The sequence below is a fragment of the Pseudorca crassidens genome, chromosome 6 (assembly GCF_039906515.1).
Source record: "Pseudorca crassidens isolate mPseCra1 chromosome 6, mPseCra1.hap1, whole genome shotgun sequence".
NCBI lineage: Eukaryota > Metazoa > Chordata > Mammalia > Artiodactyla > Delphinidae > Pseudorca > Pseudorca crassidens.
The window spans coordinates 69305757-69449935 of record NC_090301.1 but is presented as its reverse complement, the minus strand read 5'-3'; the positions used below and the strand labels follow the sequence as shown (position 1 = coordinate 69449935).

Sequence of the window (144179 nt, the reverse complement as noted above, 5' to 3'; positions counted from 1 at the left end):
GGCAAATATAATCAGTGTATTAAGTGAATAAAATGTAAACTGTATGTAATGTTTCTCAGGCCACACCAGCCTTGGAGAGGATGACCAAGTTGTATCCCACCCAGTGGGATTTCTGAGACCCTCAAGCTCCTGTCTCCCAGCTCCCAAGCTGACTCTTATCTTTGCCATGAAATCTGGGGAACTCAGGATTTCCTCAGCAGCCATGGCAGCCACAGTTGATGTCCTGGTACAGTTCATGACAACAAAGGACTTTGAATATTACTTAAACTCAGCTGATAAAGCAGCAGTAGAGTTTAAGAGGATTGACTCCTATTTTGAAAGAAGTTCTACTGCGGGTAAAATGCTATCAGACAGGATTGCATGCGACTGAGAAATCGTTCGTCAAAGGAAGAGTCAATCAATGTGGCAATTTTCATTGTTGTTTTACCTTTAGAAATGGCCACAGTCACCCCACCCCTCATCAACTACCACCCTGATCAGTCAGCGGCCATCAACATCGAGGCAAGACCCTCCACCAGCAAAAAGATGACTACTTGCTGAAGGCTCAGATGATGGTTAGCATTTTTTAGCAATAATGTATTTTTTAAATTAAGGCATTACATTGTTTGTTTATACATAATGCTATTGCACACTTAATAGACTACAGTATAGGGTAAGCATAACTTATATGTGCTGGGAATCCAAAAAATGCACGTGTCTCACTTTATTGTGATATTCGCTTGACCGCAATGGTCTGGAACAAAACAAGCAGTATCTCCAAGGTCTGCCTGTAGACTGGGGAACTTCCAACTGTGGGAGAGGGAGGTTGAGATTGGGAGTGGAGACCTGCCTAAAACTCCTTCGCTTTTGGGGGCCTGCTGGAATGCCCAGAGGTGCTAAACAAATGCTGCCTTAAATGGGATGGGTGATCTTTCAGCCCCGGGATTTTCACTCACTTACTTTGTGCATCAGTCACCTTAGTCTAAATTATGTGACAGCAAGAAATGACCCACAAATAAACATGGTGTTATTTCTTGCTCAGGTTACATGTTCATTGTGCTTTGGCTGTGGCTCAACTCCACACATTTGATCAATGATTCAGCAGCTACCTGGGACATGCAGGTCTATGGCAGTGAAAAGAGGGTAGAAGAATTGCTTTAAAGTTTGCATTAAGAATTGGCACCTCGGGGGTTTCCCTGGTGGTGCAGTTGTTGAGAATCTGTCTGCTAATGCAGGGGACACGAATTCAAGCCCTGGTCTGGGAGGATCCCACATGCCGCGGAGCAACTAGGCCCGTGAACCACAACTACTGAGCCTGCGCGTCTGGAGCCTGTGCTCCGCAACAAGAGAGGCCGCGATAGTGAGAGGCCCGCGCACCGCGATGAAGAGTGGCCCCCGTTCGCCACAACTAGAGAAAGCCCTCGCACAGAAACGAAGACCCAACACAGCCAAAAATAAATTAATTAATAAACTCCTACCCCCAACATCTTCAAAAAAAAAAAAAAAGAATTGGCACCTGGCCCTCTACTCACATTTCATTGGCCCAAGCAGGTCACAGCATCAAGGCTGATGTCCAAGATGTGACAAGATCTAATCCTACCATGGTGTGGGGCAGCCAATACTGGAGAACAATGATACAGCTTGATATATTACATGAACTTGAGCAAGGCATTTTACCTCTCTGAGCCTCAGCTTTGTCTCATGTATAGGGGATGACAATAGCATTTACCCCTCAGGGATTTTTTAGAAGGTAAAATGAAGTAATGCATTCAAATGCCATGTAAGTGTGAGAGCAAAAAGAATTTAATTGCTACCCCAAGATTGCTCTTTCTCAGATAGTATCATCTCAAAAAACTGTGCAATTTTTCCCTCTTTAATTTTTTATTCACTACAGAAAATAATCGTAAAAATATACATTTTTCAAAAAAGTTATCTGCACATGTAAAAAGGTGTCTTGTCAATATTGACATTTTTCCTTGTTTTACTTTCAAAACAGTTGTGTGATTTAGCAATTAATGTATGAGTCTTCCTACATCTTTTTCCCCCATTCCCTTCCTCCTATAGAAGAGGTTCAGCTGGGATTGCTTGTTGTCTTCTCTTCCTGTTGCCCACCAGGCATGTGGAATGTGGGTTGCAGAATTTGAGACAATTTCTCAAATGAGGACAGGCAGGTAGAGCCTCAGGGTCAGGAGGAAAGGAGAGGGTGGAATGATGAGAACCTTCCTTGTCATCAGAAAGGTAAGATGTTTTTCTCTTGGGAAAGGAAAGAAAAGCCTCTGGGGGCTGGGATTCTGGAGTCTACATGTAGGGAGGAGTTTTTCCTGGGCATTTTAGGAAAGGAAAATACAGAGATGTGGAACGTAAGGGATCGGAATTACTTAAGATTATGTTTGGCTGCAAGCAAAGAAAAAACTCTGAATAACAGTAGCTTACATAAAATAGAAGATTGTTCCTCGATCACTTTAAAAAGTCCAAATGTAGGTAGTTCTTCACCTTCATGGAAGTTCAAGGAGTTGGGATCCTTTTCCTGTGCCATCAGCCTTAGTGTGCTCTTCCATGGTCTAAAATAGGTGTTTCATTTCCAGCCAAATCATCTGTATGATTGCCCGCATAAAGGAGGAGGGAACACAAAAGGCCTGCCGACATTGTTCAAGGAAATTTCCCAGGAGTTATACCCAACATTTGTACTTAGTCACATGGCCACACCTGGGAAACATTTGATTTTATTCTAGGTGTCCAGCCCAATCAGGAGTTCCACTTCTAATGAAGAAGAGGAAAATGCATAGTGGGAGGGAAGAGTAGCAGCCATCCCGTAGAGAAAGGAAAGAGAATTTTAAGGTGGTGTTGTGGATTGTGTATTTCAATATTTTTAACAGTCCTTGAGATATGAAGTGAAGAATATGAGTTATTTTGAAATAAAGTCTTAGTTTCTGTATTGTATGTCATTGTCTGCGACCTAGATTTGAGGTTGAACCACATGAGCTATGGCTCAGTGCTCACTTGGCCACGATAGTCACCACTAAGTTTGTGATTCCGGTTACCATGAATGGGCTCCTCCCACTGAAATGCCTTCTTGTTCCCATCTATATAACCATCTGAGACAGGAAAGGACTTTTACACCATCATTATTCCAATTTATTGGAATCCCCAATGGACGGTCTTGCTCTCTTGTTCTTACACACTGTGGAGTCATATGTATATATCATATTTACTCTTTCACTTTCTTTTATTCTTACACTCCTTTTTGCAAACATGGGACAAACTCTCTTGGAACTAGTTCAAACGGTATCACACAAGTATCATGGTCAAAGCATTTCTCTCCTAAGGACTTCAGAGTTCCAGGACAAAGCCAGGGACCTTTGGACTCTTTCCTTTGTCAAGATGTGGTTTCTGCCTCTAAGAGAATTTGGGAAATATCCTGTGCCTTTACTGCTCTTACATAAGACTGTGAACACTGAAGTCCTGGGAACTACACCCCTGGCCACCTTGTAGTCTTCATTTTCATTTTTTGCCAAGTACTACATTAGGATTTTTATGCTAATTTGCCATCCTCTATGGTGGTTTTGGAAAGCCCAAGTCCCAGAAATAAGTATACAGATTAACTGTTCACTTTCCTTTTCTCTCAGCATGTCAGTTATAAACGTATTATAATTTTTATTATTAAAACAATACAGGCTCATTGTAGAAAATTTGTAAAAGTATAAAGAAGGGAAAAAAAACCCACTCATAATCTAACCACCTTAACCATGTTCACTGGACTCTTCCTGTTTCTATGAGTTTATATGTGTACACGTGTGTGTGTGTGTTTTAAGCAAAATTGAAAATATTCTACAAACTTATGTTGCTTATGTGTTCTGTTTTCCAGTGAACTCGAGCACTTTCCATCCATAAATATTCTTTGAAGGTATGTTTTTTAATCGCTGCATAGAACTTAGTTGTATATACCATGAAAAATTCACTTCAGTAGGGATTTCAGTGAAGTTTTTTGTTGTTTACTTTTTAAAGGTGAAATGGCTTTGACACTAACATGGCAAAGCCAAAATTAGTAGTCAGAACTACAACTCTTATTTCAGAGTGTATTTATTTATTTTTAATATTTTTTGAAGTTTATTTATTTATTTATTTTTAATTTATTTTTGGCTGTGTTAGGTCTTCGTTGCTGTACGCAGGCTTTCTCTAGTTGCAGAGAGCAGGGGCTACTCTTCATTGTGGTGCACGGGCCTCTCATTGCAGTGGCTTCTCTTGTTGTGGAGCACAGGCTCTAGGCACATAGGCTTCAGTAGTTGTGGCTTGTGGGCTCTAGAGCACAGGCTCAGTAGTTGTGGCGCACGGGCTTAGTTGTTCTGAGGCATGTGGGATCTTCCTGGACCAGGACTCGAACTTGTGTCCCCTGCATTGGCAGGTGGATTCTTAACCACTGCGCCACCAGAGAAGTCCTCGGAGTGTATTTAATGACTATAAGCTTCTGGAGGTTAGGGACCATGCTTGTTTACCTTAGCTGGTCTCTAAAGAGCGCCCCCAACAAACCATACCTTCCTGCCTTCAGCATCTTGGTAGTGAATCCAAGCTTGTCCTGTGTAGCCAATAAAATTCAGTGAAAGTGACTCTGTATAATTTCTGAGGCTAGGTCACAAGAAGCCTTGCAGTGTCTACCTTGGTCTTTTTGTGCTCTGGAGGAAATTTATGTCTGACTACATGGGGCTGCCTGGCTGTAAGGAAGCCCAACTTGGCTACATGCATAGGCCACATGGTGAGAAAGACAGAGATTTTGAGAGAGAAACAGACAGACAGACATACAGGTAGACAGACAGACTTGGCCAGTTCCAGCTGTTCCAGGCATCCAAGGTGTGAGCGAACAAATACCTTGTACTGGTCTGGTATGTCCAGACCAGTAAAGCCTTCATGTGACTTCAGCTCCAACCACCATCTGATTGAAACTATGTGAAAGACCTGCCTGACAACTGCCCAGCTGAGCCCAGTCAACCCACTGAACTATGAGACATCGTAATGAATTATAGTATTAAGGTGTTAAGTTTGGGGGTGGTTTGTTATACAGTAATAGATAATCAAAATGCTGTTATGTTAGCTACTATATCTTCAGCCCCTAGCAGGAGCTGGCATACTTGGTATACTCTAGATAATTGGAAAATACTTGCTAAGTAAGTAAATAAACTTACAAGATTACTTGCACACAAATTCACACACACACGTTTGTGTGTGCATAATTGCGAGATTTCCTTATAATTAGAATGCTAAAAAAATGAGTCCCTTTTTATTTTATTTTTTCAGCCCCATTTCTCACTGGACTGGCTCAGTGAAGATTGATTTGCTATTTGTAAAACAGAGTAAAGGCAAATGTCATAAATGGCTGATTGAAAATTTCCTTTCAGAATCACTTGTTTATGTGGTTTGGGAAACTTGTTTTTTAATAAGTACAATTTGGTTTTGCTTTGAAACTCCAAAATTAAAAAGAATTGAACATCCACATGGTGTGGAGACGGTGTCGTGTCTTTGCTCGTGTTTCTGTCACAGCTCAGGGAGGACGGGTGAGGTGGGACAGCAGAGGTCTCATGAAGCCTGTGCAACTATGGCAGGTGCTTAGACAGGGATATTGAACACGGGAAAAGGTGTGGTTTTTGGTGGTTTCTGGAACTTGAAGGAAGAAGGACAGAACTAGAATTGTTTTTAAATATTCTTTGCCCAACCCTACTCTTTACCCTCCTGTGGCCAAAGATGGGTTTTAGAAAAAGAGCCAAGAAAAGAAGGGTGGAGGAGGAGAGATGTAGAGAGATGAGAACAGGACGCTCTCTTGCAGCTTGTAGTTGCTCCAAGGAAGAAACCATTGCAGGCATCACACGACAAGCCAAGCACTGGTTCCTCTTTTCTCGCACTCCTCCCCTCCCCCATCACCAAAGTACAGGATCCACTCCTCGTGAGGATTGGCAGAATAAGGCAGGACATTAGCCTTCCCACGAGTTGTAGAAAAGAACCAGGACTCTGGATGAGGGACAGGAGTGTGTTTCTGCTGTGTCCTGAGCCAGGTGTCATAGGGACAAATTTGCAGGTGTGGCAATCAGGGTTTTGGTATTTCTGAAATGTGAAGAGGCAAACACAGAGCAAATACTCAACAAATCTTTTTTCCCTCTTGTTAGCGTTCAGAGTGTGGCACCCAAGAGCCTTGGCATGCAAGTAGTCAAACCCCACAATGTCCAAGGAGGTGATCTGCAAGTATGAAGTATTGAAAATAAGGAGCATCCTGTGCTATCGGATATCAAAGGCCCTCTGGATGTTTGAATGGGCCCTGTCATGTTGTAGAGGGCATCCCTTCCACCTTGAACTTGTGCTATCTCGCTCCAAACACTTAAAAACGTGCCAAGAATAAACCAACCTTAGAACTCCTACAACGTATTCCCAGGACTGCAAATTTTATCTGAAGGAAAATCTTAGTGGAAATTACCAGCACCCCCTTGAGACTTCTGTATGTGTTTCGACATGAAACACACTGAAAAAGTGAACCTACTGAGGTTGCTGCCAAGTTTCTAATTCACAAAGGGACGTGCTTTTCTCAAGATTCTCGTGGAGGCCTGGCTGCTTGCTGTGTACAATTGGAGATACCTCGAGAGGTTTCTTCTCACTTTAAATGTTTTCTAACCAACCTCATTCTGACGTTTGCTTTGATCAGATTATCTACTCTGCTCAGATTATCTACTTTAAACAGACAACTCTCTTCTCTCTTCTCCAGGGAAATGTGGGTGCTGAGTGGCTTTCTGTGGTATGTGCTACTTGGTCTCACCTGGGAGCAGAGACGATTTTGCCTTCTGCACCTCCAAAAAGCTTCTTTGATAAGGTGATTTCAGTTTCTTACTTAAATAGTGAACCATCCAGCTTATTATCACTTCTAGTTTGTTTTTAAATAAATTTTTTTTTATCACACCCACTAAATTCATCCAAAGAATGCCCAATTTCTCCTTAAGCAAATTAGAAAAGCTACCCAGAGTATTAGCTCCAGGAAGGCTGAGAATTGGGGTCAGATGCAATGATACCACACCTGTTCAGGGGTCTTGTACCTTAGTCCCACAAGGTCAGAATAGTCAGCTCTGAGGCAACCCGTGGAGTCTTATTGCATAAATGAGCCAGATCATGTCCGGCTAATTCTGAAAGATCAAACTCAGCAGGCTCATGGGTGAAACAGTGAACCAACTTAAACAAATTATTTACAATGAATGAAGTGCTAGGTCAAACCACAGGGCAGCTGCTGCTAATTGGGATATTCCATCATCCACAGGATATTTATTGATATTAAGCCAAATATTAGTGTTCCTTCAAGCGTAGCTTGAGAAGTGCTGAATTAGACAATGTGGATTGAAATGGTTTCACTGGATTATCTCTACTTCAGGATTCAGACATGTATGACCTCCTCCAGGGAGCCCTGCCTGACTCCACAACAGTTTGCCTCTATTGTACCACTCACTCTGGAATGCATTTTTCAAGTTCCCTGTCTGCTCCCCACGGGACTATGCGCTCTTCAAATGTATTAACCACAAGTTTGGCTTTGAGGAGTTAATGAATGAGTAAATGGATGGATGAGTGCAGTGTCCAATGGCTGTCATATTAGAATAGTGTTGTACACAACGAGTAGCTGTAGAACACAGGACTTTCCTCCAGTAACAGTGATAGTATCATCCATCTCGCATGGTTGTAGAGGACACAAAAAATGAGATAAGCAATATGATTTTATTTAACAAGCTTATAACTGAGTTCCACTTGGAGCTAAACACTGGAAAAACATTCCAAGTCCTTAAGAAAATGATATTGTTTCCATTTATATCATAACAGAATTTGGTTGGCCACTGGCTCTAACTGTACATACACCACTAGGCAGGGCATGTTTTCACTGTTCTCAAAAATCCTGTTTTTGGATTTTCCAGCAAGGACTTCACATTTCCTCATAGTTTACTGCTACTTCTACTTTGTAGTGCTATAGCGATATGGATGGTCCCTTAGGGAATCTGAACTGTAAGCGTTTTGATACACAACTTTATGATCCTGCTTGGTTTAATTTGGACATGGTCCAGGAAAAAGAAAACAGAAAAAAAAAAAAAACTTCACAGATTTGTTTTTTAATAGTGAAATATAATCCCTTAAGGATACAATGCCATTTAATTTTAATTCTTATTTTTATTATGCTTGGTGTGTTCCAAATAATCAGAGTGTACTTTGGGTGTGGAAAATAAGTTTGATAAAAATCTGAATTTATGTTTGCTTGGCAACTGGATACCAAAGAGAAATGTAAGAAATCTTTTCAAGATTGGAGACTATTTAGATTTTTTTAAAGTATGTGTTATGTAAGTTGATGTTTACATGGCTTTGAAATGGTACATGCACTAATATATGACTGACAGGAAAAGTCAGGGGATAAAAGGCATCTTCACTAAGGAATGGCTAAATTTGGGAATTATCAAGAGTAGAGCAGATAGATAATTCACTAAGTTGTTGCATGGAATAAACTTACTATAGTAAAAACCCCATCTACTTTGAGAACATTCTTATATTTTTCAAAATAAGTCATGACATCATTTTGTACAATGGATGAGTTTTTTTTCTGTGGTCATGGTTCCATAATTTGTAAAACCTAAAAAATATTTAACCTTCTAGTTGGAATCTTTGTTTTTGTAGTTCTTTTCTAGAGTGCAATAACATTAAATTGCTTTGGGTTGAGTGTTTTAAATTCCAAGAGATATGGCTCCCAAAGGCACTCAGATAAACAGGCAGAATGACAGAGACATAGTCCTCCGACAGCTATTTAAGTCAAATAATGGATTGTATGTGATTACAGACTGGATTGTGGTTTTTAACTAACGAAAAAGTTGGCTTTCAAAAACTTTGAGGTTGGGACTTCCCTGGTGGCACAGTGGTTAAGAATCTGCCTGCCAATGCAAGGGACACAGATTTGAACCCTGGTCCGGGAAGATCCCACATGCCGCAGAGCAACTAAGCCCATGCACAACAACTACTGAGCCTGAGTTCTAGAGCCCACATGCCACAACTACTGAGCCTCTGTGCTGCAACTACTGAAGCCTGCACGCCTAGAGCCCATGCTCCGCAACAAGAGAAGCCCCCGCTTCCCGCAACTAGAGAAAGCCCGCGAGCAGCAATGAAGACCCAACGCAGCCAAAAAATTAAAAACAAAAAACTTTGAGGTTTAGGTCTCAGACCCTCATTTTCATAGAAACTCTGATATAAATATAAATAAAAGCCCCTGGTATAAGTTCTGAAGCCACTCCATTGGGCCAGTTTAATATACATGGTTGCTGGAAGGGTAACCCCAAATCTGCAGTTGGGGAGTTTGTCTCATTGGTGAGTGTACCTGAAGGGCTGCCTGTGGAATCAGTGCTGGGTGGTGTCAGTGGTCCCCCTGTCCTGAGGCTGAAGCCCTGCGAAGGGAGCTACAGACCTTAATGTGGAGGATAATTAAGCTTTGATGCTGGCAAAGGTCCCAAAGACAGGGACGGTTTCAGGAAAAAGGGGAGGCTTGGGGTGTATCGCCACACTGTGGTGGTGGTTGAAGCTTTTTCAGCAACACATGGGAGGACTCTGGTGTCTCAGGAGACAGCTCGTGGGCAGATGCTTCAAGAGCATAGAGAGGGCAGGTGTGACTGGGCTGCGTGTCTTTTATAAATCGTGTCTATAAATCATGATGTTGTAGTTACCATGGCTGTGTAACAACCTCCAAGCATAGTGGTAGTGGCATTAAAAAGAACTTTAGTAATGTTAATGGATTCTTTGGACAAGGCACAGTGAAGGCAGCTTGTTTCTGTGAGGTCTGGGGTCTCATCCAGAAGACTGGAAGGCTGGGGGCCAGAATCATCCGAATGCTCCTTCACTCACATGTCTGGTGGTTGACTTGGTTATTGGCTGAGGCTCTTTCTAGGGCTGTCAGCTGGAAGAGCTACAAGTGACTCCTCCGTGTAGCCTGGGCCACCAGGTGGAGAGAAAGCCCAGGCTATTATTTTGCTTAAAATAAGTTTTATTTTATTATTTTACTAAAATTACTATTATTTTTTTTGTTTTGAATTTTATTTATTTTTTCATACAGCAGGCTCTTATTAGTTATCTATTTTATACATATTAGTGTATACATGTCAATCCCAATCCCCCAATTCAACACACCATCACCCCCCACCACCACTTTCCCCCCTTGGTGTCCATACATTTCTTGTCTGCATCTGTGTCTCAATTTCTACCCTGCAAACTGGTTCACCTCTACCATTTTTCTAGATTCCACATATATGTGTTAATATACGATATTTGTTTTTCTCTTTCTGACTTACTTCACACTGTATGAAGGTCTCTAGATCCATCCACGTCTCTACAAATGACCCAATTTCGCTCCTTTTTATGGTTGAGTAATATTCCATTGTATATATGTACCACATCTTCATTATCCATTCATCTCTCGATGGGCATTTAGGTTGCTTCCATGAACTGGCTATTGTGAATAGTGCTTCAATGAACATAAGTGCATGTGTCTTTTTGAATTATGGTTTTCTCTGGATATATGCCCAGTAGTGGGATTGCTGGGTCATATGGTAATTTTATTTTTAGTTTTTAAAGGAACCTCCATACTGTTCTCCAGAGTGGCTGTAGCAATTTACATTCCCACCAACAGTGCAAGAGGGTTCCCTTTTCTCCACACCCTCTCCAGCATTTGTTGTTTGTAGATTTTCTGATGGTGCCCATTCTAACTGGTGTGAGGTGATACCTCATTGTAGTTTTGATTTTCATTTCTCTAATGATTAGTGATGTTGAGCAGCTTTTCATGTGCTTGTTGGTCATCTGTATGTCTTCTCTGGAGAAATGTCTGTTTAGGTCTTCTGCCCATTTTTGGATTAGGTTTTTTGTTTTTTTAATATTGAGCTGCACGAGCTGTTCATATACTTTGGAGATTAATCCTTTGTCTGTTGATTTGTTTGTAAATATTTTCTCCTATTCTAAGGGTTGTTTTTTCATCTTGTTTGTAGTTTCCTTTGCTGTGCATTAGGTCCCATTTCATTAGGTCCCACTTGTTCACTTTTGGTTTTATTTCCATTACTCTAGGAGGTGGATCAAAAAAGATCTTGCTGTGATTTTTGTCAAGGAGTGTTCTTCCTATGTTTTCCTCTAAGAATTTTATAGAGTCTGGTCTTAAATTTAGGTCTCTAATACATTTTGAGTTTATTCTTGTGTACGGTGTTAGGGAGTGCTCTAATTTCATTCTTTTACATGTAGCTGTCCAGTTTTCCCAGCACCACTTATTGAAGAGACTGTCTTTTCTCCATTATATATCCTTGCCTCCTTTGTCATAGATTAGTTGACCATAGGTGCATGGGTTTGTCTCTGGCCTTTCTATCCTGTTGCATTGATCTATATTTCTGTTTTTGTGCCAGTACCATATTGTCTTGATTACTGTTGCTTTGTAGTATAGTCTGAAGTCAGGGAGTCTGATTCCTCCAGCTCCGTTTTTTTTCCCTCAAGACTGCTTTGGCTATTTGGGTCTTTTGTGTCTCCATACAAATTTTAATATTTTTTGTTCTAGTTCTGTAAATAATGCCATTGGTAATTTGATAGGGATTGCATTGTATCTGTAGATTGCTTTCGGTAGTATAGTCATTTTCACAATATTGATTCTTCCAATCCAAGAACATGGTATATCTCTCCATCTGTTTGTCTTATCTTTAATTTCTTTCATCAGTGTCTTATAGTTTTCTGCATACAGGTCTTTTGTCTCCCTTGGTAGGTTTATTCCTAGGTATTTTATTCTTTTTGTTGCAATGGTAGATGGGGTGTTTCATTAATTTCTCTTTCAGATTTTTCATTATTAGTGTATAGAGATGCAAGAGATTTCTGTGCATTAATTTTGTATCCTGCAACTTTGCCAAATTCATTGATTATCTCTAGTAGTTTTCTGGTGGCATCTTTAGGACTCTCTATGTATAGTATCATGTCATCTGCAAATAGTGACAGTTTTACTGCTTCCTTTCCAATTTGTATTCCTTTAATTTCTTTTTCTTCTCTGATTGCCGTGGCTAGGACTTCCAAAACTATGTTGAATAATAGTGGTAAGAGTGGACATCCTTGTCTTGTTCCTGATCTTAGAGGAAATGCTTTCCATTTTCCACCATTAAGAATGATGTTTTCTGTGGGTTTGTTGTATATGCCCTTTATGGTGTTGAGTCATGTTCCTTCTATGCCCACTTTCTGGAGAGTTTTTATCATAAATCGGTGTTGAATTTTGTCAAAAGCTTTTTCTGTATCTATTGAGATGATCATATGGTTTTTCTTCTTCAATTTGTTAATATGGTGTATCACATTGATTGATTTGCATATATTGAAGAATGGATGCATCCTTGGGATAAATCCCACTTGGTCATGGTGTATGATACCTTTAATGTGTTGTTGGATTATGTTTCCTAGTATTCTTTTTGAGGATTTTTGTATCTATATTCATGAGTGATATTGGTCTGTAATTTTCTTTTTCTGTAGTATCTCTGTCTGTTTTTGGTATCAGGGTGATGGTGGCCTCATAGCATGAGTTTGGGAGTGTTCCTTCCTCTACAATTTTTTGGAAGAGTTTGAGAAGAATGGGTGTTAGCTCTTCTCTAAATGTTTGATAGAATTCACCTGTGAAGCCATCTGGTCCTGGACTTTTGCTTGTTGGAAGTTTTTTTTTTTTTTTTTTGAGGTACGCGGGCTTCTCATTGTTGTGGCCTCTCCCGTTGCAGAGCACAGGCTCTGGATGTGCAGGCTCAGTGGCCATGGCTCACAGGCCCAGCCGCTCCGCAGCATGTGGGATCTTCCCAGACAGGGGCACGAACCCGTGTCCCTTGCATCAGCAGGCGGACTCTCAACCACTACACCACCAGGGAAGCCCTGTTGGAAGATTTTTAATCACAGTTTCAATTTCATCAATTTCATTACTTGTGATTGGTCTGTGCATATTTTCTATTTCTTCCTGTTTCAGTCTTAGAAGGTTATACATTTCTAAGAATTTGTCCATTTCTTCTAGGTTGTCCATTTTGTTGGCATAGAGTTGCTTGTAGTAGTCTCTTAGGATGCTTTGTATTTCTGAGGTGTCTGTTGTAACTTCTCTTTTTCATTCTAATTTTATTGATTTGATGAGTCTGGCTAAAGGTTTATCAATTTTCTTTATTTTCTCAAAGAACCAACTTTTAGTTTTATTGATCTTTGTTATTGTTTTCTTTGTTTCTATATCATTTATTTCTGCTCTGATCTTTATGATTTCTTTCCTTCTACTAACTTTGGGTTTTGTTTGTCCTTCTTTCTCTGGTTCTTTTAGGTATAAGGTTAGATTGTTTATTTGAGATGTTTGTTGTTTCTTGAGGTAGGATTGTATTGCTATAAACTTCCTTCTTAGAACTGCTTTTGCTGCATCCCATAGGTTTTGGATCGTCATGTTTTCATTGTTATTTGTCTTTAGGTTTTTTTGAGTTCCTCTTTGATTTCTTCAGTGGTCTCTAGATTAGTTAGTAATGTATTGTTTTGCCTCCATGTGTTTGTGTTTTTTATGTTTTTTTCTCTGTAATTGATTTCTAATCTCATAATGTTGTGGTCAGAAAAGATGCTTGATATGGTTTCGATTTTCTTAAATTTACTGAGGCTTGATTTATAACCCAAGATGTGATTTATCCTGGAGAATGTTCCATGCACACTTGAGAAGAAAGTGTAATCTGATATTTTTGGATGGAATGTCCTATAAATATTGTTTAAATCTATCTGGTCTATTGTGTCATTGAAAGCTTGTGTTTCTTTATTCATGTTCTGTTTGGATGATCTGTCCATTGGTGTAAGTGAGGTGTTAAAGTCCCCCACTATTACTGTGTTACTGTCGATTTCCTCTGTTATAGCTGTTAGCAGTTGCCTTATGTATTGAGGTGCTCCTATGTTGGGTGCATACATATTTATAATTTTTGTATCATCTTCTTGGATTGATCCCTTGATCATTATGTAGTGTCCTTCCTTGTCTCTTGCAACATTCTTTATTTTAAAGTCTATTTTATGTGATATGAGTATTGCCATGCCAGTTTTCTTTTGATTTCCATTTGCATGGAATATCTTTTTCCATCCCCTCACTTTCAGTCTGTATGTGTCCCTCGATCTGAAGTGGGTCTCTTGTGGACAGCCTATGGGTCTTGTTTTTGTATCCATTCAGCAAGCCTGTGTCCTTTGGTTGGAGCATTTCATCCATTCACGTTTAAGGTAATTATGGATATGTATGTTTCCATTACCATTTTCTTAATTGTTTTGAGTTTGTTTTTGTAGGTCCTTTTCTTCTCTTGTGTTTCCCACTTAGAGAAGTTCCTTTAGTATGTGTTGTAGAGCTGATTTGTTGGTATTGAATTCTCTTAGCTTTTGCTTGTCTGTAAAGCTTTTGTTTTCTCCATCAAATCTGATTGAGATCCTTGCTGGGTAGAGTAATCTTTGTTGTAGGTTCTTCCCTTTCATCACTTTAAATATGTCATGCCTATCCCTTCTGGCTTGTAGAGTTTCTGCTGAGATATCAGCTGTGAACCTTTTGGGACTTCCCTTGTATGTTATTTGTCATTTTTCCCTTGCTGCTTTCAATACTTTTTCTTTGTCTTTAATTTTTGCCAATTTGATTATTATGTGTCTCGGCATGTTTCTCCCTGGGTTTATCCTGTATGAGACTCTCTGCGCTTCCTGGACTTCGGTGGCTATTTCCTTTTCCATGTTAAGGGAGTTTTCGACTATAATCTCTTCAATATTTTCTGGGTTGTTTTCTCTCCCTCTTCTCCTTCTGGGACCCATATAATGCGAATGTTGTTGTGTTTAATGTTGTCCCAGAGGTCTCTTAGGCTGTCTTCATTTCTTTTCATTCTTTTTTCTTTATTCTGTTCTGCAGCAGAGAATTCCACCATTCTGTCTTCCAGGTCACTTATCCATTCTTTGCCTCAGTTATTCTGCTACTGATTCCTTCTAGTGTATTTTTCATTTCAGTTATTGTATTGTTTACCTCTGTTTGTTCTTTAATTCTTCTCGGTCTTTGTTAAACATTTCTTGCCTCTTCTCGATCAGGTTTTCTTTTTTTTTATTCCACCATGGAGTAAACAAGTAGGTGTCTCTCAGGCAGAATTATTTATGGGCTCACCCTACACTTCATAAAGTTTACGTGCAGACTCAACCACATGTGTGAGGAACATGTATCTTCTCGAGAAGTGCAAACTGGACACCACTTGAAGCCCCTTGGCCATCACCAAACCCTCTCAGAGGCCATGGGAAGGAATTTGTTCCAACGGGACCAGGACACACTTGATTCTTTCCAGGGAAAGGGAGGGGAGGTGAAGAGAGCTGGTTTTGGAGATGACCACTGCAAATATTTGGATTCAGGCAGGATGGAGGGCTTATGTCTCAACATTTCAAAGGAGCCAAAGAATATTTTCTGTGGACCAGAGAAGTGAGTCACTTGAGTGGGTGAGTCAATGTGAGTTTATCACTGGCTCTGTCTAATAAGGTCCTAAAGGAGTGAAGGACCAGAAGCCATGTGTTGGAGTTGATACCAGATTAATGAAGGGCTACAGAGCACCCACGACTAGGATGATCCACCATCCTTGTTTTTTTCCAGAACTGAGGGGTTTCCCAGGACATGGGCCTTTCAGTGCTGAAACAAGGACACTACCTAACAAACTGGAATGGTTGGTCACCCTACCCTTGACAACCCATAATAAGATGTATCTGCTCAACCGAGACAAAGGAATCCCAGGGGAGGCATCCAAGGAGAGACCCTACAGGAGACCTATGAAGGTGTCCATGAAAGAAAGACTCACTTATAAACATTTTAAATATTTAAACAAAGCCAGTTCATGAAGGACATTTCTTAGTCCTTTATCATTTCTCTCTCTTCCGGCTGTTGCTGTAAACGAGAAACTGGCTGGCAAGCTGTGGGGAGAGCACCAGGAGGGAGGAAAGAAAGCACAAGGTGGAGACATGGAGAATAAGCCACCCACAGAGAAGCAGCCCAAGCAAGGGAGCAGGAAAAGGTTTAGTGCTAAATCAGTTCTAGTTTCTGATTATGTAAGATATTCACATTACTGAATTTAACTCTGTTTGTTACTGAAGTGACTGCAGGATGTTCTTGTCCTGATATAGATGCCTGAGAATGTCTAGGAAAGTCCTGGGGTGTGCCTGAGTATGACAGGCACTTCCCTTTCAGGGACAAGGGAAGGTCAACTCCACTCAACACATGTGTAGTGGGAGTGGATCATAAAAACAGAGGTGCTGTGATTTCATCATGGATCATGTTTGTTCAATATCTGTTACACTTGAAATTACATGACAAATTGAATGTCAAAGAAATAATTTGTCAATTCTCTGTTTGGCTGTTCTCCCTAACCCAATCTCCTAATGACTACAAATACCAGTGCAATTCCATTTCAACCAAAACTCTTCTCCCTTCTGCACTTACAGCAGTTCTACAGAGGAAAAACCAGGAGAACAAAGTATTCTAGAAGCCAGGTGAAAAAATCTGTAGGAAGGAAAGAGTGAACAATCCTATCAAATGCAGATAATCAAGGAAGATGAAGACTGAGAATGAATCATTGGATTTAGTAACATGTAAGTTACTGGTGAGCTTGATAAGAACAAATTTGGGGGAGTAATGTTTACAAAATCTCAATTAGAGTAGGTTCAACAGAGAACAGAAGGAGCTCAATTGGAGGCAGCAAGTATAGACAGCTCTTTCAATTTTGTTGTTGTTGTTGTTAAGGGAAGGAGAAGAATGGGAAATAGCTAGAGAGAGAAATAGGATGAAGAGAGTTTTTAATCAGTGAATATAGAAATAAAAGTTTGTAGGATGATTCCAGTAGAGAGGAAGAAATGGATGAGACAGGAGAGAGAGGAAGAATTGCTGGAGCAATGGCTTGAGTAAGTAGGTTAGAGGGGATGGATTCTAGCACATCATTGGAGGGGTTGGTCTTTAGGAACATGGAAGGCTCAACTGTACTGCAAGAAACAAAGTGAAGCACAAGCACCCATTCAGTTGTGTGGGTAGATGTGAAGGGGCTCTTCTGCTTGCTATAGTTTTCTTAGTTACATAGGAGGCAAAGTCACCATCTGAGAATGAGGGTGGAGGAGGTATTGGAGTTTGAGGAGAGAGAAGGTAAACATAGTCACTTAGGAGAGTAGAAGAGTAAGTGATCCAGGGAAATGCAATATAATTGCTGGATAGTTTAATCACCCACATAATATTGGTGATCATGGATCTAGATTGATGTCATCAGTGGATTTTTCTCTAGGCCTGTTCATCTGTGTGTGTGTGTGTAGGCACAGAGGAGTCAGAATGTTGAATTTAACCAGGATGGGGCTTTATCCTAGAGAGTGTGATGAAGCAAGAGCAAGGCAAAGATGTTGGGGACAGATTTATAGGGTGATTATAATAAGTGACCATGGAAGGGAAAGTGAGTGAGGATACAAGGAGAACCAGTAAAAGTTGTAGGATCAATGGATTGGAGGTGTTTGTGGAGTTGAGAGATTGTTGGAATTGGGATATAGGAAGTGAATTGGAGGAAAAAAGGGTAGTTATTGGCCAGAAAGTAAGCTGTTTAGAACTGAGATTGTGGAGGGTTTGCAGTTATTGACATAAGTTCAAGGCTACATCGCTGGGAATGAGTGGCCAGGGTGAAGGGGAGGACAAGATCATTGAAAGAAGGGAGGGCAAGGAATTGAGAGGACAGACATGGAAAGCATCACCTATTGGATATTGAACTCATTGAGAAGTATGGGAGGAGTAAAATTAGAAAGAGTGAATCTTAAACTATCTTCAAAGAATAACAAGGGGTAACCAAGTAATGGTGTGGGGCAGTGGTGGGGTAGGGCTTGGGTAGATGACTTCAAAGAACCCAGTCAACTCTAGAATGACACACAGGTCTAGCTTAAAATGTTCTCCTAGTTGTTCCATGTAGTCAAGTGGACAATGAGGGACCATGTTTTATGCTAGTATTCTTACTCTCATCATCATTTTTCCGTTTCAGCTGAGTACATGAGTATTATAACAGAGAGAGGAAAGAATTTGGAGTAATGATAATTCCGTTGCTTTAATACAGCTAATTAATGAATTTCAAAGTGTGGGCTGGAATTCCTCAAGAACTTTTTCAAGTCATAACTTTTCACTTAATGATACTAAGATGTCACTTGCCGTTTTCCCTTTTTGTCTCATGAATGTACAGTGGAGTTTTCCAGAGGCTATGTGATGTATGAGAGCACAACAGATTGAGTTCAGAAGCAGACATGAGAATCCAATTGTCTTCTATTAAGCTAGAAATTAAAGAAATTTCAAAAAATGTAAGACAACACCATTTTGGGGACTATTTTTTTTTGTTTTGGAAAATTTAGGATTTTTTCTCCATAAAAATTGTTATTTATGTTAACCTGTAACGGGCTTTTTATTTTTTTCATTTTATTTATTTAAAAATTCACCAATTTATTAAACAGATTTACTGATTATCTACTGTATAATACATGTTGAACATCCTGAGATAATTTGTACAGCTCATTGGCTGATAGAGAAAACAGACACAGAAACAAATAAAGCTCAAAGTTATAATACTATGATAACTCTATGTGTATAACTACATTTCCCACTTTCTGTTTCTGCTTGCCAGAATGCTCCTCACCTCCATCTTCTCATAGCTGATTCTTTATCATTTGAGGTCTCAGAGAAAATATCCCCTCCTCAGGAAGAATTTTCCCCATTTTATCAGATAAATTATTTGAAGTATTCTACAGCCAGCCCTCTCCATAAACATATCTGAAGACACTAACCAATAGAATATGCCAAACGTGTGGGATATAGATGATTGTGTGATTCTTTTACATAAGACTGCAGTGCTCATTTTTCTGGAGGTGCTTGCTGTCTCCTTTGCTGGCTTTGAGGAAGCAAGTGGCCATGCTGGGGAGCCCCATGTGGCAAGAAACTACAGGTGCCTCAAGGAGCTGAGGGTGGCCCTCAACCCACAGCCAGCAAGAAGCTGTGTTCTGCCAACAACCTGAGTGAGTTCGGAAGCATATCCCTCCCCAGCAGAACCTCAGATGAGGCTGAAGTCTCAGACAGAATCTTTTGTTTTTTTGTTTTTCAGCTTTCTTGAGGTATAATTGACAAATAAAATTGTAAGTCTACAATGTGAATATTTGATATATGTAAACATTGTAAAAGGATTCCCTCATCAAATTAATTAGCACATCCATAACCTCACATATTTATCTTTTTTTGCTGAGAATATTTAAGTTCTACTCTCTTAGCAAATTTCAATTATACAATTACAGTGTCAACAACTAGAGTCACCAAGTTATACATTAGATTCTCAGATCGTATTCATCTTATAACTGAAACTTTGTACCATTTTACCAACTTCTCCTTATTCTGCTCACACTCCAGCCCATGGCAACGATTTCTCTACTCTCTGTTTCTATGACTTTGTCCTTTTTTTTTTAATTCCACATATAAGTGATAACATGCAGTATTTGTCTTTCTGTGTCTTCGTTTATTTCATATAACATCTTCCAAGTTCATACATGTCACAAATGACAGGAATTCCTTCTGTATTAAGGCTGAATAATATACATATACGTATACACACACACACATATATATATATATATTTTTTTTTTTTTTTTTTTTGCGGTACGCGGGCCTCTCACTGTTGTGGCCTCTCCCGTTGCGGAGCACAGGCTCCGGACGCGCAGGCTCAGCGGCCATGGCTCACGGGCCCAGCCGCTCTGCGGCATGTGGGATCTTCCCGGACGGGGGCACAAACCGTGTCCCCTGCATCGGCAGGCGGACTCTCAACCACTGCGCCACCAGGGAAGCCCTATATATTTTTTTTTATAAATTTATTTATTTATTTATTTATTTATGGCTGCCTTGGGTCTTTGTTGCTGTGTGTGGGCTTTCTCTAGTTGCAGAGACCAGGGGCTACTCTCTGCTGCGGTGTGGGAGCTTCTCACCGCAGTGGCTTCTCCTGTTGCGGAGCTCAGGCTCTAAGCACATGGGCTCAGTAGCTGTGGCTCACGGGCTCTAGAGCGCAGGCTCGGTTGTTGTGGTGCATGGGCTAGTTGCCCCATGGCATGTGGGAACTTCCTGGACCAGGGCTTGAACCCATGTCCCCTGCATTGGCAGGCGGATTCTTAACCACTGTGCCACCAGGGAAGTCCTATTTTTTTTTTCTTTATTGATTCATCCCTTGACAGACACTTAGGTTGTGTCCATATCTTGGCTATTGTGACTAATGCTTCAGTGAACTTGGGAGTACACATATCTCTTTGAGATATGATTTTGTTTACTTTGGATGTATAACCAGAAGTTCAATTTTCGTATCATATGGTAGTTCTATTTTTAATTTTTTGAGGAAACTTCATAGTGTTTTCCATAGTAGTTTGTATTCCCACCAACAGTGTAAAAGTGTTCTCTTTTCTTTGTATCCTTGACAACATTTGTGATTTCTTTTCTTTTTAATAAAAGCCATCCTAACATATTTAAGGTGATAGATCACTGTGATCTTCATTTGCATTTCCCTGATGATTAGGGATGTTGAGCATCTCTTCATGTACCCTGTTGGCCATTTGTGTGTCTTCTTTGGAAAACTGTCTGTCCAGGTCTATTGCCCCTTTTTAAATTGGGTTATTTGATTTGTTGCTATTAAGTTGTATGAGTTCCAATATATTTTGGATATTAACCTCTTATTGGATATGTAGTTTTAAAATATTTTTATTTTGCTGATGGTTCCCCTTGCTGAGCAGAAGCTTTTAAGTTTGATGTAGCTCCACTTGTTTATTTTGGCTTTTAGTGTCAAACCCCCCAAATCATGGTCAAGACCAAAGTCAAGAAGCTTACCATCTATATTTTTTTCCAAGTGTTTTACTGTTTCAGGTCTTACATTCAAGTCTTCAATCTATTTTGAGTTGATTTTTTTGTATGGTGCAAGACAGGGGTCCAGTTTCACTCTTTTGCATGTGACAATGCAGTTTCTTCAACACCATTTATTTCAGAGACTGCCCTTTCTCCATTGTATGTATTTGGTTCCTTTGTCAAAAATTAATTGACCATATATGCATGGGTTTATTTCTGGGCTCTCTAGTCTGTTCCATTGATCTATGTGTCTGTTTTTATGCCAATACCATACTGTTTTGATTACTATAGCTTTGTAATATAGTTTAAAATCAGGTCGTGTGATGCCTCCAGTTTTATTCCTCTTTCTCAAGATTGCATTAACTAATTGAGGTCTTTTGTGGCTCCAAACAAATTTTAGGATTGCTTTTTCTATTTCTGTGAAACATGCTATTGTCATTTTTATAGGGATTGCATTGCATCTGTAGATCACTTTGAGAAGCATAGAAATTTTAACAGTATTAATTCTTCTAATCTATGAGCACAGAATATCTTTCAGTTTATCTGTGTTTTCTTCAATTTCTTTCATCAATAACTTAAAGTTTCAGTGCATAGATCTTTAACCTCATTTGTTAAATTTATTCTTAAGTATTTTATTCTTTTTCATGCTATAGTAAATGGGATTGTTTTCTTAATTCCTTTTTCTATGGCTTGTTGTTAGTGTATAGAAATGCAATTGATTTTGTATATTTATTTTCATATACTGCAATTTTACTAAATTTGTTTATTAGTTCTAAGAGTTTTTTGGTTGAGTCTTTAGGATTTTCTATATATAATATTATGTCTTCTGCAAATAGAGACAATTTTACTTCTTTCTTTCCAATTTGAATGACTTTTATTTCTTTTTCTTGCATAATTGCTCTGGCTAGGACTTCCAATATGATGTTGAATAAAAGTAGTGAGAGTGTGCATCCTCCAGGGATGATCACAAACATTTCTTAGATGTATATTAAATTAGAAGGCTGACTCTCAGGCAGCTGCTTTCAAAGTCTGCAGGTGGAGCCCTTTTACAGAAAGACTTGGAAATGGGCATTTTTCCTTGCTCCCTCTGTGCTGAGCCCTGGGGAGATAGCTGCAGTGAGTGCTGGCCTGTCCCTTAAGAACTGTTTCTTTGTTTGCTGTAGTCTTGAGGGTCTCAAGGATGCAAGCCTCATTGGCTTTCAGAGCTAGGTGTTTGGGGACCCATCTCTTGGGTGGGAGTCTTAAAAACTGGAGCACTAGATGTGGGGTTTAAATCATTCACTCCTTAGGGAGAATCTGGGAGTTGGGAGTGCCCTCAGGATTGTATACGCTGTACCTGGGGTGAGGTTTATGGCGAGAGTGTGCCTCAGCCTTTCCTACCCAATTCAATGTTGGTACATGTCATTCACTTGATGTGTAGGGTTTCTGGAGTTCTTTCAGAGGTAATTTCTCTGCGTGTAGCTATACTTTCTGCATGTCCATGGGAGGAGGGCAGTTCAGGAGCCTCCTATGTCATCATCTTGGTCGACCTCTTCCTTATTCTTTTATTTTAAATGAATTAAAATAAATATGTAGAAATTTCTGTTTTAATTTTGAATATGTTGAATATTAATAGATATAACCTAAATAAACAAAATCTCTTTGGCATAGTCAATCATTTTTAAAAGAGTAAAGGGGTCTTGACACTGGAAAGTTTGAGACCCACTAATTTTTAACACTTACTAGAAGATGAAGACCTGCTCCCAGGGAAAGGTTGAAAGGTTGGACCTGTGCAAAAGAAGTCGAGGTGGAGAAGCTTTCTGGAGACTGTGACCTACAACTTGAGACAATGTCTCCACAGGAATAGCAGGGAACATATGGAGAAAAAGTATCACAAAGTAACTTTTTGAGCTGTAGGAGGCTTCTTTGAATACTTCAAGAATATTTCTATGAAAAATTGGTTAATAAATAAATCTGTATGTATAGATATAAAGAAAATGATATATCTTTGCAATCTCCATGAAATCTATTTGTTTTAAAGATTTAGAAGTTTTTTTTTTCTGATTATGAAAGCAATACACATTCACTGTAGAAAATACAGAAAATTCTGAAAAGTGTTAATAAAATAGGAATTAGTTGCAATTCTACCTCTTAGAATGAGTTAGCATATATTCTATTTACTTCTGTCTCTATTTTTAAATTGTTATATGTATAATTTCATATCTACTATATTTACTTAACCTTCTATTATGAGCATTTTCTCATTTGACAATCATTTGAAATCACTATATGTAGTGGAGCAAAATATTCCATTGAGATAATACAATAATTTATTTAGCCCATCTGCTACAGTTGTACATGAGGAGTTATTTTTCTCCTTTTATAAATTATATTTGAATGTGTCCCTCTCTATGTAATCATTTATTCTGTACACACACACACACACACACACACTTGCATAGGCCAAGAACTCTGCATATGTTCTTATCTACATCACTGGTTCAAAAGCATTCGTTATACTTAATGGAATAAATATTGCAAAGATGTAATCTCCTCCAAAATTAACTTCTAAATTTACTGTCAAAATTATTGTTAACTCCAATAAAAGTGCCAGTAATTTTTTAAAGACAATGAAATGATTCCAAATTTCATGTGGATAAATTAATGGATTAAAAAGATTTGGAGGGCTTCCCTGGTGGCGCAGTGCTTGAGAGTCCACCTGCCGATGCAGGAGACATGGGTTTGTGCCCTGGTCTGGGAGGCTCCCACATGCCGCGGAGCAGCTGGGCCCGTGAGCCATGGCTGCTGAGCCTGTGCATCCGGAGCCTGTGCTCCACAACGGGAGAAGCCACAACAGTGAGAGGCTTGCATACCGCAAAAAAAAAAAAAAAAAAAAAAAGATTTTGAAATTGAAGACACAGTTGAGGAGTAATGATGGTGATAAAAGATATTAAAATGTATTGTAAAACTAAAGTAGTTAAAACAGCATGGTGTTGTAATAAGAATTGACAGGTAAAATAATAAAATTGCCTGGAAACGTGTAGCACATATAGAAATTTAGTATATGATTAAAAATAGTATTACAAATAAGTAATGACACAATGAACATTCAATAAATGGTACCAAAAAACTATTAACTCTTTGAAAAACAATAGACAAAAACAAAAAGGAAATCCCATTTCTAAAAAGCTACTTTGAGATCAAATTAGAAGGAAAGATGTAGAATGCCATCTAGTGGTGAAATAGGTAACTGCATACATATTGCTTAACATAGCATCTATTGGCAGAAATTTAAAACAAATGCAGACTTGAGGGAGGTAAATTATTCATTAATAAAAAGGCTTATACCTCATACTTCACAAATTTAAAGAAAGTTTTCTCAAAACTGATAAGATGATTTTACTGTTTCGGAGAATATTATAAATGATAACCTATATAGTGATCCTAAGTTAACATGTAAGAAATTACAGTGGCAGACATTCACATAAACAAGCATGCCAACCTGTCATACTTTTTTTTAGTAACACGATGAAACAAAAGAACAATTTGAGTAAAAGTGTGCTGTTCGGAAATTCACATATGAGAGTTGAACCTGCCAGTAATTATAGTTTTGAATAAGAACACATTCCCAGAACCTGTTCTCCGGATTGTGGTGCTTGATGGAGGTCCAGAGCTTGCTCTGAGCTTGTGCCTCATGTGGCTGCATAGTTCCTGGAATCAACGGAGGCTTCATTTCCTCTCATTGACCCCAGATACAAGCTCCACATATGTCACAATGTCCATACTGGCTCTGCCTCCAGGTTTGCAATCAGTCCATCTAAGTTGTAGTAAGGAAACTCAGGGAAAATCTGCAAAGCAGCCCCTGCGGTTCTGGGAACAAGCCCTCCTTCCCCATCCAAGTGGCTGCCGCACAGCTGCCCTGTTGTGATGTACCTCTGCTCCCTGGCACGGCTCTTTGGTCAAGAGATGAGCTCCTAGATTAAAGATGAGCCTGGAAGTCCCCTCCATTGGCATTTAGGATTTAGACATGGAAGCACTGGACCAGTCTGAAAGCTTAAAATTCAGGAGCTTTTGGAGACCATTAATGAAACTGGAGGAACAGAAAAAGCAAGTGGAAGGGATGAAGCTCAAAGAAGCAACAATAGGAGATAAATGAAGCGCCACTTTGCTCCCACTCCTGGCTCCGTAGCTCCCAACAAACATCTCTGCCCTTCGCTCAGCTTGGACGTTCAGTTCCTACTGGGATTCCTTATATTCCTAATATCCTTCAGAGAAACACTTCCTTTTGCTAAAACAAATGTCAGTATGTTTTTCTGTCCCTTGGATTTAAAACTGTACCATATGGGACATCCCTGGTGGTTCCTGTGGGTAAGACCCCGTGCTCCCAATGCAGGGGGCCCGGGTTCGCTCCCTGCTCGGGGAACTAGATGCCACAGGTGTGCCGCAACTAAGACCCAGCACAACCAAAAAAAAAAAAAAAAACACAGCAAGAACAAAAACTGTACCATAATAATGCTTTCGAAAGGACACACCTGATCTATATCTTTCAAGGGTGGCTCATTACCATTGCATAAAAGTCCAAATCCTTTAGCATGGTTATGAGGCCTCTCATGATCCCTCAAGCCTCATCACTGACTTTCTCTTGTTCTCTCCTTCTTCCCATCCACCGTTCACCCTCCTCTGCTGCCCTCCAAGCTCCAGCCATACGCTAAGACTCTCGTCTCCCATACCACGGCATTCTATCCGCCTCTTGGCCAGGCTCTTCCCTCTCCATGAAATACTCTCCACCACGCTCTCCCCCAGCAGCTCCCATTTATCCTTCAGATCCCAGCTTAGGCATCATTCCCTCCTGAAACCCTCGTAGGTCCCCTCAAACTGGGTTGGTTACTCCTCCTAAGTTTGCATCATGTCCCTAACCCCATTATAGCTTTTATCCCTTTACAGCAAAATGTCCTATTTATTTGTCTCCCCCAGGTGACTCTAAGTTCCATGAGGGAAGGACAGAGTCGGCCTCACCGTTGCATCCTAATGCCTTGGACATAACCTGGAATACAGTCAGCACTCAAATATTTGTTCGATGAACAAATGAACATACATAGAGAACTGTATCTGTTACTTAAGTGCGAAACACTGAGGCCCAAGTGAGCCATGAATCTTTTCAGAGCACAGTGTCCAATTGGTCTAATTTCTGCTCTGATGAGGTTCTGTACATTTTTCATAACATTTTAAAGAGCTACCACTTCAGATTTCAAAACCAGACAAATACTTCTAACATATGCAACTTCCTCTTATGTTAAATGAAAGCTGAATGCACGTGAATCAATGTAAGGATTATCTGTAATTTTGTGGACATGGGTGGTCCAGACACCCACGAGGAGATAAATAAATGTTTGAGGTGGGTCCTTCAATGATTTTTACACACAATGCCAATTTGGCAAGCTTGACCGGGCTCTACCAGTATGAGGAACCATGATTTTGGTATGATGTTGGGGAATTTGTGGCTTCCATCTGCTGGTTATCTCACAAAATGTGGAGCTGAGAAAAATCACATACTGATTAAATCATAGAATCCCACACTTGGAAGGGACTTCATGAGATGATCTGGGCCCGCCTCCTGAAGGTCAATGCATAAATCATCTTGTGCAGATGGCTGTTTATACTATTTTTAAAGCTCTTTAAGGATGGAGATTACACAGCTTCCCTTGGTAGTCTGATCTTCATGGTCAAGAACTTCCTTTTTTAAAAGCCCAGCTTCTCACTGCGGTTTGGCCCATTTCCTCTTTTTCTCAGCTCTCTGTGAATATGGAGAGTACAAGATCAACCTTTCCTGCTAAGTATCTCGGGCTCACACTCCATACACCCACAATTAATTATTAAGATTTATGCTACCCCCCCAAGCCACACAGTTGCAATTCGTTTAGTTTTCAGAAGACTTACTTTTTTCCCTCTACAATGATTTTTGTAATTAAGATTTTTCTCCTTAGAGCCTATTCTATACCTCACTATATAAAACTGGTAATGGCATTTCTTCTCAAATCCAAATCAGCTGTAGATAAACAGCAAAGTTTTCTTCTTATCTTACCCCAGCATCGTATTTGCTGTTTAAATTACAGCATTTCCTTTTTGTTTCTGGCATAGATAAATCTCAAGCCTTTTACTGTCAAACTGCTGTTTTTTATATGTCATATCTGTATAATTTGTCTTGGGTTTTGTGGTAGGCTAACGAATGTCCCCGCAAAGATGTCCGAATACTGATCCCCAGAACCTGTGATTATGCTACCTTACATGGAAAAGGGGACTTTGCAGATGCTATTACATTAAAGATCTTGAAAGGCAGAGGTTATCCTGGATTATCCAGATGGACCCAATATAATCACAAGCGTGCTTATAAAAGGGAGATAGGAGGATAAGGCGACTAAAAAGATATGACGGGAGCACAGATTGGAGAGAGACACTTTGAAGACAGAGGAAGAGTCAGGAATGCAGAGGAATGCAGGCAGCCTTTAAGAAGTTGGAAGAAGCGAGGGAACAGACTTTTCCCTAGAGCCCCTGGAAGGAGTGTGGCCCTGCCAATACCTTGATTTCAGCCTATTGAAACCCATTTTGGGCTTCTGAACTGCAGAAGGGTAAGATAATAAATTCATGTTGCAATGAGCAACTAAGCTTGAGGTAGTTTGTTACAGCAGCAATAAGAAACTAATACAGCTTTATTCATGAAAATATCTGTGCTTGTCTTGAACTTCATGGTTTTACTTAACAGACCACTTTTGGATTCAAAATGGTTATTTAGTATTATGTTCCCATCACCCAAAGCCACAACAAAACTAGTGGGTATTTACTAGACTATTGATAACCTTAACTTCTTATCAACTGTTTTAAAATAATTTATGTAATAGAAGATTCCATTTATTGAAAGGGTTCTATTTGCCAGGGACTACAGCGTGAGCTTGGAACGTGCTGTCTCACTTAATGAGGTAGGGATTATTATCCTCATTTCATTCACCGATAGAACTGACATTCAAGCCTCAGTATGCCTCATTTTAAAGCCCATCTTCTCTCAACTCCACCACGTTGACCTGCCACTGCCTTCTGCTCCATTTCTCTAGCTGGGGTATAAAATTGTTAAGAATGTGAAGCACCATGAAGTTTCAAGGAAGATGTGTTACTCTAAATGTAACTTTCTTGAAAAAAAAAAAGAGAGAAAGCTAGTTCCCTAGAAATGTCATGCGTTTGTTCCAGACGTCAGATAGAAACGATTTCAAACATCAAATGAAATGATAATTATTGGAAAAGTGGGAGGGATCCCTCAAAAACATTAGGGGGGAAGGCAAGAACTCTCTCTGTCTTGGCAGGGACATGTGATTTCCCTGGGGAAATAGCATTTGTAAAGAGAAAAACTTCAGAACTAGTTTCAAGCAAAGTTATTGTTTAAACTCATATTCTGCCCTATGAAAGTCTCTGAACTCGTGTTGTCCTTCAGTCGTTGTTTTTGGTTACCTACATAATTTGACATGTTAGGCTATGAAGGGTGGTATTTTATCTCTGTGCACTGTTCCTTCTCTTACTTCTCTCTGTTTGAAAGAGAAGAGAGTGCAATTTCATTTGAATAGCAACCTTCCCCAATTCTGCTTTCCATGTGGTCTGCCCAGGCTGGGAGGGAGGAGATACAAATTTCTTCTCAAGTCATCTCATCTTAACAAACCAACCAACAAATATTCAATCAACAAACAACCACTCCTTAGTTCTACTAACCATCCCTCTCTCTCCTCCTTTTTCCATCTGAACAACTGGTAAGTTTTCTCCATTCTATTTCTCCATTCTATTTCTCCATTTCTCTATTATGCAAAGATAGCATCAAATCCCACCCGTCTTCCAACCATACTGTTCCTATGTCCTTCTTATGTATAAACATTACAGCTGTTCCTATCCTTTTCCTTTCGGGCAAAACTCGAAAGACCACAGTGGTTTATACTTGGCTGCACCCCTCGTTTTCTTGTCTCTTCTTAATCCACTATAATTCTGTTGCTCCATTACTCTTTGGTGGGACAAGTTTCAGTGGGTTCTCACGGGGTAGGAGTGGGTGTAGAATTCAGCTGGATATCTTTTATATGTTCCAACTAAACCCACTGTTTTCTCTCCAGTTTCTAAAACCTGCCCCTCAGCCAGCATGTACTCTTTAGTGAAGGATACTACCTAGATGCCAAACCAGAAATCTAGAATGCAACTCTATTCTGTCTTCTTATATTCATGCTACCTCCTTAAGATTTTGCCTACATCTTCCTTCCTATTCACTATCAGTTCTTCAATTCAAGTCTTCATCATTTTTCAACTGAATTACTGAAATTCTCTTCAACCTGCTGCTTCCCTCTAATCTCTAAAGTTGTTTTATGAGATTCCAGTTCATTCCTGATAAAAGAAGAAAACAGAGGGCATTGCTAATATGTAGGAAACATAGATATCTGTGTCAAAAGCCAAAGACATCCAGAGCAATAAGATGGCCAAAGGAAGAAAATAAGGAAAGAAATTGAAATTAGACAGAAGATGTGGGCTAAAATGTGAGGGTCACAGTGACTGCTTTAAAATACATGTGAGCTAGTGTGCTCTTAAACACGCCTGTGTCCCGGAATATTATGTCTAATTGGGCATGAGTAGATGAAATATAGTCTATGTATGCATATATTATGCAGTGAGAGTTGTTAAGGTGATGAGAGGAGCTCAGTTTATAGAAGTGTAATCAGAATCACCAGCCATGGCTACAAAATTATTGTTATTTATTTTTATCATTATTTTGTCTTTATGGGTATTTTATTGAGAAGTTAGAACACAATAGCCTTTCCTTCTCATTCTCTTTCCTTACCATCATTTCCTCTATAATTTATTGTGACACTTTTAAGACATTTAAGAAAATATGAAGGCTAATGAACACCAATATACTCACCACCAACCCTAAAATATAAACTTCCAAATTCCACAAAAATTGAAGTACTATGCTCAATCTCTGCTTCTTTCCCTTGACTCTTAACCAGAGGTAACCCACTCTTCTAAAATTAGTATTCTTTCATTCCCACATGTATTCACTTTTAATGCCCAAATTACAATGGCTCTCACTCACCTGATGTAGCATCTCAGCCACACCACCCAATCGCTGAAGATAAAAATTGAGGAGTAATCCTTCATTCATCACTTTTTCTCATCTTGTGGAATGATGCTCTGGGCTCGTACACTGGGGAGTAACAATAGTGCACATTTCTTCCCAAATCCATGTTCAGTGTGAGATTGGCCATAGTGGGGGTACTCACACCATGAACACTGGCAATAACTACAAATCAAGTGTTTCCTCCTCATTCTCCTCCCACCCCCTAAGAATGGGCCATTAAACATTTACCAACATGTTACTGTTCATCTCAGAGGTGGCAATTTTGGGTGTGAAGGAGATGCCAGTGAGGGTGGAAGGAATAACAGGGGAACAGGGTCTCTCATGGATGCATCAGGAGGGAAGAAAGGCTGTAATCTAGGACACTGAGCAGGGAACACAGCAGCCAGAAGTCCCTGACCTTGGGATCTAAGCAGGCCAAGCTAGGGGTGTTTTGAGGAAGCACCTTATTATGGCTAGTACGGTTTCGAATACATTGTTTGGCTTGACATTGAGGTGAATGATGTTTAGTGCTGCCAGGCAGTTGGCAGGAGACTTACGGTTTTGCAAGTGTTTTGATAGACGCATGGTTCTCGGGGCAAGCAGTTAGTTATTTCAGAAAAATAGTATTCTACAGGGTCCTCTAAGCTGACCAACTGGAATCCTAATGTCTAGTGAGGTTGAGGTGTGTTGACTGAGGTGCTGTCATCTCCAATGGTGACCTCTTGGGCTGGGGTGACATCCTCTGAAGCGCTGGTGTCTTGGGGGTGGTGAAGGCCAACTTGGGGGAAGGTGACTTTTCTGGGTGGGACACATGAAGGAGTGGCTGACTGCTGTCAAGTTCTAAGTATAAATGCTAGAGGCCTATCTCAGGATGAAATTACAAGTACAGGATCGACTGCTAGTTGAGCAGATCTCAGTGAACTCTGTAGGATCCTCAGGGGCTCCTTGCAAAGGAGTGTGTGATGTCTATGATGGAGGTTTGTGCGGACTCCATCCATGATGCACGTAGCTTCTGGGCATATTGATGGGCTAATTATAGGAACGTTTTGTGGATGGCAGCTTTAAAATCCAGAGATCGCCCTGCTAAGACTATATAGTGGAACCATTAGGGCACAAACCTGCCAGCCAGATGGGTCTGATTTGATTACACTGGGAGGCCATTCTGCCTGGGATATAATTTGAAGCATGGTATAAGGTGGGAGCGGCTCATTTAAGTATGGCTTCCATTGGAGACATTTAATATAGAAGGAAGTGAGCTCTGAGTCAGAATCCACTCCTGGTGGCACGCTGGCCGAAGCCCTTCCAACAGGGCCTGTCACTCAGTCATCCTCCTGTGCAGTTGTTCACCTGGCTGGTATTCCCACACATCTCCTGGGACAGGATTAGGCCTGCGGGGTCCACTAGCAACTCTATCATCCAGGCTGTACACAATTAAGAGCAATAACCATAATAAAGGAGAGTATTTGCATTGGACTAGCTTGCTGGGGCCTCCTTCAGAGCAAGTAATCTGGATACTGATCAAAGGTAGAGTTGCTTTGGATCAGTATGTTGTTTCCTCCTCCCCCAAGGTGCTGTGTGACCTGGATTCCAGGGTTCCTTTATGGATTTCACTTCCTAATGTGACTGGCATCCATTAGGCAGAGGGCCTGTGTTCTTCTCTCTGAGACCCACACAGTTATTCACTAGTGGCTTCTGGAGCTATAATTTCCATCTCTTGTAAACTTTTTGATGAATTTGGTTTAATTAACCAACTTTTATTACCTGAATAGTGAGGCAGAGCCAGTGGCCTGAACTTCATGTCTGGTACTGGGCCATCATCTGGGCCAATGATATCTGTATAATCATGATTTCTAAACAATTTTTTTCCCTTGGTTTCTCTGTTATAAGAGGGTCATATTGCACAATCCACCCTCAGTTGGGTTGCCAGTATGTGGAAGATGGCGAGATTATTGAAAAGTCAAAATGACAAGGGAAGCATTTATCTGTAAGCAGACTTGAATGACCTCCTCTCTGCTATGGAGGAAGTGAGAGTTCCCTGTAAGTACCAGCAGGGAAGTCTTTGGAGAAGACTGTCGGTGATGTGAGGGGTTTGGAGACTTGGAGTCCAGGAGTTAAGGAGTATGAGAGCTTGGGGTAAAAATTTTGTCTATTTGGGTGGTCATTTATTGTTTAAAAGCTTGAGGAACATGTCTTTGAGTAGGCCATTGTCCTTCTCTATAAGTCTGGTCACTTGGGGTCAGTAAGCTAGGTGGAAATTCCATAAGATTCCATGTTCTGGATGGATCTTAGCTAGATGTAGGGCATGATTGAACAGCTTGGGAAAGTGAAATGGTACCTTGATCTGACTCTACAATGTCTGGTGGGCCAAAGTGAATGAGTACCTGCTTAAGAAGGAGATTACACAGTGGGAAGCAGCATTTCAGGAGGAAACAGCCATTAGGAGTCTGTCCCCTAATATGTCCCCTAATACTATGTTGCTTGTCCAACATATGGACCAGGGAGTTACAGCGACTTTCGAGAAATATTATTTATGTCACACTTTCCTCAGGCAGTAAAGGGGAGTGATGAATCAAGAACAACCTTGTGACAATTTTGGAAGGACTATAACATCTACAAGGCCATAAAAAACCTTGACTTTGCTTGGAGTGAGGTTACGGCAGTCACCATGGGGTGAATGGGGTTTGGAAGAACCTTTGCCCGCAGCTTGTTCATGATTTTCTTGGATATAGGAAGGTGGATGACGAGTCCAAAGAGGTCTTCAGCAACTTAGTGACCCTCAGCAAGAAGCTGGAGCTAGATCTGCAAGAGGACGACTTCACTGAAATCCTTACTGTGCAAGACGAGGAGCTTACTAATGAAGACCTGATGGAATTGGAGGCCCAGAGAAAGGACGAAGAGAGAAAAGAGGAAGAAGAAGTAATTGAAGAACTGAAGAGATTCATGATGCAGGAAATGGCGAAGGGATTTTGTTTATTTGATGAGGCACTGTTAGTTCTTGAGGCACAGGACCCAAATGTAGAACAGTACATGAAGGTTGCAGTAGTCGTTCAGAATGCAATCCAGTGCTACCGTGTCATCTATGATGAGAAAAAAAGAGCTACAACCCAGACATCACTGGATCATATTTTCAGGAAGGCAGATAGGATTGAATCCAGCAAGGAACCAGAACCTGTGCCATCAACGTTCAGGCCTGAGTGAAATTGCAGCTTGCCCTCCGTCTCCTATTGCTGACGATCCTTCAGCTCTACCATCTCCCACCTCCTCTCCCTCCTCCAGTCAGTAACTCTTCTTGCCTGTTCACTCGATGCCAGCCCCTCTATGCCAGCTGCTGTACTGTACTGTAAGATTTAATATGTTTTCTTTATTTTTTGTTTGTTTATTTTTTATGTATTATTTGGGTGAAAAGCATTATAAACCTATTACAGAACAGTACTATATAGCCGATTGTGTTAGTTGGGTACCTAGGCTAGTTTTGTTAGACTACGAACAAATTGGAGTTACGAACACACTCTCGGAACAGAACTCGTTCGTATGTAGGGGACTTACTGTATCCACAATGGTGGTTTCATACCTACTAGCTCCAGGAGAGGGCGGTGGCCGTCAAATAAAAATCATTTGCTGGGCTTCCCTGGTGGCGCAGTGGTTGAGAGTCCGCCTGCCGATGCAGGGGACACGGGTTCGTGCCCCGGTCCGGGAAGATCCCACATACCACGGAGTGGCTGGGCCCGTGAGCCATGGCCGCTGAGCCTGTGCGTCCGGAGCCTGTGCTCGGTAACGGGAGAGGCCACAACAGTGAGAGGCCCGCGTACCGCAAAAAAAAAAAAAAAAAAAAAATCATTTGCCATAGCAGTAGGGTCTATTGCCCCAGGGAACACACCCCCACCTGGGAGCCTCCCAGAGTTTTGTTTGGGAGCAAAGGGGGCAATTATCTGCCACCATTTTGTCTAGAGCCAGAGTGAAGAAGATGCTGTGCCTATTTTCCCAGTCAGTCACTACCTGATGTCTTGATGTGATGTGGTCCCATTCTGCTAGTGGGTATGGCATCTCTGGAGGAATAGTTGTTTCCGGGGCTATGTCTGGTACTCTGGGGTGCGGCTCATGTGGGGCCTTGGAACAGGTGTGTAACTTGGATAAAGAGTCTGCAATGCTATTATAATGTGCTTTTGGTGTTTGTTTATGTGTGTGTGTGTGTGTGTGTGTGTGCGTGCGTGCGTGTGCAGAGATACATAAGTGACCACAATCGACATGTGTGAGCTGCCTATCTCCAGATGCAGGCATCCCCGAGAGGCTTTCCTTGAATCATAAAATTACCCTTTTGCCAGTGTCCAGGCCAGGCTGTGACAGGCCTCCCCAAGATGTGCTACTTTGGCATGTGGATTATTTTGAGCTAAAGGCAGTGGAGACCCTATAGGCTCAAGAAAAACTACTGTCCCTCCCTTAACTACCTAGAAGAATTTAGATTGGAGATTTTCCCCAGTAAAACAGTTATTACCAAGAATCTCTCATGTATGTGGGGTTCCTGCATGTATGAAATGAAATTTGATTTTCTCCTGTTAATCTAATGTTAACTTAATTTTAGACCAGCCAGAAGAAACTAGAAGAGCAAAGGAAAATTTTTTTCTTCCCCAACAATTACGCTAATACTACTGGAAACAAACCTATCTTTATGAACTGAAACTCATTCTTCTTCTTTTTTAATGTGTATACAGTTCCCTATTTCATGGATGTATCTTGATTCATTCAACTAGTATCATATGGGTATTCAGGTTATTTCTAATTTTTTACAATGAATAATCAATATCCACAAACAATAACTTTGTACGTAAGTAGATTTTTATTTTTTTAAATTTTATTTATTTATTTATTTATTTTTGACTGTGTTGGGTCTTTGTTGCTGTGCATGGGCTTTCTCTAGCTGCCATGAGCGGGGGCTACTCTTCGTTGCGATGCACGGGCTTCTCATTGTTGTGGATTCTCTTATTGCGGAGCACGAGCTCTAGCCACACAGGTTTCAGTAGTTGTGGCAAGTGGGCTAGGTAGTTGTGGCTTGTGGGCTCTAGAGTGCAGGCTCAGTAGTTGTGGCACATGGGCTTAGTTGCTCCATGGCATGTGGGATCTTCCCCAGCCAGGGCATGAACCTATGTCCCTTGCATTGGCAGGCAGATTCTTAACCACTGTGCCACCAGGGAAGCCCTAGATTTTTATTTTTTAGTGTGTAACTTTAGGGTAAATTTCTAGAACTGGGGCTGTTGAGGAAAAGGGCAAACGTCTAAGTAGTTCTGGTATATTGTCAAATACTCCTCCAGAAGCGGTAATGACATTTTGTATGCTCATCTGCAGCGTTTGAAAGGTTCTGTATACCCACATCCTTGTCAACAGAGTGTATTGCCAAGCTTTTGAGTTAGAACTAATATCTTAATATAGTTTTATTCATATAGATTTTGCATATTTAAGTTTATTTATTAAGGCACAATTTATACACAGTGAACTGCATAGATCTCAAGCGCACATTTTGCCAAGGTCTGATAAATATGCATTTCCATGTAACCCACATCTTAATCAAGAAATAGAACATTTCCGTCATTTTCATTTTCTAGGAAGCTCTCTGGTGTCCATTCTACTCAGAACTCCACACCTCCCTCCCCAGAGGCAGCCATTAAGCTATTCTACCACCATTGCTTAGTCTGTGCTGCTCTTAAGCTTCTTATAATAGAATCAAGTAGTATGTTCTATTTTGTCTTTGGTTACTTTTGTGTAACATATTATTTGTGAGATTAATTGTCTTGTTGCGTGTATCATCATAATAATTTGTCCTTTTTATTGCTGTGTAATATTTCATTGTATGAATATACCAGTTTTTCTGTCTATTCTTCTGTTGATGGACATTTGGGTTTCCAATATTTCGGCTATTAGGAAAGTTACTAGAACATCTTTGTTCAAATCATATACATACAAATACACATTTTTTTAATGGCTATGCAGTTTGTCCATTTTGTCGAAGTAACTTGATTCCTTCAACCAGTATCCTATGGATAGATGTATGGGTATTTAAGTTGTTTATAATAATGTTTCTTTTGGTAATATATATAGGGTACATATGTGTTTAACTTTATAACAAATTGCCAAACAGCTTTCCTGTGTACTCATCTCATTTTATACTATCATCCAGAATATATGAGACTTCCAGTGCCATATCTTTGCCACCATTTTGGCTGTTGCCTTTTACAAATTTGATATAAATGTGTAATGCATTAATTCCATTTTATATGCAGCATGTGTGGAGATAATGATAATTTTTTTTCTTTTTAGATCTCTTAATATGGTACATTATATTGACAGATTTTCTAATATGGAACCCCCTTGATAATTTTGGAATAAATTACATTTAATCATAGTGTATTAATATTTTTAATATGCTATTGAATTCTATTTGCTGGGATTTTTAGGATTTGTGTGTGTGTGTGTGTGTGGTATGCAGGCCTCTCACTGCCGTGGCCTCTCCCCGTTGCAGAGCACAGACTCCGGACGCGCAGGATCAGCGGCCCTGGCTCACGGGCCCAGCCGCTCCGTGACATGTGGGATCTTCCCAGACCAGGACACGAACCCGTGTCCCCTGCATCGGCAGGCGGACTCTCAATCACCAGGGAAGCCCGATTTTTAGGATTTTAAAATCAACTTCATAAATGAAATTAGCTCACAATTTTCTGGGGTTTTTTCTTCTATCTTTATCAAACTTAAGTATCAATGTTACACTCACTTTATAAAAAGAATTAGAACATTGGTCTTCTCCTTTTCTCCCCTTAGCCTCTGAAATAAGTTAGGAAGTATCGTAATTACCAACTTCTTTGAAAGTTTGATAGAAGATCCATGCAAAACCATCTGGACCCGGTGACTTTTTAAAAAAATAAATTTATTTATTTTATTTATTTATTATTTTTGGCTGTGTTGGGTCTGTTGCTGCGTGTGGGCCTTCTCTAGTTGCAGCAATTGGGGGCTACTTTTCATTGCAGCGTGCAGGCTTCTCACTGCGGTGGCTTCTCTTGTTGAGAAGCATGGGCTCTAGTAGTTGCAGCTTCAGTAGTTGCAGCACGTGGCTTCAGTAGTTGTAGCTCATGGGCTCTAGAGTGCAGGCTCAGTAGTTGTGGTGCGTGAGCTTAGTTGCTCCGTGTCACGTGGGATCTTCCCAGACCAGGGATTGAACCCGTGTCTCCTGAACTGGCAGGTGGGTTCTTAACCATTGCACCACCATGGAAGCCCCTAGACCTGGTGACTTTTTATGAGATGATTCTTTGATATTTTTGTCCATTTCTTCTATGGAAATTGGTTTATTTAAGCTTTTTTAATCTCTACTAATGTCAACTTTTAAAATTACATTTTCTTTCAAATTTCATCTCTCTCTTCTAGGTTTTCAAATACATTTTATTCTAATAAATCATAGACATTTTCAATAGTCTCATATTTGTTTTAATTTCATTCGCTTCAGTGGTTGTTTTCAAATTCATTTTATTTTATATATTGTTGTTTCTTCTTATTCTTTGTTTGTTCTGTAATATTTCTTTTATATATTGCTAGATTTGATTCATCAATGTCTTATATAGGATTTTTTTACCTATGTTCAGTCAGATTGTGTTCCTTTTCTGTAAAATCTTTGTCAGATTTTTGTATCAAGGTTATCCTGGTCTCATAAAATGAGGTGGGAAATGTTTTATATTTGCTCCTTATTTTGAAGAATTTATGTAATATTGGTGGTTTTTTTTCCTTAGATGTTTAGAAGAATTCACCTGTTAAGCCATCTGGGCCTGGAACTCTTTTCTGGAAAAGTTTTTAAAATAACAAATCCAATTTCCATAATAGACAGAGGACTATTAAGATTTTCCTATTATTTGTGTCTATTTAAGTAACATTTTAAAAAAGAATTTGTCCACTTTAACTAATTGTCAAATTTACCAGGCATAGAATTTTATGTACTATATACTTATTATCATGATATTGTCTGTAAGATCTTTAGAGATGTCCCCTTTTATTATAGGTATTGGTCATTTTTCCTCTTTTTGTCCTTGCCTAGTCTTGCTAGGGATTTATTAATTTTATTAATCTACCCAAAGCACTAACTTTTGCCTTTGTTAATTTTTAGTACCAATTTTTAACTATTTCATTATTTTCTTCTAGTTTTTTAAAATTTCCTTTCTTTTACTTTCTGAAATTTGCTGTCCTTTTCCCCCCAGCTTTTAGAGGTAAAAGCTTAGGCTATTGATTTCCAAACTTTCTTCTTTCCTAACAAATACATTTAAAGCTATGTTTTATTCTTAAATACAGCTTTAGTTGTATCTTTCATTGTATTTATCTTATTTTGATTATAGTACAGTTCAAAAGTATTTTTTGATTTCCTTTATGATGTCTTTGACTGATGGGTTATTTAGAAGTGATTGCCTAGTTTCAAGCAGTTGTGAATTTTTAAGCTATCTTTTGTTTTTGATTTTTAACTTGATTCCACTATGGTCTGAATGATTCCAATCTTCAAAATTTGTACAATTATTTGTATAATTAAGGTTTTCTTTGTGGCCAACAATGTGGTCAATTTTTGTGACTTTTCCATTCCATTTTGAAGAACATGTATCCTCTTTCATCAGAATTCATAGTTCAATTTAGATCTATAAGATCTACCTTATTGATTATGCTGTTTAGGTATCTGTATCCTAATATTTTTCTTCCCTGACTCTATCTTGAGTTAAGAGAGGAGAGTTTAGATTTCTTTTAACCAGTGTATTTCTGACTATTGCTTCTTGAATCTCATGTAGTTTCTGCTTTATGAAAGTGGTTGATGTGTTATTGAGTGCATAAATATTAACAGCTGTTATAGATCTTCATTAAGATTCAGAACACTCAGCATTTTAAAGTGTCCTTCTTTTCCTTAATATTTTTTTGCTGGAGTTTTAACTTTTGGTGCCAATAGTTCAACCCCTGCTTTCTTTTATATTTATATCTGCCTGGTTCATTCAACATGACTGCTTTATAGTCTTATCCTCATTATTTAATCTTAGTTCTATAATTAAAGATATAAAATGCTTGTATGAGTCTTATCTAAATGTTCTACAGTAATCTTTGTTGGATGTTTTACTTTTATCACATTGAATTCAGAGGGAGTCCAGGGTTTGGCAAACCTGCTTGGACTTAGGCCAATGAAACCTCAAACTACAAAGGTGGCACTCAGTAAAATGTGGCTTGGGCATCTCAACCCCGACTGTGGCAAAGCACCACTTGATTCTAATTTCATACATATATTCATTCTCTTACCTTTCCTTACTAATATAATCCCGTTTTGTATGGGCTGCAACATATTCATCTGAAAGACAAAATTCCCTAGCCTTCCTTGTAGCCAGGATGAGGTCATGCGACACATTTCTGGCCAAAAAAAAAAAAAAATCAAAATTCTTCTGGAGATTCCTGGGAATGTTTTGCTTTTTCAAAATTTGTGCATTCCGGGCTTCCCTGGTGGCGCAGTGGCTGAGAGTCCGCCTGCCAATGCAGGGGACGCGGGTTCGTGCCCCAGTCTCTGGGAAGATCCCACATGCCGCAGAGCGGCTGGGCCCGTGAGCCGTGGCCACTGAGCCTGCGCGTCCGGAGCCTGTGCTCCGCGACGGGAGAGGCCACAGCAGTGAGAGGCCCGCGTACCGCCAAAAAAGAAAAAAATAATAATTTGTGCATTCCCTTCCTGATTGTCAGTTCTCCTTTTAGACTTATTCTCATTTTCCTCCTCTTCTTCTTCCTCTTTATCCTCCTACCCATCCTTTTTTCCTCTGTATCTTCCCTAAAAAATGGACAGGAAACTGGGAGATGGCTCAGTCCTTTTTCAAATTTGAGGTGCCTGTGAGAGGAAAGCCATTTGCTAATGATGGCAAAGCAGAAGAATAAAGAGCAGGTGTTATTGCTGATATGCTTACTTTTGGACTTCCTGCTTCTGGACTTCTTGTTTTGTAAAAAATATATATCCTCCTATTTAGTTCAGTCTCTGTGACTGGGTTTGTATTACACACAGGTAAACATAATATGTAACTAATATATTCAACTTCATTTCTAGGCTTGCAGTCCCCATCCTTAGCTTTATTTCCCACTGTCGTCCCTTAGTTTGCTTTTTAAACCTAAGGGAAGATTAATCTCTGATTTTGACCTTTGGCATTATTTTGGACTTGACTCACATCTGCTGTTTTATGCTTCCCTTTTCCATTCACTCCAGCTAGGTGTCAGTTTCCTTAGCTGCCTACCTCCTCTCCTTTGTATCCCTGGTTCTGAAGGCTGCTGCTTAACTGGAGTGGGCATGGAGGTGCTCTCAAGCTTTTGACTTGGTGTCACAAGAACACATATCTGTTCAGTTTCTAAACCAAACGTCAGTTCCAAATGGAGCCTGTTATGTCACCTGTGATACATTGGTATCAGAATAAAGGCAACAATTTGCATAAAAGAAACCATGGTGGACATCGTAGAACAACCTTTTTTTTTTTTTAAATAAATTTATTTACTTATTTATTTTTGGCTGCATTGTGTATTTGTTGCAGCATGCAGGCTTTCTCTAGTTGTGGTAAGCGGGGGCTACTCTTCGTTGCAGTGAGCGGGCTTCTCATTGCGGTGGCTTCTCTTGTTGTGGAGCACGGGCTCTAGGCCTGCGAGCTTCAGTAGTTGCAGCATGTGGGCTCAGTAGTTGTGGCTCGTGGGCTCTAGAGCACAGGCTCAGTAGTTGTGGTGCACGGGTTTAGTTGCTCCGCGGCATGTGGGATCTTCCTGGATCAGGGATCCAATCCGTGTCCCCTGCACTGGCAGGCAGATTCTTAACCACTGCGTCAGCAGGGAAGTCCCATAGAATAGCCTTGAGCTTGTTAGCTCAGAACTGTGAAAAATACAGTACATTGAACTTATCAGTTGAATGCCTTAACAATCCACAAAGCCATCCCCTACCTAAAACATCAAGCAAATATACGAAAAACAACCCTACTCGGAAAGAACTTGTGCAACCTCTGAGCCTTCCCCTTTCAGATGCTTTGGAGGAAAACATGTTAGTTTTGGTTCTGGAGAAGCTGAGTGACATAATCTTGATACATACAAAGGTAACTTCTGCCCTGAGTAGCTCCATAATAATGATCTTAAGATGTATACTTCAGGATCCTATTATTACTGAGAACTCGTTGTAAGACAAATACAGAGTTATAAACAAAGACTTCTGAAAGATATGGTGGTGATTAGGCACTTTTAATCTAATTTTTTCTCACAAGGAATTTAGGCCCAGGCAGCTTAAATTACCTGCTCAGGCTCCCACAGCTGGCACTAAACCTACTTAGATAATGCTAATCTTAAATTTTCTATCCAGATCAGGAAAAGCTTGTCATTATGTAAATGGATGAGAGGATTATTACAGATATTACTCCTTTTGGTCAAAGTATATAAGTAATTTATAAACTTTGGAAACTTATTGGTGGGTAATTGGGAAATTCTGGCTTACCGGCACTTTAGAGATAGAGAAAGAGGATCCAACTCAAATTGATGTCGGCATCATTTTGGCACAATACATTCCTCCTTTCTGTCCCCTTTTTAACAACCAAAAACCAGCATCCATTTATGAACAAAAGCATGTCTATAGAGTTGTGGGATCAAGCACCATATGTCAAGGGACCTGGAAGGAGTCTCTCCCAACTGTGCATCTGGCAAAAGGAAGACAGACCTTTGTGCAGTCTGCGAACCAGCAGGAGCTGGTGAACCTGCCCCAACACCCCTTGGCGGCAGTTGAGGAAAACCTGGAGAGTGCTGACTTGGGCAGCCATCCAAGATAAGAGAGACTTCGTAGAGGTCTAGCCTTCCTAAGGGGCTATTCCAACACTCCATCAGAGCAAAAACAAAAACAAAAAACAAAACCAAATTTGGATGCTTTGGAGAGGGTGAGAGGAACCACCCAGCTCTGTCCCTCCCCCAAGGTGACACAGCGCAGGGCTGAACTAACTGGTGGCAACCTCTCTTGGGGGAGAAAAGGTGAGTGGTGAATGAGTGCCAGGCTACCCCAGCTGTATGGGAAGCTACTGGAGAAACCCATTTCTCTCCAGCTATACCCACAGTACTGAAGCGAGGACATCCATGACTGGATGATGAGAGGAGATGAGGAGAGAGGCAGATAAGAATATCAAAGGGCATTAGAGAGTCCTGCTGACTGCTTTCAGGACTCCACAGGAAGCCCACCTGAGAGAATCCCCCCCATCAGAACTGCAGGCAACCTCAATGCCCCAATTAGTAAATGCACACCTCGCCCCACTCTTCTGCTGGCTCCTTGTGTGGGCTCCCAAGTGTGGCAAATGGCATGTGCTCAGAAAATCAGACCGAAGTCTGTGGGCAAGGAAGAAATCACAAACTTGAGCTGTGGCACTACTTTTTGGAAAAAAGAGATAGGTTTCCAGCAGTTCACCTGGTGAGTAGTAAGAACCAGAGAAGGCATAAAAGCTTAAGAATTCTGCCACAAAGGGGGGCAAGAAGTGTGGAGTTGGTGTATCCATAGAAGGTCAGAGAAACCCCAGATATAATAGGACAAAGGATCAATGTATCTAACCTGACGGGAACTAGTAAAGATTTGTGGGTGATTCTGCTGCTTCAAATGTGAAATCATCAATGCAGAACTCCAAAAACATGAAGAATCAAGGAAATTTGTCATCATCAAAATAAAACAATAATCTCCAATTACCAAACTCAAAGACATGGAATTTTGCAATTTACTCGATAAAGAATTCAAAATAGCTCAATGAGCTACAAGAAAACACAGTAAGACAATTTAACAAAATCAGGAAAACAATACATGAACAAAATGAGAAATTTAACAGAGATAGAAATCATAAAAAAGAACCAAACAGAAATTCTGGAGCTGAAGAATCTAATGAATGAAATGGAAAATGCAATAGAAAGCATCTATAGCAGAGTAGCTACCATAATTTGTTAACAAACACATAATATAAAAAGACATAGCTTGTGATATAAAAAATATAAAAGTCGGGGAGTAGAAGTGTAGAGTTTTCATATGTGATTGAAGTTAAGTGGCTATCATATTAAAATGAACTTTTTCCATAAGACGTTTTATGTAAGCTTCCTGGCAACCAGAAAACTAAAACCTAGAGTAGATTTACAAAAGATAAAGAAAAGGGAATCAGAGTGGGAAATCAAGAAAAGCAGTCAGAACAGAAAAAGAGACTGAGTCTTGCTTAATCCAGAATGACTACTCTGATCTTTGCTATTAAGGAAAATGGAGAACCAGGCAGCCGTGTGGCTTCTAAGGAGAGACTGAAGCTGGGGTCTAGGACTTCAGTCAAAGTCTTAGATGGGAGATCTTGGGTTTCAACATCACATGTTTGCAAAATGTTTGATTTTCCAACAGCCTTACCTAAAGCCACCAGAAAGTCTTTAGGAACTGTCAACAGAGCTACAAAAAAAGTCAGTAAAGACTAATAGATGCCTCAGAGACAAACTTCTCTGCCAAAAAGATGACCAAAAGCACTGTTAAAGAAAAAGCTCTGTTCCTGCCTCAAATGATACCTATCCAGAAATAGAGACACATTTTCCCTTCAATCCTCTAGATTTTGAGGGTTTTGACCTGCCTTAAAAGCACCAAATTGGACACCTCCCCTTGGATGGAGTGTCTCTCATGATTCTTAGTGAGGAGAGGAAACTTGAAAAGTTGTTATACCTTGGCCCCTCTTCACCTTTGAAGATTCCCTCTTCATCAGGGGGAATTTAATCTGTTGCAGTTTCTTTCAAGGCAATTTGTCAACTCTGGATGTTGAATTGCCACCTGTTTGCTCTGACTTAGATATTTAAATTTCTTATCGCTTTATACTTTGTGTGTGCTTTTGTATTAATAAGCAATTTTTTTGTTTAACAAGAAGAAAATGGAAAATCACTAATTTAAAATGGTAAGCAGATACAGAGGAAAAAAGAAACAACGGAACTACAAAACACCTAAAAAGCAACTAATAAATGACATTAATAAGGCCTAACATATCAATAATTACTCTAAATGTAAATGGAATAAATTCACCAACCAAAAGTCACAGAGTGTATAAAGGGATAAAAAAACAAGACCTAACCATATGCTGCCTATAGGAGGCTCACTTCAGCTTTAAGGATATACATAGGCTCAAAATGAAAGGATGGAAAAAGATAATCCTTGCAATTGGAAACCAAAATAAAGTGGGGGTGGCTATACTTATAATAGACTTTAAGCCAATACAGTAACAAGAGAAAAAGAAGGTCATTATATAATAATTAAGGGGTCAATTTATCAAAAAGATATAACAATCATAAAAATATAGATACTTAACAATGGAGCAGCTGACTATATTAAGCAAATACTAACATATCTGAAGGGAGAAATAGACAACAATATCATGATAGCAGGGGACTTCAATATCCTACTTTCAGCAATGGATAGATCATCTAGACAGAAAATCTAGAAGGAAATGTTAGACTTGAACTATATATTAGACTAAAAGGATCTAACAGATATTTATAGAACATTCCATCCAACAGCAGCAAAATACACATTCTTCTCAAGTACACATAGAACCTTCTCAAGGATAGGTCATATGACAGGTAACAGAATAAGTCTTAGTAGATTTAAGAAGATTGAAATCATACCAACTATCTTTTCTGATAACAATGATATGAAACTAGAAATCAACAACAAGAGGAAAGCTGGAATGTTTATGAGCATGTGGAAACTAAACAACACACTCTTGAAGAAACAATGGTTATCAGGACCTAGCGGGTGGGGAAGTTGTTATTAAAGGTTATACCTTTGCAACTAGAAGATGAGTGAGTTCTGGAGATCTAATGGGCAGTATAGTGATTATAGTCAATAATACAGTATTACATACTTCAAAATTGCTAGGAGACTAGATCTTAAATGTTCTCACTACAGAAAAGAAATAATTGTGTGACCTGACAGAGGAGTTAGCTAAAGCTCTGGTGGTAATCATATGGCAATATATAAAATGAACATTGACATGTTCACCATAAACAAACACAATGTTATGTCTTTATCATATCTCAATAATAAAAGAGAGAAAGAGAGTTGGCAATGCTGTCTGTACACAGCAAAGAAATGTCTCTGGCACGGCAATGAGCATCAGACTTGCCCAAGATACTGGACACTGCAGGACAGGGAGATAAGAGTACAGGGTATGATAGACAAATTTAAATGTCTGCAGGTGCCAGACAAGTAAGATGTATAAATAAAGTGGACTGGGGAAAGTGGCTACCTGTGTACATTATCTGGTTGTGAATGTATAACATGCACAGGTGTGTGTGTGTGTGTGTGTGTGTGTGTGTGTGTGTGTAGGGGGCACAATAGTGAGCTGAAAAGCATGTGACCATTCAGAAGAAGGCAGCTGGCTCTCAGCTTCAGAAAGATTTGTTTTGTGGGTCTAATATTTCCTGAGGACCTAATTTTTCAAGAAATCAACATTTTAATGTAAAATACCTTGATTTTTCAATGTTGGCCAAAAACGTTAAAGCACTGTGTAACAACTTAAAACGTGAAACCACGGCTGGGCATCGAATTGGCTTATGGGCTACCAGCTTAGGAAGCAGGGGTATTTGGAAGGAGTAGGAGCACAAAGAAGAGAGAAAACAGACCATGGTGAAGAAGCTTGAAATTTTTATTCAGTCTATCTTTTATATATTGAAAGCTGAGCATTTTTATGACAAAAGTTTTAAGAAGAAAGTTCACTTTCAGTTTCACAACTGTGGCTACCAGTCCTTCCCTTATCCTATTATTATAACGCAGATATGTTGTGATTGGAGTAATTTACATATACAAACTATATCATAGAACAACAATTTCATTGCTAAGTGTAAGCAGGTTAGGATACTTCATCCAAAATAAGAAAAAAATAAGGGAATTCTGCATTTTTTTAATTTTAAAGCTGACATTTTAGCACTATTTTGACAATGGTTCATTTACTCATGATCTTTTGGTTACACAATATTAAAAGGAAATTTATTTATTGGTGTGCAAAGCAATATGGCTTTAGAATACACCTCTTAAATTTACAGAACTTAAAATTTCAAACATCCCACATGGCTGGCAGGTGATATTGTGAAGATGAACTTGAGTAATGACACACTTACTTCCTGGAGATTTAAAAAAAAGAGAAAATGACTTAACATAGTATAATACACAGATGATATAGTTAACTTATCCAGGAAATATTTCAATGATTTATTTTGATCAAAGTTATTTATGTCTTTTCATCTTATATATCCCTTTGTCTTCTGGAGTTTTCAAATATTTACATTTGAAGATGGCTTACCCTAAAGTGTCCCTATCAAGATATATAAAATGTATGAATAATTATAAAAAAGGCAATTACAACCTACCAAGATAAGTGGTTACTTTTGGCATTTAAATTTTTACTGCTATGCTTATTACATTAAGTATTTAATACCATATATACTGGCATTTTACTTTGTGCTAAAATTTCAACATACACAGCAATTTGCAATGTGTTCCGAATGCCTTGTCCCTTATTGACACTCAGGAAATGTGTTTGGAATAAATGAGTGAATGGATAAAATTGTAATGACAGAAAACAAATATAATAATGTACTCTTGAATGATTATAATTTTGATTATATATCAAGAGAGTAAAGACTCTCTCCCCACATAGGAACAACCTGTAGCAGTATGATAATATTTATGAAAGTGTTGATGGTTTTCAGAATAAACTAAAATAAATCACCTGTCAGTAATTTTTGTCTGAAGCAACCAGTTTATAAAGTCTCGAGTGGCAAGATTATCGAGAACTGTGTTCATCTCATCAGAGAAAGAGCCATCGGCGTGTCTGCGGCGGAGTTCTTCAACAATGGTGACTTCTTCTGGGAAACTGAGAAAAAGAGAGGTAAAATCAGTACTTGGTTAAACGTTTCAAATAAATGCTTATTGGTTGCCTATCACTGTAACATGTGTAAGCATCGCTGAGAAAACCATATGTTTCTATTTACAGAGGGCCTATCACGAAAAGCCTCATAGAAACTTGCATATCAGAAAGGGATTAGGTAGAATAGCGCAGAGCTGGGACCTGAAACTAAGGCCTTTTCCATATTCCAGCTGCTTCAAAGATTTTAGTGTATTGCCAACACAGAAGTTATTATTGAGACTATTAATTTGTTTATAATTCATAAAAATATATTCTAGCCTATAAAACTAGTGATTATCAAAACAGCCTTGCCAAGTGCAGTATTAAGGGATTAAACCTTAGTCTATATCAGATTTTCTCTTCGATTGATTTATTTAGCAGAATTTTTGGTATGCCTTTAAAACACTATAAAATAGCGTCAAGTGTAAGTGACTATTTTCCCACTGATTTTGTAAACTTGATTGTGTAACTATTTTCCCATTGATTTTGTAAATTTGATTGTTAATGTTTTAAAAATCAGCAACAATACTAGTTCCCTTTTGCCTCGAGAGCTCTTTAAAGTCTCACTAAAAATAAAAATAGAGTGGAACATGAATTTCCTGCTTCTCATAATTCAAATGTCAATCAAAATGGTCACAAGAAAACAGGATGGTTCAGGGGTCTGACTGGTTGTGGTAAGATCCAAGAAAGTACCTAAAGTTCTTGGGCGTATTTTCAGCTGTGATAATTTAACGGTTATCTTTATGACAGTCCCTAAAAAATGGGCACGTTGTTAAATATATGGGTGTTGCCACATATCTGTATTTTGAATGTCATTTCATTAAGCGTCTTAAGTTTAATTCCTTTCAGTCTTTATCACATTTTTACCTCAATACTTACTAACACATTACTTACTAACACATAAATTATGTAAATATTTAAAGTGAAACTAAGTTTTCTGCATTATTTCTTCTTTTCGTTTATCCCTAGTTTTCCTGGACAGTCCTAGTTTAAGCTTATTTTCCTGGTGTAGTTATCAAAAGCACTCTGTTTATTCTCAAAAGTGTCCTGGATTGGCAAATTAATACCCTAATTATAATACAACTATAATGGGGGATAAAAAGTAACCTGTTTGACTCTATTAATACTTGCTAACAGAGATAAAACAGATGAGACTTTTGTAAATTGTCTCCCACCAACAGGAGTTATTTCTTTACTCTGTCAGACTATACTAATGGCTTCTGTAAGGCAGATCCATATATAGATAACCGTATTCTAAGTTTTTCACATCAAGCAAAAAAAAAAAAAAGAAAGAAAAGTTGAATAAGAATGTACAGACTTACTCTCGCCTTCCTCGGCCTTTCACCAGCCAAGCAATGAATTCCTTGGCGGCTTGGCCTTCCAGATAAGAACTTACATCACTGGTAAAGGTCCCTTCAGCATGTCTCTCAAATTCATCGTGACGTTTGGCAATGTTATTCCTGAAAGAAATGTGAAAGTTAAATTGAAGATCTGTCTCTTTAGAAATATGATTCTCACCTATAAGCAAGCAGTGGCAGCTTTGGGTTCGGGATTCTGTGTGGTTTTGAGAGATGAGGGTGGGTAGAGGACTTGTCTGGAAGCTACATTAATTATCTGGAGTGAAGGTTGATGGGGGGCTAATAAAAATTATGGGGAGCTAAGCTCCCTCACTCCACCTAGTGACCCATTTTCACCTGCCCTGCTTATCTGTGCCATTGACTATTAAAGCAGCATTTTCTTCCATCTCAATGTATGGGGGCTATCCACTGTGCTATGCTACCTGCAAACAAAGCAGCAGCTTGTCATTAGTACATATGGGGTCAGAGTTAGTTAACTGAATCAAGGGAAAGCAAAGGTGCATCTCAAAATGTCATCAAAAGACCACATGATATTGGATTAAAGGAAATGTGTGATGGGCTAGCAGTGAGGAAAGCTAAGAAGATGACCCCGTATCACCCTCAAATGTGTACTGTGCTCTGTGGAGGTGGTTGACCAGATAGACGGTCAGTTGCTCCATCATATATTAGCCCTGGAAGGTTTCATCTTAAACACAACAGAAACTGCCTGGGAGCTAGGATTGTTTTACATTAGTTTACCAAGTCATGGCATTCTCTTTCTAGAAATGAACATAGTTGTTTGCATTTTTTCAAATATGTGATTTCTCCCATTTCACCAGTGGCTTCATTTGTAATCCTTAACGAGGACTTCTCGCAGTGTCTTCTCTGACCATGACTACCATCTTTCCTGTACTCTCCAGTTTAAGGATTTTTGGTCAACAGCTCTTTTTTATTCTTCTTGCTGGCTCGTCTCACTCTGTCCCCCTTCTCCATTCTATCTGGACAAATTTATTCCCTTTTCCTGATTTTTAGATTCCTTCAGCTACTTTGTGTGTATAACTCCCTTCCCCTTGTGGGTCACCCTCCAAAGTAATTGTGAAATTCCACCATCCCTGTGAAACTCTTGCAGCTGATTTCGTCCAGTAGCCTGGATGCAGCAAAAAATAAACAAAAAAAAACCCCCGAAACTGTCAAAGGAAATCCAGCATTAAAATGTATGCCTTGCAATAGGCTTGTGTTCTTATATACCTTCTTCTCTCTTTATGCTGTGCAGCTAGACTGTAATTTTAAATGTTTATCTTGGATTGTATTCTACAAGAAAAAGACTGCATCTGTTTCCATTCCTTACCATGACTAACTTGGCTAGAGGATACTTTGTGATCATAGTCATGAGTTTGAATCCTACAAGGGAATGTTGAATTTGCTCTTATCTTTTGGTCAGGATTAGATTTCTAATCTTGCAGGTCCACAAAAGTCAGCTTTCAATTTTAAAGGAAAATGGGCATGAAGTGAACATTGCTAAGACCACAGTTGGGAAAATTTAAATTCTATGTCCCATTGGAGGGCGGGTAAGAGTTTTGGAGGGATGAGGGGTGGGACATTCAGAGGCACATTATGAAGGATAGCATCACCAACCTTGAAAATCATCAAAATTGAAAGAGCTTATGGGCACTATTTGATAGGCACAATAACTTAAGAAAGTCAGGAGGAATTTTAGACATATTTAAGTAATACATTTGTGTGCAAATTTCTGATCAGGTTCAGACTCTTACTTATTCCTCTTGGTGTTCATCAACCACTGCACAAAATCCTGGGCGCGCCTGGAGTCCAGATACTTGCTGTAGTCACTGGTGAACGTGCCCTGCGAGTGGCGCTTGTCTTCACTCATCTGATCTGGGTCATTGAGCGGGTCGGTCTGGGGAGCTGGGAATGATCTGTGAAGAAGAGTGACTGGTGCGATTAGATCTCTCCTCAAGAGTAGCTTCACTTGAGAAGCAGCTTCTCTCCAAAATACAGAACCACATGAAGTTGGAAGGCAGGTTCCTTGAGTATTTCAGTTGGCAGTTCAGAAAAACCTTAATTTGCCATGGGAATCCCATGGTCTTACCAGAGTTGAATACACTCCGATTTGGAATTCTAGCAATTGATTTTACAACTGGCTTCTTTTTTCTGAAATAGGATTAAATAAATCTTTTTTTAACAATTTCATCTACTCGTAATTATGTTAATAATGCCAGAAGAGAGCAACGCCTTGAAAATTTTAAAAGAGTGAAGAATACCAAACCGTTTTTCGGGGGGCAGCAGATTTATGTTCCGAATTCTGTTTCGCATATGTTAATATAAAAAAGTAGCTCCGTTACCTGGCTATGTGGTAGCTAATGGTGAAGGAAAGACAATTAAAAATTCGAAGAAAGGCAAGAAAAAGCCCACTTGCTAATTTGAAACTGTGTAGTGGATAATCCACATGCCAGTAATCAACAGTTGGTTGGCACGGCTATGTGGGGAAATATTCAATATGATTAAAACTCAAAAATAGAAATGAGATACTATTTTTACCTATCAAATTAGCAAGGATTAAATACCGAGGAGGATATTATGAGAGGAGTATTTCTATAATGCTGATGGGAGTGTGCATGTGTATGACTTTTCTGGAAAGCAAGTTGGCAAGATAAAACATTTAAACTCATTCAGATCCTTTGACATGATTATTTTACTAGAAATAAATACTAGAAATAAATCCTCAGAAAAACAGTAAGAAATGTAGGGAGAAATGTTATTTGCAGCATTCTTTGTGGGAAAATTTGAAGAACCCTTACGTATTCAATAGAGCAGGAGTAGCTAAATAAATATTGTATATTTATGAGGTGGAATAGTATGTAGCCATTAAATACCATACACTTAATAGATATTTGTAATGATATAATAAAAATAAGCTAACAATACAATGCTAAGAGACAGAACATGATACAAAGCTGTAACTGATCGCGATATATTTATATACAGTACATGCATATTTTTATAATGAGCACGTACGACTTTTACAATTAGTAAGAAACAGTGTTATTTTTTAGAAAAGAGTAAAAGAGGAAAAGTTGGTGTGAATAATTAAAATGACCTACTCTGCAGTGTGAGTAATGAATGAACGGGGAGTATTAGCTGAAGATTTCAAAGAGCTATAATTTCCCATGTAACATATTTTTCAACATTGCCCACCTCTTCGGTTATGAAACGACATACTCTGATCTGTACTCTAGAAAAGCCTTTATCACAATGATACTTTACACATTTGAAAATTGTGCAGAGTATTTACTCCAAATTACGGAGACCTATTTACTAATCACAGTTATCTCAGGCTGTATTCTAACCATAGTGCTATATTAGTTCAAGTCTAACGATTTAATACCTGGATTTCTCCTCTGTGTCCTGAAGGGAACGTTGCCAGCTGCCTTGGACCAGCATTACAAGCAATCCAGCCACAAAGTAAATGCTTTTCATTTTTGCTGCCTGTTGGAACACAGAGTCAAGGGAAAGATAGAGACCCTCAACCATATTTAAACCGGTCAGACTAAATTAGTTCAATTTTGACTAAGTAAATATTATAAATAGAACAAAAAGCTAGTCATCAATTTTATTCTGATTATATTTTGAGTAATTTCAAATATTAGATTATATTTTTCCTGCAGTTCTTTTTTATTTTTTTTGGGTGGCTAAAAAGAATACAAAAGATGTGTAGCACTCTGAAGCTTTTTCATTAGTGTAGGACACTTCTGTTAATGATTAGAAGGCTCATTTCCAGAATTGAAATTAAAAGTGTCCACGATAAACATTGAAAATACCCACTGTAGATGATATGCTACATATGGTTAGCCTGAATGGCGCCTTATCCGTAATGCCACCCTCTTCACTATCAGTCTGGCTTTCAATTAATAGTCCTTCACTTCCAAGCATTTACATTATACTGCATTTCAACCATCTTAAAGCAGCCTCAGGCTACAACTTGGCATACCAGCTGTCGGTTCAGATGTATTATTCATTTATATTTTAAATAGTGTAACTTGGTCTAGACTTTGTAATTATAAAGCGGCCAACAGATTTGAGGTATTTTAGGGTGCTTTGACCTGTTCTAAATTAAAGGAAAAAAAATCATTTTAAAGACAAGCAATTTGCAACAAGAACTAATGCTTCTGGCAACTTGAACAATCACAACTAAGAAACTAAGAGATCACTGTCATAAAGAAAATTAATGCTTGCTTCTGAAGTCTTGGAAGTCCCCTGGTTGTTTTATAATTGGACTGAGTCCAGGACGTGTCATTCACTGCTAGTGACACCCTAGGTCAGGTTGTAGAATACCTCGCATCACAAGCAGATGCCTCATGAAGCCATGGGATGCCAAGGACATCATGATGCAGTGTGGATGGGCGGGGTGGGACCAACATGAATGTGGCCAGAATGTCCCCACAGGACAAGCACCCCTATTTTCTGAATGAAAACCTCAAGTCCAGTGTTTGTCATGAACTTCCCTCTGCTACTTTCAACCGATCGTGCTTACTTTGAGAAGTGGGGATTTCAATCCAAGTTTGATCATGCTTATCCATAAAATATTTGAATGAGTATTTTTAGCAAATGGCATTTGGTTTGAAATAAATATTTTATAAATATTATCATTTTAAACTATCAGTCTTTTCTTTAACATCTTAGCCACACTTACTATCGGTCTTTGGCACTAAAACATGGAGACTGTAATACCTGCGTGATATTTTCTTTCCTTCGAAATATTAACTCTTTTTAGATTAAGAGGTCAGTTAGACAAAGCCACACAATAGGCATTACATATTCATCCTTCTTCATTCATCAACATTCAATTACTAATATGGCATTTTGCTGTGCTTCAGTTTATCTGGTTGGCAAACTTTGGAAACCTTGCCAAATATAGAGGCAGGGTCTTCTGATTATAATTTTTAATGATAAATTTATGCTTTCAGAAACTTAAAAATTAAAGCAAGCATCTCTCTTTAGGATTACTAAAGAGTCATTGTTGGAAAGTCAATTGAGAACTGTAATTCCTTCCACACAATGTCCCTAACGGTTTTACAGTATCTTCTATGACGTCCTCTGGAGGCAGATACGGAGCAGGTGGTTTTCTGCCCCTGAGAGAGCTGGTAGAAGAAACAACCATACAGAAGAGAATGTTCGAAGTCCTCTCCAGGCAGCAGAATGAGCTCTACTGAAAGAAGTAACTGATTTTTAAAATTGTATTTATTCATTGTGTAAAAGTCAACAGAACTGTGAAAAATGTAAGAATAAGGTTGTTTGAATACCACGACTTGAGAAAGCAAATATTTGCGTTATTTTGGTATCAAAATCTTATTCAATAAGAGAAGACTTTCCAATTACTTCCCACCCCTGCTTTAGTCAGCCTACAGAAAGAATCTGCAGTTTTACAAGAACCTTACATTTCCACTCAAATTTAAAAGGAGATATGGTACCAATAGTATTTCCTGAATAGAAAGTCTTTTAGAAAGATTAATCTTTGACCTAGACAAGGTGACATACAGTATATCCCTAAATATATTGGTGCCTTAGGCCAAATGCTTTTAAAACTGGCTAGATCATTTCCTCTCACAGGTGTTAATTAGTATGTGTGGAAAAGAAACCATACCACGTAATCATTTACCCATTGAGGATCTTCATAAAAGTGTTCTTTATCCTTAAGAGCTTAAGTAGGTACTTTAGGACATCTGATTTTTTTTTCTAATGGTATTTACTATAATTTCATTTTGACATGTAAACATTTTAGATATTTTATTTATTACTATTGGTCCTCAATACATAGTAAGTAATTATTAATCTATGCGTTCACTCAGCTCCATCCACAGAATTCCCAGTAATCGATGATATTTGTTCTCTGCACAAAATATGCTATGTCTTATTTACAAAGAGCTGATTTCATGGACTTTGAGTTTTTGATAGCCTTATCAGCCTTATTTGAATATTTGAATGATGACGTTGATTCTGCGCTTTTGGAAAACCATACGTTTTCATTGGTAAGGAGCCATTGCTGTTATAACCTCTCTAATGGACACATTTCTGCTGAATTTAAAAGGCTCCTTCTGTTCACAATAGTATACACATTTATCAAATCCAAAGAAAGATATTTGTTTTTCAAAATGTTACCACTCATTTTTAAAATGCAGTTCTCATAACAGCTAAATCTTGTAGTAAGTGCATTGATTTGAATCTTTGCTTTTCTTTCTATTTTGTATCTTTGCACTTTGTTTCTCTTTCATTTTGTATCTTTGCATTGAATTATTTCTTCAACTCACTTTGCGGCTACAGTATGTTGAAGTTTATGTAAATGCATTTTATATCACTTTTTCATCTCAACTCTGCCCTGTGTATTACAGTAATAAAGTATAAGACGAAAAAACAGCACTATAATTCATAATACTTTGCCCCATTACGAAAACTGTACCCCAAACAGGATTTTCAGTCTTACAATCTGTCAGTATTAATCTTACCTTCTGACACCAGGAGGTGGAACAGAGCAGGTAGAGAGAAAGAGAGCCCTCTTTTGGGGACTCTGGTGTGCAGTGTCCTGAGCTCTGTAGTTCTGCACCAAAGCGCACTGCTTTTATATCCTCTCCAGTGTTGTTTAGCCTCACAGATATTACGCTGACAATATAAATTTTTCATCTGTGAATAATGGGTTTTTGTTACAAACAATTTCACTCGCTCACTCACTTTGCTCGTCTGCATTCTACGTTTATATTGGGTGGGAAGTCAGAGACCAGGAAACTTTTTATTTACTCTTGTCTCTTTTTTTTTTGCTGAGAATGATGGAAAGGGCAGCTTGGAGATTCACCTTTCACTCTTGGTCAGGCATGAAAATCACTTAAGTACTCTAAAGTGAATTTTTATGCTGCAGACAAAAGAACGTGAAATTACATAGTCCGTGGCCAACCCACTTTGAGCATAGCCTTATTCGAGGGTCTGATAAGCCCCTCTTTGCTATTTAGTTATGATTAATTTATCTTAGTATAATAATCTATTCATCCTTTCAGCTACCCAAATAATAAATCACTCACTCAAAACATACTTATTAAGAATCTTCTCATCTGCACTATATGAAATTAATTTGTATTAATTACTGTATTTCTTACTGTATTATTTGGGTGGGGAAGTTTAAAGAATATCAATTAAGACCTAATGTGTCCTGTTGTTAAAAATGCGATTCAGGAAGAAAGGGTAAAGCAAAGTGAGGATTAAACACCCAAGACAGGTGATGCTAATAAGACAGGGTCTAGTATTTCTTTTTCCTTCTAATGGATATTTAAAGGCTAACTCTGCTGATAAGAGAGTTGGACACTAATTTACAAAAGAATGAGTTACTATGTATACTGTCATATTTACTGAGCTTTGTGACCTGCCACTTAGGACTTCAGTGACCTATGGGATTTAGCAGATATGAGTCTGGTCACCTTAGAGAAAGAGAAAAAAGGGAAATGATCTGGACAGACAGCATGAGGACAGTGTTGGTGTAATTAGATTTTAGTTTGGCTGCTATAAACAAGCTGTGTGGCCTCCGTCAAGTCACATACTCTCTTTATGCCTCAGCTTCCTGTTTGGAAATGAGAGTGTTGGTTAAATGACTCTTCTAAAATAAAAATTTGTTTTCATTTGACCAAATCATTGCAACATGTGTTAACTAGATTCCAATATTCTAATATAATCGACTGCATGGTGAAACTGGTACAGAAGTAAATCATTGAGATAACTGTAGAAACATTCCCAATGAATTTAAATTGTTCACTTTGTGGATTGGACCCACTGTTGGATGTAGAGCTATTTAAAGGCCATAGAGATCAGTTCTCTGTGAAGCTGGGGGACCTCAGGAAGAAGTGTTTGTACTGGTGATTACTGATGGTATATCATTAATGTTAGCTTTGCTAATCAAAATGTGGTCCAAGGACCAACAACACTTGGGAGTTTGCCAGAAATGCAGACTCTCAGGCCCAAGCCCAGACTTAGTAAGTAATTTGCATTTTACCAAGATTCCCAGGCAATTCATATGCATATTAAAGTTTGAGAAGCACAACTGTGTAAAATACATATCTCATTTTCCTCACCTTCTCCCGGTGCTTGCTCGTGTTTCGACCTGAGGATGGCTTTCACCAGCAGAGGGGGTGAAAGAGCAGAGAACTGTGGCACACCTCAGGGCTGTCTGGATTAACACTTAACACATACTGTAATGATTTGAGAGTGTGGATAAGTTTACTATATGATCAAATTGTTCTTCCCTCTGGCCTCAATCCTCATGAGTATATTGGCTATATTTTTATTAAATTGTTTGGCATTCAGTTCTATTTTTTTCCCTTTGCCTATTTGAGTAGATGTTTCTTCCTCTCTTTCTCTGGCTCTGTCAGTCTGTCTGTCTCTCTTTCCTTTGCAGATGCTACTTGTTTGTGGGAGCAGCCTGAAGAAGGGGGCTCTGCAATGACGTATATAAGGACATTAACATGGCACCTGGCATCTCAGTAAATGCCCTCTCCCAATATATCACGAAAAAACTTCTTTTTTTCCCTCCACTCCACTTGCTTTCTATTATTTCAGAAGTGACTATCTCGAGATTTTTCAGGAAATTTCCTCTAGCGTCATCTCCAGCCCAACAACACTGATTCTTGGGGGTCCCCAATACCATTCATGATAAGCGTTCTGAGAGTGCAGAAACACTAAGAGTGCCACTGAATAAGGCACTGCTCTCCTCCCTTGGAAGGGGAAATCGGGCTCCCTAACAGACATTGTATCGTCAGAAATCAAGACAAACAAGTGCAACTTGGACTAGTGGATCTTCTTGCAATGACTGTCCCCACGTCAACATCCACTCGGCCTTCAGTTCCCATCATCACAGTTATTCAGTTATTTAGACGTGAGGCAGGGAAAGTGGTGGCCCTGCATTTATATAACTAGGGAAGAGATATGGGAACATACGTATATGTATAACTGATTCACTTTGTTATAAAGCAGAAGATAACACACCATTGTAAAGCAATTATACTCCAATAAAGATGTAAAAAAAAAAAATAAAAGCTTGTCTGGGAGCAGGGAAGTTCTGGGAGAAGTCATCTGGAGTTCTCCCATCAGGCTGTGTAGTGGCACCTGAGGTATGGCCACGTGATAGCTATGATATGCCTTCCTGAAAGGTCAATTTGACTTGATAAGGGTAATTTAAAACTTTACTATTATATGGAGTGGAGTGCAAAAACGTACATCACATTTTAAGGTAAAACAAGTTCCTCCTCAAAGCTCTCTTACTTTCTTTACAGGGCCGCATGCTTGCCTTAATGTTCTACTCTCACCATCTTGAAATTCTTAATAATTTTTGAACAGGGACTCCACATTTTTGTTTTTTACTTGGCCGCACAAATTAAGTAGCAGATTCTGCTAAGGACCTCACCACACAAAATCATAGGGTGCCGGGGTTTTGCACGTTTATTTTCCTCAGCTGTTCAGGAAACTTGAGTTGAAATGCTTGAGAATGGCAAAGACCCAGGTTCACAGTGCACTCTGGTAGCAAGACTATGGTTGAGGGGAACGCTCATGCATTGCTGATGGGATTACAGCATGTCACAACACGTTTGGGGCACAATTTGGCAACATTAACAAAATTACAAATACCTATCACCCTTGGCCTAGTAAGGCTAAAGCACCATTCTGGACATTTATCCCATCTATATTCCTACATATATATGTAATGATGTAGGTAAAAGTTTCTTCATTGCAGCCTATGTATAGTAGTAACAGGTTGGAACCAATCCAAGGGGCCATGGATAGAGCAGTTTTTATAAAAAGAATGAGGAACCTATTTATTCACCAATATGGAAAGTCTCTAAAATATGTTGTTAGGTGAAAATAAGAAGGTGTATTGTGGCTATATAGTAGGTTACCTTTTGTGTTAGAAGAGGGAAGGGGACAAATGTATGTTTATTTACTCATCACTGTGTTTAAAAAAATTGGAAGAATGCACAAGAGATTAATAAAAGTGCTTACGTAGGAGGCAGTGTGGAGCAGTGGGCTAGACAGGAACAGAGTACAAAGAATACTTCTTAATATATATTTGTTATGCCGTCTGGAATTTTTTACCATTTTATTTAATTATTTATTCAAAATGCTTAAAAATGCAATTGAAAAAGGGATGAAAGTTTAAGCTTTAAAGCTAACTGTACAGCTACACTTTGACCTAGTAATTCCACTTCTAGGTGTTTTACCCAAAAGAAATGAAAACGTATATCCATGAAAAGACATGTATAAAAATATTCACAACAGTTAAAAACTGGGAAGAATCAAACTATCCATCAACAAAAGAAAAAATAGACAAATTGTGGTATGGAATTCATATAATGGAATCCTACTGAACAATAACAGATACTGGCAGCAATATGGATGAATTTCACAGATATGATGCTGAGTGAAAGAAGGTGGACACAAAAAACTGCATACAGGGGCTTCCCTGGTGGCGCAGTGGTTGAGAGTCCACCTGCCGATGCAGGGGACACGGGTTCCTGCCCCAGTCCGGGAGGATCCCACATGCCGCGGAGCGGCTGGGCCCGTGAGCCATGGCCGCTGAGCCTGCGCGTCCGGAGCCTGTGCTCCGCAACGGGAGAGGCCACAGCGGTGAGAGGCCCACGTACCGCAAAACAAACAAACAAAAAACAAAAAACTGCACACAGTATGAATCCATTCATAGAAGTTGCAGAAGCAAAACTAAGGTTAAATAAAACGCAGAACTGTGGTTGTCTCTTGGAAGAGGAGTATAGTCTGGGGGTAACTTTCTGGGGAGATGGAAATATTCCATATCATGAAAGGGATGTGTTTTACCAAGGCGTGTCCAGTTTTCAAAATAGTGCAGCTAAGATTTGTGATTTCAATTTATGTAAATTTTAACTAAAAGAAAAAAATAGTAAAATTAAAAGTGGTATGGAGAAGCATGGCAGAATATTGATAATCGTTGAAATTGACTGATGAGTTATTACAATGAGGTTTTATTATGTGATTCTACTTACTTTAGACACGTCTGAAATTTTCCAAACTAAAAAGTTAAATTAAAGCTATAATAAAATTAATGTGTGGGTGGGCCATTAGCACCAATTAATCAGTTACTCTGGAAGCTAAAGAGTTTGACCCTTCAGTTACCAAGGATGAGCTAGGTAAGGTAAATGAAGTTCAGAGACACATGGGGGCAACAAAGCTTGGAGGTAAATTGGTAGCACAGGGCCAGGCCTGGGTAATGGAAAAACAACTTCAAGAAGGCAGGGTGTGAGAACCACCATTCAGAGGTAGTGGAATAGTGATCACAGCTCCTTCTCCATCATTTTCAAGGCCTGTCCCTAGGGTACGCCTCCGCCTTCACGTAAGACTTAATAGTGACCACTAACACTTTCCCGATGAGTTTGAGGTCCATTTTGGTTTCTTGGAGGAAATCCTCTCCATATGCATGCTATTCCTCTTCTCCATAACAAGGGTCTTCTGAAAATAACCCACGAGCCTGCAAAAGATCACCCCTCCCCACCCCAAAAAATTGTCTATAGCATGCGAGAGAATAGTTTACATTAACTCAGGTTTGTTTTTTATTTTAACTTGGAAGAAAAAAAGTACCGAGTGATTTAACGAAACCCTTTGAAACTGTAAAACTCAAGTACATAAAACGTAATGATCAGATGCCTTTCACATCTCCTGAGTGTCATGATGAACGCAGGGGTCCAGAGGCAATAAAAGAAGAACTTCCAAGGTGAATTCTGAGTTTGCCAGAGGATGTGAGATAGATTTTTACTGAGAGATATTTAAGAAACAGGTCATGACCCTTTCATCTGGAATGATTCCAAAGAAGCCTGCTGGGTGAGGGGAAATTCCGTAATAAGATCAGCGGACAGTTTTCCCACCCTGAGGCTCTGAGACCCTGTAGACAGCGCAGCTCACAAGTCTGAGGAGGGGACCGTGCGGCATCATGGCTTTGCATATGTTGATTTTATCTCTTGCTAGATCCCTGGTATAATGAGATGTTTAAAATTGTTCTAAGTTTCAGTTGTTATTTTTATTCATAAAGGGAACAAGAAAGAGAAAGAAAACAAAATCACATTGATACAAAATAATCGTATCTCATAATTTATAATCAGAATATATATTTATATGTATAAATACATATATATCATTGAATACATGTGTTATGCTTCTATTTTTTGCATATTGTGACTATAAAAAACAAACCATATGTCATTACATTTATCCAACCTCTTGCTCATCTGGAAAGACTTTTTTTCCCTCAAGCTTCTAAGAGTCTTTTATGTGAACAATTAAAACATTGCATTTCTCAAAGGCTTCTGTAAAAAGAAGTAACCTCAGCCATTAGAATATTTAAAATTTGAAATCTGTATCCTAAAAAATGTTGAAAATGCAAAATGGAGTTATGAACACTTTTTTTTATTCATGATGTCTTATAATCAGGCTTGCCCTCTGCCTGAAGCTTGCTCAGGGCTGGTGCTGCCACATCATATTTTATCAGATGTATTGCAAAGATATGCCCAGTTTTTTGGTGATATTGAAATGATATAATCATAGACTGAAGTCTATGAAGTCTATCATAGACTTTCATAGACTGAAGTCTATCATATTTTTAAGTAGAATTTTATCTAATTTAAAACAATCCATTGGTTGACTATTTTATTCTTCAAACATAGAGAATTAATTTCTACAATTTCATTTTGTAATAAATTACCCCAGATAATTTATCTCTGAACTCAGAAACAGTTCTATGGCCTCAGTAGTGAGTTCTAATCCTGACTCCTTCTGACTGAAAAGTAAATTGTTTCTTTGTTGGAACACTGTCAGAGGAAGTAAAGACTGATTTTTCACTTCCATTTTAATAAAAATCTTTTTAGCCTCATAGAGCACACCAGAGTATTAACTGTGAGCCCTGTCTAATGCTGAAGAAAGGTAGATTCTCCCTTTCTTTCTCATAAATCTAGTGCATGGTCAGCAACATAATCCTCCATAAACACTGATCAGTGAACTCTAGAAGTCAAAGTCTGGATATTAGACCTTTTTCTCCACTGCTTCCTCTCAACACTAGGCATAATGCATAGCAAAAAAGGCAACTCACTGAATATCTTAAATTTGGCTTTGATTTATTAAGCAGCAATTTGCATCTAATGTTTTTCTGGACAGTTGTCCTACATAAATGTATCATTTAGGACAGTTGACATTAATGAAAACAATCGAGTATAAATTATAATTTCAGGGCAACGTTTGACTTAGCACATGGATGAAAGCGTAAAGCCATTCATTTCAGTGGGTAGCACGTTATACCAACCCCCTGATTAGGTGATTGCTTTTTTACATTTTCACCTGTGATTCATATACTGGCTTAGTTATAGGCAACCAATGTAGAAAATATTTGAGGAGCAAGTGCTCTAAGATTATTGAGATAGTTACCATTTATCATTGCCTACTAAAAGCAAAACTCTCTGAATATATGATTGTTTCATCCTCATAATATACAGTGAGTTAAATATTTTTTCCTCCATTTTACAAATAACGAAGCAAGGGCTTAGAGCAGGTAACCAAGTTGCTTAAAGCCACATCTGGATCTGAATCCAGATCCTACTGCCTTTCTAGAGGAAGGCTCTACAAAGCAGTGGTGGGAATCCCGGCAGAATCTCCTAACCTCCTCAGAATCTGCCTTGACTTCTGTCTGAATCCATGCACAGCCACCAGATGGCTAAGATAGCAAGAGGACTAAAAAATAAACAATTGGCAATTCCAGGTATTTTATAGTTTAGCTTTTAAAAGTGTATGATTTTTGGTTTATTAACAATGTTGTATAACCATCACCACTGTCTACTTCCAGAACCTTTTCATTACTCTCAAAAGAAACCCTGTACCATTAGCAGTTATTCCCCACTGCCCCTTTCACAGCTCTTGACAACCACTGAAGTACTTTCTCTCTATATATTTGCCTATTCTGCGCACATATCATATAAATGGAATTGCTCAATACATGCATGTAACTTCTTTTACTTAGCATAATATTTTCAAAGTTCATCAATGTTGTAGCATGAATCGGTACATCATTGCATTTTATGATTGCATAATATTCCATTATATGTATACATAACATTTTTGTTTAACTATTCATCAATTGATGAACACTTGGTTTGTTTCCACTTTTGAGCTACTGTGAATAATGCTGCTCTAAATAATTGTCTGGACTATGCTTTAAATTCCCTTAGGTAAAGTAGAATTCTAGAAGAATTCTAAAGAAGAATTCTAGAAGTAGAATTGATGGGTTATGTTTAACTTATCAAGAGACTACCAGAGTGCTTTCTAAAGTGACTGTGGAGATTCCATTTTTGAAGAATCAGATCCATGAGTTTTGGAGATGTCACCCAATTGACTTTTCACCCTTTCCAACAGCTACAGATTTCACTTTCTGATGAAGAAGCTGGAACACTGAAAGAACATAGGATTGAGAGCAGAGTAAGGGAATGAGACAGGTCTTGGCAGAGAGTTTGTTCTTATAGTTTTCTCTAGATTAATGTGAAAACAGAATGCAAGGAGCAAAAAAGGAGGCAGCCTGAGGTTGGGTATTGGAAAGAGTCATTTTGGAAGAACTGCTATACTGAGTGCGGTTGAGCAGGAAGTTGGAAGAACAGAATTTAAGAGGCAGACAAGCGAATATCTGGTATTTGAAAAGTCTGTTATGAATGCTCATGAGGTGTCAGGTATGACTCAGGGGGTGAATTCTATGGGTTTTCTCTCGTCCACATCCAGAGGTGTGATGGTGTGAATGACAACTGGTTAAATAAGTATAACAAATTTTAATTTTTTCTTTAATTGAGAATAAAAATATTCCTTTTATTGGCAATGAGGATGGATCAAAATAAATATTTATAAAGCACCCAAGAGCCTAATTTCCTCAAATATACCTTTCTTTTAGATTAAAAACTTGAGTCTACTGATTCTAGAAGGGTACCGTAATTATCATAGATTACTTATGCTAAAAATATTTACAAATAGAGTTTTTAAAACTAGATTTTTAAAAAAATTATTAAGATTAAATTCACATAACAAAACCAAACTGTTTAAAGTGAACAATTCAGTGGTATTTAGTACATTCACAATGTTGTGTAACCACCAACTCCATCTAGTACCAAAACATTTCAATCACTGCAAAAGAAAATATGCCTTCTCCATTAAGCAGTTTCTTCTCATCCTCAGGAAGTTACCAATCTGTATTCTGTTTTGTGGACTTATTCTGGATATTTCAAATAAATGGAATCATACAGTAGCCTTTTGTGTCTGGGCTTCTTTCACTTAGCTTGTTTTCGAGCATCTGTCACATTGTAGCATCTATCAGTACTTCTTTTTATGGCTGAATAATATTCTTTATGTGTATATACCACAATTTGTTCATCCATTCACCCACTGATGGACGTTTGTGCTGTTTCCACCCTTTTGACTATTGTGAATCAGTGCTGCTATGAACATATATGCCTATACATGTATTTGTTTGAGAACCTGTTTTCAGTTCTTTAAGGTTACAACTAGAAGTGAATTGCTGGGTTGTATAGTAATTCTATGTTTAACTTTTAGAAGAGCTACTAAACTGTTTTCCACAGCAGCTGAACCATTTTACATTCCTGCCAGCAGTATATGAGGCCTCCAATTTATCCATATCTTTGTCAATACTTTTCTTTTCTTTCCTTTTCTTTTCCTTTCTTTTCTTTTCTTTTCTTTTCTTTTCTTTTCTTTTCAATAACCATCTTTGTAGGTGTAAAGTGGTACTTCATTGTGGTTTTGATCTACACTTTTTCTGATGACTAAGGATGTTGAATATCTTTTCATGTGCTTGTTGGTCATTTGTATAACTTCTTTGGAAAAATGTTTATTCATGTTCTTTACCCATTTTTTAATTGTGTGGTTGAATTGTAAGATACACAAGGCCACACTCAGCTGTATCAGTTGGATCCTGGAAAGTTCAATTCACCCATTTTGAATGGTCACCTAGAAAAATATGATCTTAACTGTACAACTTTTGGAAGATATATTTCACTGGCTTATTTTTGATAACTCCAAGTTTACAATCTGAATTTAAAAAAACCAACCAATCAAACGTTCAGGGTTTGAACTTATGATCTATCTGATCAGGAGATAGAAATAGTGTAAAGCATGAGTATCCTTGTTTTACAATGTGAAAGAAACCTCTAGTACTTGAAATATATTAATTAAGTGAAATATATTTTTAAAAATACTTAAAAAAAAATGAAAGATGCTAAAATAATCAATAGCATTCCAGAGACTTATCTGACTTTTTTCAGTCTCAACATTTTGTGCTGAACTTACCCAGTCCGCGAAATCATCTAGGGGCAGTGAGAATCAGGGGTATGTCCGTGCAGTAGGCTGGTTTCTATTTCCTAACCCAAATTATTTTTTGTTCCAAAGACCAACTTCTTTTTTTTTTTTTTAAGGTACATTCTCAGAGATTACTTTTTTTTTACTACTTTTTTTAAAAAATAAATTTATTTATTTATTTTTGGCTGCGTTGAGTCTTCATTGCTGTGCGTGAGCTTTCTCTAGTTGCAGGCAGTGGGGGCTACTCTTTGTTGTGGTGCGTGGGCTTCTCATTGCGGTGGCTTCTGTTGTTGCAGAGCACGGGCTCTAGGCACATGGGCTTCAGCAGTTGTGGTTCGCAGGCTCTAGAGTGCAGGCTCAGTAGTTGTGGCGCACAGGCTTAGTTGCTCCACGGCATGTGGGATCTTCTCAGACCAGGGCTTGAACCCGTATCCCCTACATTGGCAGGTGGATTCTTAACCACTGCGCCACCAGAGAAGTCCCAAAGACCAACTTCTTAGACCTCTGGCTAAGATTCATGTCCTCCCTAACCCCATTCTCTTGACTGTGGATCACCTGCTGCTCAGAGATTTTCTTCTTTCTCTTCGCTTTGAAGGGGAAAAGGCAAGTTTCTATTACATACTCATTTCCAGAAAGGGTGAGATCTGTTTCCACTGTGAAATCACACATAAGGATTCTAGTTTCATAGGCCTTCCTATTGGCAAAATGTGGGAATACATTCAGCAAATGTTTATCAGCTTCTTCTACCTTATTCCAAAGTCTATCAAGGCCCTGGGTGCAGAGAGGTGAAATGACAGATAGGGTCACTCCTTATAGAGAGCTTATATTTGAGTGGGAGAACTAAGTACCAAGCACATATCTAAATAAACATGCTTTATAGTGCTATCAAGTTATAAGTTGGTTATAAGTGCTGTTAAGCAAACAAAATTAGATATTGTGGTTGGAAGTCTCTGCCTGTGGAAGAAGCAACAGTAAATCCAGTGACCATTAAAGCTAGAGAAGTTCTCTCTAAAGTGCTGACACCTGGGCTGAGACCTCGATGGGCAAGGACACAGCCAAATGAAAACGTGAGAAATCCACATTTGAGGTCCTGAAGCAGAAATAAGCTTGGTCTGCACAAAAAACCAGGAAGGAGACCAGTGGGGCTGGAGTTTGGAGGGCAGTGGGTGGAGACAGAGCCAGAGCAGAAGGACCCGTGTGGTGCTTTGTAGGTTGTTTTGTGAAGCTGGGTGAGGGAACTGTCCGTATCCTTCAAGCACACATTTCCTTGGTGGTCTGTCTTCCCCCAGGGTGTTTCCACTACTACTGTCAAATATTGACAATATTACTATTGTCAAATGATTCATTCAGGGTCGATGAGTTTCCTTATCGTACTGGTTCTTCTTAAAAGGCCACATTGTTTCAGAAAAAGACAGAGATTCATTTTTTTTTTTTTTTGAAGATGTTGGGGATAGGAGTTTATTAATTAATTAATTAATTTTTGTTGTGTTGGGTCTTCGTTTCTGTGCGAGGGCTTTCTCTAGTTGTGGCAAGTGGGGGCCTCTCTTCATTGCTGTGCGTGGGCCTCTCACTGTCGCGGCCTCTCTTGTTGCGGAGCACAGGCTCCAGACACGCAGGCTCAGTAGTTGTGGCTCTCGAGCCTAGTTGCTCAGCGGCATGTAGGATCTTCCCAGACCAGGGCTCGAACCCGTGTCCCCCGCATTAGCAGGCAGATTCTCAACCACTGCGCCACCAGGGAAGCCCTCAGAGATTCAATTTTAAGTGATGGATGATTCTCATACTTCTACTAAACTCACTGATATGGGAAAGAAATGATTGGCTTCAGATTAAACTATTAATTTCTTGAGAATTAATTTACTGAAAATGCCAATTAAAAAGTTGGTTTAGTTTATGTATCTAGGCAGACCCCTGCAAAATACTTACTATATGCCAGACACTATGAACTCTATGAATAACAACTAATTTCAACCTCCAAATCATGCTATGGGATAGGAACTATTATTATTCCCCATTTCACATATAAGAAAACCGAAGCAGAAAGAATGTATGAACACTCACCAAAGTTACACAGCTAGTACGTTGCTGAGCTGGGGTTGAAACCACGTAGTCTAACTTTAGCATCTGTGCCCTTACCTGTTACAGTCCACTGCCTTTAAAATAAGTTATAATGAACATATTATATTTAAAAGAATTGGCACGTGAGCTATCTTGTATTTCATTTGAAAGGGAGGCATTTGCAATATTGCAAAGTATTGCTTTAATCTTCTAAAGAAAATGAGAGAGCAGCGTTGTCTCCTGTCGGTATATAAAAGTACTTGCATATAGTAAAGCATCATCTCTTACAGCTGGAAATTTAGCCAAGAGTCAGTGTGTTACAAACAAATTTTACCTAAAATTTTCTATTATGTCCATGAATATCTGAAAGGATGTTTCAATAACAAACGGAATCATGAGTGAATGAATAGTAGCTTTTTAGCAAATAAATAACATTTATATCCTTTTAAATGATTTGTTAAGACATTTATTTCAAAAATTCACTTTCTGTAACAATGAGAAAAATTCCTACCCCCAATAAATCATGGCTAGCAAAGATGCTCCTGCCTTTGCTTGTCAATGACCAGTAATTATGAAAGTAGGAACATGAGTTGTCAAACCATGGCAGCATGACCTCAGCTTGATTACCCCTCCCTCTTATGAATGTGATATGGACTCTGTATAACCACAGAGCAAAGGCTGTACCGCTGCACCAACGAATATGTGTTAAATCATGTATTGTCAAAGCCACTTTTAAAGTGAGTACAGTAAGTAATGGGGTATTAACTAGAGGCCAATAGAATGAAATCGTACTGCTCTAGCTTGCCAACGACATACCTGTGTGTCAAAAAGAAGTGTCTGTGACCAGCACGCTAGTATTGCATGCCAATAATCTGAGCAGGTGGTCAGTAGAGACTTTTGCCAGGAGCCAGATCTTTTTCCCCATGAATAGCTTGGTAAGGTCCAGGCACTCATTTCTCCCTGAATTAGAAATTATTTCACTTCAGATTGCTAGGGTACCTGTTCATAAAGCCAAGGAAGTGTTTTTAGCAGTTCTTTCACAAGCAGAGAATGACTTACTGTGTTCAGAATTTTTAAATCTGTTTTATTAGATAAACTCAAAATATCTACTTTACTGGATACATCTAAAATATCTGTTAGGTGCCTTCTTTCTTCTTTACAAACAGGATAATTGAAAATGTTGTTTTGGTGGAATCTTCTCAGAAGACCACAAAATCACCGGTTAAATTAGCCCTACTTCATTTCACATTTGCTTATTTTACTGTTGTTTCCCAGAACTGTATTTTTTTTTACAATTAGAACATCTGAATTTTAATTACATTACCATCAAGAAGCTCATTAAAGTCACTTAATTGGCAACATTTCAAAAAAAAACCTTAGCTGGGTTTAATATATTTTAAAGAGTTACTGTCAAAGTATAATTTCACCATTACAAACAGCTTGGCAACAACATTTGCATAAAGATCTGTCAGTTTCTGAAAAATGCTTAAATGTTGGGAAAATCAGATTCGTTAAGTTGCCTTTACTGAAACAGTCTAGAAATGGAGAACCTGTCACATACATTCATCTTTGTAACCCCTGCAGTACCCAGAATACTTCCATGCACAGTATAGGTTCTCAAAAAATGTTTCTTGAAGGAAATAAGTCATACATTTTATACTTTGGAGAAGATATTTTAAAAATTTAAACCTCAATCAAAATTCCCTCATTTGTATTAAATTTAACAAGATACCCATTTTTTTGCTGTTTTTTTCTCATTCACTCTGACAAATATTTGATGATCATTTAGAATTTTGAAACCTTTAAAAATAGCTCTAAAGCCAGCATTGCAGGGTTGACATTTGAGGTTATTTTGAAATGGCATCATTTCTTATGGTTTTCCTCTTACACCTACTAGAATCTCACCCCCAGAGTACTGATGTCATTTGAACTTGCATTGTAGTTACTCACATTCATATCTCATCTTCACAAGCCTTAAGCTCTGCCCACAGATATGCATACTGTTTAACATACATGTCATCTGCGGGGGAGGGTCACCTATAGTACCTGAGTCAGTGGCTTGCAATTGCATTTGTTGAATGAATGCGTGAAAATCCCTAGTTTGCGATATGTGAAGGATGATTCTACGCTGCAGCATGAATTAGGATGTTGGAACAACCTCCTCCCCAAATTACATATGAAAGAATAAAATGTGGCAAATGATAGTTATTATTATAATTCACTTCCTACAAATGGAAAAGGTAAGACGTTTAATCATCCCTTTTAATTTCGTATTTTCTACTAAAATCTTTGTACTTTATGTACCTCTTATTTTCCAAGCCAAAAGAAAAATCTAGTAAAGCTGTACAAAATGTGAATGTTAAAAAAAAATTAAAAAACAACCCTGCCACTCTAGTTGCTGCCTTACTCTGCACTATGTCCTCAAAGCCTTGTCAGGTATACAGACAGCCTCAATAAATGGTTGTGGAATGGATGAATAAGTACATAAACACACACTGATAGTCCTGAGGCGCGCCTGAGGGGTCAGGGGAGGCTGCCTCAACGGTGATGTAGAAAACCCGAGTCTTCCATGTAGACAGAGTCGTTCAATCATTCACTGGTTGGCGAGCTTCTACCATATGCTATGTTCCAAGATATGGTCTGTGAAGATTCCTCTAGGATAGCACCATCGAATAGCACTTTCTGTGATGATGAAAATGTTCTACATAGAATATCTACAATGTTATTTTACAGACCATGGAGAATCCCTGGAGGTTTCTACTTGAGAAAATGACGCAGTTAGATCTGTCTTGTAGAAGTTGCCTCTGTGGCAGTGGGAGCCAAGGCCTGAGGCTGGAAACCACTTCTTGCACATTGATATTAAACACCAGGTTTGCATATTCCACAAAGGCGGAAGATAAGCTGGGGTAACAAGACTTCCTTATTATACAAATAATAATTACAAAATTGCCCTGCTGTCTCCCTTAACAGAGTGTTAGAAAAGGGCTGTTGGCTCGTCTCCCCTTCCTAGCTGGAGAGAGCGAATGGGGAGAAAACCATGCAGAAATCTCTTGGGCTTGCTTCACAGGCTGCTCCATGTGGAACAGAAAAGGAGAGTAGTAGCTTCCCTCTGACCCTGAGGGCATCAGCCGTTGTATGGATGTGCAGAGGAGGGGCTGTGGCCAGTCCTGAATCTGTGAGGGTATTGCCCGAGCTCCCTGACCTCCACCAAGTACCCTTCCTGACAGGTGAGGTGGCCTGAATGGGAGCATGATTTCAGAAAGTCATAGGAGAAAGAGTGCTGGACTGAGAAAGGTCTGAAAACTCTAGAAGAATCTGTGGTGTATGACCTTTGAGGTCCCTGCCTGCTGTCAGTTTCCATGCCTGGACTGGCTCTTCTAGTTATACAGCATGACGGAAGGTGTGAGGGTCTTCTACCTGACACTGGGAAGAATCAAACCAAGGATGGGGAAAAATCATCCAGGGCAGTTGAATGCTGGGAACCACGTCAATGGAAAGTCCTCTCGGCAGCGGCTTCATGATACTTTCAGCATTCATTTAAGACATCTTCTGGTGACATGTTGTGGATCTTTTTAATTCCGTGGCCATCACAGAGGTGGCGTACTGCCTGTGTTTCTAATTGATGGGGACAGTTGTTGACAGAGCATTGCCTTTGGGATTGCTGGCATTATGGCTCTTTTTTTTTTTTCTTTTCCAAAATAAACCCTGTAACATAGAACTAAAACCCCAGAATAAGCTCCAGATGTAACATTTTCCTTCTCCAGCTGTTGAAGTCCATTTTATCTGATTTTTTGTTTTATTTAGTTTGGTGTGGCTTAGCAATCAGAAAACAGTTAACCATTACTCATTCTAAAAAGGGATCCAAAATAGGAACATTTCCAAATTTGAAGCATTTCTTAAAAGGAGCCTGGATCCAAAATTCTGACTTTATCTTTATCAAATGCTTTTGGCAATGTTGAAGAAATCTTCTGGGAGAAATTTAATAAACATTTCTTGGAGGGACAGCACAGAGTGCAAACGTCAGGGTGCCTCTACAAAATGTATTGCCAACCTGATTTCTGAACAATGCTTTTGCACACTCTGAGCTGTGTGTTCCAGCATTTGGAGTTCTAATTACAAAAATCCAAAACTGCTTCTAGATTCTTCTCCTTCGTGACCAACCTAATATTATTCAAGCACTTGCCTAACATAAGCATTTCTTTCTCTGATAGAAACGGGAACCTGAAATTAATGCACACTGAGAAAATCATAGCATTTTAACTTCTGACTTTATTCTTTTTCCCCTCAAACGAACAGGTGATAAAACACTGTCTGTGTACAAAGCAAAAGGTATGGCCTCCTCTTCTCTTCTTTCACAGAGTGCCAGAAAATGTAAACAATATTTAGGTTGAACTTCTGAGTCCTCTGAATTTTCTGTCAGCCTTCAGAACAACATTCGTTTGTTTGTTTACACCAACATTTAACAGCATAAAGAGTAAAACAAGCAAACAGTCTGAGGCATTTATAGGAAGTGTTCAGATTGTGATACAGTCTTGTATCTGCATCGTTTTTACTCTGACAAAGAAAAACATTGCTTTAGGAAGTGGGTCATGTGGGTGTATAAGTGCTTCGTGGACAGGCCGGATATGCCATGGTTCTGGTCTGAGTACCACTGAAACACAAAGGGAAGAAACCTGTTTTATTCCTGCAGACACACAATGCATCCAGCTTTGGCTTTTTGTCCTCTCAGGACCTGATAATTTTTCTAATATTATGGCTGGAAGTCTACCTCAGAACACTTGCATAAATAAAATAGGTTACAGGTAAACATTTAGAACAGGAAGATTTAAAGCCTTTTTATTAACCTTCACTACTGTTTCATATTTTTCAAACTTCTATTTTGAGATCTCGGTGGCTGAACTTCCACGGCGGCCAGCATCCTGGGTTCCAGAGCTGGGGCGTTAGGTCCGTTACTTTGCTTCTGTGGAGCTTGGTTTCCTCATTTGAAAAATGAGGGGGTTGGATTTGATTTTCTCTAAGGCTCTTTCTAGCTCAAAAATTCCATGAATCTAATTCTTATCTGTTGCAGAAAATTCACAATACATGTAACTGTAAACACCCTCCATAGGAGATGGTATTACAAATTGAAACTTTATTGCTGGAGAGTTGCCAGTAAGATTATTGCTTTCACTGAATAAAGGTGGCTAGTGGTTATTGATGTAATGCTATGTACTTATGAGTTGAATTTACTTTGGGAATCACAATTTCAAAAATGGGTGAATGGGGTAAAAAAAAGATCAGAAAAATCTCACCTCACCCTCTTTAAATTATTTTAAGAAACCAAATTTCCAAAAGATGGGGGTTTCCTTTTCTAGGTGCTTGGGCAACGTAAGCAAGTGAGGGAGAATTTATGTTCCCTGAAGAGGGGGAACAATAGCCACCAGGGATTGTGTCCCTTGCTTTGGCTTTTGCCTTATTTTCCTCTCTGTTTCCATTTCCCATTCTTCATGCAACCGGATTTCACAGCTAGCTCATTTATTCATTTACTCAGTAAAAGTATGACCTTCTGTGATGGGCCGACCACACGCCAGGCACTGAGAACGCAGAGCTGGAAGGATTCTCTAACTCTGTGGAACCACCTGATTTCAGGGAGCCTCTGAGGTCTCATAACATTCTGCGATTGCTTCTTACTGAATAAACAGAATCTTCTAGCTTCTTTGAGCCTCTCAGATTTTACAGGGACTCTAAGCACATAGCTACACTTAATACGTAGGACCACAGAACTATTGGATGTTTGAGCTAGAAGATCCTCTAAGCTTGTGGATGCCTTTATTTTATATATGACTCAACTGGGATCAACAGAGGTGACGTGGTTTGACTAGTGTCCTTCAGGGAGTTCATGAAAAATCCAAGAGTCATTTGCTAATGTTCTGTCTACTCTACCTTAACAGCCTCCTTGTCAGGTTTTAGTGTTAAAAAAAAAAAAAAAAAAAGAAGTGTCCTCCTTTTAGCTTAGGGGTCTAAGGCCATGAACATGAGTGAAACAAAACTATGTACCATTGCCTGGAAATCCACTTGTGCATTAACCAGAGCTTTAGCAATCTGTGCTGAGTTTTGAAAGTGCACATTATCTGCAACAAAGAGAGAGAGTTAAAGTGCTGTTAAATACCAGAAAGCACAGAGTGACAATGTACCGCCTGGAAATGAACACCAACAATTATCTAGTCATGCAGTTGACATTGTCAGCAGTGAGTAATCACACTCGCTTATGGAAATGTCCCTGACTCTTAGGTATTGACCCTGAGCACAGGCATAGGAGGATGCTTAATGTTTCTTAAACAAAGTGATGCTGGCTCAGTATTTTTATGTGTAAGAGTCTTGCTTAAACCTCACCATCTGCTGTTCCGTGGATGAGAAGATAGTCTACATTTCTGAAATATTCTGCTCTTGCCATCACAGTTGAATTCTGGAAAAGGGGAAAAATTAACATTTTAGTTGCTGCAAGTTCTAATAGAAAACTAGCTAAATCATTGTGCAATGGACTTAGCACCAATACTGAAATTATGTATTGCTTTGGTTGATAAATATTTAAGAGTCAGAGGAACACATTTTCATCATCATTTGCATTACTTCCATCTGATTCTTAGTTTGAAAAACTGAAAGTTTATGTGTCATATGTTACATATGAGTGAGACCTTAGGCATAAATGATGCCCGCTCAAGCTGTGTAGGAGTAGGGGCTGGGGAGGGGGATGAAGAAAAGGGAAGTTAGGGAAGGAGGATGGGGAAAGAAAAAATAGAATCCAAAAGGAGTCAATTCCTTTTTAATGAGGTGTTTTGCAGCTGACAAAAGATGATCATACTTGCTTTGGGGACCCAGCAAAACTGTAAACTCTGAATGACTGCTTTCCAATTATTTAGCACATTTGAAATAAATTAATGACCTAAATCAAACAGAAAATGCTTACTTTATAATGCTCGAGATTATCATCCTTTGTTGGGAGGCCCATGAATCGCTCTGTGTAGATAGATGCTGTAAAACATATGAGTATATGAGTGTGTTGTTTGCATGTGATATGTGTCATTTCATTAACCAACAAGAACCCCCCACTCCCGAGTTTGATAACTGCTCATCAATCTCCCAGGTGGAGCTGCCGAGGAAGGTTCTTGCTGCCCTTTACTGTAACGCTCCACCCAAGTCATTGGCTCTGCAAGTTGCCTCAGTAGGGCTGGAGAAGCAATGCAGGAGAAGACTGTGGAAACAGGAGCAGCTAACGATAGAAAGGGCTGCTCTTAAACTTTTTCACTTCTACCCAAAGTTCTTCAGTGGGGGGAATGTTGAGCTAGGAATGACCTCATTATATTTTAAAAGAAATCACAAATGCAGCCACCTCTTGTACCTTTATTGGTGTCTTAATTAATTTGGGATAGAACTTTGTCCCCCAAGTCCTCCCCCAAAACACACACACACACACACACACACACACACACACACACACACGTTTTTTCTCTGAATGGAGATTCCCTACAAGTCACAATTGTCTCATTTCCACCACAAGACAGGGAAGAGGATCTGATGAAAGCTAATTTTTGTGCATTTATTAGAGTTATTTCCAAATAATCGTCCTGCATTGATGTTCATCATAAAAATAGGCACACACGGAAGGTGTACTTCTTGAACAAATTTTTGTTTCTTTGATTTCTAGAGCAATGTAACAGGCAGCTGCAAACGGTGGCATGGCAGTGATTTGCTTGGTCACGTCATGACTTTCCCTAAGATGTGCTTAAAAGCTAGTTCAGCTGCACCTGTGTGTGTCTGTGAAAACAGGGTTAACTCTGATTTTAAAGATTTGGTTCATCAGGGGGCACACGGTTTCTGGAAGAGAATAACTTACGTTGGGTTTTGGAAGAGTCCTTCCTCGTCTTAAAATTGCTGCGATTATTGCAACATGATTATAATGAATCATATAAACAACCTCATTTATAGATTGTATTTTTCCCAGTGATGCTGGGGTGAATTTTACTGCATAATTTGTTTTCCTAGCAACCTTAAATATAGAGTAATTATGTGTTAAATGTTTTCGCAGCAACATTTATGCAATGTTTCCATACCGTAATATTCCCAGCTGGAGACTGGAGCCACTGCTATTCCACATTTGAAAAGACCACTTCCTGAAGCAAGGGCCAGCGATGAAACATACCCTCCGTAGGACTATAGAGACATTGTTACAAGTCAGTCCCAGATTGACTCTCATAAACTCTCTAAGGTATTTGTATAGCAATTCTACTCACAATAAGTGCTGATGGGAGCTGGGGAATATGGATAGGGTAGATTAAATGTCTATCTTGCACTCTTGGTAGAAAACTCCACCAGACATGACAACAATTTCAGCTTAGTCAATTACAAATACTTGGTGTGCTGATCCAAACATGGTGTGGGCAGTTTAAGAGATACTATAATTGCAATTTTTCTGCAAAATTCTTTTTTTCCCCCCTCTATGTTTTTCCAACCAGGACCTTGCTATGGCAAAAACAGGATTTTTACTTTAAAAAAATACACAAAAAAGAAGATCATTCCCCAAAAGTAAAAGCAAGATACTTCCCATAACGTGCAAAAAGCTCCTGTGAGGCAGCACTTATATCTATATATTTACTCATTTATTTTCATAACAGAACAGCAAGGGAAGGACACAAGAACCTTTTGAGTAGTTTAAGACACGGCCAGAGTCTGTGTATAAGGTAGTGTTACGAATTCTGTTTTGAGGATTTCTGGCATAGCAGCGCAAAGGAGGAAAAGCCACTGGTGTCTTAAAAAATCTTACATGCCCCCCTCCCCAACTTAATGGAAAAATAAAGTAATACAAAAGGGGATACAAATTGCAGAGTCTGGAGTAGGTTTAGCACTCATCAATTTTCTTCCCCAGGGAATTGGTAGGTGATTCAGAAATGTGACCCTCATAACAGAAGGAGATGTGTGCCTGTGTCACTTGAAAATTTGAACCTTTTCCTAAAAATGAAGAAATGAACAGAGTGTCACGGTAAAGCTCATCTCTCCCTGGAAGGCAAATTTTGTCTGTATTAACCTGCTGGGAGAGAGATGCTTCCTCTAGGAGCATGGTCTATGTTCTGGGACATAGACCCTCCTCCCCCCTCCCCTCTCCCCTCCACCCCAAATGTGTGTGCTAGATTAGGAAGTGACTCTCAGGGCTTATTCTTGCCCCAACACAGGAACATCCTTACAAATCAAAAGAGGACAGTGTGACTCTCTAACTAAGGGTGTGCCTTGCTTTTAGGACTTTATTGCCACAAACTTCTGGGAATCATTTGCCCTCCGGTCTGGAGAGATCCTATCATCCTTTGCTACAGAAAAGTCAGTCTTGAGAGAGGGTGAAAGAGAGAGTGGGAGTGAGAGCCCTACAGAGCAAGGGAGAGACAGGAGACAGACGTGGTGAAATCAGGCAGCAGGTCAGTGGCCTGGGTCTAGTCTTAATCCGTGAAATACATGGCCTGAGGGAATAAACTAAACCATCTTGCTGAATTCAATTGTTAGAGAAAGAATGCTAACTAACTAGTTTACAGTCTTATGTTTCCAACTCTGGGGAATCTTATTGAGGACCCTTGGCTACAAAACACAGACTAAAAGTGGCAGCTCCAATTATACCGTGGCCTCCTTTCATTATACTTGGAGAAGAACTAAAATGTGTTTTAATAGAGGAAAAATATATTTTAAAATAGAAGGAACATGTGGGTTTAAAAATCATTTTGATAAGTGAAAATTCTCTATCAGGATCAAACTTTCACTTAAAACATAAGAATAATCTGTTTTGATCAGCAGGTTAGCAACAACTATTACTGAAACAAAAGATTTCTTCTTCCTTCTTAATTTTTGGTTTAAATGAAAGTAGAGTAAGCCTGAGTCCTTTAGAAATATGATTACTGTTTATGGTTTTATTGGAAAAGTGTGATCACTGCAAATTATAATACTGGGTTCTGCTTCTCCCCTCCTATGCCCCAGAACAGAAAATAGCATGGAGTGACATTTGAAATTAAAGCATTTGCATATAGTAAAAAGGGTTTTGAACATTTCTGTCCAAAATCTTAGGAATTATAAAAATATTAACTTGTATCTATTCAGTGATTAGATAATAGGGCAGTATGTAAATAAAATTGTCATGCTTTCAACATGAATACAAATTGCCTCTAGGAATTTGTAAAAGCAAACGAGTGTAGCAGCAGCACAATAAAAGAAGGTGTACTTGAAATTCTCAGGCAGCTTAGAAAAGCTGTTTCTATTGTAGAAAAAAAGAGAAAAAAAACCACCCGAGCTGACTTTTTTCTGCTCTCCCATGGGTGGGGCTCCAAGGCAGAGTGGGTGGCTGCAGAAAGAAAAGAACCCACGGAGCAGATTGGCCATGAGAATTCTAGAATTTTGTCCTTTGCACTTAGATGCCTTGCCATTTTGTTTAAATGAAGGATATCTTTAAAAACATTCTTAGAAGGGCACAGAATTTTGAGGGATTTATGGAATAGTACTCTGATGGGAGCTATAATGCAGATTGGAACATTTCACCTACAGACAATAATAATAACTAGCTAATGTTTGTATGGACAAGGTCATTGCAACAGTCTTTGTGGTCCCACAGGCTCTGTGTCCTTTCTCTCCCCCCTCCCACCTCCTCTTGCTCACTGGCTCTCTTGATGTTCTTTTTTTTTTTTTTTTTTGCGGTACGCGGGCCTCTCACTGTTGTGGCCTCTCCCGTTGCGGAGCACAGCCTCCGGACGCGCAGGCCCAGCGGTCATGGCTCACGGACCCAGCCGCTCCGCGGCATGTGGGATCCTCCCGGACCGGGGCACAAACCCGTGTCCCCTGCATCGGCAGGCGGACTCTCAACCACTGCGCCACCAGGGAAGCCCTCTTGTTCTTTGAACTCTCCAAGCGTGATCTAGCCCCAGGACTTCTGCAAGTGCTGCCACCCTCTGCCTGGAATTCTCTATCCCCAGAAATTGGCATGGTTCACTCCCTCCCATTTGAAGTCTTAACTCAAAAAAAAAAAAAAAAAGTCTCACCTGTCCTTCTAATCTAAAATTGCACCAATCCTGTATGATGCTCCTTGCTCCTTTCTTGCTTGGTTTTGCTTTTCTCCATCGCACTGATCATTGTTTAACATCCTGTATATGTTACTTATTTATCTTGCTTATTGCCTTTCTCCCCAACCATTCCCAACTCGATAAAGGTAGAGATTTTTGTCTGTCTGGTTAATGAATGTCTCCCTAGCACTGACAATACAATCTGAAACACAGTGGGAATAGAATAAATATTTGTTTAATATATGACTTTCCTATTAACTCATCTAACTCTCACACTGACTTGATGAGGAAATTATTGTTGCATTTCGTGATGAGGAAACTGAGGCTCAGAATAAATTTAGAGTAAGCGGTGGAGTTGAGACTCAACTGCAGGATGCCTGACGACAAGCCACTTCCTCTATATCCCTACATTAGGGCAACCTCTTTGGGAAGTTTTAAGTTCAGAGTCTAACATAGTTTCATTAGAGGTGCATTTGTCCTACTTTTACATCGTTGATCACACATAGCAATTCAAATTGCTTATAATTAGTCACTGGAAGAGAAGGGAGCTAAGATTAAATCACGAACTAATGCTTATTCAACACCACCTGGCTAGGTCTATATTAACAAAGCAAAGCCCATAAATGAGGTTGTTATTCTAATAATTTAGGCAAAACCCCTGCTGCTCTTCAATTGTCAGAATAATTGCTTCAATTTTTCTTCATATAAATTAGGGTTGTTCAACCTCAGCACTATTGACTTTTCGGGTTGGATAATTCTTTTTTGTTGGGTGCTGTCCTGTGCGTTGTGGGATATTTAACAGCATCTCTGGCCTCTACCCACTAGACGCTAGTAGCACTCCCCTAGTTCTGACAACCAACGACATCTCCAGACATTGCCAAATGTCCCCTAAGGGGCAAAATTGCCCAGGTCAGAACGGCTGTCATAACAGACACTTCCTAGGCATAATGCTGTGTGCACAGTGGATGTCTAAGAGGAAGCTAAAAAACAGGCTACTGGACTTTAATTTGGTGCCAGAAAAATGAAAGTGTAAGATAAAAAGATAAAAATACCTTCTCTCCCCTTCTTAATCTGGATAATGGAGGGAAATGTAAGATTTGCAACTTATTGACCAATTGACCAAAGAAAAAAATTGCGTGGCTAGCTTTAGAGTATTTCTCAGACCACTAAGGTAGCTAATACTTCGTAGAAACAGGTACTTATGGAACACAGTGATAGCTAAACAAACCCACATGGTCATTCTCAACGTCTTTCTCTTTCCCTTCTCCAATTTCCCATAGGTCTCTGCTTATTATACTATAAAAGAGCACTCAGAGCTATGGCCTATTCCTGTCCCCTTCTTGACTGCCTAAATTCAGGCCCTTGGTATTTGTTGCCCGTATTACTGCTCTCTTAGCCCTTTGGACCACTCTCTCCCCCAACATCAGGCTGCTCTTCGTTCTGCAGCCAAGAGTATCTTTCTAAGGCTCCAATTCCACTTCCTACTGACTTCAAGACCACTACTAAAAGAGGCACCCATGGAATCAAATACTTTTTGGTAATACTGTATTAAACAAAATTTAACAGGATTCTTTACTATAGGGGCTATATACACTATTATATAGACTTCATAGTTTACCAAACTATTAGACCAGAGAACATTTCCCCCAAATTTCCTGATACTAACATGACACCTTTGGGGGAACATTGACTTACAGGATTAAACTCATTTTAAACAGCATCATAGATATGTGAGATGGACAATATTGCGCTAAATATTTGAGAAACAAAGTTGAAGAAAGACAAAGTCCATTCCTTGATTCTTGTGAGAGCAAGCAATGCACAAACAAGATAAAGCATGGCAGTTCCTATAAAAGTAGTATAAAGAGCTACTGGAGCACAAAAATTCATATCTGAGTTGGGTCTTAAAGAACAAGTAGGAATTTTGTGTTTTGGAGAGAGGAAGACATGGGGAATGGGAGAAGAGGATGGGCATTGCAGGTGTAGGGAACAGGGCTGATCAACACATGAGAAAAAGGAAGCACAGACATAAAACAAATTATTCATAAAGAGTGGGGAGGGCTTCCCTGGTGGCACAGTGGTTGAGAGTCCGCCTGCCGATGCAGGGGACATGGGTTCGTGCCCCGGTCCGGGAAGATCCCACGTGTCGCGGAGCGGCTGGGCCCGTGAGCCATGGCCGCTAAGCCTGTGCGTCTGGAGCCTGTGCTCCGCAACGGGAGAGGCCACAACAGTGAGGGGCCCACGTACTGCAAAAAAAAAAGAGTGGGGAGAAGTGGAGGGAGAGAGACTGGAAAAGTAGGATGCAACCAGATTGCCAAGGGCCTTGCATGCAAGGAAATGTGTTTGGGCACTAGGCTGAGGTCAACATGTAGCCCTAGAAAATATGTAAGCAAAAAGGCAACATGGCAAGAATTGTGTTTTGGAACAATAACTTCATTAGCAGCATTGGAGTTTGTGAGACCAAAGCAAGGAGGCTAGTTAAGAAGTAACTGGAATAGTTAAACCTGTACCACCCAATCTATGGTCCATGTAAGTGGACCCTCAGACTCCACACTGGAGTACTGGTCGGGGGGGTTGCCTGGAAACTGTTTTAACACGTTCTCCAGGTGATGCTTATGCAAGCTAAAGTTTGAGGAGCTCTGATTCAGATTACATATAAAGAAACTTGAACTAAAGCAATGTCAGTGGGGATGATGAGAATAGACTCAAATGTTTGAAGGCAGAATTGATAGAATTTACTAATCAACAGAGTATTGGAGTCAGGGAGCAGGGGAAGCTGAAAATAGCTCTGAACTAACTAATTTGGATGACTAGGTGTGTGGTGAGGTCCTTATTAAAGATGAAGACTTGTTTTAAAGTAGACTGTAATACGTTTAACTTGGGCGAGTTAAGCTTGAGGCCTCTGTAAGACATTTGGGAAATATGATCAGTAGCCATTTGAAATGTGGAGCTCAGAAGAGAGAGGAGGGGGCTGGTGGCAGGCATCTGGCAGTCATCATCATCTTTGAAACCACATGGGTTTCCCCAAGGAAGTGAAGAACAACAAGAATGAAGACCAGACCCAGAAAAACACTGACATTTAAGGAATGGAGTGTAATGATCACAGAAACATAGAAAAATAAGAAGAGAAACATGTTACAGAGCCATGGATAAAGCTCACTCTCCTTCATGTGATGAGTGGGTTTTTTAAATCATCCCACACACATGGTTCTCTACCAAACCACTTATACCTAGAATGTTCTAGAAGTGAAGTTAAAAGGTGGCTTTCAGTTATTTCAAAGACTGAAGTAAAAGCAAAGTGAAACTCTAAGAGAAATGTTAATATTATATGTAAGTGTTCAGTTCGAAATGTGAATCTTTCAAGGATTTACTTTAGGAAGTTTCATAAAAATGGATGGTAAGAAAGGTCTTATCTGAAATATTTCACTATAAAAATATTTCATTTATTTCCACCCATTTGAATTCCATTCTGTTTAGATACTTAACATTTGATAGTTTTAAGAAGGACCAAATGGCTTGAAGTAACAACTTTCCACAAATTCATAACAGCTCTTCATCTGGTCACTGAGCTGAGAGATGAGTGGAATCCTGCAGATTCCCTTCAATATTGGGTTTCATTCCCTCCATCTTGTGCAGGCCGCGCTCCGAGAAAACAGCCAAGAAAAACAACCCAAGCACAAATGGCTGCAAATTGACTTGCAAATGTACAAACTCAGACCAAAAAGTGAAACAGGAAATCTTCTTTGAAGGGTAATTATCATAATTTATAATGGGCAAATCTAAACTCTTTCCCATATTTCTCTAAACTTTGTAGTGACTTCATTGCCCATGACTGATAAATGTTGCCACTTCCTTTTAATGTGTTTAAAAAACCTGTGTAGCTCTTCAAACGTGGGAAATTATCTCCAAGATCTATAACTAGTAATAAATAATTATTTCTCTCCAGTTAGCACAGATTAACGTTAGGTCTGGTAAAAGAATTTGATTGCAAGAAAAAAAAAAGAATCAAAACAGCCAAGATATATAATTTCAAACTTTATCTTAGCTTTTCATGAAAATGAAATGATGACATATAAAAGAAAAGGAATATATTAACCCTAAAATAACAAAGGAAATTAAAGTTCTGATGAATATGGTTCAGTTCAGTATACTCTTAATACCAGAAATTAAGTGAAAATGTGTCAATTACGAGTTAATTTGCTATACAGGGAAGAAACTAAATGATTGAAAAAAAGGAACAAACACTTAAAGCCACCACTTTGAAGCCCAGATTATCCAAATTGACTGTTTCCATTGACAGATTAAATTATGTTGCAACATTAACATTTCATGAGAAACCTTATAAGCGAACACTTTAGAAAATGATGAACCAAATAACAGGCATAAAACATACAAAACAACTCACCCAGCCCCATATGGCTATTCTTTTTTCATCAATGAAACCCATTTCTATGAATTTTCTAAAGGAAAAGAAACAAATTTTTAGAATTTTAAGTGTGTACACATGACATTTACTTCATTACACAAGCATATTTAATCCAAAGATTTAATAGAAACGCTACATTTTCTTTGTTTAAACACTTGCATAATCAGGCTGCATTTACAAATAGTTAAAAGAACATTATCATGCTTACTGCAAGGGGTAAAAGGATCCTTTAGACTCTATGGTACATCTATTGAGTAATACTTTCAGGGCTGTAAGGCCTCCTACCCTAACTGTGCTGGTGAGTTACTTGGGACTCAGGTTAAGAGACAGGCTCATACTCAGCAAATGAGAATAGACTGAAAGGGGAAAATGTTTTTTAATGCAGTGAACAAACAAATGGTTAACTCAGGTTCTAACACTATAGCCACATGGTTTTGAATTTACTATTAAATGCACTTAAGATATTTTAAAGAAAAAAAAAGAGAGACTGGCTCATAGTAACACCAGAAGTAATAGCACCATGACTAGGACCAAATTTCCAAATCTCCAGCTTTTGGAAAAAAGGGTTTCATTATTGCTGTTTTAAAATTTATTAATTCTTATGATTTTGTTTGCTTAGATGTTAATGTAAAAGAATTTCAACCTAAAATGGGACTGAAGAATATAAATGAAAAATTGCACACATGTGCCCTCAGGAGTGAGAGACTGATTTCCATATATGCCTGATTTCCATAAAACTGGTCATATTGAAATTTTCTTAAACGATAGGGAGTTAGTCAAGGGTTGCCTCATATCAACCTTGGGAAGTTTTGCTTATGGTTTCCAGAGGCGTGAACAAGAAATGACCCAAGTTGGGTTGGTTTCTCAAAATATGCTGAATTGAGCTTTGTTTGTAGGATGGGATTGGTTTTGTCTGCCCAGGGAGTAGTCAAAGCTGGTCTCTGTTTGTTTCGATTTTAATAGACTCTCACTGAAGTCTCCCCTCTTTCATTCCCTCCCTATAAATACAGCCTTCCCCAAACCCTCAATGGATGGGCCCATAGCTTGCTACAGTTTGTGAGTCCAGAATTTCAATTCCTCTGCTATTCCTGAATAAACTCATTTTTTTGACAATTTTGAGCTTGCCTTGTTTTAACCTTTTATTTAGGTTGACATGCATTATAATCACTGTCTCATTTTTGGTCACATCCATCCATGGAAACACATCCGTCCCTCTCCCATTTCACACTTAGGTACCCTCAGTTCATCATGGTTTGGACAATTGTATGCATCTTTCAGGATATGAACATTATTCATTCAATTTCCCTCACAGAAATTGAGGGAAATCCATTTAAAAATGAGTTTGAAAATAAATCTATCCTTAGGAGCAAGGGACCATGCTGAAAGACAACCTTCAAAAAAGTCCTGGGAAGCCCTCAGAAATCTAACTACATCATTGGTACAAAAAGAGAGTGTTTTAGGCTAATTTATTCCATGCTTCCTTGATGGCTCGTGTTCTAGAGCAATTGTGATTTATTTGGGGAGCGTTTTAATAAAAACTCAAGAAACTCTTAGAGAAGCAGAAGCAGTGGAAGAAAAAAGCAAAGTGGATGAGCCATTATAGAGGCCTGGATGGGACAGTGAAGGAAAAGAGGGGAAGAGCCAAAAGTGACACTCATGACCCCAGAAAAATACTATTTTTTTGGTTGCCTTAAGTGACGTTAATGCCCTTTCTCATTCTTCTCTGGAACTAGGACCGAGTGATTTGCATTAGTTAAATAATGGAATTTCTTAAAGGGATTTCACAGCAACCATTTTGCTCGTTGCATGGATTGAAAATGCATGTTTCTGATGCATAGAGGAGTTGGGCAGATGCCCGGCACAAACAGATGGGAAGAAGCCCCGTCAGTCACAGCTTACTCGACACTGATTCTGAGGGACACTGAGGGGTCTACAGGGGAGAAACGCAGTAGCAAACGGAAAGTTGCTACCTGTGTTGACGCTTGGTCACGGTAAAGTAGAGACAACGGGCAGCAAATTGCGGCATTTCGGCAATTCTCCCACAAACTTCAAAAGCCAAGTGAAAGAAAAGAAGGTTCACTTTCTTTGTCAAAAAAATGATCTTGCTGCTAGTGCTTGAAGCCAGTTCTGAGCCATAAAATCAATCGTGATTTTATGATCTCCCAGAAGCTAGCAATCATATTGCCTTGCATTTGGGGTAAAAGCAAATAACAGGTGATACACGGGAACAGGAAATTCTTAACAACTCCCTTCCTAGGTTTATTCCGAAAGGATGACATTTACAGGAAATGATAGTGCAATAGTTAACATGGAAATGAAACATTAACACTTACTGTGGAAGGACTAGGTTAAAGGTTAGCTAGATAATCTGAGACCAACAAGCCTCTATAAAATTTACCTCCAAATTCTGAAGAGCTTCCAGGAGGGTTATCAGAGATACTGTTGACAATGTGGTTAAATCAACAAAATGTTAATAGCAAGTGAAAAAGCATTTTTTCTAATTTTGGAGGCTGGACTGGACTTTACAACTTTTTTCTCATAAAAATAGCCTAAATCTAAGGTCAGTTCGAAACCTTAGTAATCAATTACTATTATTCTATTTTGGAAATGTTCTTATTGATACCATGTATAACAGTATGATATATTTTTTTTCTCATATAATCCTTCTTTACTGCTAACCCTGAAGTTATATAAAATTTCAAAACTGTGGGAATGTCAAAAATGCCAAACCTACCCCAAATGAGCATATTTGATCCTATAACTACTGAAATTTTAAGGGTCTCACATATGAACCACTTGCAGAGGAGCCTGAAGAAAGCAGGTCTCAGTTTTCCTTAAGCTTTGACCTCACAAGCGTATCCTTTGGGGCTTTCTCTTATGTATAGTCAAAATTTGTGCGGTTGTAGGGCCTCTCTTTTTTTCCTGCTTTGCTTTGCTTGACTCTGTTTCTTGACCCTGACTAGTATTTACTGTTGTTTCCAAATATGTACTTATGATATTTTTTGGTATATAAAAAATTTAGCCAGATTGCATTTCATAAGAGATTCCAGGGAAAAATTTCACTCTTTGAGGGGAGGTAATTTGAGGACTACCATAGAGGAATTGCAATCCCAATTCCTCAAGTCAGACGTTCAGTGTCTGATTACTAAAACACTTCTCAGGAAGATATGTGATTGAATTATTTCTAGAATTATCACTATAAGTCTATTCTTTTAGCTTTTGTTTTCTCAAAGCATAGGGTTTCAAGGCTTCCCTTTCCCTTTTGCAGGATAATGGTTTCAAGCAAAGCCAAGGCCAGTCCCAACTGGCATCTCCACTGCTGTATACGTGCTTTGCCATACAGCTGCCCCTGTTCACTAAGGTGAATACAAAAAGTTCCATCTAATAACCATGTTCCCTTGAGTGCATGTGGTTTATTCACTCTTCAAAAACTGTAAGTGCACTGAATATTGAGATTGTAAATTGCACAATTTTATACAGAGTATTGTAATAGCATATACTAATATTTCATCTGTTCTTGAATGGCTGAGTCAATTAGCGAACATATGCCTGATCTATAGTAGGAAGACATTCTTCAGGTTCCATCCTAAAAATGGCTCAGAGAAGGTAAACGTAGCCAATTACCGCCTCTGGTCCATCTTCCTTTCAATTCTAAATGCCAAACACATTTATATTATTGTGAAAATCAATAGAATTTGTGGCTTCGTGTCCTATATGTTGGACACCAGAAATAACAATTTTTGTTACGGTCTATACATGGGTTTCATGTTTAAATTTTCATTTCATCCAAGGAAAAACATTAAGAAGCTATCAGTTCTATCTGTTCTGTTTCTTAAGGTATCCCTCTTAAATTTGAATGCTGCATTTTTGGTGGTAAATAAATGCACAAAAATATAATGATGTATGATGTTAATGATGATTGTTTTTTAACCAGTGCCAAAACAAACCATTTTTAGCTCTACCAACTTTGGAAAGTTGAATTACAAACCATAATTTACATCTCTGTCTTTTGATGTTGTCCCAGGATTACATGTCCTTGGTGTTTATTGCATGGTTTAAATACAAATAAATGTGACCCGACCCACAATGCCAAAAACAATACCGTAAAGAATTACGTCTATAATGCTGACAATTGTGTTAATGTTCTTAAGGCGTACCACAGTCTTTACATGAACGATTGAATCTCAGAGTTTTTCTTTGAACTATCTTTTCTATCACTCTCTATCAGGCCGAAGACTCCCTCAAGAATGTTAAAATAGTGGAAAGGCCAAAAATCTGGATCAGTAAGAAAGACGGAGCCTCCTAGAAGTTAGGTGTGAATGATGCCTACAGATTGTATAGTGTTATTTAATAACTTATTTATCAATTTTTCAGATTTAACTCAAATCGACTTTGTTTTTCATTGAATGTTTTAGGTGTAAGTGTGTGTATATTACTGTTCACAGAATGAAAGAAAAATTTGAAAGCATATGGGTTATGATTACTTTTCTATTTAAAAAAAATAATTACTTGTGAGTCAAAATTCTTCTGCTTTGATTAGAGACAAAAAAATACAGAAAAGTGTTGTCTGGGCCTGGCTCCTAGTTGTTAAATATAATCTGTGTTGTGTGTGCTGCATTGAAATCAATAACTGCTGATGATATTAAGATGATAAAAGAAACATACAAATTAATTTTCTAAATTGCTCTTTGCTGTGAAACAGTGTTTGACCTTTAGACATCACTCATGCACATATATCCATGACTAAGAGTACAGTCAGCCTGTGTTAGCTTTTACATTTACAAACTAGTATTCCCCAACTTCACCTACTCACATCATAATAACAGAAACCCAACAACTATACAGAAATATCCAGAAGAATCCTGCACAGTGTTTCCAAATTAGGAACAATTTTGGTGACTCTATTCTTTTTGTTTCAGGAAGAGATGATTGAGCCATAAATTGTGGTTGAGAATGTAGTTGGGAAGAAGAACTCAGATTATAAATCTGTCTTTCCCCTACATGTTTTGGTAGATTTCTGTTATGTAAAAGAAATTTTTTGTCGAATGAAAATAGGAAAACACATTCTTGCTAAAATAGCTAGTTTAATTACAAAAGAATGCTAATATCTATAAGTATATAGTGCTGATGAAATCTTGAGCCATTTCTAAATTTATGAGGTAGAATCCACAAGGCTTGAGCAAATTCAGATGTCTGGTTTCCTACAGACCATCCCTAGAGTTATACAAAGTTTTCTGCTAATTGTGAGCCATGGTAATGAAAGTCTGTTAGAATGACTGAAACGTGGAAAGAGAGTATTTATCATCTTTCACCATAAATCCTTTTTCTTCTCTCTTCCGTGAATAATTTTTTCTTATATTGGGTAAAAATATCACTTTAAGGTTAATGATAGCTTTAGATGAAGTTAGGAAAATGGACAAAAAATATTTAAGACATTAAGGATGGGGAAACCCGAGAATGACTGCATGACTTTTGCTGACATCAGTTTCTGTTTGAATGAGAAGGCGCTCACCTGACAGCTGTGATCTGGTCCTCAACTTCATAAACACCCAGCTTTCGATACACTGCATACAGAAGTTTGTCACCTTGGAAAGCTGTTCCTCGACCATCCACCAAGGCAATGACTATCCCTTCCTTACTTGCAAGATAAGATATCCAACTAATAGAGAATACAGACCTTACACTCTGACTGCAGGGACCACCATACCTACAGAAAAAAAGAAAAAGATAGAATCTCTGATTCCTTTGTGAAACTCAACTTCCCATCATGGCCAAGAATTGCCTTTAGTATTTCCCAGTACATTTGTATGATAAAATTTCAATAACAGTGGCATTAGAACTGGCTCAAAATCAAGAGAGGACCAGGCTTTTCCCAGAGGTTTGCTACAAGGAAGTTGTTTTGGGACACAGCCTCTCCTATTCCCCAAAACGGATACATCTAGGGTTGGCATTTCAAGGAATATGTGTGGGTTTTTCGTCATTTCTGCCACCTGCCACTTGCTAAAAGCAGGCATAAGATATACTAAAAAAAATGCATGGTGTTTTAAGCAAATTGTGTGTAGGTCAGCACTGATTTTGGGTGTGATTCCACAAAATGTATTCCATTCCCTTATTTCATTTCTAACTCAATTACATAAGATGTTAAGATGATTTACAATATTTTTTGGCTGCAATTTCTCTATCTCAAAGGTATTCTGACACATTAGGCAATTTGCCATACAAAGGAAATTCAAAACAGTAAATGCAAGCAAGTCCATCTAAAAATCTCAAAACTTTCTCAGGCTATTTTAAATAGCCATATTTTATTTACTCTGATTAGTTGGGGAATATATAAAAACAGCATCAATAGGAACTGTTACAGAGGAGAATGGTTCATTCTATCTCACAAATGTGTATTTAATCCAACATATTTTCAGTAAATAGTTTTTAAACCAAAGAAAATATTACATACACTTGAATTAGCAAGGGATACTTCTTTGATCTGTCAAACCGAGGAGGAAGAATCATCTTGTACCATAAAGCTTGAAAAACAAAAATAGAGAAAAATCTTCATTCCACTATACTCATAGCATTATTTATTTTCTTTAATAACAACATATAACATAAAATCAATTTATAACTAGTAAATTGTTAAGAACAAAGACTATGTTTTACTTGATTTTTATTACATATTTTTGTCCAGTTTACAAATTGCTAGAAATGTTGAACTGTTATTTTTCTAGAAGCACACATTTTAAAATGAGATAAACTCTTTTTAAAAGTATCAGTGTTGAAATGGAGCTATAGAAAAGTATAAGATCAACCTATTCACAAACATATGAAAGATATTTCATAAAAATTTAATGTGACAGTAAGATTTTTAAAATTAAGATCCTGTAATATTGTAGAGATTGGATTATAATATTTACCCTACAATTTTGTTTTAAAAAAGCAAAAGCTGATAAGTGTTCAGCTTCATATCTATTCATGAGAAATTTTTAAAAGGTCTTACTAATATCATCCACTTCAAGTTTCTTAATTTCCTCTTTAGGCAGCTGGATATTTTTCAAAGCATTTTCCAATTCCTTGTTTTCTTCCAGGATTTTAATTTCTTAAAAAAAAATAAAATGTTCATTTTTAATTAATAGAAATTCCATAGGAAAATTCTTTCTTAAAATGTCTTTGGCTTTACTATGGATGAAACTGAAACTGTATAAGGATTGCTTAAGGAGTTTCATATTGACAAGGATATTTTTAATCCAGCCTTTAAAGCAGGGATGAACTTACGAAGGACATCAGTCATTGTCTCTTAAACAGACCCTGATGGCATCAAAATACATTCTGAGCAGAATCACAGAAGTAACAATGTTTATTCAGCCACATTTTCCTGTTTCTAACTTTTCTTTTACAACATGAAGCCATGACCTGAGTAGGTGACATTTAAAAAAATATATTTTCACTGAAAAAGTGGTAGAAGCAAAATCTATATTGCTGAAACCTCAAATTTAAAATAATTAAGTATGTATTATAGTTACAAAGTTTGTTTTAAAATCTTCAATGTGTAAGGTCAAATATTAATTCTGTGATTTTTTTATATCTATTTCTTTCTTAAACTTTTCCTGCTGTACTTGCTTAATATAGGATCTTCTTCCTCTTTTTTTTTCTTTTTGTGATATTCTTCCTTTTTTTTCTTTTTGTAATTGAATTACTGTGCATCCTATTCCTTCAAATCCTTTCTTTCAAGGTAGTTATATATCTTAAAAGAACAACAGTATATACACACTATGATTTCTGTCTTTCACCTTAAAAGATCTCCTAAAAAAACTGTTGTTTATCTTTGAGCTTAGTTATGTTTCACACTTTAATTTTTGTAACTGAACAAATATATTGATCTCCTGATGCTGAAGATCAGTGATACATTCGAATGGGTTTCTAGCAGTAGAGGACTTTTTGTAAGCTTTGTTTTGACCTGGATAGATATTAGGTATCGTCTAGAGAGAAGTTAGATTTTTGTATAATAAGTGGAGTTTGTGGCTTTATTTTTTTATTTTTTGCGATACGCAGGCCTCTCACTGCTGTGGCCTCTCCCGTTGCGGAGCACAGGCTCCAGAAGCGCAGGCTCAGCGGCCATGGCTCACGGGCCCAGCCGCTCCGCGGCATGTGGGATCTTCCCGCACCGGGGCACGAACCCGTGTCCCCTGCATCGGCAGGCGGACTCTCAACCACTGCACCACCAGGGAAGCCCATGTGGCTTTATTTTTTAAAAGAGGGTCTGGATGACTTCTGAGATATGCCAGTTCCGTGGTCTCCTTGTTTTTGTGCCTTTTTAAAAAAGTGGTCCTTGAAGATGGGGAGCTGGGGGGAGTACTTGTAACTACACTAAGTTTGCCAAACCACTTCCCTTGTAACTCTCAGTTTTCATATACTCATGGCATTTTGCTCCAAAGTGTTATATTTAATCTTAGAACAAGTATAGATGTTTTAGTATGAGTTGTATAAGATACATAATACATTTCATTTTAACTTTGGACAATCTATCAGGAAAGAGATACTTGTGGCAACTTAAAAGTTACAACTAGAAAAAGGGATAGCAGGGGGCGGGGAGAAGGATAAATTAGGAGTTTGGGATTAACATATACACACAACTATACATAAAATAGATAAACAACAAGGACCCTACTGTATAGCCCAGAGAACTATATTCAATATATTATAATAACCTATGATGGAAAAGAATCTGAAAAAGAACATGTATATATGTATAACTGAGTCACTTTGCTGTACACCTGAAACTAACACAACATTGTAAATTAACTATAATTCAATTTAAAAAGTTAAAACTAAAAAAGAAAATAAAATGTATACTCAATTATAACCACAATGCAGCCAGCTCTTCCTTCTTGTGTGGGTTCTCAGTGTGGAACTGTCAAGGATAAAGGGAATCTATGTGGAGTAAGCACAAAGAATGGCTGCAATATTTATTTATGTAGACCATGTTTATCAGTCTGTAGACGGATACTGGAAGTCAGAGACAACACGCAGATGTTGCCTGGTTGGGTTGACCTTGATTCCTTTTCTATTCTGTTCCTAGCTACTGAAATTTTCTGATTCATGACTTACTGAAATGACGAGTTGAATGGAAAATCTTATTAAAGCTTCTACAGTCCAGGGTTGCATTTTTATGGATAGTAAATGTGCAATTTTCCCACCCCTTGGAGGCAATATGGAACTTCGTAGGTCTGTGAGGAGAGGGAGGGGCGGCAATTGGACTTCTCTATGTGGCTGTGCATTAGCAATGCATAATGTGGCGAGGAGTGCTACAGCCCAGACTGTGCCTTTCACCTTCTTTCACTCATCATTGTATACTCAGCACTCAGCATGCTCGGTACCAAGGGCATGATATGTAGTATGTGCTCTCCAAATGTTTGAAGACTCTTCATTACAATGAAATCAAGTGGTAAGAATGATGAATCATATGTGAGATTTTTGTTTAAATCATATTAACTATGACATATTGTTCATTGATTAAATTATGTGAAGAATCTGCAGAAAATCTGATAAATAAAGTTATTCAATCAGTTAGGTAATTTTAATGAAGATCTGCTCTGCCCGAAGCAACTAAGCCTCACCTGGGCCCTCCATGTCAAGTGTCAACTCTTCTGGGTTTTTATAGCATCTGGTTCAAGTATTATCTGTTATTTTCCAATGACTTTACCCCACTTCTCAGAGAAAATGAAGCCACTGCACTGTTTTCTACAAACTTTCATATAATTACATCGGTAATTTCCTCATTCTCTCTCATCACAATGCTGGAGATTAATGTCCTCACCTGTCTCTGGACTCCACTTTGCCCACCTTCTCGGCGACCTCCCTCCTTTATGCCTTCAACCCCTTTTGGTCTCCAAATTTCTTCCATCAGCATTCAACCATGCTCAAATATTTATCAGCTTTCAAAAACTAACTTAAACCTCTATCAGTCTCTTCCAGTCATTATCCCACCTCTTTGCTCATCAGTCAGACCTACTGAAAATAGTCTCTTTTTATTTATTTACCTCCTATGCAGACCTAAATTTGCTTCAGTCTGGCCTCTACCTCCACTGCTCCAATGAAACTGCTCTGACCAAGCTAATGCTCATCCTTATTTCGCTAAGCTCACTGATTTAGAGCAGGTCTTGCTTCACTCTCCGAAGCACTTGACACAGATAAGCACTCTCTTTTTCTTGAGACCCTCTCTTCCCCTGCCTTTCATGACTCCATATACTCTCAAGGTTGTCCTCCTTCTTGTTCCCCCTTGGTCTCCTTTACAGGTTCATTTTTCGCTTTGCATTTCTTGTGTTGGTTTTCTGCACAGTTTTACTCTAGGCTCACTTTCCACTACCCCTGCCCACCCTCATTTTCCCCACTCTGCTGCATCATCCATTTCCATGGACTTAGTAACCATGTATTCCATAAATGAATGACTTCATGATCATTCTCTTCAGTTCAAACAATCCTCCAACATCCAGTTCCAAAACTATGTCACTCCAGGACAGCTCTTCTTAGTTATATGCCATCAGTACCTCAAACTCAACATTGAAAACAAAATTCATCCTCTCTCCAAAATGTTCTCTGCACTGTGAATCCCATCTTTCAGTAAAGAGTATCAATACCACTCCACTTGAGCAAGCTAGACATCCAAACAGCATCAATCCCTCCTTTATATTTATGAGTCTTAAAGTCGATGTAGCTATCATTAGGAAACATTTCCTAAGCCCCCTACCCCAGATGAGGTGCCCTGCTTATATGTTTTTATGCTATCTCTATTTCCCCTATCTTAATACCTTACCCCACTGTGTTGTAACTGCCCATTCACACGTTTGCATTCCCCACTGATCTATAATCTCCTTGAGGACAGGGACCATATCTAACCCAGTATCTGTTCATTTTAAGGATCTAGTATCTAGTACAGTGTCTGTTTTAATGTAATAGTGCTTAATAAATATCTATTGAATGAAAATTTGGGGCACCAAATGCAATGGAAAATGGCTGAGAAAACTAGAAATAAATAGAAGAAATATCATCTGCTCTAAAAAGCAACTCCAAAACTTATTTGGGGATTTATTAAAAATACAGATTCCCTAGGCCAATATAAGACCTACTGAACTGGAATTTCTGGGGACAGCCTGAGAATCTGTATTTATAATAAACCTCTCTGGAGAATTTCATCATGAGGCAAGTTTGCAGAACTGTGCTGTAAAAGACTTTGCATTATGTTTTGAGAGTTAGAAAATAGATAAATACATATGACATATATGAGACTGACATGAACACTGTCCCTGTTTTGTAAGTATTGGGTGAAGTAACAAGGCTTTGCAAGCAGTACAGAAATTTGTATCTGGCAAGAATATGAGAAGGATAGTAAGAAAGTAGAAACTCATTAAAAAAAGGAAGCTGACTTTTATTTTGCGGTCATGATAAAATGAGAATTATACATTACAAATTCCAAACTATTCTTGCTTTAAAATTTCTCTCACTGCAGGTTGCAATGAGAAATACAATCTATTATTCTTAAAAGTATTTCATTATTAGACACAAGGTTAAAAAAAAGCGCAAAACTTCAAACTGAAACTAAATTCACAGTGTCATTATTACAATGCCTGTCCTGTCCTGAGCTCCTGAATCTACTCTGTTTTTCCTCATTTTCTTATCTTCACCTATACTTAGACCATTGGGCTGGCAGCCAAACCAATTCCAAAGCAGAGTACTGAAGTCCCTCACTGTCCCTAGACTCCGTCAACTTCAACCCTATAATGTTTAATAGTAAATCAAAAGATAACAGAGAACCGCAGGAAGAGTCTCAGGGCAGTTATACACTTCAGTATCTCCGTTGAGAGCAAAAACGGTCATCTTTGAGCTGTGAACTATTTTGAACCAATATCTCAAATCGGGATGGAGGAGTTCTGTCTTGATAGAAATTGAAAATGGAAAGAGCCTCCAAATTTCAGGGCTCTCATACGTGGCAACAGTGTGATGTAGCTGTTAAAACAAAAAAGCTAGCGTGATAGTCACCCTCTGCTTCGAAATGGAGTTATATCTGGAACTCTTCTCCAGTTTGGGATGTTACCAAAAAAACAGGTCTTCTTATTTGGGAGGGAGATTGTACTAAAAATCTTAAGTTTCCTTCCAATTCTAAGCTTCTGTGTTTTTGATAAGGGTGATTGGGGAAGACAGGATTAATCCCTCTTAGATATTTGCATTATGCCAGGTTCTTACTGCAAATAATTATTAAATTTCATATGATCAGGTTTGACTCAAAGAATAGGCTGATCTATATAATCATAAGCTCTACAATAAGAGAATCCAGCACTGTTGCCCTTGTTGGTGTGGGGAAACTGTCTTGCTTCCTCTAGTGTCATAAGAGTCCAGGATTTCTTAAGACAAGATAACAGCATGAGAGAGAGAGTACCTTGATCAGTGTGGCCGTCATGAAGGGTGGAAATTGGGAGGCCTGGGCCTGTGCATAGGATGAAAACAAAAACATGGGTTAGTTTTAAAATAACATTTAGTTTTCAACAAGAACTTCTGGTAGTATTTGTGATTACTGTCAAGCTCAATTACCTCTTTTAATTCTGCAACTATTTTTTTTCTCCCCATAGAGAAGTAAACATCACCTTTTAAGTTACATTGAAAGAACACATGAGACCAGAGCCCAATCAAAGGACAGACATAAGAGAAGAGTTGCCTGTGCACTTTTCCAAGAGTGATCCTAAATAGTTAAGATCTAATTACACAAACGGGTCCCAGAAGCTGCAGTGATAAACGGTCTTCTGGGAAGATATGCTGTATGGGCCAGTTTTAGCTGTGTTTTTATTATCAAATAACCTTCTCCAGTACCTAGAATGTATTTTCAATCTGACTTCTTGGTTTGATGTTCAGTTTATTTTGGTAAGTAGAACCCAGCATCTTTTTTTCTTTCATTTAATTACTATATGCAGAAATAAATTTATATAGAAAATATTTCCTGTTCAAATATGCTGTGATGGGTCACATTCCCCACGAAACAGACCCAGAAGGAATTTTGTGCACCAAAAGTTCATCTGGGGTGTGGTGTTGACCTCAGCCAACCCCACTGGGAGCTCTGGAGATGTATGACCTGAAGAGTTGTCTTGAATGGGGCCAACTGAGCTGGCTTTTATACCCCAGAATGAAGTGGTAATCAGCTGTGGCCTAGGATGAGAGCAATCTCTGGGGTGGAAGTGGGGGTCCCAACTGGGAGGTGTCTGCCACCAGCCCTCTCAGCAGCTAGAGAAATGAGTGATTCAGACCTGAAGATGGGACGTCTGGGTGGCAAACCACTGTCCACCATATATTCCAACATGAAATTCAGGTTCTTTGTGCAGAAATTGGCCCTTTTAACAAAATCTACAAATATTAAACACTATCACTTACTGGAGCTATAGAATAAATAATACTTGGAAATACATTTTTAAAGGGTAAATTTGCTCAGGCAGCCAAGGAGTTAAAAGCAACAAACACGGAGGTTGGGAGATGTTCATTTGCACTCCTGATGCTTCCTCCTCTGTGGCAGGAGTGCCATTAGAGCATCCTTGGTCCCAAGCAAGGAGGGGAGAATGACCTATGTGGTAAGTTCTGAGAAAACCGGAGTATGAGAAGCTCCTTCTTCTACCTTGTTCCTGGCATCTTTCAGCCTGCAGAGAACAGGACTGTTTTGATCTGTTCCGGTGCTGTAAGTGTGACAGTGGCCAGCCCCATGGGCGAAGCCGGCGGCTGTCTAGTTGTACCCATATTTGTGTGAGTAATTGTAATTCTGGGGTGCGGTATTAGGAAGCTTCACACCTTAGGCACATTTTCCAATTAACCTTTACAGGTAATAAAGCTAATATTGGTTTCCTTCCTGACTCTTCAGTCTAACCTGAGAGCAAGGAGAGGCAATATTGTTTATAAGGCTTCCTCAAAAACCAGCAGTTCTTTACTGTGTGGAGTCTCATAATTTTACAGAATTTAAGTTCAGAGATTTTCATTTTGGTTAGCTTTCCTTCAACGTTATTAAAAGGGACAAATACACATTATATTTTTTGTTAGAATGTAAGGCAGTGAGACATGAATCTGAATTTCTAGACTTTAGTCAATCAACATTGACCTTATGGAATTTTCATGGGTGTGCAGTTCCAATAGAGACAACTGGCATATATATCTCTTTTGCCTAAACTATGAGACAAACTAATGACTGACCGCCCTTGACACAAGTGGTCTGAGGGTGTGGTCCTAGTGGCATAAGCATCCTTTGCATTGCTTTTGTTCCATCAGCATCATCAGTATGACTTTACCTATTTCAAAATCCTATTATCTGGGATTTACTCACCATCCCTTTTGGAGAGTTTGAAGTTACATAATGAAGCTTTACTCTTAGTCCTAAAGGGAAAGATTTCAAGGTTTTTCCTATGATGGTGCAGTGACTCATTTTACTGGAGCTTCAAAAACACCAGACGATGTGATGCTTCCCACACAGTATATTTTTTGCTAAATGGGAAATTACCATACTGCCGAGGAAGAGTGAGTGTGGAAAAGTCAGGCGATTCAAGTTCTAGAAAGGAGTCTTTCACCAACTTTTGATGAGAGCTTAGTCCTTGATTCCTTACTCTTCAGGGGGCACTTAGGCTCAAGTAGATCTCAGGAAAACAAAGTGATATAAAAAGTGGTATAGCGCTTTCAAAAAGCATTAAAGCACTGTACAAATGCAGAATGCATATAAATATAAATGCCTGTTTCTATGTGTAGGGTCACTGATGTCGTTATCAGTAAGTATATCAGCATAAAAATGAGGTTTTGGGTACACTCTGCAAAAGGCAGCAATGTTTTGATCTTCCCTAGAACCTATGTTCATTCTGCAAACCTTCAATGTCTATTATGCACTCATCATTCTTTTTGGCCTTATGAATATAAAGGTGAAAGGAAAGCAGATTCTGCCTTCAGAAGAGAAAATAGACCAGATGACTCAGGACAGTTAGTTCAATGATACTATGTGCCTGGCATGTAAGCTTTCAATATATGCTGCATAAACACATAGCTTGGGATGAAAAATGTTGCACATAACTTGAGAGGGACATTTAATGTATACCTTGAAATGCCATAACCACAATCAGCACATATGGTCATGAAAAACAATCTTTTGACTTTTCAGAGATGCCACTGACCAAACCTTTTGTGAAAATATTGTATTAAACTGACATCTTGTGCCATCTTGAAGGGAGCATTTGGATTAAAATGCTTACTCATTTCGACGGCTGGGGCTGAGGTTCTGGGCCCAGGTGATTGGACTGAGGAAGTGGCATGTCAGGGTGGTCTTCCATCTGGGAAGTAAAGAAGACCTCAGGGTCCTCTACAACTGAGCAGGGATCTCAGTCAGTCAAAGATTCTATTTATTCTCTGAGCTGCCCACCTGAATATGGGGAGTTAATACCAGAAACAGGAGAGTGGCATATGTTTGGTAATAACCCCCTTTGTTTTCTGTCCCCCCTCAACTCCCATGGAAACTCAGGGATTAATGGGGGTAGGGAGGTGGTGTCAGGACAGAGAATGGAGGGGTAGATATTTTACAGGTCAGTTTTCCTAATCCCCATGATGACTACCAAGGTCCTAATGTATCTCATTGATCTACTGATGGCCTAACCCAACTTTACTACGTGTCCAAGATATAGATGAAAGGTTACACATAAAATGAAATTATCTGGATAGAAAGTATTTGCTAAATGGACATATAGCCTAAACATCCAGGAAATGTCTAGTATATTTTATTACTTGTTTATTTTATACTTGAATGAATTGCTTATCATGTTTCCCAAATTTAGAAAGAACGTACTAGGTGACAAAAGCTCATTTTCCATCTGCATTGAAGCTATAGTTCAAAGAATTGCTGGCCTCCAAGGCAAAGAGCTCAGGTTTCTTTCCCTGGCTATAGGAGATTGACATTTCTGCAGGTAAATGGGGCTGAAGTCCAGCAACCATTTTATCAGAGGACACTTCTTTTTATGATATTGTTTTGGCAATACAACATCATGGTGCTGTGGCACTTGGTGGTAAGAGGTTGGGATTTACAGCCAAAGGACTCTTGCTCCCATCTGGCTCTCACGCTTACCAGCAGTGTGGACCTTTAACAGAAGGTCTGTTTCCTCAACTGCAAAAAATGGAGATAATAATCCCTTCTTATCCTCCTTATATTTTTCCCCATAAGCATTAGATAAGATAACCTAGATCAGTTCCTCACATATAACAGGTGCTCAGTAACCTGTAGCTAAGGATTGATCAGATAGTGATGACGAGGACAAAGAAAGTGGCAGAGGAGGGTAGAGAATGCGTTAGGTCCGTTACCTACCGTAGCAGACGAGTGCATAGTACTTGGCATAGTCGCTGAAACTTGCTGTGTAATATTGGCACCTTTTTCTCCTTAGATGGCAAGTAATGCACTTCTTGCTTGGAGGATAGCTTCCAATGCTAATTCTAGAGGAAAATGAAAATAAAACTAAGCTGAAATTTTGAGATTGTATTTATCAAAATGTACTACTCCATGTAAAATGACTAATTTACATATTGACATCAAACTCACTCTATTTTTCTGTTGCCAATATCGTTTAAAGTAAAGGGGGAATCACAGGATCTTGATTTGTCTGATTTTCAGTCCATCTTTGCCTGAATAGGCACAGACTTTGAGAGAGAAGCCCTCTGTGGTTTTCCTGCGGTGTGAGAAATATCTAACACCTCGAATGGGAGCCAAGTAGTCACTTCTCCTAACCATCACTTTCTTACACTTTACAAAGTGGTTGAGAATGCATAGTTCTTCCACGTCCCATCTTTCTTCCTGTGTTCCCACGGCAAAAGATACAATGAAGATCTGACAGTATCACCAAAAACAGGGGTCCCTGTCCTTATCATATATCTAGAAGGGGAAATTAGTAATAAGCCAATTGCAAATAAGAAACACGGTTCTAAGTAGCTCCTGTGGCTTTCATTTTATTTGGCAGGAAATTTGGGCTCATGGAAGCTCTTCCTGGAAATGTTCCCTCCACACATTCCTACACAAGCCAACCTGTACCTACCAAGTTTGGGCCCACTCTCTGGGTGACTGGCTTTAACAAACAGCCTCCCAGACTTTACCCCAAACGCTCAGAGTCTCATTTGGGGATGACCAGGTGGAATTATGCCAGGATGGAAGCACAGTTGGAGTCCTGCTGTGGCTAGTAAGGTTACCTGTGGCCACTGCAGTGTTCCTTCTGCTGCTGCCCCTGACCTTGCCTTGGGCATGTTAGAAGGTGGCCAGAGCTATTGCTATCATCAGAGAGGGAGTCTTCTCAACAGATGAGAAGCCATGATCCAGGAGGGAACAGAGGAATGCGGCAGAGGGAAAAATTTCTTATTTTCTCAGCTACAGTTAGTAGTATTCATGTTCATATTTTGGTGTGACCTTGGAAAACATTAGGTAGGCAGTTAATGTAAGGAGTTAAGGTCAGCATGCCCAAGTATAAATTTTGGCTCCAACAATACCACCAACCTCATAGAGTTGTTGTGGGGATTAAATGAAATTACATATGTAAAGCAGATAAAAATGTGCCTATAGCAGACCACCAGCCCATGGTAGCTATTGTTTTTGTTTCCACATCCAGAAGGGGCTTTAAAGGGCACCATTCCAGCCACCATGGGGGCCAGTGGACTAACTTAAACACTAATTTAGGAACAGAGGTGAATTCTTTCCAATCATAATAGGTTTATGACAAAGCAAGTCACATTAAAAGAAAGCACACATTATGGGAATAAATACAATGCCTGGTACACAGTAGGAAAATGAATTTCCTCAATTACCTCTAAATTTAGTTGAAATGTTTAGTACCATGTTTATATCAGCATTAAAATTTCTTGATTTTTCTTTTTGAAAACAAACATTTTGAGTCAGCTAATATGTTGGGGGGTGTATATTTTTATACTGATGTGGTGTACAACAGTCTTAATATTTTATTTTAATTCACAAATTAATTTTATTACATTTCAGCCTTTTAAAAATATTCTATACATTCTGAGGACTCTGACAGATTTTTATTTAAATTTCAATATATAAAAATACTAGAATAAATTGATACAAATTACCTATAGATATTTCGTCTTCCAGGGTAGCCTTCAAATTCATTGCTAGAATAAAACCTGAAAATATATTCAGAAGTTAGTAAATAAGTATTGATGACTAAATGGTGATAGAATTGTTAATACTAGTACTAATACAGTAAACAATATAGTCCAATGTTCATTTACGAAACAATTAATTGGCACTTATGTACACGAATCCCTGCTGTTCATACCTCTGAATTTTGTTCATACCTCTGACTTTATAAATTATAATTCATATATAAATATATTTATACCTACATAAAATATTCTTATAAATATGTTTATAAATTATAGGAGAAAAATTATGTTGAGTACTCTTTTTTCTTATATGTATATTATACTCTGAGGCATTAGTTATGAGTCACACAAAATAAACTAGGATGTTTGATCAATATCACCCCTTTCATTTCCATAATTAACAGCCTACTGATTTTTTATGCTATACTATTTAATTTTGTCTATGATTCCAAGCATCTTTAGAACTTAGTTTACAGAAGCACTGACAGTAGATAACTTTTCTATAAATCAGGAAACTCGTCCACCCAGGGATACCACACAAAGGGCCATGTGAATTTACCCAGGAGCAGAACAAGTCACAAGAGAACACACTTGTTACTTAAGTATCTGGGTCCCAGTTTTAACCTGTTTTACTATAGCCACGAAGTGGGAAATCCAATTTAGTGGCATAATTTTTCCTCCTCTGTGAGTTCATCTGAATATCACAAAGTAACTGACTTTTAATTTTTTATTTTTATTTTTAGGATGAGCTCTATTATTAGAGTGTTAAAAGTTTGGAATAACCTAGGTTTGGTTACTAATTTTTAATTCTCAGAACTTTTTATTAACCCAGGTACTTGTATATCCTCACTGAAATAAAAACCTTGTTATCCCCAGTAAAAGGAAAAAGCAACAGAATACACCCTACTCCTAGTATTAATTTTACCTTTTAAACAAGCATCCTTCTAAATGCCTTTACTGACTTCACGGGACTCCAAACATCACTTATACTTGCCTTTCCCACATCACCTCAAACTACCTGTGAATAAACTATTCAGTAGCTTTTCCAAACAGCCTCCTGCAGTTTTCTTGCCATGTCAAAGTTTTCACAGTTGTCTTTATCTCTAACACTTAGAACAGAGTCTACTTTCTCTTTCTCCTTTTCCTTTTCCCTCACAGCCATTGACCCACCAGTGCTGTTCAGCCTCTCTCTTCACTGTCTGTCTACTCTTCCTTTCATTCATTTGACAGTAGTGTGCCAGGCACTATATGCCAAGTTCCAAAGATGCAAAAAAAAGGAGGCATAGTTTTCCCTTGGAGTCCAGGTTTCATGGCCACTTTTCTAGTTAAGTCCTCTGTCACCTCAGGCCTAGATTATGACCATACCTGGGTCTTCCTGCTTTCAGTTTTCCCCTACCTCCTAAACATATTATTTCTGAACTGTCCCATTTGTTTTTATCTTGTCACTCCTCTTACACGCGCGGTTTTAATGGCTGCCCCGTGTAATGTCCAAACTCCTTTGCCGACAGTTCAAAGAATTCCATGGATTAGCAATAGGTTTCTAAAGAGTTTTTATCCAGTGAGGTTGGACTAATGATCCTTCTCTTTTGCTCTTAGAACTCCAGCTAATGGCAGGCAGGTTACAAGAGAGTGCCCTGGATTTGGACTTTATTAAAAATAAGGGAAAGGAACTGCACATTCTTGATTAGAGATGTTTGCTCGTAAATGCTTATTTTAAGAAGATTTATTTAGACAGTACGAAGGATGGACTGAAAAGGAAAGACCTGGAAGGAAGAAGCCCCATGTTGAGGTTAATAATAAGAACCTTAGATTTAATGTGTTTTAGGTTTAAATCCTAGTTCTGCCACTATGTAGCCTTGGCCAAGTTAATTAAATTTCCAAGTATCAGTTTTCTCATCTGTAAAACTGGGATCATCATTTCTACTTTACAGTACGTTGTACACAACAATCGCTCAATAAATAATAGCTGTTATAGATAATAATCTTAAACTTATATAACAGTGAATCACTACAGTAACATTTCTATATCAAGGGGCTGTCATCATGGACTTCTGAATCTTGCTTATTGCTTCAAGTGCTAGGGGGGAAATCTATCTTTAGAACCAGTTACTATTTTAAAATTTTTATACTTTTAATGTAATTATATACCAAGTGCCAGAAGAGAAATAACCACCTACTAAATCTTCTTTCCAAAAGGAAATCATGTTGACTAGTTATTAAAGAATATGCAATCTTAAAGAAACCACAGCTGGCTGAACTAAACTACAGAATAAGTAACAAAAATGCTCTTAACTGAAAGAAGTGGTGCTGTATCCTTTGTATGTCCATCAGTGCCAATTAAAACCTGAATGGTGCATCAAGCTTCATGCAATACTTACAGTGAATCCTGTGTTACTCTGAATATATTTATGGCCTCCCACTTGCCACTTGTAATTTGAATAGCATTTTCCTATAAAAAGACAAACATTATGTTGTGTGAAGCTGAGCGTTATTTGAGCAACCTCAAGTGAATGATCTTTGAGGAGATAAATCTTGGAAGGAACATACCACAGTGTCTTTGATATAGTGAATATGTTTGTAGCCATTCTTGTCGCTAAATATTTTGTAGTATGAAATGGCATCATAGCTGAAAACTGGTGTTGAAACAAAGAACTGAAAGAAATGAACAGAGGTTATGTTCAGAAGACAAGCCAAACTATAGATTCTTTTAAAGCCATGTGTAGTTATAATTATCGGGACCAGAATGCCTTTCTTCCCCTCCTTCCGTCACTCACACCTGAAATTCCATTCTTTCAGATGGACAGCTTTTCTGGTGCTTCTAACAAGCACTTACATATTCCAACTACTACTTAATTGCTACTACGTACCCGTGGGTTTATATTGTTTAGTTTGATTGAATTTCCATGTTCTGAGATTATGTGATTTGAAATTGAGTTAAACGAATCACAAATGAATGTTGATGTTTAACCAAGTCAATCCTCAAAATGTGGCTTTTGGCCAAAGTGACTCTTCTGAAGCTCTTTTAACTCTTGATTTGTCTGATGCCAAGCACCTAATGCTAATGCTACAATAAAGACATTTTAAAGATTAAAATATCATGACCTGCTAGCCACAGTTTTTAATGGCAAGAAGAGACTTCTGGACTTGGGAGAAAAATGTAACGCACGGCAAGCCAACAGGAGGATTACTCCTTGAACTCAGGGAGCAGAGCAGACCTCATTGCTCATCTCTGACCTCTTCCCAGGGCCCATGCTCTCCACCTGCTGGGAATTTCAGGTGACCTAAGGAGTCCCTGCCACAGGTCTAGTGTGACCTGAACAGAGCAAGCCACGCCTCAGCATCCTGAAAGGTACAGATAACCAAAGTCCTGCAAATGTCCTCACACCAAATTTTAGCTAGTAATTTCTCCCTTAAAAAAAGAGACTCATTTTACATCTGCTGGTTTCCTTTTTTTCCCGGTCATTGGGTTGGGGAAGGATGGTAATGTGATGCAAGTGTCCCATGAGGAAAGAGCTATTCCACATCATGCAGAGCAGAGCAGAGTAGATATTCCTACAAGTTATCCCAAACCAGCTCTCTTAGCTGGAGTGCTTCCACATGACAGCAAACCAAGACTTTCAGATTCTTTAAAACTGCCCAAGCAACAACAACCAAAAAAGACTACTGGTATCTTTTAGCTACAAATACCTATTTTGCTGATACCATCTTGCTGGGACCCACTTCTGAGCAAAAAGAAAGCAAAGGAAGTATCTGTAGGCCTCTTTAATGATGGTCCTACCTGTGATTTGATACTTGATGCTTTTTGATAAAAGTCATGATTAGAATTTCATGATATTAAAATGCAACTTATTTGACGTGGTGTTGGTGGGGTCTAAATAGTGTTCCCCTAAATTCTTTTCAACCCAACCTCAGAAGATAACTGTTGTGGACTGAATGTGTGCCCCCAAAATTCATGTGTTGAAACCCAACCCCCCAAAAGGATGGTATTTGGTATTAGGAGGTGGGGCCCTTGGGAGGTAATTAGGATTAGATGAAGTCATAAGGTAGAGCCCTCACGAATGGGATTAGTACGCTTACAAGAGTCACCAGAGAGAGGGCTCTCTCCACTCTGCTCTCCGCCATCGAGGATACAACAAGAAGTTGATGGTTTGCAACCCAGAAGAGAGCTCTCACCAGAACCTGACCATGCTGGCATACTCATCTCAGACTTCCAGGCTCCAGAAATGTGAGAAATAATTTTCTGTTGTTTGTAAACCACTCAGTCTATGGTATGTTGTTATAGCAGCTCAAATGGCCTAAGACAATGCCCCTATCTGAAAATAGGGTCTTCGCAGATGTAATCAAGGTAAGAACTGAGATGCAATCATAGTGGATTAGACTGGGCCCTATATCCAATGGCTGGTGTCCTCATAAGAAGAGATGTGGACTCAAAGAGACCCAGGGAAGAAGGCCATATGAAGATGGAAGCAGGGATTGGAGCTGGTGGAGCTCTAGCCAAGGAAGTCCAAGGATTGCCAGGGGCCACCAGAAGCTGAAAGAGGTGAGGAAGGATTCTTCCCTGGAGACTGCAAAGTATGGCCCTGCTAACCCCTTGACTTTGGACTTCTAGCCTCCAGAATGATGAATTTTTGTTGTTTTAAGCCAAATTGGTGGTAATTTGTTACAGCAACTCTAGAGAACTAATATAGTGTCCTAAGTCTTATGTATTTGGCATAGAATTGATGTTTTTAACAAAATGTAAAATGGAATAATGAGAAACTGCTGTCTCCTTACGTGATTCCTTTATTAGTTTCATTAATAATAAGACCAGCCCTGGTAGGATTTTGTGTATTGAGACTCAGTGAGATGGAGAGCCAAGAGGCCTTGGAATAGGAAATTCTGATTTGCAGTTTTGCCGATGGAATTTCACTAGCATAGGTCTGACAAATCACTCTTTCATCTTAGAATGAGGCTTTACCCTCTTAGCCAAATGATTACTTACTAGTAACCACTTTACAGTGTCTCCCTCTCCCCCCCACCCCAAGATGAAAGACAAAAACTGGCTCCCCATTGTCTTAACCACTACAATGGAACTGGGGTCACAAAATATTATAAGGTGCCCTAGTAAAAAAAAATACTCTCTTTACATCTGCAGTTAGTTAGGGAACTCTAAAAAAAAGATTTAGTTCTAGATTAAAACTGAAAACTTCATTTTCATTGAAAATAAAAAATAAGAGGGCAGAGTGTTATGTTTTAAGATATTAGAATTGGGCAAACAGGAAGAATATTTTGCTAGGCAAAGACTGTTATCTTCTCCCCTTTTATTGCAGACATCCAAGACAGCTGCTTCAGATGAGCAGGTAACTTGGGTGAGGTAAAGAGAGTGTGAAATATTTCCGCCTTCACTTTGCCAGAGTGAGGTCCATAATGCATCCTGAGTTAAGTCCCTCTCGAGGCAGGTCACACCTGAGCCCTAGATAAGCTCATGTCACTAGGTGGGCCTCAGTTTTAACAAGTCCTCTTCACAGGTCCCTTTATCATGCTTAGATGTGCTGGTAAATTCCTCACCTTTACGTGCAAAGCCACGTAAAATATTTTTCTTGGAAGGTAAGGTTATTTACCACCAGTTAATTTCTTGCCACAGTTGGTAAATAGCCTGAGGAACTACTTATCTAAGGCTTGTGCCTAAACTGAGTCCACATGCAGTTAAAAGCACAGACTTTCAAGCATCAAGTAGAACATCCACTTTTCTGAGCCAAAGGATTTTGCCAACCGCCTAAAGGAAGTGTGGTGTGTTGCTTAATTACTTTAAAATAATTTAAATGTGGCTTTGCAATCTAAGCATTATGTTTTCAGTGTTTCTTCTTCACATTTTAGTAATTAAATATTAGATTCTTTGATTAAATCTTCCTTTTTGCCTGTTCTCCACAGGGTAAAAAATATATACGTATTCAAAGTGAATTTGTTGCTGTTATTTTTCTAATCAAATACCAAAGAAGAAGTTATGGTACTTCCCCCAAATTAAGACACAATATCTCATGCAGGAGGAAAGGAAAGTGACAAGTAAAATTCTTAAGAAACTACTTGCTAGTTCTGTGCCTGAAACTAACATGTTAACTACTTTTAGCAAGTCATTTAATCTCACATTTCTAATTCATAGGTGATCTCCAAAGGTCTTTTTCAATTTAAATCTCTTTGATAAATACTAAAGGAACAACTCCTCTAAAATTGCTCTTTAAATTTATATTAATATGACTAGCCTGTACACTTTATCCAAAACCCTCATAAATATTATTTGAACAAATGTCTGAAAGACAAACATTTCTAGGTTATTTCTGGGCACTTTTATTAAGCCACTGGTTTGATTATAGGTCAAAGGAAGCTATGCAGCATATTACCACACAGGAGTTATAACTAAATAAAGTCATGAGTTCAAAAGATGTGTCAGAACTTATAAAATCTAATGACTGACCTCTTGAAAGCAGTTGCCTTGGGGAAGTGTGAACTTACTCTTGAAAGCTATCATTTCAAAAAAAATTTGACAATTCCTCTTCTGATATTCAGAAAGTTTACTGACTATTGGATACATTTGAAGAGATTGAGATTAGTACACAAGAAAAATAATTTTCCCAATAGAATTCTAAAGCTACAGATATTAAAATGATCTAGTGCAAAATCATATGTTGCAGATACACGTTTCACTTATTCACTAGATTTATGTTGACATGGCTTTTGATTTAATGTAGAGACATCATCTTCCCTCAAAGGACACATATGTGCTTCCACTGAGGGTATTTAAAACAATATTCTAAAGCTTTAGAAGGCAATTCATTCATTCATTCATACATTCATCCAGCTACTGTTTGCTGAGATTGCAAGGCTGGTGCTATACAAACTATAAAAATTGATAAGCTACAATTGTTTTCCTCAAGATGCTTATACATAGGAGATTTCCAAAGATGCATTCTAAAATAGTTCAGTGTGTTTTGAATGGTGGCACTATTTTCAGAATAAATGTGTATGGATTCTTAGATCATGTCTTTGATAAGGTTGTTGGTATCGTTATCTATTTGTAAAATCACATCATTCATGTTACTTTATAGAAACTCTAGTTATACTATCTTCATGGAGAACACAGCTAAAGGGCATATTCAAGTGTTCTTTCTTCCCTCATTCTTTACAGGAAATCTCTATAATGGCAGTAAACTCATAAATTAATTTTTTTCCTTTCCTCAAGTTTTCAAATGCTGATCTAGTAATTATCTTTCTGGAAGGTGAGCTTCTGATTGACCAAGAATCCAAAAAAATTATAAAATCCTGTTCTTTCACTGACTACTTCTCATTTTTCCTGTGTTATTTAGTACAGCGTTGAAGAGTGAATTAAAATAGGATTTTCAGGACTTCCATGGTGGTCCAGTGGTTAAGACTCTGTGCTCTCAATGCAGGGGGGCCCAGGTTGCATGCTGCAACTAAGAGCCCGCCTACTGCAGTGAAAAAGATCCCATGTGCCACAATTAAGTCCCAGTGCAGCCAAATAAATAAATAAATATTAAAAATAAAATAAAATAGGATTTTCCTTTTTTTCTGAATTACACACTTATCCTTGTTACCTTATTTTAGAATGTAATGTACATTTACTTATACAATTAATAAAGTAATAACTATTCTCTAGTTAATGAATAAAACGGAAGTATCTTTAACTGAAGACAGAAAGTAAATATATGTAAGCTAAAATTGCTGAATCCAGGAAAGTATACAGAAAAGAATTTTGAATATCTGAAGATTTTTACTTCACTTCACATCCCATCTTAATTTAAAGTTTTACAAGACATCATCTTAGAATTGATTTCTGAATTCTTTATCGTCCCTTGTCTTGGGTTAATGTGTTAAACTAGTTCTTAAGAATTTCTTTTTTCTTTGCATGTGTCCAAATTTCAGAAGCAGCAGCCTTTTTTTCCCACCCAAATGCTAGCTGAAATCAACCACATGTGTGTGGTAAATGGACCATCCACACAGCATTCACGTATTATCTGTCCTATTTTGTATTCTCCATATAGGATACAAGATACAATTGATATTTTCCTAAAACATGATTTATTTTTACACAAAAAATCCTTATAAATCACTGAATAAAACTATTCCAAAAAAATCCAGATATATGTGATCACAAACCATAACAAAACACACACTTCCCTATTTGATACCACTTTACTTAAAAACTAGAATGAATATGCATATATATGAAATACATCTAATCATTTTAATTTATATAAAATTTAATAAGCAGTAGGTTGTCTCTAAACCAAGGATACCCAATGTAATTATTTTCCTTGGATTCAAATGGCTAATAATTATTCAGATTATTTTAAGCAATTTGGGGATTGTATTCTCTTTTGAAAACTGATCTTTATTGTATTTTTAAAGAGGTAATATTAATTATGGATATCAGAGAGTTGATTGAAAAAGTTAAGTTTGGAACATGAGGTATATGATTTATTCTTAATAGAATTCTAAATATATACACATTAAAAATTGTCTGGGGCTTCCCTGGTGGCGCAGTGGTTGAGAGTCCGCCTGCCGATGCAAGGGACACGGGTTCGTGCCCCGGTCCGGGAAGATCCCACATGCCGCGGAGCGGCTGGACCCGTGAGCCATGGCCGCTGAGCCTGCACGTCCGGAGCCTGCGCTCCGCAATGGGAGAAGCCATAGCAGTGAGAGGCCCGCGTACCGCAAAAAAAAAAAAAAAAAAAAAAATTGTCTGGCACAAAATTACTGAAGGGATCACTACCTTTGTGTTTTTTACCTTGATATTTTTCTATAAAAGCAAGTAGTGCCAGTTTGGATACATTTCAAATAGTCCTTTGATAGCTGAGAATTTCATTAAAAGATAAGGAAAAGATAGCAATCATACTCCACCAGCCCATCCAGTTCTGCTTTCTTCTATATGTTCCTGGGTCTAAAAGAAAAAAAAGATCAAATAAAGCATAGTATTAGGAGGACAGTTTTCCCTAAATATAATCTGGACATTTGAACAAGTTAAGCTGCCTGGTCGGAGTATATTATTGCTAGTCAACTAACTTCACACTTGAGTTTAAGATGACTATATTCAAAATCTAATACAACACCACCATTGCGTACACAAGGATGATCTAAGGGCTGTATCTTATTGCAAACCATTCATAATTCTGGTTAAATTTTCCATAAGGCAGTGACTGGAATTATGACAATATCTATGGAGGCCTAGCACAAGCCAAACCCTTGGTGTCATGTAGGTAAAAAGGCATTTCACAGAGGAGTTTAGGTTAAATTTTTTCTTTTCTCAATCTTACGAAGCAGCTAGAAATCTTAAAATTTGCACTGAATCTTATTTTGGTATATATTTTAGCATAGTACAATCAATCATTTATTGAACAAATATTTAATAAGCCTAAAAAAATGAATAGACTTTTCTAGACAATTAGAGGATAAACATTCTAGATAGAATGAAAAGCATAGAGACAAGGCCAGCTTAGAAAACCACAGGTGGCTCAGTATGGCTGAATGGAGGGTGACTGTGGGAAAGAGAAGATGAGAAAATGTATAGGGATCAGCAAGATTGTAGAGAAAATTTTATTCCACCCTAGGAAATTTGGATTTCTCCTGTAGGTAAGTCCTTTGAAAGACTTCAGAATCACAATTTAAAAAATATAATTGGGAACATGATACAGAGAATGGATTAAGTGGGTAAGATAGAGGGAAGCACAAAGAGCCATTAGAAGGCTACTGCAATGTTGGAAAAAGGATGCTGAAGACCCAAATCTACGTGCGGTAGTGAGGGTGGAGCAGAGAAGATGTAGCCAGAGATACATAAAAGTTCAAATCCTCAGAATGAACTTGTAGGGCAAGTGGTAATTGAAAACCTCTAGTATTAGATAAAAATCACCTAGGAGAATAATAGAGTTGTGACAGAGACTGTAGGATAATTAGTAACCATTTCCTGTTTTTGCTAGGACTTCAGGTAGGCTACATTTTCCAGGCCCCCTTCCAGTTGGATGTGGTCATGTGATAAGTTCTAACCCGGGATATGTGAGCGGAAGTGACCCGTGCTGTTTCTGCACTTAATCTGTAAGACCCTCTCACATGATCCTCCATTCTTTTTCCACCCGCCCTCCCCCCCGCCCCGTGAATGTTGATGACCAGGTTTGAATAACCTTGACTATCCTTAGAAGCCACTAGATGAAGATAGCAGAAATGTTATCAACCTGTGTTCCTGAATGCCTCTGTTAAGCAGGGGACCCCATCCCATACCCTCACCATTCCCCACTTACCTGGACTCACTATTAGATGGTTACATGAATGTGCAAAAACTTCCTATTGTATTAACCCACTGAAATTTTGGAGGGGTTTTGTTGTTGTAATTGTTATAGCAGTTAGCCTATCTTGCAAATACATTAACTTGGAAAATAATAAGATTTCTAGAGAAGTCAGAAGAGGAAGAGCTGGAAAGGAAAAGAACAGTCAGTAAAGTAGAAAGAGAACCACGAGAGAGTACTGTCAAAAAAAGCAAGGGAATAATAAATTTTAAAAACACAGTTTGGATTTTCTCTTACAAGGATAGGCCAGTGTCTCAGAGAGAACAAGTTAAGACAAGACTTAATAAAGCAAAACTTTTTTGATTCATTATTTCTAGTTATTAAGATAAAATTAATTTTAATTCCCTTTTCAGAGAAGAAAGAATACTATGATGTCTCTCCCCCAAACTACAAATTTCTTAATAAATCTTATTAATATAGTTATATTAAGCAATTATTGTCAGTTTCCTTTGCCTCTTTGTTTTGGGTATGACTCCCAACATGAATAAAGTGTAGCCGTCACTTAACCTTAAATGTTATTTGTTTTCAAAACAAAACACACACACACACACACACACACACACATACACACACACACACACACACACACACACACACACACACACACACACACCAGTCATGAGTATGGTTACTGGAAAATTCAACCCTGTTTTTCTTAAATCTGAAAATATGTTCCATGAACTTACCAGACTATTTTGAAACAGAGGTTGTTTTGAAATTCTAAGGTTATTCAAACCTGGTATTCTAAACTTAATCATTGATTTTGGCCATAAAACTAAAGCTTATATTCCAGGGAATTCCACATCTCATTGAATGAGCATCTTATATGTTCTGTCAGTTTGGATTAAGTTGTCTCAGATTTGATAAATTAGAATTTCAAATTCCAAAGCAATCACAGTTTTAAATGCCTAGTTTTAAGAGCTAAAAATTGTATCTAAATGACCAATCTTATAGTTTTAAACTAGTAAAATTAAAGCAATAATTCCTAGTATCTAGCTTCAATGAAAACATTAAAGTTATATTCATCCAAAGCTGACTAATCAGACTGATGGCTTTTAATTAACTAGAACAATCAAGTTTATTCTTTTTTTTTTTTGCCTATGATACTGCATTAAAGCCAAAAAAATCTTTCTGCTTTGTATATCAAACTATAAATAAGATAAAAATCAGCTCTAACATATTCCATCAAAATTAGTCAAGCTTCTTATAGACACAGTAGTGATTTAAAAATATTTTTAGCCTGAGTAATGTTGACTATTATAGTCCTGATATACTTCCAAACAGATTCATATGACTTTTTTCTTGCAAAACATAATGTCCTAATTTCTAGATGGAATTTAGTGTTTTACTTTGATTGCTTTGTGCTTTTTTTCTTACTTTATAAAATAGGTTTATTCTATATTTGGTTTAATGAAACATTTCTTCATAATTAGATGTCTCATGAAATGTACCCATAAAATTTCCTATTTAAAGAAAACATTTTGTGTTTCTTAGTCTCTAATATGAGTACTTATGAACAGGCTTATTTTGAAGATTTTTCTATTGGTGAAGTAGTTTTCTGACTCATTAATTCAACAGATTATGTTTGGATTTGAGCAATAAAAACAATTAAAACTCAACAATAAATCCGTGCCTAGTTTTTAAGTTTTTTCTCCCTAAAATTAGCACAGTATTGAGCACTCTTCTAAGATAACAGGATAGCAAGATAATTTGATCTGTTTCATGTCATTCTTAGTTATCTATGTTTGATTTTCAAATGGGAGTATTTGGCTTTCCTTTGATAATATTTGTTTACTCTGGAGTTTTTATTTTTCAGTTTTGACATTGAATAGAACATGTTACCATTTGCTAATTCTTTTGAATAGAACACATCTATTTCCTTAATGGACCCATCTTATCTTTTCATCTTCATTATTTTGCTTTTTTTGACTGCCAATCTTATAATCTTAAAAGGATGGATTTCCATCCTAATGGAAATTTCCATCCTACTGATTTTCCCAGTATTACATTGTTTCATTTAGTCTTTTTCTCTATTCAGTTTCAATGCTAAAGTCTTTCAAGAAAGCAAAAGGTATCTTATTTATTTAATAAAAATAATGAAACTTTGAATAGAGAGGTTTTTTTGCAATTGGGAGTTGAGTGCAGTAATTCTGCTTTATAATATAAAATGTTACCTATAAATAAGTCACCACTCTTGTACTTTCATCTTCAGAAACACACCTCTATGGTTTTAATACAACTTACCTTTGGACAGCTCCATGTCTTCCAGTCTTCCCTGAAATCACATATAGATAAGACTGAAACATTCTGGATTCTTTTCAGCCACTGCAAACATATTCGCTCATCAGTAACCCATGTAAGCCAACTGAAATAATAATCACTGCAAACAAATCAAAACAGACAGTCACAACCATAAATCAAGATCACATTCAAATAATTTCTTAATTTGTGCTTTCTAAAGGATGTATTTTATTATCTGAAATATTTATTCCATAGATAAGGAAGGCAAAACATTCCTTTCTCTGCAGAGAAAGTTTAAATATACCTGCTGACTTTTAAAGAATATCTATAAGAGAGTTCATTCATCTAATAGAATGAGTTTACACTTGAGTTATCTCCCAGTTGGGATTTTTATATCTCAGGAAAAAATTTAAGACGGAAGGCCAAAGCTACTGGTCAATCTAGAGGAGAAAAAGCATTAAACTGGCTATTTTCCCATAGCTAAACTCAAATTTTCGCTTCTTAACTAGTTGAAAGAGAGCTAAGTGGGTAAAAGATAGGCAGGCTTGTGTTGGAAGCCGAGTTTTAGCTGTGACCATGGTCAGGGGTTGAAATTCAGGTTAATAAAATGGAGATGATGTATGCAAAGTAACTCAAACAATGCTTGGCACAAAGTGGATGTCAATGAAAGGCAGCAATGGTTACTTGGCTCTGAGGGTGAACTTGTAGTTAAGAGAACAGCAATATAAATGAACCACAGAATGTTGGACATTAATATAAAAGGAATCACAGAGCTAGAAGGGGTCTCTGGCTCAGATTCTGGCTTTATCTCCTACTAGTTATACTACCTTAGGCTAATTACTTAACATACCCAAGGCTCTGTTTCTATATAAAATGGGAATAATAATAGTACCAGTTTTAAAGCTTTCTGTAAAGATCTACTGAGAACGCTTAAAGTGCTTACAGACTATGCTCACTACATAGTGAGTGCTCAAAAAATGTTAGCTATTACTATTGTATTGTTAGTATTTTACAGATGCTTAAACAAGCCTCATGACTCCATACATGATGCTCTTCCTATCATTCTGCTTGCCTCCTAAGGAGAATGACACATAAAAAACCAGATGTATTCAGTCAAGTTTTCATCAACTAGATTAGGGTGGGGAATAATGGATAATTTTAAAAAGCCATTTTTGATTATCAGAGAGGGGATTCATCTTGGCAAAGCCCAGCAGAGGTCTCTGATGAGGTTTTTTTTCCTATTAGTGATCAATCAACTGGCCCCGGTGGGATAGGGTGTGGGAAGGGGTAAGGAGGGCCACCAGGCAGGGCTTGCAGACCCCTCCCCTTTACCCACTTCAACCTGAATGACCAGGACTAATCAGACAAGATGTACATAGGGCACCATGCTGGGGAAGTGAGAATGCTTCTGTCCCTGTCTGCCTGCAGTTAATTCCAAAACAGATAATTCTACAACCAGACCGTTTCAAATAGACTGCATCCTAGTGAAAAACGCTAATATTTGGAGAGAGTTGGCGTATCTTCTCCTGTTTGTCATACACATGTGATAAGCATGATCTACAAACCCTGGGAGAAAGTAGGTCAGACTTGGAAGAAGCCAGGATGAGGATATATATGAATTTTACTATCTCTCTGTTTGCCTCTAGCTTATACTCACACATCCAGAAGTAGCACTTAGACTGAGCACCATGGTCATCTTTACATGTGTGAAAAGGGCTAATATTTTCAAATCAATTTAAGAAAATTATTTGTGAATTTCGATTTTGCTATATATTTAGCTGGGCATGCTAATTTTATTTATTTATTTATTTTTGCTGTAGCATATACATCATAAACTCATTAGAAAAGAAATGTAAACCTTGATGAAGAAATTTCAGTGTTAAAATTCAGTTTGAAAAGTGGGAAGCAACAGAGATGACTATACCTTGAGGCTATCATTGCTGGAACTGGCGCTTCTCTGGGACCTACATGCTCAGGGTAAGTGGCATCAACAATAAAGATCCGAACAATGGGATTCTTAGCTCCAGCCTGTGAAGAAAATGGAGATATATAAGCTCATAAAATTCTAATTATCACCAACTTTTTAAAGACAGTTTAGGAATTTAGGCATATTTTTATAAGCTAACTATGTTAGGTATATTATTGTTGAAAACATTCTAATTATAACATGACCACGAATTTCACAGCAGTGCAATTACAAATCTTGTGCAACCAGAGTGAAAACACATATTCTAAGTGATTAATGAGGGAGCCTTGATTCATAGGGAAAAATATTTGGGCTATAAAAATGCAGTTCCGTAAGTGATATTCTCTTTTCTGACTTTTAAGACAGATATTTCCCATTATAATTGTTATTAGCATAATTAATCATAATAATATTTCTTCACGTGCCAAGGGGAGTGCCGAGGGGGATTGATTTGGGGAAGAGAGGGTAAAGAATAGATAATGAAAGATACCTTTTTCTTTTACCCTGTAATTTGGTCTAGGACAATTATCAGACAGTCTACTAGCTGGTTACATTATTACCGCTATCAATACTCCCAAATTAGGAAAATTCCACCTCAAAATAAAGTGTCATGGGATTTACGCTGTTCTTGCTTTGTGCTTTACGTGCTAGTATATGCCCTAGATTTACATGACAGTATAGTTCATGCCCAGACATCTTCTTAGAGTTCTGTTACTTTACCACAGAAAAGAGAATCTTATAATTGTCAAACAATTTAAATCCACAAAATTTAGATATATAGCCATAAATAGCTCCATGCTATTTGGCTTTATCTAAGAAATTGTCCAGGCTCTCCTCACACCTTCCTGTTTCACTCTGAGGTTTAGGTGGGACTTTCTGCTTCTTTCAAGTTGTCTCACTTCTCAGTTCAATGTCAGATGTTTCAGCAACTTCAGCCTTCAAAGAAACATGAGAATTTGGGTCCTGACTTCTCTGTCCATGTGAGTTTCTCCTCAGTTCTAGATTTCTTCATCTCTTTCTGCACCCTACCACCTTCTAAAGATCCAAGTCCTTTTACATCTTTTGGGTTCCAAGTATCATACCTCTCAATTCCAAACATCTTAGCTTTCAGACTTTATATACAACACTGAGGGTTCTCTTACCTAAACACTCATCTCCTACCCATTGCCTTTTCTCAAAAGACTTTTAACATAAATTTTAGACTATCTGGAATTTCTATTTCTCTCGCTATGGTCACTTTGAATTGCTTTGGAATCCACTTGTGTGTATGCATATCCATCCCGTCTTTGTCACATATAGGGACCCATTGGCTCCATCTATGACAGTGTTCCCCTTGGCAAGGGAAAACAATCACGACTTAAGAACAAAGAGCTAAATCCTAAAATCACTTCCACTCCTTGTGCAAGAGGAGAATTTATGATTTGATTCCCTTTCAGATTTCTTGTCTAAATTAAATTAGGATACGACGTTTCTCCACCGTGACCTGGCCATTCTTCTTTTGCATACAGGTTGACTGTCTTGAGACATGGGACTGCATGTGAAGTATGTAAGCTAAGGATTCTAGAATGTTTATACGAGAAACTGAGGGCTTACACCATGTCTAATTCCCTCAAAGAAGAGCCTAGGCTTATAAACTTAACCTACCATGTATGTCCAGAAAAGACCATAACTCAGGCTTACTTCGACCTGACAGGAGCACCACATTCAACATTTTAATTTCCCATTCTACTTTGAATTTACATGAGAATTCAAGAGGGAATTGCAAAACAGAACTTTACCCGAATTTGGAGCATGAAATATGAAAAAAATTAAAATTAAGTTAAGCTTGTTTTTCCTCCATGATCTAGACCATATGTTTTTCAAAGACTCTGCAATGGTTTTTGCAAAGACTACTTCATCCAGCCCAACCAGATGTCCAAAGCAACAGATGTCCACATAAATAATAGAGCACAGTACAATGTTTGCCTTACAATGCACCAGGATAAGAAGCTCTCCAAACTTGTTGATCCCACCTCTATTCATGGTATTGGTTGCTCATTTTGACACCAGGGAAATGGAAGCATCTGCTAAAAGTATTCCACATACCTTTGGGTATGGAATATTTATTGTTCTAGGATATTGTTCATTGCCATAATAGGAATAGGCAATAACTGGTATCTCTGTATCATTAAATTCTGCATATGCCAAAAATTTTCCATTAGGAGACCACCAGAGAGCATATTTTGTAGCAAGCATTTCCTCTGAAAAATAAATACTACCATATTAATTACTATGACAGTGTACTGTTAAAATCATCATAAATACTTCAAAGTACATTGTATATAGCCATTTATTAACTGAAATAATATATTTAATGTGGATATGACATATGCCATGCTTTGGTTATCAAAAGATAAATGATCTAGGTTTAGAGGAATAGTTTAACTTAATACCCCATATCAAACATCAATTAGTCTTCTGGGGAATTGACATTAATCAGAAATGTAATTTTTAAAATAAATAGTAAACATTTCAACAATAATTAATTTTCCCTTTGGGGGCCGCTTCTGATTTTTACAGTCATCTAAATTAGCCAAAACAAGGAGAACACTCCTTATAAACACTCTTATACTACAGAGTGACATTAACTTGAAAGTTGACTTTCTCTCCTGGGAATATTTTTTAAAAACCAATTAATTCAGTTATATACATTTTTAATAAAGGCAAGGACTAGAAGACCTTTTAAAGTCCAGTTAATTCCTAGATACTACATGACCCAGAAAGAGGACAAAATTCATGAGAGCACCAAGAGCCGAGAATATTTTCCTGCAAAATAATACAGACAGTTGTCTAGTTTTGGAAAAAAGGTTTATTTTGCAAGAAAAAAACAAACCCGAGAAAATGTACTAATACAGCATCTAAGGACCATATACTTCTTGGAATATAAATTATTGCTACCACTTTATAATGCTCATGAAAATAAATTCTGCAAGTCAGATAACAAGGTTTTGTTCTTTCAGAATTTGCATGTCCTGTTCATAACCTGATAACAGCTTTCAGAAATGCCACCATTCATCTCAGTAACATACCACTCATCTAAACGTTACTAAACGTGTGCGCTTATTTCAATTAAAAGCCTAACGGCAGCAGTAAAAAAAGAATACACGTACCTTCATAAACCCAGTCTGGGATTCCATTAAATATTTTATTTTCTTTTCCATTATATGTTATTTGAAAAGGTGGATCTTCTGGTCTTTGTTTCAGATAGATATTGTTTTGATAGACATATGCCTAGAAATGGTGGTAAGTTAGTTAACAAGGAGAAATTTCATAAGAAATACAATAAAGCCTGCATGTTTGTGTTAATCGTTCACCTAATACTTTTAAAAAGAGTGATAATCCAGATGCAAAAAGGCTCACAACTAAGATATCATTTTAATAGGTCAAGAAACCCCAACCAACTTATACTAACATTATGATTTTTAACATAACATAAAAATTATGATTTTAAAGTCTATATATTAAATAGAGAATAAAGTCTGCTATTATATTCATTGCCTTTATTACCTAAATAAATAATTGTGTATATTGACAGAAAGTCAAATAAATCTCTGAATATTAATAGCTAGCCAGATCTAATCTTTATTTAGAGTCCTTAAATAAGAGCTTGGACAAAATTTCATGTTGTCTGAAGCTAGTCTGGGAAACTTGTGAAAACCATATTTTTCCTGAGCTTTCTGGCACAACGCATTCTGGCTGAGTATAAGGATAAAGTTTTTGACTGCGATATTTAAAGAAGTCTATCCATGAGCTTGAGATTTTACGGAATTCTCAGATGGGTTTCAATTTATCAAAACTCTTCCCGTTTTTAACCACTTAAAATAGTCATAAATGTATTTTTTTTTTCTTTCAGGCATGGAAATTTAACAAAGGCCAAAATCAAATGGCTCCTCTTTTATTTGAATGATTAAACACTTCTATAATTTAAACATTTACTAATTTACTCCCAACAGGCGACCAGCATAAATATTGAATTGGACGAGGAAGCTCATTTCTTCTTATAAACTCTCTAGAAGAAAAGAAAGAAAATAAATAAATAAACTTTGCTGTTCAATGCAAATAACAGGTATAAAAAGAAAAAAATAAACAAACAATAAACATAAAGCATCATCGTTTCTGCTTCTTCAAACCTAATGGAAAAAATGTGACAACATGGGACAGAGGACATGGGGTAGTAGTTGGAATTCTTCACTAGTTACTTACAGGTCGTTTAACTTCTGACCTTTTATATTGAGGTGAGTGGATTAAAGGGTTATAGACTGAGAAAGTGGGAATACCTCCAGAAATTACCTAATGGACCCCCCCCTCATCTTATAGAAAATAAACTTGAGGTTAGAGAAATGATATGACTTTTTAAACATCATATCACTAGCTCTTGGAAGACCCCTCATTAAACTCAAGCCTTTTAACCCTCAGGACTGTAAAATGTGTACACACCAGGCTGAGATGGTTGCTGAAGCCTTCCAGCTCTGAAATTCTATAATTGTGCTGAAGTTTAATATGTACTCTTCCACATTTTCATTCACAACCGCCATCTCTGTGAATGCATATGCATTTCAAATTTTTGAAAATAAGATGCCATTTGACAATCTCCCCAGGGATCTGACTTGAAATCAGAAAAGGAAAGGAACATCTGATCTCAAGCTAAACTGAAAAAACAGATCATATACTGGGCAGTATGCCTTAAGCTTGAAAGTCCTCCACTCCACCCATGGGAAAATTTCAAATATATTATTGACCAAAAATCTCACTTTGATGCTTAGAGTCGCCCTGCAAATATTCAATTGACTGACTTGCACTGTGGAGTTTCTACAGTTCTTCAGCAAGAATGTGTTCAGAGTTTTATAAGTGTTAAAGAGTTGTAGGATGCTGTGCTTAAGTTTTGACTATTATCTTCTTGAAGACTGTATGAATAGTTTCATCAAGAATGCTTTTGTGGAGATGCAAAACAAGACCTGACTCCAAAGTATAATGTGAAGAGCTTGAAGGAAGACTCCTTGTCTGCCCCCTCCAAAAAAAATCTCTCCAACCTGGACCTAAACATATGCTTGATATTTCTACTTTTCCCATTCTTTTAAATTTTGGACACCTGTGAAGATGTGCAGCACACGTCACCTTGATTTAACTTATTAGGTCATGAAGTACGAGGCCTAGCGACCAATGAGGGAACATGGCACTAGACAGATCAGCTTTGACTGGAGAAAGAGTGATGTCCCCGGAGGAAGGAGACTATTGGTGCTGCAGTGGGAATCCTGATTGCTGGAGGGCAGTTTATGAGCACCAGGCCCCTGGGAAGTCTGGAACAGATCAACATATGAGGGCACAGGCAAAAGAACGTCCCAGAAGAGAAGACATTCATCCCTCGTTTACAATTCTCTCTCAAACCAGTGTCCATGTTACCTTTGACATTGTAACACTGCCTTAGGTTTCCATATACCATGGAATCATCTATGCAAGCATGCAGACAGCACCAAGCTGAAAATCTCAGTGCATAGTTTCTTCATGGCAGGCGGGTCACCACAGCTGCCATTGTCTGTGTTTTACAGTATGAGAGAAAGTGGAGGAGCGTGCTTTACAAAGGCTGTCATCTCCTCCGTAATCCTTCCCTTGCTTGAAATCAGAACTATCTTCATTTTCTCTATGGTAGATTTTTTATAAACCTTTTGGAGGCACATAGAAGACTTGGAATGAGTGATATTCCGTCTTGCCTTGAATCTCAACAAATTTGTCATTCTTCACTCCTTAAATTATGGTATATTTACCTGACAAAAAACCAATCTGGCAAATTAGATGGTTGTGCAAGAAAAAAACAAACAAAATAGCGGTTTGATTAAATTCACTGCACAAAAGCTAAATATTTAAAATGATTCTAGGCCATAAAGCTTATACAAACCATGATTGAAATATTAGTATTGTCATCTTCTTTTGGAGTGCTGTTTAATTTGGTGAACCTCAACATAGGTAGGACGTGGAGAATTTCAAAATGATTAAAAGAAAAACAAGGAAATTCTACTGAAAGAGTAAGGTTTCCACTTCACTAGTCTAAAGGTTTCTTGAGAATAGTGTTGGTGCCTCAAGCTCATTTGTGTCTCCCCACATATGCTTTTCACATAGTAAGTGCTCAATAAACACTTCTTGAATTTGGTAACAATGTGGATACAGAGAAAAAGACTCAGAGTGCATTAGGTGGATTTAGAGTCTACGTTACATTGCAGTTCCTATTTCTTGATTTGACAGTTTAAGAAGATCAGAGTTATTCTTTTCTGGACATTTAAAAGAAGTAGAAACATAAAGTTCAAAAAAATTTTTGTGTTCTTACTAGACAAAAGGGGAAATAGACCATAAGATTTTTCAGTGCCTCTTCAAGCCATACAATTATTTTCACTTTTATATAACAGCAAATAGGATATCACATTAAGATGAGTAATTTAACCAATTCATTGTCCATACTTAGAAAGATTTTTCTAAAGTGCAAATCTGATCATGTCATTTCCCATCTAAAACTGTTCAGTGATTCCCTATTGTCATCAGAATGAGATCTAAACTATTCTTAATGGTTTCCTCATTATTATTTGGTCCATGATTTCTGGCCTCAACTCCTTCCTAAACTTACACCACCTCCTACTAGTAAGCATGCCCTCCTCCAATTTCAACTCAACTGACCTACTTTTGAGTTTCCCCAACACTCCGTGCTTTCATTTCCTTTTGGGCCTTTACATGTTGTTCTTTCTGCCAGGAATTCTCACCCTCAGTCCTTTGCCTACCTACTCATTCATTTAATTTTTTTTCTTTTAAGCTGTAAATATTTCAAATAATTAAACATAAAGATAAAAAAATAATATAATAGATGACAATTTAACATCTAAATTTAAAAGATATTAACATTTTACATTTTAAAAAACAATTCGTTTAAAATCAATTAAATTTAAATTTAATGCTGCATCTCCCTCCCTTCTGCTTCCTTCCAGTGAAGGAGCCCCCTCTCCCCAACATTTTGTATCATTCCCATGCATTTTTGGTACTTTTATAAATATGTGTACTTTTATAAATTATATATTTATAATTTGGTGTTCAAAAGTAGGAAAAGTAAAACTATAGAGTATATAAAAATGTAAGATATTAGTCAAATAAAAAGAGGTGAATATTCCAAAGGAGTATTTCTTTGAATTTCTTAAGTTGTATAGGTATACATATATTGTAAGCAAGTAAGAAATTAAGACCAGAAACAAGGGAACGCAGTCTTAATCTCAAATCAGAGTCTGGAGTGAAAAAGTCTCTATATGAGACTTAAGTAGTGTTAATAAAAAGACATGAAGTTTTACCCATTTGTAAGGTGGTAGATGTGATACGTTGCTGTGTAAGAGTATCTCCAAAGCTGTCAGGAAGAAGAGGCAAAGACAAATCATGATTCTTAAAAAGCTCAGGGCAATAACGTATAATCATAGATCACTCAATTCAAGGTTCAGAATTATAAAAGGACTATTTTCACAAAGCACTAGGAAAGACATGTTTCAATTCTAAATGAGTCTCATTTAAAGAGTTTTACTGTGGACTTTTGTGCTGTTCATCCAAATTCCAGAACTAATCTCAGCAGTGATTCAACCCTCACTCCATAAAAAGCATATCCAAAGACATTTCTTAACATAAAAAGCATTTCTCTGACACACTCTACCCTACAAAATGTTCCCCTTATGCTTTACCTTGATTGAAGTAAAACCACTATAATTTCCAAGTCCCATAAAGATTACCCTGCACCTGGGTAATTATTATGATAATAACCCTTTAAAATTGGGTGAAGAGAAGTTATTCAACATATAGTTTTGTTGCAAAATGCTTGCTTTTCTTTGAGCATAGTTTTTTAAAATAGTAGAGACTGAAAAAATAAATAAGAGATATATAGCATATAATTCCTCCAGAAAAAAACACTGCTCGGTTCTCATTAAGTTTATTTGTGCTGTGGTTAGTGAATAAAGCAAGTATTATTCTGGATTTTGTTTCCTAAAGGGCTTTCAAACTTTTGGCAAGGAAGCTCCAGTGGATTGAAACATATCTTTCTGAAGATTGCAGGTGACCAAGACCTGGTCCACTGGAAAATAATCAGCTGTCTGAACAATGCGGGAGGGGCAAGCTTGACTTTTCATTCTGTGTATTAAGGGAGTTTTGCATCTCAAGTAGAATATGAAAAATGGCAGTTAAAACAAAAGGTTCTTGATCTAAGAGTAACTATTAGAAGTTGAATTTGATAGTAAATTCTTCTTTCCTTTTACCAGCATAAGTAGAAAAAATAAGGTGATTATCTTCCATCCACAACTTCATTCAGGAGGGGGAAATTAAGTAAGGCCTAATAGTCCAGCTATGTGGGATTCTCCTACACTAGGCTTTCGAAGACACAGATTTAAACCCCTGGTCTACCAGGGTTAATTTATATTTATATATATATATATATATATATATATATATATAAAAATATACTGACTGTGGAGAAAAGGGAACCATCTTGCACTGTTGGTGGGCATGTAAATTGAAACAGCCACTATGGAGAACAGTATGGGGGTTCCTTAAAAAGCAAGTGAATTAAATAAGGTATATCTTGATTTTTCCATTTTCAATAATAATAAATATCAACAAGGTTAAAATATGTGAGAATTGACTAATGATTCATGATACCAAATAACTTTTCTCTGATGAATATCAGTGCCCCCAAAATAAGTTTTTCCCTTAAGATGAAAGTAGTTTCTACTACTTGATGATAACCAGACAAGAATGCCAAATTCTGAATGATTTGTATATGTTTCTGTTATGCTTTGGGGGCTCAGCTAGAATTGCATCAATTTCTTGAATATTTAGAGATAAAGATAGACTCTTGCTTCCTCTTACTTTTATAAACCAATCTGTGAGCTAGTAGGAGATACAATCAGATAAACCCAAATTAAATAGTCAATACCTTTGAATAATCACTTTCTAGATACGCAAATTGCCGATCAGGTGATAAACCATAATTTGAAGCATTCACACTTTTCTGAAATTGTGAAGAAGTTGATTAGAATACAGAAAAAATAACAGAGCCATACAAATTTGTAGTTCTAAAAGAATATTATATCATCGATATACTCCAACATATACATTCAAAGCAATTTTTTTTAAGTTTAAGTAGTACCTACTGTATACAAAGAAATTTACTACACATTAGGGGATGAGGATGTGATAAATAGGATATACTTTGTGATTTCAAGAAGCTTATAATAGTAAACTTCTAAATAAATAACATTAAAATTTAGAAAATTTTATAAAAGAGATATAACATTGCAAAAGTGTTAAACAGGAAGTGATTGAATGCAAATGATAAGATGGTTTGTTGCACAGAGGAGAAATAGCTGAGCTTGACTCTAAAAGATTACTAGGCTCTTGAAGGTAGAGAAAGTAGGAGGTCTGAGAGTCCAGGAGGACAGAATAACATGTTCCTATGTATCATAGGACCAGTCACTGAGCCTTTATTAGGTACTATCCTAAGCACTTTCAAATGATACTTCATTTAATTCTTATACTAACCCAAAGAGGTATTATTATTCCTACTTTACAGAGGAAGAACCTGAGGCATGATGAGGATGGAATAATGTGGAATCTTACCCAAGGCTCCATAACTAGTAAATGACAGAGCCAGGATTTGAACCTCAGTTTGCCTGACTACAAGAACTGAGTTTGTACATTTTACCTCATAGGATACCTGTTCCACAGAGGAAGGAAAATGCTAGGTGATTTGAGCGGGCAAGGGCAATAATCTAGTGTGACTAGAAGAGAGAATGGGAGGATAACTGTGGTGGGGGATGGAGCTGAGAAGGCAGGTTGGGTCCAGATCAGGTGCTCAGTTGTTTGGACTCTGTTCTTTGGTCAGTGAAGAGCTGACAGAGGTTTTTGAGGAGGAAGATAATGGAGGATACATACCATGGTGGTATTACTCAAAATAGTATATGATTCTCCTGTTTCAATATTATAAAATACTATATTATTATCTGTAGATTGATGAAGATATTCTTGTCCTTTAAACAAGAAGGAAAACAAAACTTGAAATGATCTCCCTTAACAGGAAATACATTTATAACAAAGAGAAACCTCTCTTATTTCACATACTGACTTTCTTTTTCCTCTCTGTCTGGTACATATTGCCTTGTCAAATTTAAAATATGATAGTAAGTTGATGGTGGAAGGGAGGAAAGGGTTGTTTTTCTACATTACACAAAAATGCCATATTTACTAGTAGGAGCCTTATTCTAACCAGTTCAGGGTGCTTAGGAGTAAGTTTGGACTTTTTCTGTGTTACAAAGAAAATAAACCAGTTTAAAATTGTATGTTTCTTCTGCAATAAAAAAATATATATTCCATTTAGGCTGTGTTTGACTTAGTTAAAAACCTATTTTATATGGTTATTATTTTCTAAAGAGAAAATGAAAATATTCTATTGTGTTTAGTGGCACTTTAGATATAAATTATATATAATATAAACAATTTAGTTGCTCTTACCGCTTGTTTGATTAGACTCTTTTGACAACATACTATTTCGTAAAACTATATGTAAATATCAATTTTATGGACCTTAAAGGATTTGTCTTCAAGTTAGGATTTGTTCATTTCTCAGATTATCTAGGTTAACAATGGAATTTTTCTTTTGGTAAAATTCTCATGACCTCTTCTAAATAGGTGCTTATTTCCCATTCTGAAAAGCTCTATCATATGATCAGTTTTTTCTAACAGTGCACTCTCAGATTTTACTGTTCTGCTAAAGCTACTACTGTATTGGCCTCATTACTATTGGACAAACCCTGTCTAAATAGTTCTGTGAAAAAATGTTTTGTTGGCCACTTGACTTATCTAAATAATTGCTGTTTTTATCCATTTCAACTAAGATGGCTTATGTTACCATAGAGAATTGTTGGCAATAAAAATAAAAACCAAAAATCATACATTTAAAGAAAAACAAAAGGTAAAGAAATAATTCACTTACCTGAAATCCAGTTTGGAAAAAATGTTTTATAAGAAAATGTCCCATTTAAAATATCCTTCAGTGTGAGTGCTCTTGTTGTCCTTCCTTCAGAGTTATGAACTTTGGGGGAGGAGGAAACATATTATTACTTAAAAGAAGATGAATAACTCAAACGTCTCTCATCTGTTATTCCTCATATAATGAAAAGATCTGCCATTGCTAAATCCTTGTTTAACTCTTGTCTTAATAGCTCTGAGTAGTATTTCCTTTTTGATAGACAAGCTAATGAGTCTTAGAGAAGTAGTCTGACTGCCTGGAAAGGAACACTGGTGGGGAAATTTGAGGAGTGTGACGGGGACCACACTGAGAAGCAGGGACATTATTCTTCAGACAGTGAAGAATTTTCAGAGGTTTTTAAGAAGGAAGACGAGATTAGGTTCCGATAACTCTAGGTCTTACAAAGCTGGGATTGCAGACCATGCAGGTTTCACTAAAAACTTTGCCTTTTAAGCAGTTCATTGTAGTTCCTCACATATGCTTGGCTTGGATTTCTACTGATTTTTCAGTGATATATTTTAGCATCCCAGTTGATCAGATGACATCATCCAGAATCCTTACCTTCAGACATCTCAAGAGAGGCATTAATGAAGGTAGATAATTTCTTATCCTGGCTAGGGGTTTTTATAAAGAGAAAATGGACCAGAAGAAAAGAAAACCACATCATCTATACAAATGATCTTGGAAATTCCAAGAGTAGAGGTTTTCCATATAAAAACTAACCTAAAGTAGCTCACAAACCACAAGCAAATTTCTCCTGTATTTGAGCCCTCCAAAACAATTTTATGTTTCAAACGTGATTTCCATTATCAGAACAAATTCATTATAGAGCCCTGAAACAGTCAGATATACCAGAAACTGTGGCAACCAACTTCCAAACCTTCTTCAATCCATATTCCTGTTCTCCATCCCTCCCACCTTACCCCTTCTCCAGGCCATCACTTACAGAATCAAAACTTAGAAAAGTGTCCTATACCTTGAATAGCATATATGAATCTGGTATTTGTTCATGTAAAAATAAAACTGTCGAAGATGAGCTATACATTTATATCTTCCTGCTAAACTCTTCCACAGCTTTCTATGACTCTTAAGATAAAGACCAAAAATGTTAGTCTGGACTATAGGCCCTAGCTGGTCTGGAATGGTCTACCTCTCCAGCCCCTTCTTGCCCCACTCTCACTACTTTGTAGACTCCAAACATGCTGGGCTTTCTGTTTCTCAAATACTGATTTCTTTCTCCAGGGCTACTGAACCTCTTCCCACCCTCTCCCTTCTCCTTATAACTTCTCTTCAGCCTTTAGTGCTCAATATAAGTGCCACTTTCTCTGGAAAGCCCTTCCTGATCCCCTGGTTTAGGTCTGGTTCCCTTCTTATATATTACAATAGACCAGGTTCCCTTTTTTAAGAACATTTGTCTTGGTTTGTAATCTTGTATGTATTTGAGTGATTATTTTATTCATATTTCTTCACCTCCCACTGTGTTCTCAAAACAGTCACCATAGGCCAGAGACCATGTCTAAGTTTTGCTCACCGCCACATCCCTAGTGTCTAGCACATAATAGGCATTTAATAAATACTTGTTGAATGAATGAATTCATGAAATGAAGGATTGATGGGTGGATGGATGAGATTTGTGCCCTCTTCTTTACAGAATGGTTCTACTACTAATTTCCTATATGACTTAAGTAAGTTAATCTCTGGCATCACAGCTTGCTCATCTATAATACAAAGGACTAGACTAGAAAATGCTGATAATACCTTCCAATTTTACCACATTAGGTTTTGAAATTTGAGACACAACATGCTCTATTAACCTTATAGTCACATAAATGCACTGCCATGTGATAAGGTCGAACTGACCAACCGGATAATAGCATCTTCTGCAGTTTTAACTGATTCACACTGATGTATGTATGCTCCATACTTTTGATTAGGACCATGAGTTATTTTCTCAATTTACTAAAACTTATCCTGTAGCTATAAGAACATAAGTGGCTGATGAACCCCTAAGCAACCAGGCACTAAATACTTAATAACATTAGATTATTCTAATAATCATCTTTGTACAGGTTCTTTGCATCCTAAGTAAGGTTGTACATGCCATACAATTATTCATAATGAAAGTGCTTCTATTTAGTTAAATGGTCTTGTGCAAAATTCATACCACTGATTTTATAATTCCCATTCTATGAATAAAATACTACCATTTTACTGCAACAGCATTAGTATAATTGCTAAGTATTTTAATTCAATTTTATTTAGCTCTCTTAAGAGCAAATTGTAATCTGTTTCTAATATAGTCAAGGGGAAATTCTAACACTATTTACAATGGAAATTATTTTCCTTTTGAGATATATTTAATTTGTGTCCTCACAACCCTGAACATATAGATGACAAAAATTTTAATTTAGAGAATTCCTGTATTGTGAATACCAAAAAACTAGGTAATTGTTTTTCTTTAAACTTTTTTCAATATTAATTCAATAAATGAATATAGTCTTGGTGATATCTTTTTTTGTCTAGCATAAATAATGGTTTGATTATGGATAATGACTTATATAATAGATTTTCCTATTTAAGTATCCTTGCATATAATTTTCCTTACTTGCAATTATGTTTAATCGAGAAATTCTTAGCTATAATTAATCTTCATTTTTATAGAAGGTTAAATTAAGTGAGCTAATTCAAATGAAACGTTTAGCTCTATGCTTGGCAGTCAATAAATGTTAGCTTTTGTTATTGTCATAGCTTATCAGTAGTCTTCAAATAAATATATATTTTTTTGAACAAATATTTTTGATCATTGTTTCTCAAACTAATTTGACCACTGGGATTTTTTTTTTTAATATCTACTAAAATCACAGTATGGGAAATGCAGTTTCAGATTAAGCTATTAGTATATGTAATTAAGATTAACTTTTATTCTAATATAATGGAATTCATCAGTTATACTTAGAACATCTTGGTCATCCTAGGGTTCCATAAGTGAAATAGTCCAATTATGATCATAAATAGGGTTAGTACTAATATCCCACATATGAATAAATAAAATTTATAAAAAAACAAGAGTTTCAAATTATTTAAAAAATTCCTACTCATTTTCCTTTTTCAACATTAATGATCATGCTGATCCTTATCAGATTTCCCAAAAAGATTTCAAGGGTTAGTTATTTACTCTTTTTAACCTCTAATTTAGATTATCCTCAAAAGTTACATGAGATTATATTTCATATTACTTCCCAGTTAGTCATTTATTTCAAATGGGTGCATAGTAGCTATAAATACCAATGATCTATATAGAGAACTTAACATATGTCATATTATAACTCAATATCTATAAAGCAGTTTAAATATATATTAATTGTACTACTAATTACTGTCATGATAATAAGCCCCACCAGCGCCAATGAAGTGATAAGGGAATATACAGAACACATCCAGAGGAGCCAGCTGTGTTTATGCGGAAATAGGCTTGTGGCACAGATTTGGGGTAGGTGATTACTCCTAACCTCACATGGGCTCAGAAGGTGTGATTATCCTGGCACCAGGCTGGGCTCAGAGTGATACCAAATCAAATGGGGAGAATTTAAATTAGGCATTCTTTTCTTCCTGCTGAAAATGACCACATGTTCATAAATGCAATAGAGTAATGTATCTGCTCTAAGACAATGCTTTAGGTCACATATTAAGAGTTATAAGACATGTACTTAGAATTTCCAATCCAAGTTCTGGTTCTTTGTACCAGCTAGGACAGTGCTCGGCATACAGTGGAAGCATGATAAATATTTGTTGAATGAAAAAATAAATCAACTGGACAGATTTTATTTTAGTTTGTTTTCAGTAATTCTCCCCCGAAGATACACCTGCCCTTACTCTTTATCCTCCTGTCCATGTTGTAAATTTCATGTATAATTCTACCTGGACATGCCATCCTTTAAATATGTATCAAAATTTTGTCCTTCGAGTTAGCTGGAGTGCTTGTTTGAAAAGCAAGTTTCCCAGTCCTTATCTCAAATCTACTGATTCAGAATCTCTGGGGATACGGCCCTGATTTTCAGTTTTTACCAAGCCCCACAGGTGATTCTTCTGCAAAGAATCCAAATTTAGTGATTTCACTGAATCTATTGTACTTGGTTCAATGTTCTCCTGTGCCTGTCGGTGGAATTGCTCCTTGCTTATAAACCCCTGGTAGGTGGATGGGTCTGGCCTGCGTAGCAATCCACACTTCATGGACAGGCCACAGCTAATGTTAATCATGGCTTTCAAGGAATGTTAACGGTCGATTGTAATGTTTATGTCCCTATTCAGTCCTCTTGCTCATTGTCCAGATGGACTCTTCCTTAGGTACATTCCCTCCTCTGATCCTTGAGCAGTGGAGAAAGGGCAAAGGGAGTGATTCTGCCCCAGATTAGATTTAAACAAGATAACAGGGAAAGCACTGGTAGGGGAATGGGTCATTGTTTTCTAGTGTTTTGAATGTGTGTATGTGTGTGTGTGTTTCTGTGTAAGTCAGTATAAAATGCATCTCTATGGCATCAATCACACTAAACAAGTTCTAGTCACCTGAAAAATATTCCACTAATAATTACTGAATGAATACGTGGATTTTCATGCCTTTTTCCAAACAATGTTTTAATGTTGAATTATGATCTTTTGATTATTTTGGAAGTTTAGTTTTGGCATCTATAATTTTTAAACTCTAAGTAGCTGAGCAGAAGTAGAAAAGAATTCTGAGAGCATATCTCTCTTCTATACGTAACTGACACCACTTAACACTTAATTCTTGATAGAGCCCCTATAGTCAATTTAGCTCATCTTTAGCACAGTTATTTATACACTGCAAAACACTCCAATTTACTATAGTTTAATTATTTGCATTTTCAACTTTTTAAAGCACAGCTGGAAATTATTTCAATTATGAATCCAAGAAATGACAATTCACAGAAATGATTCCCAAGTAAATAATGATTCACTATTCTCCTAATTCTTTCTTAAAACTTTGTATTTATTCTTTATTAGGGTTCTATTTCTATTTCTGCCATTTAATTTTCTAGTCCTAAAAAATTACAAATAAGTATCAGAACAGAGACATCTGATGTCAGCTCTAATATTCAGCATAAATTAAATGAGAAAATATGGTTTATTAAGTTAGCACACGAATGGCTGGTAGGTCTTTTTGTTCTCACTTTCATACTTGTTTTGGAACTGATGCTTATGAGGTCACTCCAATGAAAGTGACGTGGGCTCCCAGGCACACTGCACCTGTCTCTCTGCTGGCTCTGCAAAGATGTTGTCCTCAGATAGGCAATGTCTCCAGCCATTGCATCAACTCATGTTTGTTTTTGGAGTGAGCACCACAGGGGCAAATGTTGGAGATATTTGGTTGGGAAATAAACTATTTAAAACTAATATTATATTTGGGCAAAGACTGACAACTTTGAAAAACATGGAAGTGAGGTAGCTTTAGACCAGTAATAAGTGTTATAATTTACTAAGTTCTAATAAGTACCAAGCACTCTGCATGCGTGGTCCTGTGAAACACTCACAGCAACTCTCTAAGTATTATTATTAACACCATTTTACAGATTAGGAAATGGATATTAGAGAGTTAAAGTAACTTGCCTAATACATAACAGAGCTGGGGTTTAAATCCAGCTCCATCTAATTTTAGAGACTGGACACTTTACCACTACCTTTTGATTTAAAGTGAAAGCATACGTGTGATATAACAAGACAAAACAAACACAAAAATAAGGTCAAGAACCAAGCAACACACAAGGGGGGTTGAATAATTATACCTCAAAATGAACGTTAAGAGAAAATGAGACCATTTGAGTTTTGTCAAAACAAAGAGTTCGCTATAAGCTTTCAACGTCTCACTGAAGAATGTAGTAGCTCTCAGTTCTGAAAGAATTTCCCATGGTTCTCTCTACAGGTAGCACTGATCAACATATGTTATTCAAAGTTATTGTCAGGTTTAAGTTCATTTTGTGTATTATGTTATTGTTGTGCTATGTTAATTAGGGCTATTTTTTTCGTGATCTCTGAAGCGGTAAAGGTCATAGGGTATGGTCAACATAATGCACAAGAACATGGTGGTAAATGTCAAATATTTTGGTGACCCTGAAGATGAAAATAAACCTCGTCTATATCTGAAGGCCCACTCAGTCTGCTTTGCCAGCTCATCTTCCTATAATCTCTGCTTTAAGTTGTGGTGTGGCTTATATTCGTTTTACTTGGGACCTCAGAAAGAGTCACCTTCCTCAACCATTTAATTCTCCCAGGGTTTCTATCACATCTTCTTAGCTGGCTCACACCCACCCCCACTGCCACCCCTCACCCCTCACTGGATTCCTTCTCTGAGATCCAGACGATATATTAAACTTCCTCTTTAACACCTCCACCTGCATATCTCACAGGCACTTCAAAATCAGTATGTCTAATAGGTAACTAATGAGAACCTACTGTATAGCACAGGGAATTCTACTCAGTGCTCTGTGGTGACCTAAATGGAAGGAAATCTGAAAAAGAGTGGATAGATGTATATGTATAACTGATTCACTTTGCTGAACAGCAAAACTAACACAACATTGTAAAGCAACTGTACTCCGATAAAAATTAATTTTAAAAAATCAGTATGTCTAAAGCTAAGAAAAAAGGAATTCCATGCTGTCCCTCCAGATTTCTGCAAGTCAATGCAACTGTCGTCCATGTAGTTCCTCAATTCAAATACTTGGGAGTTATTCTTAAGCTCACTCTTCTTTTACTGCTTTTGTCCAGCACCCAGGTTTGACAATTCTATCTCCAAAATCTCTCTCAACTCCCTGCACTTCTACTGAACCTCCAAGGCCAAGCCATTTCTCACTAGGCAGGCTGTAATGGATACCTATTTGCTACACCTGTAATTTCATTCCTAGTATTTCACTGTGGTTTTGATTTACATTTTCCTAATGACTAATAATGTTGAGTCTCTTTTCATGAGCTTATTGGTCACTTTTATATCTTTTGGGAGGTAAATGTCTATCTTTTGTCTATTTTTTGAATTTGGTTATTTGCCTTTTATTATTGATTTGTAAGAGTTTTTAAAAAATATATTCTGGATGCAAGTTGCATATCAGATGTATGTATGTGCAAACATTTCCCCCCCATTTTGTGGGTAGTCTTTTCACTTCCTTGATGATAGCTTTTGCAACCAAAGTGTTAAATTTCAAAGAAGTCCAATTTATGTACTTTTTCCTTTGTTGCTTGTGCATTGGGTCGTATCTAAGAAACCACTGCCTAATCCAAGGACAAGAAGATTTATCCCTAGGTTTTGTTTTTAAGTGTTTTATAGTTTTAGCTCTTACATATACGTCTTTGATCCATTTTGAGTTAACTTTTATGTATGGTGTGAGGAAGTGGGTCCAACATTTTTTACATGTTGATATCCAGTTGTCCAATTGTTGAAAAGACTTTCTCCATTAAATTGCTATGGCATCCTTATTGAAAATCAATTAACCATAAATGTAAGGCTTTTACGCTTATTTCTGGGCTCTCAGTTCTATTTGATTGATCTATGTGTCTATCTTTTTTTTTTAATTTATTTATTTTTGGCTGCGTTGGGTTTTTGTTGCTACGCTCAGACTTTCTCTAGTTGCGGTGAGTGGGGGCTTCTCTTGTTGCAGAGCACAGGCTCTAGGCGCATGCATTTCAGTAGTTGTGATACGCGAGCTCAGTAGTTGTGGCTCGCGGGCTCTGGAGCTCAGGCTCAGTAGTTGTGGCGCACGGGCTTAGCTGCTCCATGGCATGTGGGATCTTCCCAGACCAGGGCTCAAACCTGTGTTCCCTTCACTGGCAGGTGGATTCTTAACCACTGCGCCACCAGGGAAGTCCCTATATTTCTATCCTTATGCCAGTATCACATGGTCTTGATTATGTAAGCTTTGTAGTAAGTTTTGAAATAAGGAAGTGTGATTCCTCCAACTTTGTTCTTCATTTTCAATATAGCTATTATGGATTGCTTGCATTTCCATATGAATTTTGGAATCAGCTTGTCAATTTCTGCAAAAGAAAAAGTCATCTGGGATTTGGATAGGGATTGCATTTAATGTGCAGATAAATTTGGGGAGTATTGCCATCTTAAACATATTGTTTTCTGATCTATAAATATAGGATCTCTTTCCATTTATTTATATATTTTTTGTATTGTTTATTGGTAATGTATAGAAATCCAAATGATTTTTTATATATTGGTCTTGTGTTTTGCAAATTTTCTCAACTTGTTTATTAGTCCCAATATTTTTTGGTGAATTCCTTAGGATTTTCTATAAACAATGTCATCTGCAAATAGAGATAGTTTTACTTTTTCCTTTCCAGTCTGGATACTTTTTATTTCTTTTCCTTATCTAATTGCCCTGGTTACAACCACCAATAAAATATTAAACACAAGTAAGAGCAGACATGCTGTCTTGCTCTTGATCTTAGGGGAAGAGCACTGAATCTTTCACCCGTGTGGTGTTAGCTGTGAGGTTTTTGTGGATGCCCTTTATCAGATAGAGGAAATTAGCTGTGAGGTTTTTGTGGATGCCCTTTATCAGATAGAGGAAATTCCTCCTATTTCTAGTCTGCTGAGTGTTTTTACAATGAGAGGCTGCTGTGTTTTGTTAAATACTTTTGCTGTGTCTATTGAAATGACCATGTCATTTTTGTCCTTTTTTCTATTAATATAGCTTATTATAGTAATTGATTTTTGGATATTAAACCTTGCATTCTTGGGATAAATCTCACTTGGTCTTGGTGAATAGTCCTTTTTATACATTGCTGGATTTGACTTGCTAGTATTATGTTCAGTGTTTTTCCATTTATATTCATAATAAATATTGGTCTGTAACTACTATTGGTCTGTAACTTCTTTTCTTGTAATGTTTTTGAATATTTTTTGTATCACAGCAATACTGGCCTTACAGCGTGAGTTGAGACGTGTTCTCCTCTATTTTTTGGAAGAGTTTGTGAAGGATTGGTAATAATTCTTAAAAAGTTTGGTAGAGTTTACCAGTGAAGCCAGCTGGGCTTGGGGTTTTCTTTGCAGGAAGTTAAAAAATCACTAAATCAACTTCTTCAGTTGTTATAGTTCTATTCAGGTTTTCTATTTATTCTTGAGTGAATTGTGGTAGTTTGTATCTTTCTAGAAATTTGTTCTTTTCTTCTAAGTTATCTGATTTTTTGACAGTCTTTCTATCCTGTTCCTTTAAGGAGTCCTATCATATCAGTTTTTCTACCGAGTATAAAAACCATAATCAGTTTGAAAAAATTTTAATTTAGATACTAAGCAACCCTATTTTTTTTTATTATTAACAGGAATAAAGGTTAATAAAGATTGTAAATGATTCTGTTTTTACTACATAATTTTGGTTAATTCACAAGGATACTAAAATGAAAAATAAATTCTTTGCTCTATATATAATAACCAATAAGTAAGTAAAAGACTGATTAGTATTGATTATCCCATTGAAATATTATTTTAATTTACGCCTAACATGTTGCTAGATTTTAAGGCTCAGTTTGACTGTCTCTGGTTCTTAAGAACCTTTAGCCTTGATTCCACCTCCCCTATTTGAACTTTAGAACATGTTTTTCTCAAGGACTATATGTGACTAGATATTCTTGTGTAAGTTGTAGCAATTCGCTTTGGAAATCAGAGACAGGTAAACTCCTCTGCATAATAGGAGTCATCCAAAGACTTGGATTATTTTCTAAATTATTTAGAATTTGACAAAACTCAAAGAATTTTCCAAGATTCGTCTTCTGTGATTTTAAAATCCAAGTGCAAAGTAGAGAAATATAATCTGCAAGGTTGATGTGTTTACACTCAACTCAAAAGCTCTGTTATGTCCATGAACTTTCTGAAACTTTTCCTCAGCACTTTAGACTTCCCCATATTTCCTCCAAAAGAACAGTGAATAAATAAGCTTAAAACTCTTAAGATATTTGAGGGAATCTGTTTCACAGTTCTGAATGTTGATACTGGGAAAATTTTAAGCCTTAAAAACATATTCACATCTCCTTTGATGATAATTTGGTCTCACAAATATCTTATTTTATAAAAAGTGGTTGTTGAGGTTATAATAGTAGTAATAGTAACAATAATGATAATAGTAACAATGGTTTTCTGCCCAAAATATAGACATTCTAAATGATATTTATTCTTATAAAATATTGATTTATATTCTGTCTAAATCATCTGTGACTTCAGATATATTCTGAAATAAATTATATAAGGTATTACTTACCTAAGTAAGCAATCACTATAAATTTTACATATGTGTGTACAGTCATAAGTACATATGTATATATGTATTTTCCTGTGTTCATTTGTTTACATAATTTTGGCCTCACAGCTATCACTTTCCTTTTGATTCCTTGAACTTCCCAAATATACTTTCCTGCTTCAGAGCCTTTGTATCTGCTTTTCCCTCTGCATTGAGGGTCTAGACCCCAGCTTGCGTCCTTCCGTCCTTAAGGTCTTGGCTCAAATATAATCTCAGAGAAGCCTTCCTTGACCACTTCTGTTATGAACTGAATTGTGTCCCCCCAAAATACATAAATTGAAACTCTAACCCTCAATGGAACTGTATTTGTAGATAAATCCTTTAACAAGGTAATTAAGATTATGTAAGACCATGATGGTGGAGCCCTAATCTGATAGAACTGGTGGTGCCCTTATTGGAAGAGGAAGAGACACCAGGAGTGCACATGCACAGAGGAAAAGCCATATGAGGACAAAACAAGAAGGCAGCCATCTACAAGCCAAGGAGAGAAGCCTCCAGAAAAACTAAACCTGACTATACCTTGATCATGGACTTCCAGCCTCCAGAACTGTGAGAATATAAATTTCTGTTGTTTAAGCCACCCAGTCTGTGATATTTTGTCATGGCAGCCCTAGATGTCTAACACAGCCTCCACTCCAGTTGCTTTCTGTAGCACTTCTACGAATTTGAAATACTCTATTAATTCACTTATTTACTTGTTTATTATCAGATTGTCCTTTCCTAAGGCCAGAGACCTTGTCATCCATGCCTTATACCTGTGCTTAGTAGTTAGAAGGTGCTCAATAAATAATTCGTTGAACAAATAACCAAAGTATCCAGGAGCACAGTGGACTGGGTATTGTGGATAATGGATAACTATGGATGCTAATCTCTGTTTTTTCATATTCAGTAGATTTCTATTTTCAATCTCAGGAAGAATACTACAGCTTCTTCAGTCCAAAGGTTAAAAATCCAAGTGTTTATAGGAGTCAAGCAGATGTTGTAAGTGAATATGGTACCTTGTGTAAATAAAATAGAAAATATTTTCTATTTTCTATTGGGGTACGTAGCAAACTGGAGAATTCACTGTCAATCTAAAGACAACTGCTTCTCAGTCAACTATTACCTTGGGCCCAATGTTGCCAGATCTAATATTTAAAAAGAAGCCAAAAATGTACATTTCTATGTGAAATCTTCTGATTTTAAAAAGTTGACAACTAATACAAACTTGTATAAAACACTGCAGGCCAAAACCACCACCACCACCACCAACAACAATAAAAGAAAAAGTGTGCAAAGGTAGACAGGAGGACTTCAGGGAGATCTGAGGCTAGGCTAATGATGGTTCTCCTTTCACAGCAGATACTAGAGGTCCTCCCTGCCCAGGAGAACCTGGATTTCTCCACACTACATAATCTCCCTCTTCTTTCTCTCTCACTCAGTCTTATTCTGCATCCTCACCCACCTCAGCTTCCTTTATCATATCTCTTCCTTTTTTCAATCTTGCTTTTGCCTCAGAGCTGCCAATGTCCTTTATGAGGGCCTTGCACACAAAATTTCTGAAAAAATATTTGTTTTTGATCCAAGGAGGTGGGGGATAGGAACAGGGATGCTGCCCAGGGATAAGTACTCCCTACTCTCAGACTTAAGAAGAGCATTATTGAAATCAAAATACATCACACAGAAGGTCTAGTTGCCATCTTTGTGTGCTATGATGGAGAGCACAATAAAATGGTAGCTACCATTTATTAAGCTGCTACAAAATGTTAGAAATCTTAGAAAAAATAGTTAGTGTTTATTGAGTGTTTGCTTATCACCATGTAGGGAACTCTATGCTTGACAGAAATCAAGAAAAGTGCAGATAGCTCCCACAATTCCTTTCGCAAAGGTCCAGGAATTCAGAAACTATTAATCATGAAGCAAGGCCATATAGAATTTACTTGCAAAATTCTGTAGCTTCTGTTATTTTCCAATTCTAGCTTTTTGTGTGTTTGGTTTTTGTCTTGTCACCTCTGTATATCTCTTGAAACAAAAAGTTCTGTATTTATCCTTGGGGTTGGCGAAAACGAGGAAAAGGCGAGGAGCTTAGTTTCCACTCTTGGTTTGGTTGCATCTTTACACAGGAAGAGGAGTGATGCTTGGGAAGAAGAATCTCAAGAGAAAAAATAGAGACAGGAGAAAAGAAAGGGAATCGGTTGAAGGAGTAGGCTGAGGCCAAGGAGGACGGCCTGGGTCTAAGGGGTGGAAACTCATATGTGTTTCCCATTCAGTGAAAATAAAAAAAGGAAAACTTGGCAGTCCCAAAAGAAGTTGTCTGTTATTTTTATGATTATGTGAGTGAGCTAAACGAATCTTTCTCATTTCACCATTCCGTTGCCCTATTTGTTCCTAAAATCCTGCCTGATTCCTCCAAAGCTCTTTTAATCCTGAGATTGGTGTTCCTGGGACCTGCTCTCTCCTTGGAAAAGCCACTCTCTCTTCTTCTTTCACTTACACTCAGTGGTTTAAGTGAGCCAGTGGTCTAAGTGAACTCCTGATCTCATATTCGTGGTGACAACTGAGCATCCAGACTGGGTGCTTACCGTGCTTTCAGAGGAAAGTCTAAATCGCAGTATCTTTGTTTCCCCAACTAGCATAATGATGGGCAGGTGGAACTCAATTCATTGAGCGGGACTAACTAGTGGGACTTCATTTGTTATTATATAAATAAATGAATGAGTGTTTCATAATGGGGTCCTTAAGTTTCTCAAAGGAAGACTGTTCTTAATGCTGGTGCATAAATCCTGGGTTAGGAATACGAGGGCGCTTAAGGCAAATGTGAGGTAATCGGATTTCTGATGAAGTGTGAAAAGAAGGCTAAAGAGAAGCTTGTTTGGCTCTGAATTTTCCATTCTTCCTTCCCCTTTCTCCTTCCCTTCTCCTGCCTTGCCACCTCAGATCCTCCCTCACCAGCCACTGAGCAGATGTGAGACTGAGAACTGGACCTGAAGTTCCACACTGGGGATGGCTGAGGAGCAGGGTGTGAGGAGAAAAGAGGGAAGTCATCAGGGCACACTTCACATCAGGGCTGCCTGGACCACTGACTCAAGGCAAGAAGAGTCTCAACCCCGGTCCTGCTCAGGAAAGTAGATAAATGAACTGTCCCCTGTACAATTTACTTAACATTCTGACAAGTTCTGACATTCTGATAAGTTCTTCAGCAAACTTAGAATAGAAAAAGAATGGTATTATGGAAAAAAATAGTTCTCAGCTTTTTTATGATTTTCTGTTGCTGAAAGAGTACTAAAATTTCATCTGGGACTTACCTGGCGGTGCAGTGGTTAAGAATCCGCCTGCCAATTCAGGGGACACGGGTTCGAGCCCTGGTCCGGAAAGATCCCACATACCGTGGAGCAACTAAGCCCATGCACCACAACTACTGAGCCCGCATGCCACAACTACCGAGCCCACATGCCACAACTACTGAAGCCTGTGCGCCTAGAGCCCGTGCTCTGCAACAAGAGAAACCACCGCAATGAGAAGCCTGTGCACCGCAACGAAGAGTAGCCCCCACTCACCAAAACTAGAGAAAGCCCACACGCAGCGAAGAAAATAAATAATGCAGCCCAAAATAAATAAATAAATAAAATATTAAATTACTTCCAAAAAACTTATAATAAATAAATAAATAAAATTTCATCTGAAGCTTAAACTGATTATTTCACTCTATCTGAAAATTACTTTGCTCTGAGAATCTCCTGTTGGTTGAAACAGAAAATTAGCTTATAAAGAACATAGGACTTTTATAATATATGTAGATTATAACATATATCTATGTTAAACTTGGGGAGAGGGTAAGGATTGGGATTATATATAATTAGACAAATATCTATGAATGTGTATAGTTATATACTATAACTGTAGTGTATTTCTTATTAGAAATTATGACTCTATAATTCCAAAGTGCAAATGCAACCCATCCTTGCCTGTAGACAAGGTGCAGGCTCACCATAAAATCCACACACTTTTGTTCTCAGAACATTTGTTTCTGATGGAGCAAAGTGTCCATTTCAAGGATTGGGGAGTTTTCTTTAAAATTCAGGAACTAATTTTGAATGTATTAACATCCAAAGGGCCAATAGGAACTAATTTACTACCTGACAATTGCTGGTGTGAGGAAAATATGGCCCCCAAACGAGGAAAGACACCGGTCTGAAAATAATTTTAACTTGAAAAAATATAAAAAATGTGAACTCAGGCTATCTCAACAGCCTCAGAATAATCTTGTGCTAGCAGAGAGGAATGAGGACTGAAAATCAACACTGAAAATACAGGAACATTGCCTTCGTTTTATTGGTTAACCTCTTCATTTTGTAATTCTGTGAAAATCCCATGAGCATTTTGAATTTTTCAAAATATTTTTCTATATTTCATTTTTTAAAGCAACAAATCATTCAGGACTCATACTTTCTTTAGCTAAAGGCTTGTCATTGATCTTCCTTTACTGTCAGTTAGCTTTTAACCAAAGATATTTTCCACTTTAGCTATCATAAGATTTTAATATTTGCTGATACAAACTTTTTTCCTTTCCCTGGACCCCAAGGCAGAAGACCTGTTATTATTGTACATTTTTCCTGTTTAGAACTTGAGCTTCTTTTCAGAGTTTCATAAAAATCTATTTCTCTAATATCACTGAAATATTTATAGACAGGGTCTTAATTTAAATCCAAACTAGCCCCCAACATCAGTCTCCCAAGTTTTAGCAAAGTGAGATCAATCTTAATCTAAGCTTTTCTAAAAAGGATAAATTTATAACTAAACATAACGCTTGCTTAATAATATTTAGTCTTCTAACTTGATTTTCTTGGCTACTGCATCTAGAACAACAATTTCACTTTTTCTATGCAGCTATTCTCGAGATCTCTATTCTTGACTGCCTCCCTAAATTTTTGGAAAGACTCATAATAAAAATTTCCATAGGTTCTGTTTTAACTTTTCCATTCTTACTCATCTTTACTTTCCATGAGGCAATCCAATAACGAAAGCAATGTTAGTTAAAAATATTGTCTCTAAAGGCCTGTCAAAGCTTGGAATTTAGCACATACTTTGCAGAGATGTAGGGGTGATATAGAAGAGCACTCAGGTTTTCCTATTGCTGAAATAATGCTGGAAACCTCTTCCTACCCATGCCTTAAATTCCTCAGTATTTCTGGTTGCTCAACAACATATCTGGGAGCTTATAAGTCTTCTTAGAAATAACAGATTTACTTTGGAAAATAAGCACTTAGGAAATGTTCGATCACTTGTGACCAAGCACTAGTGCATTTTCCGAAGTATTCTAGGCAGACAGAGCAAATTAGAGAAAATTCTTACCTCTTGAAGGACGTAAGACAATGCACATCACCAATAAGGCAAGCACAGCAGAAGTGGCAACTCCAAGTACAATTTTTAACCATGTCTGCATAAAATAAAGAAAATTAGACATATAAATGGTTTCTGCTAAATAGTAGAATTGGCAAGCTTTTGTTTACACCTAAATCCTCTTTCTCCCTCCCCATAAAGCTTTTGATTGTCTTCCACTGATCTGGCTATAATTGCTGGAATTCTTCCAGCTCTGCAAGGAGAAATGTTTCTACAGTATATTTAGAACAAATTTCCCAATCCCAACCCACTCCAGGAAGTACATACTTATGTACAAATCCTCACCTTCTAAACGATAGAAAACTCTGATTGCGCTCAATTCAGCCAGCCCCCATGCTTTAGCAAGTATCTGAGGCTGCATATACTAACCTTCATTTTTTCCAGATGTTTTTGAAAGTTAGCTAATTCTGACTTCAGAGCGTGGGTCACCGGATCTGTGAAAACCGTTGAAAGAAGTAAGTCTGTCTTCGTAGTTGGAAGCCGAAGCTAGGGCAAGGGTTTTTTTTCTTTCCACAGACTTTTGAATACCGTGCCAAATTTCAAAAGATTTCTGTAAAATCAGAAACAGATTTTGGGGGCGTTCTTGGCCTTGAAATGAACTGTGAGTGGCTCAAGGGAGGTTTTATAGCATTCTCATCCTTGTAAATTCTACACCAACATCTGCTTACGTTGCCACACAGAAGTTTTTTTTTTAATTATTTTTTACAAGTTTAGTTTTCTGTTTCATTTTCTTCTAGAAATCACTTACAGATCACATTGGCAAGTCATTGGGTTTTGGATAACCTTTCTATCTGCAACCAAAAGAAGAATTTAAAATAATATAAATTCCAGGTGTGTACAGTACACATATATCTCATTTTTAGCAGAGGGAGAAAATTAAAGTCACATAAGATTTTGTGAGAAAGACACCACATTACTGCAATTTCTTTTCTTCCTCTGGGAGATTATGAGGTACTGCAGACAGAAATGTTTTTCTTTCAGCACAATTTCTTTGTCCATATAGCACCATATGCACTTTCAGTAAATACAGAAGTTTAAAAATTCAACTGTCTAAACCCACGACTGCTTTACTTTAAAGAAATAAAATGCCATCTGGTGAAATTTAGGATGGGTTAGGTGTGTATGCACAGGCCAGAAAGATGGAAAGATCAGTAAGAATAATTTACCAGCAGACCTTTGAAAGAATGAAAATGGCTTTGCAAAAGTGATATTTTTGCTTCCCTCTCAGAATAGCTTCTGAGAGAGGAGAACAGTTAGTAATTATAAAGCCTTTAAAATAAATAAAAAAGCATTTGAGAAGAGAAGTAAGTTGTATGTACAATTTCATTTTGGATAAATTTACATAAATCCAAGGCAATTGGTCAACTTGACATCAGTAAAATGGTAGTCTGAATTAAAACACACACATACACACGCGCGCACACACACACACACACACACACACACACACACACCAGTTTCTTGGAGTATATCGGCTGGTTCAATGCAATTCATTTGGATAGATTCTGTTGTTCCACATAAATACGGTTGTTAACCTACTGTCTTTTAGTTCTTCCACTAATGGTTTTCTTCTTCAGACATTTGTACTGGTCTCAACCTGACTAAAACAAACTTCATGGTGAGCTTTCATGGATTTTTCATGAAAAGTAACGAGGAAATGTTCCTGAAATCTTTTGCTGTTTGCTTTATTCAACTGGTCTGATTACCATGGGAGGCTTTCTCCAGCAAAGAGCAGGACGGTGGCTTATGAACTTCCTCTTAGACATTCTCCAGACATCCCTCTCTGATTTCCAGCCTTATGAAAATTCTGTTGAGGAAAATGAGTCATTAAGCACTTACTGGCAGAGAGATGTAACCACCCTGAGTTAGAGAGGAGCCCCTCCTTCCTTTCCAGTTGATGGGGTCAGCTCTTTACAAACTGAAGCTAGCATTAAGATAAACATCCAAGTCATGCTATATGCTTGTGGGCATCTCCGTGTGATTGTGAGATCCTCAAATGCAAGATAAAAGCCACCAGCCAGGTCCCAAATGGACTGCTCCCATGTGGGTCCTCTGGGACTGATTGCCTTCTTTGGAAAATTCACACAACGTGTTCTCAGAAGTTCTGTCCCAGCCTGCCAAAGCCTCAAAGTCCACAAGTACTTTTTAGTGAGTTATTCGCATGACTTTACATCCTGAAGAGAAACTGACTATAATAAATGATTAGGGCATGATTAAAATGGTTACTCTTGGCTTTAGCAATTAAAAATGCACTGATGTGTGTGACTGGTCTGAGTACCACTTAGGACTGCAGTCAAGTGTGGGTGTCTGCAAGAAAATCATTTTGACAGGATCTAAGGAGAAATCAGGGTGCTTTAAGAGGGAGAAATTTAAATTGAAACTGTTAGTGAGAAGGAAAATTATAGGCTAAAACACATTTCTTTTGTTTGCTTTTTCCTTGGATGGTTGGGTGATTCAAAATGCAACTTCTGGAAAATTCTGACTGGTTTGAA

General features: G+C 37.8%; 2 protein-coding genes and 1 pseudogene across 4 annotated transcripts; 1 reads left to right on the top strand and 2 right to left on the bottom strand.

Moving 5' to 3' along the window:
- Nucleotides 1-43247: 43247 nt before the first annotated feature.
- On the top strand, nt 43248-43850 carry LOC137225860 (securin-like; annotated as a pseudogene).
- A 1823-nt stretch (nt 43851-45673) lies between these two features.
- Nucleotides 45674-54897, bottom strand: GCG (glucagon). Of its 2 annotated transcripts, XM_067739888.1 has the most exons (6): nt 54807-54897; nt 51692-51792; nt 50061-50222; nt 48274-48411; nt 46775-46918; nt 45674-46166 (listed from the first exon to the last, which is right to left on the bottom strand). In XM_067739888.1, exons 2-6 carry the CDS (start codon nt 51781-51783, stop codon nt 46160-46162), a joined length of 543 nt encoding a protein of 180 aa, XP_067595989.1. In that variant the 5' UTR covers nt 51784-51792; nt 54807-54897; the 3' UTR covers nt 45674-46159. The 2 variants fall into 2 exon arrangements, with proteins under 2 accessions (XP_067595989.1, XP_067595990.1); XM_067739889.1 differs by lacking the exon at nt 45674-46166 and having other exon boundaries at nt 46771-46918.
- A 16099-nt stretch (nt 54898-70996) lies between these two features.
- On the bottom strand, nt 70997-142337 carry FAP (fibroblast activation protein alpha). Of its 2 annotated transcripts, none has more exons than XM_067741729.1 (26): nt 141973-142337; nt 141640-141724; nt 125966-126064; nt 124909-125003; nt 123911-123985; nt 122289-122341; nt 118903-118975; nt 118077-118197; nt 117013-117167; nt 114886-114989; nt 112965-113100; nt 109280-109324; nt 102937-103041; nt 102768-102838; nt 100354-100407; nt 98591-98715; nt 94664-94711; nt 89231-89329; nt 88691-88760; nt 87752-87946; nt 82219-82273; nt 74838-74937; nt 73694-73758; nt 73120-73192; nt 72784-72857; nt 70997-71398 (listed from the first exon to the last, which is right to left on the bottom strand). In XM_067741729.1, the coding sequence occupies exons 2-26, from the start codon at nt 141665-141667 to the stop codon at nt 71297-71299; spliced, it is 2220 nt and encodes a 739-aa protein (XP_067597830.1). In that variant the 5' UTR covers nt 141668-141724; nt 141973-142337; the 3' UTR covers nt 70997-71296. The 2 variants fall into 2 exon arrangements, with proteins under 2 accessions (XP_067597830.1, XP_067597829.1); XM_067741728.1 differs by having other exon boundaries at nt 142057-142336.
- Nucleotides 142338-144179: the final 1842 nt, after the last annotated feature.

Coding starts and splice junctions, on each gene's coding strand:
- GCG (XM_067739888.1), bottom strand. CDS start 51,783: ATGAAAAGCATTTACTTTGTGGCTGGATTGCTTGTAATGCTGGTCCAA. Junction 50,223..51,691: donor GACACAGAGGAGAAATCCAG/GTATTAAATCGT, acceptor TCTTCTTCACAG/ATCATTCCCAGCTCCCCAGA. Junction 48,412..50,060: donor ATGAACACCAAGAGGAATAA/GTAAGAGTCTGA, acceptor CATTTCTTTCAG/GAATAACATTGCCAAACGTC.
- FAP (XM_067741728.1), bottom strand. Junction 102,839..102,936: donor ACTATATCAAAGACACTGTG/GTATGTTCCTTC, acceptor GTCTTTTTATAG/GAAAATGCTATTCAAATTAC. Junction 74,938..82,218: donor GAATAGCCATATGGGGCTGG/GTGAGTTGTTTT, acceptor ATGTCTCTATAG/TCCTACGGAGGGTATGTTTC.